We start from the raw sequence: 128941 nt of genomic DNA, 5'->3' as shown, positions 1-128941 counted from the left end.
ATTTTCCCTGATTTAAAAACCATGGCCGTTCAGTCCATGTTGGGACTAAAGCAATCCCCAGTATGGCTGTAACGGGGTGAGGCCGCTGCCCCGTCACACACACAATGTGCTGCGTTCTTTGTCTTGGGTACCCATCCGGTGCCCTGGTACATCCCAATCTCTACCCCCCCCCCCCCATCCTCACAACCCCACCGCAAGCTAGAGCAGGGCTGCTAGTCCTGTTTTCTCTCCAAGCGATGTCTCCGACACGCACGTTATTGAGCCGTCTCCTTTGGCCACTGGCCTGGCCGACGCTATTTCCGATGTAACCGGCTTCCCTGCCCGCCCCCTGGTTTGGCCGGAATCCTGGCCAAGAGCACAAGCGTTAAAATCGAGTTGCTCTGCCATCAACCAGCAATGTGGCCACAGAAAGGTAAGACCTGCCATGCTGGGTCAGACCAGTTTTGCCCAATATCCTGTCTCTGCCAGGGGTTCAGGGGGAGTGTACAGAACAAGGCAATTATGGTATGACCCACCCCTGTCTTCCGCTCCTGGTGGTGGGAGGTTATGGGTCACCCTGAGGAGGGGATTGTGTCCCTGACCATCTTGGCTAATAGCTATTGATGGACCTATCCTCCAGGAACTTCTCCAGTGTTTCTGTGGGGGGTCGGGGTTGTTTTTTAACCCAATCCTACTTTTGGCCATCACAACATCCTATGGCAATGAGTTCCACAGGTTAGTTGTGCAGTGGGTGGGGAAATTACTTCCCCTTGTTTGTATTAAAACTGTCGCCTATTAGGTGAACCCTGGTTTTTGTACTGTGACAGAGTAGCACTCTTCACACACACACACACACACACACACACACACACACACACATATTTTATAGACCTCTATCATCTTCCCTCCTTAGTCATCTCGTTTCCCAGCTGAATAGCCTTGATCTCTGTAGCCTCTCCTCGTCGGGCAGCTGTTCCAGACCCTTAATCCTCTTTGTTGCCCTTCTCTGAACCTTTTTCCAGTCCCACTATATCATTTTTTTTTTGATGGACTCAGCGGAACTGGACACAGTCTTCAAGGTGTGGGTGCACTAGGAATTTCTACAGTGGCATTATTATATATTCTGTCCCTTTCCTATGAGTTCCTGGTAGCCTTTTTGACCACAGCGAGCACAAGTTTTCCGAGAACTAGCCACACTGACGCCAAGGTCTTTCTTGAGGGGTAAGAGCTAATGTAGACACCGGCGTATGTACAGCTGGGATTGTTTTCCAAGGTGCGTTACTTTGCACTTACCAACGGTGAATTTCATCTGCCGTTTTGGCACCCACTTGCGTGAGATCCCTTTGTCACTCGTCTCAGGCACCTTTGGTCTTTGCTATCTTGAATAATTTTTATTTGAGCTGCAAACGTTGCCACCTCACCTCCTTTTCCAGATCACTTATGAATGGTGACCAGCACAGGTCCTAGGACAGATCAGTGGGGGGATCCCACTATTTACCTCTCTGCACTGTGCAAATGGACCACTTATTCCTACCCTTTTCCTAGCTTTTAGCCAGTTACTGATCCATAAGAAGACCTTCCCTCTTATCCCATGACTTCTTAGTTTCCATTAGGGGCAGGACCTTGTCCAAGCCTTTCTGAAAAGCAACCCATACGGGGTAGCTAAAATCCCCTTCTCTTACCTAAGGTCTCAAGAAATTGTGCTCATTCCCATTTTACAAATGGGGAAACTGAGGCACAGGGAGAACTAGCGGCTTGCCCCACACCTAGACTTGTTTTCCCAACACTCTCCTTCCCCTGTCCATTCAGGTCAACTGGCCCCCAAGGCCTGCGTTCAGTCCCTGCTCGGCCTGGTTCCGGCTCCATCCTACAGCTGTGGGATATGGCGAGCTTGCAGCAGCGGGGTGGTTTCCAGTCACATGTAGCGGCCCATGGGCCCCAGCCACCTGCGCACCATGTGATCATATCGAAATGTCACTCCTTGCCCCGGGAAGCTCACATGCTGCGATGGTTCTGAGCGGCTCTTGCGAACGGCCGCGGAGCCGTTCCCGTGACTAGGAGCACCCTCCCGTGGGCCTGGGGCCAGGAACAGCGTCTTCAAAAGGATCGCCAAGCTCCTCCTCCCTTGGGGTGGGAGTTACGGCCATGCAAAGTGAACTAAAGCGTGAATGCTCTTGTTTGTATTCGCCAGGAGCCCCAGCGGCACACCGTGTCCCAGCGCGCCAGGTGCTGCACGGCCTCACCGGGAGACGGGGGCAGATGGGGAGTCACAAGTGGAGCGATTATTCTGTGGATTCAGGTAGCTCCTACAGGCCACACCAAAGGGGGCCTGACGAGGCGCTGCCCTCAAGAGCGTACCGTCAAAAGAGACAATGAGAGGGGAAACTGAGGCACAGAGTGGGACTGTGAGTGGCCCATGGTCCCCAAGGAGAGCGAGGGCCACCTTCACTACACATCAAAGGGGTGTTATTAGCGGACACAAAACAAGTCCTGGCAAAGCTGCAACTGGGTAACAGCACCCCTTTATATCCTAGCGAGGGTCATGGGTCCTGCCTTCCCCCGCTGCTCTAGCGGTCTGCCCTCATGACAGACGTGAGCGCAGGCTGAAGGGGGAACAGGGCCCTTCCCTTTCTTGTTTGAAAACCACGCCGCTGTAGGGCACTGAAATTCCCTCCCTCCCTCCATTTATGCATTTTAAAGAGGTGGGGTTTTTTTGTTTTGTTTTTTAAACCCAGCAGCCTTCAAAAGTTTCACATGACATTTCAAAGGCCTCTGAACCACTCAGCCTCACCAGATCATCCGAGCCAGGCCAGCTGATCGAATGCACACCAGCTGGACCCTGGCTGCTGGAAAAGGGCGGGGGAAGTCTGCACCAGCCTGCAGTGACCCCATCTCCCCAGCAGAGATTAGGGGCCAGCAAGCTGGTACTGGGGGCAGGGGGATGAGTTTGGGCCCCATATGTCCCTGGGATCTGCCAAACAAAACCGCCAGCTCCCAGGGCCTGCCCATCAGTGTGTCCCCCCCTCCCCCTGACAACGGCTCAGTTTTAAAGGGCTTATGTAGCGGCTTCTCTGGAGGGTGAGCTGGGGGGTGGGGAGCAACTGTCCTGTTTATCCAGGGGGGTAGGGGCCCTCTTCACTGTTTGCACCCTTGGCAGGTGGAGCCGCCCTGCTGGAGATGGGGTGGGATCTGGGGTTTGCACCCTCAGCGGGGGTGGGTTTTTAGCAGGGGTGGGGTGGAGTTCTGCCGCACGGAGCGAGCCAAAGTCGGGCGTCAGTCTGGAGCCGTTCACACGGTTGATCCCGATTTCTGCTCCCCCAGTCCCCTTCACCCACCTGCTCACAGGCCCCCGGGGAAGTGCTAGCGCAGGGTGCCCCCTGCAGGTTGCAGCGGGGAGTGCAGTGGGAGACATTTCCAGCCCACGCCTAACCCTCACCCAGCTGCCTTGAGTTTTCAGGGCTTGACTCGCCAGGCTGGTGCACCCGGTCCCAGAGGATGGTACTTCCATTGGAAGCTGTCTGGGGCAGAGGCCATCTTTGTGTTCTGGGTTTGACCCAATGGGGGCCGGGCCTATAAGTGGGGTGTCTAGGTGCTACCATAATGCACCTAATAGCCATGAAAATGTACAGCGCCTGGCACAACGGGGGCCTGGCTCATGCGTGGGTCTCTTAGGTGCTACTGTAATTCACCTAATAGCAATAAAACTATACTGCACCTGGCACAATGGGGTCTAGCCCATGATGGGGCACCTAGGTGCTACTGTAATACACCTAATAGCAATAAAAATGTACAGCACCTGGCGCGAGAGGGTCCTGGGCCACACCTGGGGCTCCTGTTGTAAAACTGGAGAGGGGCTCTGGAACGAGCCCTGGGAGTGGGACTGATTCAAGGGCTGGGAAACCTGCCTTCCCGCAAGAGGCTACCTCTGTGCGGCCTAACGGATCGCGCACGGCGTGGGGACTCGGCAGAGCGGGGTTCTGTGCCTGGGTGACCTTGCTCTGGGCTTCAGTTTCCCCATCTTTAAAATGAGGATCCTTACCCCGACCTCCTTGGCAAAGCGCTTTGTTTGGGCTCTGCAGATGAACAGTGCCAGGGGAGATGCCAATGGGCGTTAGGCCGCTGAATAATTTGAGGAGCTGTGCTTAGGCTAAGCGGCCTAGAGAAGGTGGTTTCTGCTAGCTGGGAGCTCTTTACTCACCCATGCAGCGGCAATACGAGATCCGGGGGCTGGGAGCCGAAGCGGGATACGTTCAGATTGGAAACGGGGGCAGGTCCACATTTTTAACAGGAAAGGGGCTTGACCACTGGAGCAGCTCTCCAAGGGTTGGGGCAGCTTCTCCACCTCTCAGTCTTTAGCTCAAGACAGGGAGCCTCTCGCTCACACCCGCGCTGCCTCGGCCACACGATACGGGCTGGGCTGGCCTGGGTTCTGCAGGCCCTGGCCCCGTCCCCATGCAGCAAGGAACTGCCTTCTCCGCTATGGGGGAAATCTGGTGCTCCTTCTGCTGGGGGGGTTGGTAGGGGGGAAAAATACGTTCCCCAGGCAACTCCTGCAGCTAGTCCCAGCAATGCCGGACCTGATCCGTGTCCAAGCCAGGTCCCCAAATGACCTTCTGCTGGGTGAAGAGACAGCAGGGACCAACTGGGGTGCTCTGCCGTCTGACTGCTGTTACACTAGCATCAAGGGGCCCCGTTGTGCCAGGTGCTGCACAGCCACAGAGTGAGAGGCACCCCCCCTCCACAAGAGCTCCCAGAAAGGCTGGGAGGGGAAACTGAGGCACAAAGCGGCAGCAGTGACTTGCCCAAGGTCGCTCAGTAGAACCAAGGTGAGAACCTAGAAGTCTTGACTCCCAGTCCTGTTCTCCCCCCGCCCCTTGTTCCAACCACTAGGCCCTGCTCCTCTCCAGCAGATCAGCCGTGTGTGTGTGTGTGTTTGTGTGTGTGTAGGTAGGTAGGTTCTAGCAGGAGATCAGGTGCGTGTGTGTGTGTGTATGTGTGAAGGATGTGTGTGTGTGTAGGTGCCAGCAGCAGACCAGCCGTGTGTGTGGAGCGTGCGTGTGCACACGGGGGACAGGTCCCAGTGTGCATGTACGTGTGTGTGTGTGTGTGTGTGTGTGTGAAGGGGGTGTGTGCATAGGGGCCAGCAGCAGACCAGCCTCATATGTGAGGCATGAGTGTGCACACAAGGGCAGGCCCCAGTGTGCATGTACATGTGTGTGTGTGTGTATGTGCGTGTACGTGTGTGTGTGTGAAGGGGTGTGTGCATTGGGGCCAGCAGCAGACCAGCCGCGTGTGTGGAGCGTGCGTGTGCACATGGGGGCAGGTCCCTCTGTGTGTGTATGTGTGTGTGTGTGTGTGAAGGGGTGTGTGTGCACAGGTGCCAGCGGCAGACCAGCTGTGTGTGTGCGCACACGGGGGCAGGTCCCTGTGTGTATGTTTGTGTGTGTGTGAAGGGGTGTGTGCGCACAGGTGCCAGCGGCAGACCAGCTGTGTGTGTGTGCACACAGGGGCAGGTCCGTGTGTGTGTGTGTGTGTGGGGGGGTGCATAGGGACCAGCAGCAGATCAGCTGCGTGTGTGTGCACACGGGGGCAGGTCCCTGTGTGTGTGTGGGGGGGGGTGCATAGGGGCCAGCAGCAGACCAGCCGCGTGTGTGGAGCATGCGGTGCACACGGGGGCAGGTCCCTCTGTGTGTGTATGTGTGTGTGTGAAGGGGTGTGTGTGCACAAGTGCCAGCCGTGTGTGTGTGCACACGGGGGCAGGTCCCTGTGTGTGTGTGTGTGGGGGGGTGCATAGGGGCCAGCAGCAGACCAGCCGCATGTGTGCAGCGTGCGTGTGCACACGGGGGTGTGGGTAGGTCCCGGCAGCAGATCAGCTCTGCGCTCTAGGCTTGGCCTCCCCTTCTCCCTGCCCCAGCGCAGGCGGGAGTTTCTCAGCTGGGGGGGCGGGGGGAGGAGGTCCACCGGGGGTGACCCGGCTGACGCTGGTCTGCAGCCAGAGCTCTGATTCTCAGGGTGCTCAGTCCGGCTCCCTCCCTCCTTCCCCAGCCCCACATAACCAAATCACTCCTTGCACTGCCCCGCTGTACGTCAGGAGGAACTCCACGAGAATCAGCGGGGCCCATTTCCCTCGCCCTGGGGTAAACCAGGAGGGAGATGCGTGTGAGGAGAAAATCAGGCCCTTGCCACGCATTCCCCAGACACCCCAAACAAGGGTCAATGAACCCCTCCCAGGCACCACCCCTGACAGAGCAGCGTGCTGCCCCCTTTCCTCCAGCAGGGGGCACCCTTGGCCCACTTTGCTTCCGCGCGCAAAGGCCTCCATCTCTGCTTGAGGGTGTCCATGGCACGAGGCCAGGAGCGAGTTCACACCAGTCTCAGCCCTTGCTCGGGGCACGTTTCATCGCTCCGGGCTGCCTGCCCCACCCCGCCCGCCCGCTGCGCTCGTCTCGCTGGCACGGAGCCCGTGACGGTGATTCACGCCCGCGCTCCCCCCTCCCCGCCCCTGAAAGATGCCTATCGCGTCTTTCTTGGAAATGAGAAACACGGGTCCCTGGGTTCAGCCTGCAGCGGCCCAGCCCCACCCCTTGGGAACACAAACAGCCTGGGGCGAAGGGGAGCCATGGGTGGAGGCGGCTTCCAGCTCCCCTCCAGCAGAGGGAACCCCCCAGCCAGACTCAGCAGGGCGTTAGCATGGCTATTTACGGGTGTCCGACGAAATGCAGTGCATAGAGACCCCAGCTGAAATCACATTGGGCTGGGTGATAGACAGATGTCGACCGAGGTCAGGGCCCCGTCGTGCCAGGCGCTGCACAGACCCCAACCGAGATCAGGCCCCTGTCGTGCCAGGCGCTGCACAGACCCTGACCGAGATCAGGGCTCCAATTGTGCCAGGCGCTGCACAGACCCCGACCGAGATCCTGGGTTCTGGATCTAGCCAGTTTTAAAGACGAGAGCCGGCCACAAAGTTTGGATCTGAATTTGTGTTTCCGCCAGCCCAAAGCTCAAGGCGGTGCAGAGCTGGGCCCACGCACGCTGACGGGAAAAAAACCAGGCTGCAAACCAGGCCGGGTTTTAGATGGGGAACGGTGCAGGTCTGCCAGCTATTTGTAGGGGAAAACATGCAGGCAGGACCCAGGAAACAGCGAAACTTAAGCTAAGATGCAGTCTGGCCTTGTGGTCACAGCATGGGCGTATTGCTCAGGCGGGCTGGTTTCTAGTTCCGCCACTGCCTCCCTGTGCGACCTTGGCCAAGTCACTTTCCCTCTCTGCCACTCAGTCCCCCCCACCCAATCCTTGCTCGGTCAATATCGTTGGTAAACTATCTGGGGCAGGGTTGTTGTGGCTTTGTCTGGCTCAACCCTGGGGTTTTCCCCTTAACACCCTCTGCATCCCCCTGCCTGTCAGCCCTATGTAGGGGAACACTCCCTAAGCTACAGAGGTCACCGCAAGGCAGCTGGTCATGAGAATTGGACGGTTCTCTAACCCCCCTGGACTAGCGCTGTCTCCGCTCAGCCCCCTTCATCTCTCGTGTGTGACGGCCCCTAAAAAGTCCTGGGAGCCCGTGAAAGTCTTACATCAGTGCAGTTTTAGCGGCATCAGGCGTCCTCCATCCGCCTCGGCGCACCCTTGGCCAACACAGCCACGCCGGCAGAAATCTGCAGTGTAGCCCCAGCCCTAGGTTTCAACCCCTCTCCACGCCCCCCACCCCCACCCCTCCTTGGCAGCTCACTCGGCACTTGGCACAGATCTGCAGTTGAGTTTTTAGTGACAGCTGGTAACCTCGTTCTTTGCCTTTCTTGAGGCTGACTCATTCGAGCAGTGCAGGCTAGTGCGAGATTCCTGTCTTGTTTTCATTTGACTCATTCGCTGCCGCGTGCCGCACGCTGACTTGAATCGAATCTCACGCTTCGGGGTTTCACCCAAATCCCCCTCTGTTGGGCCCAGGGACTTCAGGTCCACCAAAGAATATCAGGCCCCCCAGAGATCAAATTATTCTGTGCCACGGGCAGAGAGCAGGAGAGACCGACACCCAGAGTCCCTGCAAGCAAGGAATTGCTCAAGCAAGATATCCCAGCCGGCGACCTGTGCCCCTGCAGAGGAAAGCACAACCGCACCCCCAAGGCCTCTGCTAATCTGAGCCCTCCTGACTCCAAAGCTGGGATCAGTTGGATGCAGAGTGCATGAGCTAGGCCCACCAGCCAGGCATCTAGGAAAAATAATTCTCTATACTGCCCCCAGCCCGCCTTGCCCTGTGTCCTGTCTCCAACTGTGGCCGATCTCTGATGCTTTAGAGGAAGGGGAGAAAGCCCCCAGGTTCCAATTGTGCAACATGGGGGTGGGGAGAGAATTCTTCCTGACCCACATGGGTGACTGGATGAAGCCCTGAAGCATGAGATTGGAGTCTAGTCATTAGCATACAGGTAGACCCAAACGAATCAGAAGAAAGCAATGAATTATAAACGCCTCGTGCTTATTCGCTCAGTGATCAGGGCAGCAAGAAGAGTGGGGACAGAGGGAAGGGTTTTTAAAACCTGGCCCTTTTCCACCTGCCCCTTGTTTGAAGGAGTCAAACCTTGGTGGGTCGGTCTACAAAGCGTGTGATTGCAGCCCAGAGGTAGACATATTTGAACTAGCTTCGATCTAACTAGACTACTTGACTGGCAGGCAGGTCTCCTGGGTTATATCCCCGGTTCTGAGAGGAGAGTGGGGTTTAGTGGTTTGAGGAGGGGGGGCTTGGAGCCAGGACTCCTGGGTTCTATCCCTAGCTCTGGGAGGGGAGGGGGGTCTAGAGATTTAGCGCAGGGCTGGGGGGAGGTGCTGGGAGCCAGGTCTCCTAGGTTCTATCCCCGGTTCTGGGAGGGGAGTGGAGTCTAGTGATTTGAGGAGGGGGGCTGGGAGCCAGGACTCCTGGGTTCTATCCCCAGCTCTGGGAGGGGAGGGGGTCTAGAGATTTAGCGCAGGGCTCGGGGGAGGTGCTGGGAGCCAGGTCTCCTGGGTTCTATCCCCGGTTCTGGGAGGGGAGTGGGGTCTAGTGGTTAGAGCAGGGGGGCTGGGAGCCAGGACTCCTGGGTTCTCTCCCCAGCTCTGGGAGGGGAGTGGGGTCTAGTGGTTAGAGCAGGGGGGCTGGGAGCCAGGACTCCTGGGTTCTCTCCCCAGCTCTGGGAGGGGAGTGGGGTCTAGTGGTTAGAGCAGGGGGGCTGGGAGCCAGAACTCCTGGGTTCTATCCCCAGCTCTGGGAGGGCGGTGACGTGTGCCGGGAATCAGGACTCCTGGTGTCTCACTAGATCAAAGCTAGGTGGAGTAACAGTAGCAGTGGATCCACGGGGCGGGCAGGGCTAGGCCGTGTCCCTGCCCCCCACGCCGCCCTGCCGTCGCTGCTGTTGTTACTTGTGCCAGCTTTGCCCCATCCTCCTGAGTGCAGGTAGTCCCACCGCAGCCAAGCACCCAGCAGGGCCTCTCGGGGCAGAGGGGAGGGAGTGGAGCAGAGGCTGCTGGAGGTGTGAGCTTGGAGCACGTTATGAGGTTAGCCTGCGGTTGAGCCATGCAGGGATGACTAACTCGGCACTGTGGGGCCTTTGGGTGCCCATGCTTGCCCTTTACCGGGGCGGGGGGGCTTTCTGCCCCCCTCCAGGCAAACAGCTCTCCCGTGGGGCCAGCCCTGGAGCACGTCTGCCTGCAAGGAGCCAGGACCCAGAGGATTAAAGCTGCTGCCTGCTGCCCTACTGCCCCAAGCCAGCCGCCCCCCACCCCCCTCCCTGGGGCTGGATGGGGGACAACGATCCCTAGACGGGAAAGGCACCATGTCCCGTTCCTCGCCCGCCCTGAGCCAGCCAGTCCCCTGCCCTGGGGCCAGATGAGAGCTGGCGCCCCGTAGAGGAGAAAGGCCCCGTCCCCTTTTCCTGCCCCCGGAGCTACTGCCCCGATCCTGGTTGCTGGGGTTCTGCTGACGCCCACTGACTTTCTGTCTGTCTCTGGGGCGCGCTGATGTCTCCCCCTGGAATGTCCCCAGCACCCTACTAAGAGGTGACCCCCCCCCAGGTCCTGGACTCTGTCCTGACCCCTTCCCTGCCTGCCCTAGGCTACAGGTGGGCACGAGCCCCCATCCCTGCCTGGCCCAGCCATCGGGCTGCCGGACAGAGAGGTCAACGCACAGCTGGGGAGAGGGCGAGATCTTCCCAGCCCCCAGAAGTCGGGGCACACTCTGGGGAAGGAGGGGGGCATGTCTAGCCCCTGCCTGGTTCTTCCTTAGGTCTGAGCCCCCCAGCAGATGCCTCCACCACGCCCAGGGCTGGGGCAGCGGAGCAAGGGAGGGTGGCCGAGGACACATGCTGTTTGCCAGGAACCCGGTTATTTGACGCGAGGGTTTACGATGGACGGTTGAGATGGAGATCGGGTGTCACTGGGCAACGGACTCCAGTAACCAGGCAACGGGAGCCCGTAGCCCCGGAGACCAGCCGGGCGTGCTTAGCTCCTTCCCCGCTTTAGCTTCCGGGCCCTACAGTATCCTGCTGGGCTGGGCCCTCGCTCCCTGTGCAGTGCACGAGACCGCCAGGAAAGGGTTAACGCCAGGGCGTGGGGACTAGTGGTGAGAACAGGGGAGCTGGGAGCCAGGACTCCTGGGTTCTCGTCCTGGGAGGGGAGCCGGACCTAATGGTTAGAGCAGGAGGGCTGGGAGCCAGGACGTCCCCTCTCTGTGCCTCAGTTTCCACCTCCTGTGAATCGGTCCCTTCCCAAGCTCCAGCCAGCGTCTCTCTCCTGTTCAGCTGAGGGCCCGGTCTCCATGCCAACACAGGCATGTGTGGGGAGAGAGAGGGCCCCTGGGGCCGGCAGTTTGCCTGCCCGAGGAGCTCTGCGCAGCACCACTCCAGCTGCCCTTGACTCCCGGCCCGCATTCCACCGGCGCCTGGGAGCCCGTGGCAGTGACGCAGGGGGCACAAGGCCGCGTCCCTGCCAGGGGCTCGGAGCCAGCCACGGGCATGGGCAGCCAGTCGCTTGCAGCCACTTCTGGGCACCCGCCGGCCTCTCCCTCGTCTACTTCCTTTCTTTCCCATTCCCCTCCTCGCCTGTCTTCCTTTCCCCACAGCCTGCTCCTCTCAGCCCTGCCCGGGGGGGACACAACATTAAGTAACGCTCAGAAAGCCCCACGTGATGCTTCTGTTAGAATTCAGGGTTAGGCCCCATCTGGGCTTGGACAGAGGGGCTCTCCCCGCAAAGTCAGCGCAGCGCCCAGCCCAGCCCCTGGGGGACACCGCCCTGCAGGAAGCAGGGTGGGTGGCTCCCATCGGGGGTGGGGGGCCCTCTGCCTTCAGAATCACTCCTGACCCAGTTCCCCGGTGGGGCGAGCGAGGAGCATGCTTGGCTTCTGGCTACATGCTGTCTCGTGTTGGGCCCAACGTCCTCTTTAAGTGGAATATAGGGTTCTCCTTCACTTCCTGTCCTAAACTTGTCTGCGTTCCACACCAGAGGTGATTGCATCTCAGCTCTGAACAGTCACTCCCTGGACTGCGCAGGCCGCACGGCTTTTGAATCAGCTGTTGGGCCCCAGCCCAGAGGGAGCCGCAATCCCTGGGCAGCTACACCTGGGCTTTTTAACCCACTCTAGGGGATTTAGACACAGTGTCTTTCATGATTTACCCACCTGCTGTAACACAAGAACACAGGGTGATCGTGAGAAATACAGGGCCCCTGCTGGTGGAAATGGGAGTCAGAGGCGCTGTGTCGATTTGAACGAGCACAGACTTTGACCCGCTTCTTTTTTAATTAAACACCGTGCAAATGAGCTGGTGGAACTCACTGCCACATGACGCTGAGTGAGGCTCAGACTTCAGCAGGGTGCAGCATATATGCGGCTAATAAGAATAGCCTCCAGATCTTGACACTGTTCTGAACGTTGAACCTCAGAACCTTAAATCCACGCAGCCAGTTGGACTTTGACTCCGTGGTAATGTTCCCTTTGTTGCCGCAGCCTTTATCGAGATCAGAACCCCCGTCGTGCCCGGACACAGCTCCCGCCCCAGCGAGCAAACAGTCTAGCGAGACAAAGGGTGGGGAAACTGAGGCAGAGAAGAAGTGAATTGCCTGGGGGGTCAGCCAGTACAGCCAGGAATGGAACCCAGGTGTCCTGACATGCCTGTGTGGGCGAGGCCATGCTGTCTCTGCAGCGGGGGCGGGGAGGGCACCCCGCTTGCTGTGAACTGCGTAGGTCCTCCTCCCTCCTCCCCCCACCCAGTGACTCTGCTGGTGTCAGTTCCTCGAATTGCCTTTTATGGCTGGCCGGCTGGAGTTGCGTGGGAGGGAGGGCAGGAGAGCGGGAATGGGAAATGCGGCAGCGGGGGGGGGGGGGTTCCTACTCAGCAGTCCCAGTGGGCCAGGAGTGGGGAAGCCCAGGGCTGCATGCGTCACATCGCTGGGGTGGGTTTGTGGGGGGAAGGGGGTCCTCCTGCAGGTTCGGGGCGGAAGGCCCCAGTGTGTTCTCACACCCCCACCGAGGCTGACCAGACAGCAAGTGTGACAAAGCGGGACGGGGGGGGGGGGGTAATAAGAAAAAGCCCCAAATAGTGGGACTGTCCCTAATAAATCGGAACATCTGGTCACCCTACCCCCACCCCCATCCTCAGCCTCCACCCCTCCCCTCCCCACGGGGGAGAACAGCGTTGAGCTCCCACCAGGGTGTGCCAGAGGGTGAGGCAGCCCTGCGGGTGGGGCACCCCCCCACACAATGGCCCCCCCAACTGCCCCCTATTGGCTCCACAGCCACCCCAGTGCCCCCAACCTCCCCGCACGTGGCGGCTGCGCAGTAACACCCCGCCACCCCCACAGTCACGTGAGTTTCCTACCTGGAACGTCACTCTATGATCTGCAATAGAAAAATAAAAAAACCACCAGTCAGAGCCAAATATAGACACCACAAAGTGCTGGGCCGGGGAGGGCGGACGCTGGGCCCTGCGAGGAGGGGATTTCTCTTGGGGTTTTGACACCCCACAGCCTGTCCTCGGCGTGGGTACGGCCCCAGGGTGAAAGGGGCGGGGAGGCAGCGTTTCGGGTGGTAGCCAAGACCCGGCTTTTTATAGATTACAAGGCCAGAGGGGCCCACACGCACACACACCTCCGGAGAACACAGACCAGAATAACGCCTAGGAAAAAACAACCCGTCTTGATTTAATAATTGCCGGTGATGGAAAAATCCACCACAACCCCCTGGTCAGTGGTTCATTACCCTCCCCGTTAAAAACAGACACCTTATTTCCGGGCTGAATTTGTCCAGCGTCAACTCCCAGTCGTTGGCTTGTGTTACACTCAGCCTACTCTGGGCGGGGAGGGCTCCCGGGTGCTTAGGCCAGGGGGCCTGCAAGTAACAAGTCCTGAGTTCTCGCCCCAGTTCTGGGAAGCAAGTGGGGACTGGGGAAGGGGAGATGGGGGTCCCGTCATCTGGCTCCGGTTCAGCGCTCTGTTCAGCCACAGAGACCTTTCGCCGCTTGGTGCCTCAGTTTCCCCACCTAGCCAATGGGGTTAGTGGCCCTGCCCTGCCCCACAAGGTGGTGGGAGGATAAACCGCTTCCAGATTGCGAGGCACCCAGACACCACCGTCCGTGGAAGTAGCTAGGAGAGGGGAGGTCAGTGACCATGGCCCATTTGCGCCTCCGCTTGGGGATCCCTAATTGAGTTTTTTTCCCCTGTGCGTGGTTCCGAGGATGCTCGGAGCCAAGCTGAGCCCAGCTAGACTCGTCTCACCCAATGGGGTTCGAACCGGCGACCTAGAGGCGCCCCATGGAGGTGGGAAGTGGCGCTGGGCAGCGTCCAGGGTGAGAGAGGGAGGCAATACAGGCACAGAAGCAGGGTGAGGGGCTAAAGGCACCCCCAGAAGGCTCAACCTTCTTCTATGCTGCAAAGGAGAGCCCTACAGCCAGGCTGGCGTGGGACAAGTGCCCTGAACCAGAGAGGGTCCAGGGGATGGCTGGGAGCGCCCCACCCCCACCCCTGGCTAGCTAGACTCTATGTTGTCCCCCTGAGGCCCAGACGGTCTTTGTGTGTCCCCCAGGCCCAGCCGGTCTCTGCGTGTCCCCCTGGCCCAGCCGGTCCCTGTGTCCCGTCTCCCTGGGCAGGCCAGGCCAGGAGCTGCAGTTTCCCACCACACATTGTCCTCTAGCAAGGAGCGCCTCCACCCGCCCCACTCCCCAGCTGTGCCGTGGGGCTGGCATGAAACAGGCCGGCAGCTCAGCCAGTCTCCTTCCCTTGCCAAGGCAGCTCTCACCCCTCCAACCCCCCACCCCTACCGTCCGCTGGCAAGCCCAGTTCCCCTCCCTAGAGGAGGAAAGCAGAAGCCGCCCCCCCGCGGCCCTGGCCCTGGCCCTGGCCCGGCCCCTACAGTTGCGCCACCACAGGAACTGAATGTGACAAGCTGCTGCAGAGAGAGCTGGGGGCCACTTCCCCTTTCCATTGCACAGGGGAAGCTGGGGAGGCCGCTCGCGGGGGGGTGTGCAGCAGACGTTTCTGCACAGGGGACTTACACAGGGTCACGTCACTTTCTCCGGCCTGGAAAGTGTCAGCAGGTGGTAAACACGAGCCCCACAGGCAGTCAGGGCGCCTGGGTTCCATTGCTGACGCTGGGAAGGGAGTGGGGGCTAGTGGTTAGAGCAGGGGGCCTAGGAGCCAGGGTGCCTGGGTTCTGTTCCCAGCTCTGGGAGGTGTCTAGTGGTTAGAGGGTGAGGGAGCTGGGAGCCAGGACTCCTGGGTTCTATCCCTGCTCTGGGAGGGGAGTGGGGGCTAGTGGTTAGAGCAGGGTGGTGGAGGGGGGAGAGGTGCTGGGAGCCAGAACGCCTGGGTTCTGTTACCTCCAAAGCTCCCGCACAGTTCGGGCACCGTCTTCCAAACAATATTCCCACAGGGACCCTGCCAGCTGGTCTGGGAAGCATCCCAGCCGACAGCCCCATATCTCACGTCCTTCAGCACTCACACCATGGCCACTTCATGACAGGCCCTCTGCCATTGACACGGCCCGTCTGGCCATTCCTGCGGGGCTGGAGACATCTGCCGCAGGCTGGGCCTCAGCGTGACCAGACGGCAGGTGAGTTTAACGCCTAAGGAAACCCCCCCAGTCAGAGTTAAACTCACCAGCCAGGTAAGAGAGTGGCCCAGAACCGCTGGATCTGCGGGCATGTTAGCTTTGTCACTCGGGAGGTGAAATGTGCCACTCGAACACGTCGCTAGCAAAGAGCCCCATGAAACTCCAGGGCCTCCTCTGTGCAGCTCGCTCCTCCATCCCAAAGGGCTGGACTTTGGGGGCGCCGCTTGGGCCCAAATCCCCAGAATTTCTGAGCCTCACCCAGTGCTGGGGGGCTGAGGTACCCCTGAGTAATGTCACTTTGGCACCATGGAAGGAGAGAGAGAGAGAGATGTGGGGCAAGAGGGAACATAAGAACATAAGAACGGCCCTACTGGGTCAGACCAAAGGTCCATCTAGCCAGGATCCTGTCTCCCGACAGTGGCCAATGCCAGGGGCCCCAGACGGAATGAAAGAACAGGGAATCATCAAATGATCCATCCCCTGTCGCCCATTCCCAGCTTCTGGCAAACAGAGGCTAGGGACACCATCCCAGCCCATCCTGGCTAATAGCCATTGATGGACCTATCCTCCATGAATTTAGTTCTTTTTTGAGCCCTGTTATGGTCTTGGCCTTCACAACATCCTCTGGCAAGGAGTTCCACAGGTTGACTGTGTGTTGTGTGAAGAAATACTTCCTTTTATTTGTTTTAAACCTGCTGTCTGGGAGTGAGAAAGAAAGAAAGAAAGAAAGAAAGAAAGAAAGAAAGAAAGAAAGAAAGAAAGAAAGAAAGAAAGAAAGAAAGAAAGAAAAGTGAGTGTGTTTAGAGAATAGATAGATAGATAGATAGATAGATAGATAGATGGGGTATATGGGGATAGATAGATAGATAGATAGATAGATAGATAGATAGATAGATAGATAGATAGATAGATAGATAGAGGGGGTGTATGGAGATAGATAGATAGATAGATAGATAGATAGATAGATAGATAGAGGGGGTGTATGGAGATAGATAGATAGATAGATAGATAGATAGATAGATAGATAGATGTGGTGTATGTAGATAGATAGATAGATAGATAGATAGATAGATAGATAGATAGATAGATGTGGTGTATGTAGATAGATAGATAGATAGATAGATAGATAGATAGATAGATAGATAGATAGATAGATAGATAGAGGGGGTGTATGGAGATAGATAGATAGATAGATAGATAGATAGATAGATAGATAGATAGATAGATAGATAGATAGAGGGGGTGTATGGAGATAGATAGATAGATAGATAGATAGATAGATAGAGGGTGTGTGTGGGGATAGATAGATAGATAGAGGGGGTATGTGGGGATAGATAGATAGATAGATAGATAGATAGATAGATAGATAGATAGATAGATAGATAGAGGGGGTGTATGGAGATAGATAGATAGATAGATAGATAGATAGATAGATAGATAGATAGATAGATAGATAGATAGAGGTGCTGGGATGGTGGATGGCTGCCAGGCAAACAGTGCCACCCGGTATTAATGTGATGGGAGCGTGTGCAATGCCTGCGAGTGAGGCAGGAGCAGAGGGCGTCCCTGTACTTTGATTTCCTTCCCCAAACTTGACCCTCTGACCGAGCGGCTCACATTGCTCTGAGCCAAATTGCCTCGCTGGGCAGATGCCAGGCTCTGCCCCTACCCCGTGCTTGGGAACAGCCGAGAGGACGGGGCTGTGATAGTGGATCAGCCGTTCCCAGTTTGCCAGAGAGGCCGGGACGAGAGAGAGCGAGAGATGACATGAAAAACACCTTTATTCCCATAAAAATCGCATTCCAAACGATTAAAAATGCTCTAAACTTACACTCTGTACCCCAAAGAGAGAGGAGTGAACTAAAGCACAACATGGCTTCAGCGAACATGAAACGCGGATCACTAAGGCAGCAACATCAGAGTTCACCCGAACCATTGTTAACGGACCAAAAAGGGTCCAGGTTACACGTCAATTTCTAAAAGGGGTAATGGACCCACACCCGGGCCTGGCCCGTCCCATCCCTATACCCCGAGGCCGGGCTGTTCTGGGGAGATTTCAAAATGGCTAGTTTTGCCTGACCCAGCAAAAAGGGAACCAGGCAGGCAAAGGCCAGATGCGAGCGCTGTATCTCCGTCTGCGAAGGGCTGAAAAGCGGCTGCGATAAACAAAAAGAGGAATCAGGCCTGAGCAACGTAGGTGTCGAAAGCCGGCTAGAAAGGGAACGTGGCGCAGACCCCTCCGGGGTGAGAGAGGGGGCATGCAGCCATAAGTTGCTGCCATGTTGTGCAGGACAGAGCAGCCGTAGGAGGAGGTTTGTACATCGCCCGAGCTGGGGACAGAGAGTCACCCAAGGGCACCCTCCAGGCTGTATCGGGGCGATCAGAGAGGGTGGCAAACTGCCCCACACGCTGTAGACCTGTGTCTTGATTTCCTTCCAGGAAAGCAGTTTGCCTGGTTGCACAAGGATCTCGTCCACAGACGGGGAGAAGCTAGCTAGTGAGGGGGACAAAGGGATGCCCCCGAGAAGAACAACTCCGGCAAAAACTGCCTGCAAATACTCAGCAGCCCACTGAACGGGAATGGTTTAAAAAAACAGTTAATATCCCTCTGAATCCGGTGCAAAAGGCCCAGGAGAGGGTCCAGCCATGCTAGCCGGTGCCCCGACTCTGAGGTCACAAGATGGTTGGCAATCCAAACCTGTCCCTGAAAGAAAGAAAGAAAGAAAGAAAGAAAGAAAGAAAGAAAGAAAGAAAGAAAGAAAGAAAGAAGAGTGTGTTTGGAGATTAGATAGATAGATAGAGGGGGTGTATGGGGATAGATAGATAGATAGATAGATAGATAGAGGGGGTGTATGGAGATAGATAGATAGATAGATAGATAGATAGATAGATAGATAGATAGATAGATAGAGGGGATGTATGGGGATAGATAGATAGAGGGGATGTATGGGGATAGATAGATAGATAGATAGATAGATAGATAGATGGGGTGTATGGGGATAGATAGATAGATAGATAGATAGATAGATAGATAGATAGATGGGGTGTATGGGGATAGATAGATAGATAGATAGATAGATAGATAGATAGATAGATAGATAGATAGATAGATAGATAGAGGGGGTGTATGGGGATAGATAGATAGATAGATAGAGGGGGTATTTCTGCAGGCCGCCTTGCATAGGGTGGCCAACCCTCCAGGATTGTCCTGGCGTCTCCAGGAATTCACAATTAATCTTCAATTGCAGATTATGTCCTGTGCTGAAACCTCCAGGAATACGTGCAACCAAAACTGGCGACCCCATCCGGCATGGAAAAGCCGGACAGACGGCTTCCGAAAGGTGCAGGAATGGCTCCAAATGAAGACCACGCAGCATCCCAGACAGAGGACCCCTCTGACCAATGCCTCTGCGTAGCTGGGAAGCAGCGGCTAAGACCCCCGTTAATCTTTAAACCACTCAAACCGTTATGGTCCAATAAAGAAATCTAGGACGAGAACGCTGGCCCGATCCCAACAGCTTCTAACGTCTGCAAAAGACAATGATGGATCAGTGTATCACAAGTCTTCTGCTGGCCCCACCTCCAGAGGACAGCCTTTGCTAAGGGTTAAGACATCACCAATTAAAAATAAATGATCAGACAGGCAGCGGTTAGCAATGCAATGTGTTGGGTCGGGGTGCATCACAGAGTTCAGCCAGCCCTGGATAAAACCTTATCATCAGAACAGAGAGAGAGAGAGAGAGAGAGAGGGTGGGAGGGGGTCTTCCATCTTGTGAGTCACAGAGATTCCCCCTTTTTGTCCGGCAGGGTGGTCGCTGCCTTGAGGAAACGGAGCGCAGCTCTTTCTCCTGAAGACAGTACCGCTAGAAAAAAATCAGGACCGATAAGATGCCAGAGGCTTGTAGAATTCATTCAGTACCTGGGGCCTGGCCTATAGAAAGCTTCTGGGCTGCGTCAGAGAGCTCCTGCCACGCCAGCAGGGCATCTCGGCACCGCTGTTCCTCACCGGTCAGACAGGTGCAGCTCCCCCGCCCCCCGTGCCAGCGCAACCCGGGCTGCAGGGACAGAGCGCTGTACAAGGGAACAGCTGCTGTCTGGATCTCAGCCGGGGCAGCCGCCAGCCAGAGGCAAAAAAGAAAATCTGCCAACAGGCCATAGGCTTTGTCTCCCACCCGAAAAAGAACCTCGTGGGAGCGTCGGTTTCACGCAGTGGAGAAAACCGGGCCAGGGCTCCTGGCACCATCGCTTCCAACAAGCACTTCCGGAGCTGGGACTTCTCCGGGAAGGTCTGGTGAATCTGCGCTGCACCACGAAGGCCTAAGAGCTCTCGTTCTAGGGCCTGATGCCAGCCTGGGTATGTGGATTTGCACCTCACCGACCTCCCACCACTGTCTGGGTGAAATTCACATCCTGGAACGGTTTGGTAGGAAAGCACCAGTGGGATGCACCGGCAGGGAGAGGGACAGACACCGGCAGAGCCCTGTGATGCTCAGACAAACGAGTGGGACACAGAAGAGCGAACAAACACATTCACATTGGCCTTCGTGGTCTCTCCCCAGAGGAGCCGGCCCCGTGCCATCTCCTGCACAGAGAGGAGCCGGGCCCCTGCAGGCCGGGGTAAGAGAACGGCTTCCCCAGCGGACATCGGAGCCATGACCCAAGTCAGCGTCCCCTTCCCATGCCTTCAGCCCGCCCCCCGGCTTAGTGGGGTGTGAGCGCCTCTCTTGCAGAAGGACGAAATCGGAGAACTTCCGAGAGTTGTGCCCTTTTGTGACCATCACGGCCTCTGTTAATATTTCGAGAGGCCTTCGAGGTTAGACGGAGAGGGCCAAGGAGCAGGGATAGAATGGCGAGCGGCCGTATTTCGAACAAAACGGGCCCCAGGGAGGTCTATATATCTTGGCCACGCCCAGGGCCGCTGCAAGGAAGTTCCCTGGACGAGGCGAGGTGGTGCATTGGCAAAGGGGGCTGTTTGAGCGGGGCTCTGTGTGTGTGTGCGTGCAGGGCTGGTGCAAGGAAGTTTTGCGCCCTAGGCGAAACTTCCACCTTGCGCCCCCCCCCCCCCCCCAGCCCTGCAGCAGCTCCCTGGCTCCCCGCCCTGAGGCGCCCCCCCCACGGCAACTGCCCCCCCCCGGGGAGCCGTGCAGCAGCTCCCCACCCCAGCTCACCTCTGCTCCGCCTCCTCCCCGAGCACCCACCCAGGAACAAGGGCGGGGCGTTGGGGGAAAGGGGCGGAGCACCCACCCAGGAAAATGAAAGTGGGCACCTGGGTGATCAGCCGAGGTCTCTCTCAGGACAAGGGCAGGGGGGTGAACAGAGCGCTGGAAGTCAGGGGATTAGGCCTCAGCCTCGACGCCCCGTGTCCCATTAGCGCGACCCGCCAAGTCGCACGTGTCCCGCACGCCAGCTGCACCCCTCCTAGCCAGCTGACGGGCTGGGACATCAGGAAGGAGCAAGGGGTCGGAGACACCAGCATCGTCCGCGTCACCTCCCTGGGACTCCACCAGCTCAGAGGACCCACCGAGCCCGCGCTGGAGTCTGTTTAGAAACAGCGCTGGCTCGATCCGGCTCCTTTGGGTGATCACCCCCATCTCTAGGGCCTGTCTCTGCTCCTAAGCCTCCAGGACATGCCCAGGAGATAGAAGGTCATTGTGAAGGAAGTTGCCAAGGCAGGGCAGGGGGGGCACTGGAAAAAACAACTTCAACCGCAGGAGTAGACAAGGGAAAAAACAGGGCAGCAGCCGGCCCGCGCGCTCCAAGCCCCTGGCTTGCGGGTCAAAGGAACCCAGCTGCAGTGAACCCCCCCTTGGCCCCCCCCACCAGGGGAAAGTGACGGGGACCAACACTGCAAAGAACAAACCAAAACCAACGTCAGCGGAACGGCCGCCCAGCCAGCACTGAACGCAGCCACGCTTCGGCAGGCCCTACCAAGAGTGAGGTCCCTAGAATCATAGAAGATCAGGGTTGGAAGGGACCTCAGGAGGTCATCTAGTCCAACCCCCTGCTCAAAGCAGGACCAATCCCCAGCCAGATTTATGCCCCAGTTCCCTAAATGCCCCCCCTTAAGGATTGAACTCACAACCCTGGGTTTAGCAGGCCAATGCTCAAACCACTGAGCAATCCCTCCCTTGCGGGCGGCCAACCCCATTGAGCAGAAGCAATGTAACCGCCATGAGAACCCAGCCCCCCATCTAGGGAGAAACCCTCCAGCCAGGCTGCGGAGGGGGATTCCAACACGAAGTCACCCCCTACTCTAGCCAATCGTGATCAGAGTCTGTGCAGCGCCTGGCACGCTGGGCCCGGCCCCTGATCTCGGTCCGGGTCTGTGCAGCGCCCAGCAAAATGGGGCCTGGATTTCTGCTAGGGCCTCTCGGTGCTTCCTGAACACCCGTTTCCCATTGATTCCGGGGGGCGGGCAGCGCTCTCTGCCTTGTGGGGAGGTCAAAACAGATGATCTGGGTGTTCCCTTCTGGCCTTAACATGTACAGGTCTCCCCGCGCTGCCTCTGCCCGGATGTCAAGCACCCGCTAGGGCAGGCGAAGCTTGGCACGGGGGGCCCATGGGATGAAACCGATCATGAGGGAATCAGCCTCCTGGTGCCACAGTGTTTGGGGCCCCACCTTGGGCGGCTTCTCACACAGGCCCAACCACCCAGCGCTCCCCATCGGCTGAGCCTGGGCGGGCACGGTTGGGTTTCCCAAGCTGGCTTGTTTACCGAAAGCATTGGGCGGGGGCCACTCACCAGGCCGGTTCCTCCAGTCTGGGAGGAGACGGGCCCTTACGCAAAGAGCTTTGTGGATGTGTCCTTGGCAGGGACCAGCCGCGCCCTGCTAACGTCAGCCGTGACGAGAGCAGCCCGTGAAGAGGGGGGGAAGGAAACACGCATCTGGGCTGCGCTCAGCACCTGGGGATGTGCCACCACTCACGGCAGGCCCGAGACAAATCTAAACTGATCAAGCTTCTCACGGGGAAGATGGCAGCGGACAGACCTGCGCTAGCTTTAACCTAGCTCACCTGGAGCAGCGAGCCACACACTGGGCAAGCTCGCCCAGACCCCAAGGTAATTACTGGTGGTCATGCTGCTCCCGGCCCTCGGCTAGCTCGATTAAAGCTCATTGGGGCAGGTCAGCCCATGACTGCACTCCAGGCGAAGGGATGACGGGAACGGAGAGAGATGTCCCACGCCAAGCCCGAGAGTCTTGTGATTAAAAAGCAAATCCCACTACTGCCACCTGTAAAATGGAGGAAGTGCTTTCTGGATCCCCAGGGCAGCTGGGAAGAGAACTCCCTTACTAGAACAATGGGGCTATACGGGGGATTGGTCTTCTAAAGCTTATTTATGGAGGCTAGAACTCTCCCTTCAGCCTAAGGGCATTAGGTCCTGACACCCAGCTCCTCAAAGGGATCTAGACCCCTAACTCCCCATGGATGCCCCCTAAGCACAGGGCCATCCTTCCTCTTTATTAAGCCGTGCCTCAGTTTCCCCTATCTTGTATGGGTTTAGTTTGGAAGCTGTTTGGGGCAGAGACCAGCTCCTTTGAAGATTCCCTCCCCGCCCCCCTTATTAAAAAAAGGAGATGCTCAGATAGCAAGTGGAGGGGAGATATGGGACATTATGTGTTATGCACAATGGGGCTGAAATTCCATTAAGATGCCTGTTGTGTTTTATACTCTTCAGACAAAATGAGGAGGGACTTGCAGTGGGGGTACACCGAGCCATCACACAGCGCCCAGGCTGTAGGCCCATCCCAAAAAACACACGCAAAAAAAAAAATTATATACATATACAAATATACACACACACACACACACACAAAACAAACTGTCCAATCTCATGGCTTTCTTTGTTTTATTTCCACCATTTTTTTTTTTTAAATCCTCAAGATTCAGCAATAACACCACAATGATGATTAAAAAAGCATTTGTCACTTATAAACATATCACTTCCCGGTTACATCTGGCTGGGTTGTTTCTCTTTAATTAAACTTTTTAATAACACGGAAAAATATATATATATTATTTCAGAATATTACAAAAAGATAAATATAATATAAAATTCTGTCTTGAATAAATAAGATTCTATAAATAATTTTGGTTTCTGGTCTATCATTAAAGGTAAACATGAGCTTTGTTTTTTTGTTTCCAAGAGCAACAGTTAAAAAGCAGGGGAATTGTTCACACAGAAAACGGAACATGAAAGATCTCACTAGGCCTCGGAGCTGCAAAGAGGGCATCACAAGCTACCACAGCGGGATTTGGAGCTAGATACCAGTGTTGCCAAAGCTGTGTGAGGTTTAGTGCGGTTCTGAAAGCCCAAGCTTCGGGAGTCATGTGATCAGAGCAGACCCTTAGCTTGTCTTTAAAAGAAAAAGCAAGTTTTTATCCTGTGGGCTGGACTGGGGAGCACTTCACAACCTCGGCTTTGTGCAAGGAGGCGAGCAATGCACACTTAGTGTCTCCCCCTCCCACCCCTTCACAGAGTTCTTGCTACATGGCAAGGGCTGACCGGTTTAACACTATGGCTTTGGAGACCAACTCCCCAGAAATCAAAGGTCAACCTTGCTGTCATGTTGACCGAGCTTTGAATGGGGTGGCTAACCGGGGAGGCGGGGGTGGAACAAAGACCCCTCCCTCCCCATGACCTTTGGATTCTGGGAGGGGACACACCACATCTTCATTGCAAACTGCCCAATCATGTCAGTGCTGCCTTCCTGCTCCACCCAGCGACATTGCCAGCTCAGATTGTCTCATCTTCCCCTTTAAGACATTAGCGCTTTCTTACTCTCCTTCCCCCCCCCAGTCCGTTTCACCCTTCCTTTTGCAGCTGGGCCAATGCAATTGACAAATACTGCAGTAACACTACTGTCTTTGGAGAGAAATACATCCCCCGCCAACTTAAAGCAAGAGCTGTTTCATACCAATTAAGTCCAGTCGTTTTCACTGTGGTCCACCGACCGCTGCGGGGGGGCGGGGCGGGGGGGTCTGCAGACGGTGTCAAAGAATTCCAAAGGGATCTACACCTCCATTCACAATTTAGGGGAACCCTTCCCGAAATATTCACAGCATGAAATAAGGGTAAAGGCAGAGGAGAAAAGCAGCACCATTCAAGCTGAATTTATCCCACCCCAGACACCCCTAATATGCTGATGTGGTCCACCCCAAACAATCTGCTACATATGGGGCATAAAACTGCACCGTCCCCACCCCACAGCTCCAAGTTAGTCCGTTTTCAGGGATGCACGCCGGCCCCACGGGGCTTTTCCCCTCACCCGCGGTAATGCAGACGAGTCCGGTGGAAAGCCGGACACGGGGGAGGCGCGGAGACCGGCAGTCCTTGACTTGAAGCAAGTAAGCACTTCCGGACGGCGGGGGTTGGGCAAGGCACTTCGGCGGTGTCATCTGGCACTTTAGGACGAGCGGGCGGAGGAAGGCAGGAGGACGAGCCCTATACCGAGGGGGCAGCGGCCCCTGCTAGCCACGCCCCGCACACAGGTAGCAGGAGCAAGTCACTTAAAAGGCATGGCTACATCTGGCCAGGCAGGGAGCTTGCCTTGCCAAGCTGGCATCTGCATTGTGCACATCTGGATGCATGTCCCCCCCTTCCCTCCCCCACTGTGGGGAGCTCATGTCCCACACCAGGGGAGGTCACCCCACCCCCCAGACAGGAGCAGCCCCTGCCAACATCTGGCTGGGGAGCTGCTGTCCCCTCCCCAAACATCTGGACCAGCAGCTGGAGGGGCCAGGGGGCAGTGTCTGGAGGGATCTTGGAAGCAGGATCAGGGGGTCACCCTTTGCTCCAAGGAATTGATTGCAACCCCTCCCCGTTTCTCCACCCCATTAGATCCCCTCCCTTGGCCTGGAGGCTATTCCAAGCCCTCCCCGGCCTCCGACACAGAGATGCGGTTGAAGATGGGCAGGCGACGGGTCCCGCTCCAGGTGCCGCTGCTGGGCAGGATCTCGAAGACGGGCGATTCGGAGCCGCTGAGACTGCCCGAGCTGCTGTAGCAATCCTGGTCGGAGAGCGAGTTGGAGGAAGGGGTCCTAGGGAGGCCGGAGGCGACGGGCGCGCCCGGGGCGGCGGCGTAGTAGTCTCGGTGGCTCTCAAAGGCGCCCAGCCTGGCGGTGCCACCGCAACGGCAGGTGCAGCGCCCTCCAGGGGCGGAGGCGGCCAGGGCTTCTCCGAGGGTGGCCATGCGAGGGATGGGCTCCGAGTTGAGGCGGGCGAAGGGCGGCGAGAGGAGGTCGCTGGCGGGAGGTGGGGAGATAGAGGGCGCCCGGGCGAAAGAGGCCGGGTCGGAGATGCCGGGCGGCGGGGAGCCCTGGCGGGCAGCAGGCACCCCGGTGTAGCTGAGGCTCTGGCGCAGAAGCTGTGGGGAGGCGGCCAGCCCCCGCTCTTCCGGGTAGTGGACGAAGTGGCAGCGGGAGCCGTAGGGGCATTCGCCGTGGAGGTAGAATTTGTGGCACAGCTCCGTCTTGTATTTGGGGTGGCGGCTCAGGCTCCGAAGCTCCCCGGCCCCGTGGGCGAACTGGCACTTGGCCCCGTACCGGCAGCGGCCCGTCTCGCTGTAGGTCCGGCACAGCTCCGTCTTGTAGCGGGCCGAGAGGGCGGGGGCCGGCGGGGGCTGCAGCGGGGGGAAGCCGGGCGGGGGGGGCGGCAGGGCTCGGCCCTCGATCAGGCTGAGGGAGCGGTCGGTGCGGAACGAGGGGCGCGGGGCCGCCGGCTCGGGCAGGGAGCACGCCTGCTCCGTGCTGGGGCTCCAGACGGTGCGCAGGGGCCAGATGTGGGCGTCGCCGCTGCCCCCGGCGTCCTGCCCCTCGCTTAGATTCAGGTTCCGGAGGTTCTGTGGGGCGGGGAGAGAGGAAAAAGGGGGGGTTAATGCCTGGCTCTGACATCCCCTCCCCCCAGACAAGATGGGGGCACCTAACAGATACCCCTGGAGCTGGGCATTGCCCCAACTACGGAGACACACACACACACACCCCGGCCGCTTTGCCTACAGCAAACTGCACCTGGGAGAGCCAGGCTCTCCGGGGAGGGGGGGGGATGGGGCTGCGCTCTGGTGACTCACAGGCCCGGCCATGGCACAGGGCCCAGGGTTATTTATAAAGTCCTGGGACCGGGCCCAAGGGGAGGGTTTTATACTGGCACGGACCCCCCCCCCCCCCTTCCAAAGAAAGGGGCCTTCCGCCAGCCTGCTGCATGGGGGCCGGCGGGAAAATCCATGGTGGGGGGGGGGCGGAGGGGGGCACGAGAAGAGAAGTGACAGAACTGAAGAGGGGCAGATTCCCCTGGTGTGTACCCCACCCTGGTGTAAACCTAAACGGGGAACTTCCCTTTCTCCTCCACTCTTTCCATTCCCCTCCCCCCCGCACCAAGGGGGTCCTCCACCCTCCACTGATCCAGAAAGGAGCCCTACTCAAAACCACCCCCCCACACACACACACAGTCGCCTAAGCTGCACCCCCCCCCAAGTTCCCACTGCACCCGAAGTTGCTGCATTCCCCCCCCCCCCCCCGCAGCAGCCCGCTATGGCGGCGGGGAGGGATGCCATTCTAGGTCACTTTAACCCTTTCCTGATCGCTGGGAATTTCTCCCCCCCCCCCCCCCACCAGCCGGGGCGGGGGACACCTCTAGGGACCGGGCCGTGTCTCGAAAGACTTTTGGAAATTAACCCGACCGGCCAGACACTCAATCAACACCAAAAACCAATCAATCGCCGGGCAGAGGGGAGACGGGTCGCTCCCCCGGCTGCTGGTTGGGGTTTTTTGGGGGGTGGGGGGTTAGGGGGGTCCTGCCTTTAGCAGCAGCTCCTGAGTGCAGCCCCCCTCCCTCCCCAACTACGCTTCATTTACCGAATGGGGAAGTGCGCGGCCCCCCGGTTGGCGCGCTCCGTTCTGAACAGAGCCGAGCAAAGCGAATTCACTCCGGCGAGGATTTCGCACTAAACAACCCCCCCCGCCCCCCAACCCAGCCGGCGGGTAGCCCTCGAGAACTGGGGGCGGGGGGGGGGGGGGCTGGAGAGTCACCCCCACAAGTCCGCCCAGCTCCACAGCCTCAAAAACTTTCCTTTCTGGGGCCCGAGAGGACCCCCCCCCCTCAAAAATCAAAAAGAAGCGACGCCAAGTTACCACTCCCGGCAATGGAGCCGAGCTCCCAACTCCGGATCAGACTCGCTTTAGCAACTTTCTGTCCCTTTTTCCAAAAAAAAGGGGGGGGGGGGAAGAGATTTGGCAGGAGAACCCCCCCCCCCCATAAATCAGTCATAGCCCGGTTTAGGGGAGCCGGGCCAGGAAATCCAGCCCACACCCCAGGAGACGAGCTCGCCTCTTACCTCATACAAGGTTTTTACATCCACCATAGAGCTCATGGCGAAGCAGGAGATGAGTGAGGAACAGCTGGAGAGAGTCTGTGGGTCTGTCTGTCTTCCCCTGGGTGGGAGCCGCTTTAACCCACCAGGGCCTGAGCTAAGAAGCAGGGGATTAATCAGCCCCCTTATATAGGCGAGCTGGGCGGAGCTACAAGAAGCCCCGCCTCCCATGAGCTCATCTCAAAAACGCCACTCCTGAGAGTTGGGCTGGATGGATGGGCGTGGGAAAAGACCAAACCGAAGGTGGATTGGGGAGGGGGAAAGCCAGGGAGGAAAGAGAGAGAGAGGGACTGAATGAACAGATGGTGGGAGGAGGAGAAAAGAAGGGGGGTGAGAAACAGGCCCCAGAAGGGGTCAATGTAGGGTGACCAGACATCCCGCCATTAGGGGCTTTGTTTTATATACGCCACTATTACCGCCCCCCCACCCAAAAAAACTTGCTACCTGGCCACCTCAGGTAAATTTGGTCACCCTAGGTAAACATCAGCTGTCAGGGGGGCTGTTTGGCGCCGCTGGGTGATTGGATTTGGTCCTGTCATCCTGGGGGGGTCCCTGGCAAGCTTAGAGGCCTGGTTGAGCTGAAGAACAAATTCAGGAGGGTTTCCGGGCCAGGGGAATAAAATCTCCTGTTTTCCCATCAGCACCGGCAGTTTTCATTTCTTCCAACAGAGGTCGCATCAGTCGTCCTTTCAAGCTGCCTCTCGGTCGCCAGCCACAGGCCGCAACCCGCGCCGGGTGGCTCTGAGGCTGGCAGGCCCTAGGGTGGCTGGCATGGAGAGCTGGCACGCTCGGTGCTGCAGCACGGCCCTGCAGGGCGCTCCCGTACGAGCCGGGCCCCTGGCCGCTCACACGCACACCAGGGTGGCCTTTGGGCTGGTCTAACTCGTGCCCTGCGCCCTGCGGGTCCAAACTCTGTGTAACTTGCAATGTCACGATTTCTGGGCAATCAGGGACAGTAGGCCAATGCTGTGATTTTCCTAACAGCGGGAAGGGCATCCCCTCCTTCCACCTCGCCGATAGGGGAAAAGTCACAGCCTCGGGCTAATGGGACCCCTCACACACACACACACACACAAACACACCTGCTGGGGAGCGGGGCCAGGCCGGGGCGCCTAATCGCCCAGTTGTCAGTACCCCTCAAGAAGCAACATTAGTAGCCCAGGCAGGACCCGAGATGCCCGGGCCAGACTCCCCATCCTGGCCCATCACTTCTCTACTAATGGACCCCAGGGGGCAGAGAATAGCCACAGTACAGTGTGCCCCGGACACACCCCCAACCTACCCCCTACCCTGGTGGCTAGGAGCGCTGGCCCGAGTTGCGTCAGGCTTTCAGTTCTCAGTTTGCTCGCCAGGGACTGTTCAGGTGCCCCTCGCCCTGTAATTCGGGGCTGCGTCAGCGCCCGGGAAATGGCCAGTTTCCGGAAGCAGCCAGGGCACGCTCAGCGCAGCGGCGGCTCCGTGTTCCCCTTTCTTGCAGCGAGGCGCATCGTCACCGTAACGCTTTTGGGAAACAAACAAACGAGCAAGCGGGAAGTTTCCCACGCGGGCGCTCGCGTGCCGGCGCACCCCTCTGCAGAGAGACAGCAAAACTGACTCGGCCCCCGAGGCTCAGGAAATGACAAACCTCAGGGCAAACCTAGACCGGCCTGTGCAGTCACTGCAGCGTTACGTCTCTCTCCAGGGCTTTCGCCCACCTGCTTTCAAACAGCGGCCGAAGCCAAGAGCAGCAGGGGCCAGTTCCTGCTGTAGGTGGGGGAGTGGGGTCTAGTGGTTAGAGCACAGGCTTGGGAGGCAGGACTCCTGGGTTCTATTCTTGACTCTTAAAGGGGAGCGTATGGCCGCAATCATCCCAGGACTCCTGGGTTCTATCCCCAGCTCTGGGAGAGGAATGGGGTCTGGTGGTTTGAACTAGGATGACCAGGTAGCAAGTGTGAAAAATCGGGACGGGAGTGTGTGTGGCGGGGGTAATATCTAAGACAAAACCCCAACTATTGGGACTGTCCCTATAAAATTGGGACATCTGGTCACCCTAGTGAGAACACAGGGACTCCTGGCACTGGGAGAGGAGTGGAGCCTAGTGGTTAGAGTGGGAGGTGGGCAGGTAGACAGGACGCCTGGGTTATTTGGCTTCCTCATTTGTGGCCTAAACAAGGCAGAATCTAGCCTCCTGTATCTACAAGAAGCCATCCTGGCAGTGTTACAATGCAGCTGCCTCTGGAGAGGAATGTAGCAGAGCTGAATAACGGAAAGGGGTGAGGACAGGTCATGGCCAGGAAAGCTGGTTTCCCTGGCTACCCGGGAATCCCCAATGGCACGTTCCACAGCCTCTGTTTATGCTGGCTGCACACCAGCTATTCCTTGATTCTGGGAAAGCCCCTTGGGGCCGTGGGCAACTGGGCGTATCTCAGAGCAGCCACTGGGCTGCTCTATGTTAGGTAGCGGATGTGGGGGAGATCCCCATAGATGAGCCATTCTTCTCAGATGACACAGAATGAAGTGTCGATAGAGGCGGGTTTGGAACAAATAGATAAATGAAACAGTAATAAATCACCAGGATCAGATGGCATTCACCCAAGCGTTCTAAAGGAATTCAGATTTGAAATTGCATAACTACCAACTGTGGTATGTAACCTGTTGCTGAAATCAGCCTTTGTATCGGATGACCGGACGCTAGCTAACATGACGCTGATTTTTCAAAAAAACTCCAGAGTTGTTCCTGGCAATTACAGGCCCATAAGCCTAACTTCAGTACCGGTCAAATTGGTTGAAACTATAGTAAAGAGCAGAATTATCAGACACAGAGATGAACACGATTGTTGGGGAAGAGTCAACACGGCTTTTGTAAAGGGAAATCACGCCTCACCAATCTACTAGAATTCTTTGAGGGGGTCAACAAACATGTGGACAAGGGGGATCCAGTGGACATAGTGTACTTAGATTTTCAGAAAGCCGTTGACAAGGTCCCTCACCAAAGGCCCTTGAGCAAAGTAAGCTGAGATGGGAGACGCGGGAAGGTCCTCTCCTGGATCGGTAACTGGTTAAAAGACAGGAAACAAAGGGTAGGAATAAACAGTCAGTTTTCAGAGTGGAAAGAGGTAAAGAGAGGGATCCCCCAGGGATCTGCACTGGGACCTAGTGCTTTGCACGGGCGTAGATGACACTAGGGGTGATCTTGCAGGGGGACCAGTGAGGAGGGAACATGTCAAAGTAGGCCGGGAGGGAAGCCCGCACGCCCTCTCGCACCCCTGGAAGGACGGCGAGCCCTGACGGGGCTAGGGCTTCCGGTTTGGCTCTGCATCAGGACCCCAGGTTTCCGGGGCGTGAATCACTGGCAACGTGCCCCGATGCACCGGGAAATCCCTGCTGAATCAACCACGAAAGTCCAAGGATCAATAACAACAACAAGGCGCTGTAATCAGACAGCCCCGGGGAGGGGATACCCCGGCTCTGCAGGGGAGGGCGGGACGGGGATCGCTCAGACGGGGTAGGGAGATTGGGATATCCTGGGTCGGAGGGGGAGGCGGAGAATGGGGTTATGCTGTCTCTGAAGAGAGATGGGGATTTCCTGGCTCTGAGAGGCTGGGGATGGGATGGGGGGGAGGGATTGTCCCCGGTCTAAGAGGTCCGGGATGGGATGGAGGGGGAGATAGGGATTGTCCCGGCTCTGCGAGGTCCGGGATGGGACGGGATGGGAATGGGGGAAGGGGATTTCCCAGCTCTGAAATGCCCAGGATGGGATGGGGGGATGGGAGTTTCCCTGGCTCTGAGAGGCCAGGGATGGGATGGGGGAGATGGGGATGGGGATTGTCCTGGCTCTGAGAGGCCGGGGATGGGATGGGGGGAGAGGGGGATGGGGATTGTCCTGGCTCTGAGAGGCCCGGGATGGGATGGGAATGGGGGAAGGGGATTTCCCAGCTCTGAAAAGCCCAGGATAGAGCAGGGATGGGGGTTTCCCTGGCTCCAAGAGGCCTGGGTTGGGATGGTGTGTGTGTGTGGGGGGAATGGGGATTGTCCCGGCTCTGAGAGGCCCGAGATGGGATGGGGGGTGGGGGTGGGCATTGTCCTGGCTCTGAGAGGCCCGGGATGGGATGGGAATGGGGGAAGGGGATTTCCCAGCTCTGAAAAGCCCAGGATAGAGCAGGGATGGGGGTTTCCCTGGCTCCAAGAGGCCTGGGTTGGGATGGTGTGTGTGTGGGGGGGGAATGGGGATTGTCCCGGCTCTGAGAGGCCCGAGATGGGATGGGGGGTGGGGGTGGGCATTGTCCTGGCTCTGGGAGGCCCGGGCTGGGGTGGAGTATCAGGGCTTCACAGCTGCTGCCTTCTCACAGTCTCGGGAATGTCCCAAGACCTGGAGCCAGCAGGCACCTCGCCCCCAGCTTGGATCCAGCCCACCCGGGAGTCTGATCCCACTCAGGCAATTTCCCCAGCGCTAGAAAGGTAGCAGGGCCCAGAGCCTCAGGCCCCCACTGCAGCGCTAGGACGCCTGGGTTCTATTCACAGCCGTTCTGTTGATGCCTTTCCACAAGGCTGGTCCCCTGCCTCAGTTTCCCCTCCCACCCAGCTGTAACTTCCCTGGGGCGGGCGCGCTCCGTGCCGTGTATTTGAATGTTCTATTTTAAACCACCATGTTCAGAAATCATTTGAAATCTCATGTTTAACTTCCCCTGACTCCTGGGAGCTCCGAGCCACAGTTCGGATCCGTTTTTCTGGGGGTCCAGATCCTCTGCTCTGAACCGTCATTCGGGAGAATCGGCTCCCTTGGGCTCAACTCAGCAGCCAGCCCCAGCATGACGGCATTCAATCGGGAATGGTTTCTAGCGGCCGGGGAAGCGTGGGGGGAAGCCAGCGGCCCTCGCACGCTTCCTCTGCTGCACCTTCTGCAGCCAGGCTGTTGCACAATCCACCCGCATTCCCAGGAATCTCCCAGTGCCAGGAGGCGTTGGCGGTGGGCCCCCGCTCAGCCAGGCCCCAAGCTGGGGATGAGCCGTCTCAACAGGCTAGGGGAGCCGGGGGCGGGGGAGGAGGACCGGGGTGAATGGGGCTGCACACGGCTTCGCTAGCCTGAAGTGGGTCTCCGGGGCCAGAGAGAGAACTCAGGAATCCTGACTCCCGGACTGCTCCCTCCTCCCCCCACCACCTCAATCTAACCACTAGACTCCACTCCCCTCCCTGAGCTGGAGAGAGAACCCAGGAGACCTGGCTCCCATCCCCCCTGCTCTAACCACTAGACACCACTCCCTTCCCAGAGCTGGGGATAGAACCCAGGAGTCCTGACTCCCAGGCTCCCCCCTCCCCCCCCCCGCGCTCTAACCACTAGACTCTGCTCCCTCCCAGAGCTGGGAACAGCTCCCAGGAGTCCTGGCACCCAGCCGCCATGCTCTAACCACCAGACTCCCCTTCCCTCTAAAGCTAGGAACTAAACCCAGGAGTCCTGACTCCCGATCACACCCCACCCACCCCAAGCCCCAACCTCTAGATCCGACTCCCCTCCCAGAGCTCGGAATAGATACCCCGAGTTCTGATCCCCAGCCCTGGCCTTGCTCTAACTAGGAGATCGTGCTGGTTCCCGGAACTGGGAACAGAACCCAGGAGTCCTGACGCCCGGTGTCATCTGCTAACTGGTAATCCCGACTCCAGCTTGCCAGTCAATGTTCCACCAAGTCCATGCCAGGGCACGGCCGATTCCTGGTGCTTTGGAGAAAAGCCACCCCCCGCACACACACCCCGCACACAAGGCACCGGGCCACTTAGCCAGTGCCGGCTGGCGTCTGTCCTGCTGGACACGCTTGGTCGCCTGAAGATATGACCTAGAGATGGTGGGGCTGATGGGGGCATCCAAGCCGCGACATTTGCCAAAGGGCAAAACCACGCAGGGAGGGGACTTCCCAGCTAGCGGGGGTGGGGGGGGAGAGTGCTATCACACTCAGGATGGGGTGCGGCTCTGGGCTGATGCTAGAGGCAGATTTGTTCCTGATTCTCAGCTGCTCAAACTCAGCCCTTCGCCTGGGAGCTCTCCTGGATTTCTGGCCGGCGCTGGGCTCCCACATCGCTTGCGGGATGCTTGCTGCCCTCTCCGTCCCGTGCTGGCCAACAACAACCTGGCCTTGTCTCTTCAGGGCTTCCGAGCTGGGCTACAGCAAAGCCACCCACCTAGGCACGGCAACACCCCGCTCACCCGTCCTCCGCATCGGCTTCCCGGCCCGCGTCAAATCAAGTCTGTTCTTCTTTGTTTGACCCTTCTCTAATATGCACACACGGCAACGGGTCTAGTGGGCGGCAAACCAAAGCAACAACCCTACCAAAACAAGGCCCTCCAGCACGCCACGCGCGCCCCCCTCTGGGGAGCGGACGAGAGAACAAACTGCACAGCCCGGGTCAGCCGACTCAGGCCTGTGATGCAGGGGCTAAAAATTGCCACGTAGACGCTTGGGCACGGGCTCCGGGATCCTCCCCGCCCGCGAGCCCTTCAATTTAACAGCCCCAAATCCTGAGAGCTCCAACCTCCCGTAGAACCCAGGCCATGAAATACCCCGGCTGGATCCCAATAACTTGTGTCTACACACAAATCGTGCAAACCCAGGGTCCCGGAATCTCAAGAGTGTGAAGCCAGGACCCAAGGTTCAAGCCCTATTGCTTGGCAGGGTAGATACAGCCCCACGGGGACTCATGCTCTGGGAGCTCCCCAGAAGTGTCCCACGGGCCGAATCTCTTTGTCCTCCGGACAGTCAAATTTGGTGGACGGTCAAGTTTCCCCAGGCTGCACCACGAGCCAAGGGCTAGAGTGGCCACATTTGGAGAGGGCACTAGGAAGCCCGGGGATATGGCCGGTTGGACCCGGGTCCCCATGACGCAGAGGCTCAGGGATGTAGGCTCCGGGCAGCGCTTACCTCAAGCAGCTCCCGGAAGCAGTGGCATGTCCCTTCTCCGGCTCCTACGCGGAGGAGCGGCCAGGCGGCTCTGCACACTGCCCCGTCCGCAGGCACCGCCTCTGTAGCTCCCATTGGAGCACTGGAGGGGGGGCCATGCTGCGGCTTCCGGGAGCCGCGTGGAGCGGCCCCTGACCCTGCACCCCGGCTGGAGCACCGGCCCATGGGCCGTACTTTGCCCGCTCCTGATCTACACCATCGCTGACTGGGATGCTCTTAAAACCTCCAGTGATGGAGATCCCACCACCTCCCTAGGTAATTTGGTTCCAGTGTTTAACTAGCCTGACCGTTAGGAAGTTTTTCCCAATGTCCAACTTAAACCTCCCTTGCAGCAATTTGAGTCCCTCATTTTATGTCCTGTCCTGGGTGGTTAAGGAGAACAATTTATCGACGCCCTGTCTTTATAATACTCGTTTATGTACTTGGTGACTTATCTCACCCCCCCACACCTACACGTGTCTTCTCTTCTAGACTAAACAAACCCACTTTTTTCAATCTTTCTTCCTGGGTCACGTCTTCCAGACGTTTCATCATGTTGCTCTCCTCCAGACATTCTCCAATTTGTCCACATCCTTCCCGAAGCCTGGTGCCCCGAGTCGGGCCCAGAACTCCGGCTGCAGCCTGATCAACGCTGAGCAGAGTGGAAAAATCACTTCTCAGAATCACGGCTTGCTTACTACACGCTTGCTAATGCAGGCGGGAATCATGCTTGCTTTTTTGTGTGTGTGTTTTGCAACGGCTGTTGACTCACACTTAGTTTGCAACCTCGTCATGAGTTTCAATGGGTCTGTTTATCGCATAGGTACGCATAGGGTGACCAGATGTCCCGATTTTATAGGGACAGTCCCGATTTTTGGGTCTTTTTCTTATATAGTCTCCTATTACCCCCCACTCCCCGTCCCGATTTTTCACATGTGCAGTCTCATTCTCACTGGCCACCCTGCTGGGTTTGGGTTTAAGGCCGGGGCAGCCCCCGTCCCTACAGGGCTCAAATGCAGCCTTTAAAACAGACAATTGGAGGACAAGCCAGCCCCTCGCCTGCCGCGTTTTTCCATTATATCTCACCGCGAGACGGCTTACCTGTGCGGCGATCGTTTGCAAATGCTCCCTCACGAGGCCTGGTTGGGACAAAGAGTCGAGCAGCCGGGCGTGAATACAGACGTGTCTAGGGGCACGCTGAATCTTGTCCCTTTGCCGGCTTTCCCCTCTGCTTGTCCTAGAGGTGACCAAAGGCAGAGGAGAGATCAGCACTTTGAGCAGTGGGGTCAGCATTGGCTGCGAGGGCAGAGCACCCCCCAAACCCCCCACACCCTGCTCCCCACAGCCCAGCGCCCCCTGCCGAGCACCCGCCCCGCTCCGCACAGCCCAGCGCCCCCTGCCCCGCTCCCCGCAGCCCAGCGACCCCCGTCCCGCTCCCCGCAGCCCAGCGCCCCCCACCGAGCCACCCGCCCCGCTCCCAACAGCCCAGCGCCCCCCGCTGAGCTCCCCCGCCCCGCTCCCCGCAGCCCAGCACCCCCTGCCGAGCACCCGCCCCGCTCCGCACAGCCCAGTGCCCCCTGCCCCGCTCCCCGCAGCCCAGCGACCCCCGTCCCGCTCCCCGCAGCCCAGCAACCCCCGTCCCGCTCCCTGCAGCCCAGCGCCCCCCGCCAAGCCCCCCACCCCGCTCCCTGGGCCAGCGCTGACTGGGGAGAGCGCCCTACTGAGCCCCCCAATGGCTGGCCAGGTACAGGCTATACCCGAGTGAGAACTGGACATCACGGCACATGTCTGTTCTTGGCTCGAGGCGGATGGAAGCGGTGGGGGTGGGGGGGGCAGCGGGTGAGAAGCAGGGTGAGAGGGCAGGTAGCTGCAGCCCGGGGCGATCCGTGGGGCGGGCGAGGGTGCTCGGGAGGGGAGGGGGGCAGCCCCATGGGTGAGGTTACGTAAACAGGGCAGCCAGAAAAGCAAGCGTCAGCCCCTTGGCTACCAACTGCGGCTGAAACAGAGCCAGGAGAGCGCGGGGCTGCAGGGCACTGATCGGCCACATGCGGGCTAGGGGTGAACAGGCCTGAGTGCGGGGGAATGGGGTGCACAAGGGTATGGGTTTGGGGACAGGCCCCGATCTCACACAGACACAGTCCATAGTCCCTGGCCAGTCTATATGCCCTGATCCCCACCCTACCCTGCAGGGGCCCGGCTCCAGACCCTGATCCCCACCTCATCCCCAAGAGGCCAGACTCCAGGCCTCCATTTCCCCCCCAGGCCGGGCTCTGGGCCACCCCCGCCCCCATGGAAGGCTAATTTTAGCCGGGAATGGCAGGAATGTGCAGATAACGAGAGGCAGCTGTGGGGAGGGTGCGTTGGTGGGTGTGTGTCTGTGACAGGGTGGCTGGATTCCCACCCCTCCCCAAGCCCCCGGCTGGCTTCTAGGAGCTTCCAATCGCCTCGGGCTGAGTCAGCATCCGGCTGATTGCACAGCTGGCCTCCAGATGTGCATCCCTCCCAGGAGGAGAGCTGGGGAAATGGCCCGCCCCTGGCCAAGCCCCGGGGGTCTCGCATTGCAACGTGGACACCACTCTCGGTTTGGCCCGGCTGGTGCCAGTGCGCCTCTCTCTCAGGCAGGGAAACTGAGGCACAGAGCAAGCTGGGGACTCACCCCCCCCACGTTACATTAGATCCCACTAGACTAACTCACTAACCATTAGAACTCCCCCCACTAATCATTAGACTCCGCTGCCCTCCCCGAGCTGGGGATAAAACCCAAAAGTCCCGACTCCCAGACCCCTCTGCTCTAACCACTAGGCCCTGCTCGTCTCTGAGCCAGGAACAGAATTGAGCAAGCAGGACTGTCGATCAGGACTCCTGGGTTCTATTCCCCAGCTCTGGGAAGGGAGTGGGGTCTAGTGGCTAGAGTGAGGGTGTGGGCTGGGAGCCCAGGACTCCTGGGTTCCATTCCTGGCTCACGGGGTGACCATGGTGGAGTCCCCCCTCCCCCCATGCCTCATTTCCCCCCTCCATCCAGTTAGGGATGATTGTAACGAGGGTTTCCATCTGTGATAGGTATGGGGGGCGGGGGCAGGGGGCACTCACCTGCCAGGACAGAGAATGCATCCAGGTGACCCAGTTCTCAACCCCCTCTTCATCCACACACAGCCCCGCCCCACACACACACGGCCTGCCCCGTGGCAGGGACCCTGGCCTCCGCCCCAGCAGCCCCCCACCTCCAGCAAGAGATGGAGAAAAAGCGACCGAGCCGGTCTGTTTCCTTGTCAATTTCAGGTCGCTCAATGACATTACTAGCCTATGTGTGTGTGACATTAATAGTGGGGTGTGTCTGTGTGTGAGAGACATTGATAGCATGGTGATGTGTACGTGTGTGACATTAATAGTGGGGTGTTGTGTGGGTGTGACTTTAACAGTGGTGTGTGTGTGACATTAATGGTGGGGTGTGTTAATAGCGGGGTTTGTGTGTCTTACATTAATAGTGGGGTGGGTGTATGTTGGGGTGACATTACTTGTGGTGTATGTGTGTTACATTAATAGTGAGGTGGGGTGTGTGTCTGTGTGTGAGAAACATTGACAGCGTGATGTGTGTTACATTAATAGTGGGGTGTTGTGTGTGTGTGTGTGCATGTGTGCCATTGACAGCATGATGTGTATGTGTTTTACATTAATAGTGGGGTGTTGTGCATGTGTGTGTGTGTGACATTGACAGCGTGATGTTGTGTATGTGTGTGACATTAATAGTGGGGTATTGTGCATGTGTGTGTGTGACACTGACAGCGTGATGTTGTGTACATGTGTGACATTAATAGTGGGGTGTTGTGCATGTGTGTGTGTGTGACATTGACGGCATGACGTTGTGTATGTGTGTGACATTAATAGTGGGGTGTCGTGCGTGTGTGACATTGACAGCGTGATGTTGTGTATGTGTGTGACATTAATAGTGGGGTGTTGTGCATGTGTGTGTGACATTGACAGCGTGATGTTGTGTATATGTGTGACATTAATAGTGGGGTGTTGTGCGTGTGTGTGTGTGACATTGACGGCATGATGTTGTGTATGTGTGTGACATTAATAGTGGGGTGTTGTGTGTGTTCCATTAAGTGGGTGGGTGGGTGTATGTGGGTGTGAGAGTAACCATGGGGTGTTGTGTGGGTTTGACATTAGCAGTGTGTATGTGTGTGACATTAATAGTGGGGTGTTGTGCATGTGTGTGTGTGTGACATTGACGGCATGATGTTGTGTATGTGTGTGACATTAATAGTGGGGTGTTGTGTGTGTTCCATTAAGTGGGTGGGTGGGTGTATGTGGGTGTGAGAGTAACCATGGGGTGTTGTGTGGGTTTGACATTAGCGGTGTGTATGTGTGTGACATTAATAGTGGGGTGTGGGGGTGACATTTACAGCGGGGGAGGTGTGGACACATCCATCTCTGGGTCTGCCTGTGTCTAGATGTGTGTCTTTGCACGTGCGTGCATGTGTCTCCGCACGCGGGTATTTGTGCGACTGTCTGATTGTGTCTCTACTTAGGCGCTTGTCTGCCCACACGCCCGGCCGCCATCTCCTAGATGGACTCAGAGGCTCAGCTGTGTTTCCTAGCCCCCTCTCCTGCTGGCCCCGAGGGAGATTCCTGGAAGGAGCTCTGTGGTCTAGCCATGGTGGGGGCGGGTGGGCTCTGGGTTGCGGGAAGGTCTCTTTGAGTCACTCTGAGCAGAGGGTGATGCCAACTGGGTTCCCTGGGCCAGGAACCAGAGACGCTCACCACTACGAACGCTCTGGGCCTCCCGTCCGCCCCGCTGGCCCTGCCTGGCCCCCGCTGCCTGCAGGCACGTCCCCCACGTCTGGAGAAGGAGGCACAAGGGATGAGCTCAGGCCTCCGGGCTGTCAGACAGCACAGTCAGTAACCTCGGTCCCGACCCGCATCGCCAGTGCCCCTCACTCCCAACCTGCAGCCCCCTGCCAGCCCAGCCCTGGGCTGGGCTCCCCCCAATCTCAGCCCTGCCGGTGCCCCTCACTCCCAACCTGCAGCCCCTCTGCTATTCCAGCTCTGGGCACCCCAGAAATGCACTCTCTCTCATTAGTGGCACATACATACCAGGGGAGGACCCTTCCCTCACCTCCAGGGATGGCTGGGTGGGACTCGGGGCAGGTCCGACTGCCGGATCAGACACTAGAACCTATGGGTCCGACCCACAGCTGGTGCAAATCAGCGCCACTCAGCTCAATGGAGCCATGCCAATTTCCCCCAGCTGGGGATCTGGCCCCAAAGACTCCACTGGAGCCAAGCTGATTTACCCCAAGTGGGGATTTGTCCCCATGGTTATTTCATGCCCTCCACGGTGCCCAGTTTCTCAGTCCAGCTGTTGGGAGCAGCTCCGGGGCTGGCGGGGTGGGGTAGAGTAGGGGAAATGCAGGTTCTGTAACGTCCATTCCCTGGGTAGTTATTTAGCGGTCGCGGTGACGCTGCAGCACTCAGCCCCGTGTGGGTATCAGACTCTGGTGCAGGGAGAGTCACATCGTGGAGAATCCAAGAGCCTCTCGCCCGTTCGTCGCCTGTCCCCACGGCGCGTCCGCCTGGGCCGGTCCCTCCTCCCAGGCAGGACAAAGTTGGAATGTCCAGTAATATTTTGAGGATGCCCCTGCGTGCCTCAGTTTCCCTCTGCCCTTTGCATTGCTCCCCCGTGGTTGCAACGAAGGGTTAAAAAGCCCCTCCTGGCCCACGGCGGGAGACATGAGCCCTGTGGGTCCCACTGATTGTCTGGGGGTGGGGGTGAAAGGGGCCTTAAAGGACTGGCTGAAACTGACCCGTACCAGCAGAGTCCGAAAAGACGAGGATGGAACAACTGACACCCAGCGCAGGAGGGACGTGTGAGCTCAGTGTGGGTCGGCAGCTCTCCCGTGGGACTAAGCCACGGATGGACCCTACGGCGGCTCGGCTGGTGGGGAAGACCGCCACGGCCTGCCCCCTGCTGTATCCCACTGGCTGACAGACCCTGCTTGGTTTGGAAAAGGCGGCCTGGGGTCACTGCAAAGCCTCACGGAGGTGCCGGGGTCCGGGAAGAGCAGAAACATGGCAGAGCTGGGGGCATCTCAGCTGGACTCCCCTGGCAGAGCTCACAGACCAATAATTGACACTATAAAAAATTCATTAACTAAGCTTCAGAGAGCCCAGGAGTCCTGGCACCACTCCCCTGCTCTACCCCACTCCCCTCCCAGGGCCGGGATAGAACCCAGGAGTCCTGACCACCAGTCCCCACTCCCCTCCCAGGGCCGGGATAGAACCCAGGAGTCCTGACCACCAGTCCCCACTCCCCTCCCAGGGCCGGGATAGAACCCAGGAGTCCTGACCACCAGTCCCCACTCCCCTCCCAGGGCCGGGATAGAACCCAGGAGTCCTGACCACCAGTCCCACTCCCCTCCCAGGGCTAGGATAGAACCCAGGAGTCCTGACCACCAGTCCCCACTCCCCTCCCAGGGCTAGGATAGAACCCAGGAGTCCTGACCACCAGCCCCCACTCCCCTCCCAGAACTAGGATAGAACCCAGCCCCCTGCTCTAACCCACTAGACCTTACTCTCCTCCCAGAGCAGGGAAGGGACCCAGGAGTCCTAGCTCCCAGCTCCAGTCACTAGGAGAGCCCACTGGCTCCTTTTGGCCTTAAAAACCTTTTGGCAAATCCCCAGCTGAGGCCAATCCACATTGGAGTGATCCTGATTCACACCAGCTGCGGACTCCGGCCCTCCCAGCCTGAGCCATAGAACCCAGGAGTCCTGCCTGCCCCCTGCACCCACTAGACCCCAGTCTCCTAGCCCATGTGGATAAGTGCGGGCAGCGCCCCTCCCCAGCTCCCCCCGCGCATTGTGGGCCTGGCTGGTACGGCCCTGCGTTAGGCCTTTGCCGGGAAGACGCTGACGCGGGCAGATGTGTTGCTGATGACCCGACAGGCCGTCAGAAAAGCAGAAGCTGATGAATTGCACAACTCGAAGGAACGTAAACCCGGCGCTGAGCTCCGAGCTGCAGCCCCGCCAGGCCAGGCACGACATCCCCAACCCCGCGGACGGCGGCTGGAAACGCATCGCCGGGACTAGCGGCCTCTGGCTCAGCCCCCCGAACCCCGCAGCAGTGCCCGAGAGACCCCCAGGCAATTACAATGGCCTTTGGCTTCAGGCCGGTCCGCTGATTGTCTGTATTGTTGCTTGTGTAAAGGCAGAGGCTAGAGACCCCAGCAGAGAGAGATCAGGGCCCCGTTGTGCCAGACGCTGCCCAAACCCTGAGATCAGGGCCCCATTGTACCAGGCCCTGCTCAGACCCCGGCCGAGATCAGGGCCCCATCGTGTCTGGTGCTGTGCAGAGACAGTGATAGACAGAGGCACCAGCATTAAAAATCACACCCCGGGTTCTTTAAAAAGTCAGTAACACTTACCCCACCCTGAATTCCTACCTATCAAATATGCTGATAGTCAGATGGGGTGGGGGGCGTGGATACATAGGGATGTGGGGAGGGACAGACGGGTGGACAGAGGAGTGTGTATGGAGATCGAAGGCTAGATGGGGGTGTGTTTGGGGTCAGAGGGGTGTGTAGGGGGATGGATGACGGGGGAGGGACAGACAGGTGGACAGAGAGGTGTGTATGGAGATTGAAGGCTAGATGGGGGTGTGTTTGGGGTCAGAGGGGTGTGTAGGGGGATAGATAACGGGGGAGGGACAGACGGGTGGACAGAGGGGTGTGTATGGAGATTGAAGGCTAGATGGGAGTGTGTTTGGGGTCAGAGGGGTGTGTAGGGGGATAGATGACAGGGGAGGGACAGACGGGTGGACAGAGGGGTGTGTATGGAGGTTGAAGGATAGATGGGGGTGTGTTTGGGGTCAGAGGGGTCTGTAGGGGGATAGATAACGGGGGAGGGACAGACGGGTGGACAGAGAGGTGTGTATGGAGTTTGAAGGCTAGATGGGGGTGTGTTTGGGGTCAGAGGGGTGTGTAGGGGGATAGATGACGGGGGAGGGACAGACGGGTGGACAGAGGGGTGTGTATGGAGTTTGAAGGCTAGATGGGGGTGTGTTTGGGGTCAGAGGGCTGTGTAGGGGGATAGATGATGGGCATGTGTGGGGACAGATAGGTGGATAGAGGGGTGTGTATGGGGCCGGAGAGATCACCCAGCACTAAGATGCAGCCACTTCTGGGGCAGCAGCTGTTTATACATGGATCCCGACCCACGTCCAAGGGGCACACTGAGCCAGCAGCAAGCAGAGCCCAGCCTGGAACGGGCGCCCGCCCATCTCCCATCCCTGAGCCGTTTGCTCTCCCTCGCCCTGTGCTGGCTGGTGGTAGCCACACCCTCTTCCTGATGCCACAGCTCGCCCCAACCTGGCCTTCCTCCGGCCAATGCCCCCTGCCAACTGAGACCGGGCCAGACCGGTTTCGCCATCTCGTCCGAGAAGCACCACCCGCTTTCCCGGATGGCATTGCTGCCGGAGCCCGGCAAGTCAATCAGGAAGTGTCGAAAGCCGCTGGCAAGATCCACCCACACATGGGTGATTCCGCAGGACTTCCTGGTTCATGCCAGGCCTCGGTTCTCCCCCCCAGACCCTCCTCTCCCCGGACGTGACTGAAGGTGGTTGTGGGAACAAGGATGTTGGTCACTGAGCCTGCCTGGGAGCTCCCCCCACACTCCCCCAGCCTTATTGCTTCATGAGCCGTGGCCCCTGTGACCTGGGCATCGCGGTGACTATTATAAACACCGAGGCAACTTTGCAGCCCACTGGCATCACCTCCCCCTTTTACAGACGGGGAGAAACTAAGGCATGGAGCGGGGGAAGGGCCTGCCTGAGGTCACAGAGCCGATCGGTGGCAGAGATAGGAACACCCCTGGTCCCCAATCCTACGTTCCCACCACTAGACCCCACTCCCCTCCCACAGCTGGGGATAGAACCCAGGAGTCCTGGCTGCCAGACCTCCCTGCTCTAACCTCAACAGCCCACTCCCCTCCTGAAGCTGGAGATAGAACCCAGGAGTCCTGGCTCCCAGCCCCTCTGCTCTAACCACTAGACCCCACTCCCCTCCCACAGCTGGGGATAGAACCCAGGAGTCCTGGCTGCCAGACCCCCCTGCTTTAACCTCAACAGCCCACTCCCCTCCTGAAGCTGGAGATAGAACCCAGGAGTCCTGGCTCCCAGCCCCTCTGCTCTAACCACTAGACCCCACTCCCCTCCCAAAACTGGGAACAGAACCCAGGAGTCCAGCCACCCAGTCTCCTGCCCTAAACACTCCCTCCCAGTGAGAACCCAGGAGTCCTGCCAGGTGTACAGAAACCGCCTGGGGGAGGGGAGAACCGGCGCAGACAGGGGCGTGCAGCAGGCTCAGACACCCAAGCGCCCAGGGGTTGGTGGGGGCAGTTCCAGGAAGGGATGACAGGGTTTCCCTCTGGTTACATAAGCGCTCACACGGGTGACCTCAGCGTCACGCGCTTCCCCCATGTCCCCCGCCCGGCCTGCTGAGTCACCTCCCAGCAGGGCATGGGGCCGAGGCAGGCCAGGTGATCATAGCCGGGCGCCACCTCAGCTCGTTCTTTTCCCCTGGCACCCGGAGCCGGGCGCGTAACCGTTTCTCAGCCAGGCCGCACAGACTGGCACCCGTTCCTCCTCGGAGACGCCCCCGGACAGGAGCGAGTTACCATCCCCCCCTCGTGCAGATGGGGAAACTGAGGTACAGAGCCGCTAAGTGACTTGCCCACGGTCAGACAGGAAGCCGGTAGCAGAGCTGGGAGCTGAACGCCAGTCTCCCAGGAGAGCCACCTAACCACGGAGCCAGCCTTCCTCTCCGGTGAGGGGACGGATCGACACCTCGTCCCACCCCTGCCCTACAATCTCTTATTAGTTATAATACGCTAGCACCCTGTGGCCTCAAAATAAGATCAGGCCCCGATTGTGCCAGGCGCTGCACAGACCCTGACCGAGATCAGGGCCCCCATTGTGCCAGGCTCTGCACAGACCCCGACTGAGATGAGAGGCCCTAGCAAGGTGGGCACTGCAGGCGCTGAGCGAGAGACAGTCCCTGCCCCAAAGAACGTCCAGGGTAAACACACAATGGCAGGGCTATGCTCCCATTGTACAGATAGGAACACTGAGTCCCTCAAGGGCTGTTCTAACTCTTGCTTTGCTCCCTATGGGGGGCAGAGAATAACCACAGTTTGGTGCGCCCCGGCCATGGCCCCGATCCACCCCCTATGGGCCGGGGGGGAGGGGGGCAGAGACTAGCCACACTGCAGGGACAGCCCCTTGCAGGTGGCGGGGTGGGGAATGAGTCTCAGGGGGTTGTTTGCAGCCCAGAGGGGCCCGAGAACCAGTGCGCCCTCCGGCCGCCCGCCCCAGGGTCCCCTGGCCTGGCTCAGGGTCGCGGGTGGGCAATGCACAGCCTCTGGGGCAGGAGAGGGTTAAGGAATCAGTGGTTGCAGGTGAGCTCAGGAGGGGGGGGGAACAATGAGCTCATTGTGTGCTGAGGTTCAGGTGAGCTGTTTACCTGCCTGCTCCAGGCAGCCTCTTGGGGGAAGGGAAATGGTAGCGCGTTAAATCCCACAGGGAGGGAGGGAGTTATAGATGGAGCAATTATTATGGTAATTACGGTATCGCCTAGAGACCCCAGCTGAGATCAGGCCCACGGCCCCCAACTGCCAGGCCCTGCAGACACCAAGCACAAATCAGCCCCTGCCCCAAAGAGCTTCCGGTCCTCTAGAGCAAGGCAGGCGTATCCGCCCCATTTTACAGGTGGGGAAACTGAGGCACGGAGCGCTGAACTGACTCGCCCACGGTCCCACATGGAGTCACGGGCCGAGCCAGAGTAGAACCCAGCTCACCCGAGACCCAGCCCAGCGCCTTGGCCCATCCTGGGGTTGGCTTCCAGACGGATCCCTTGGCCCGGTCCTGCACCCTGGTCACAGAGGAACCCAGCCACCCTGGCTCATCTGCGTAACTCAGTGACTCAGGAGATGTGTCAGCGGAGGGGCGGGGTTAATCAGATCGACTGACTGATACCAGAGCCGGCCTGCCATGGGCTAAACCCACCACAGCAGATGGAGGTCACCCCAGCGGTAGCTCCGCCCCCAGTGCCTGCACTGAGGGTATTTCCCGCTGAGCTAATCCTTCTTAGGGACTGTTGGGGTGTGAGGGGATGGGGCAGATTTAGGAAGGGAATGTGTAGCATATGACTCCTGAATGTGTCTATTACTCTGTTACCCTCCATGCCAAAGTCCTTGTAGACTATGCATGGAGGTCACTTTGCTACTGCTAAAATGCAGCCACAGCTGTTTGTACAGCTAAATCAGCGGTGAAATGCAGCCACCTCTGGGGTGGGGCACGGCAGCTGTTTGTACAGAGATCTCCCACTCGGCACTGAAACGCAGCCACCTCTGGGGTGGGGCACGGCAGCTGGTTGTACAGAGATCTCCCACTCGGCACTGAAACGCAGCCACCTCTGGGGTGGGGCACGGCAGCTGGTTGTACAGAGATCTCCCACTCGGCACTGAAACGCAGCCACCTCTGGGGTGGGGCACGGCAGCTCTTTGTACAGGGATCTCCCACTCGGCACTGAAACGCAGCCACCTCTGGGGTGGGGCACTACAGCTCTTTGTACAGGGATCTCCCACTCGGCACTGAAACGCAGCCACCTCTGGGGTGGGGCACGGCAGCTGTTTGTACAGAGATCTCCCACTCGGCACTGAAACGCAGCCACCTCTGGGGTGGGGCACTACAGCTCTTTGTACAGGGATCTCTCACTCAGCAATGAAATGCAGCCACCTCTGGGGTGGGGCACGGCAGCTGTTTGTACAGGGATCTCCCACTCGGCACTGAAACGCAGCCACCTCTGGGGTGGGGCACTACAGCTCTTTGTACAGGGATCTCTCACTCGGCACTGAAACGCAGCCACCTCTGGGGTGGGGCACGGCAGCTGGTTGTACAGAGATCTCCCACTCGGCACTGAAACGCAGCCACCTCTGGGGTGGGGCACTACAGCTCTTTGTACAGGGATCTCTCACTCAGCAATGAAATGCAGCCACCTCTGGGGTGGGGCACGGCAGCTGTTTGTACAGAGATCTCCCACTCGGCACTGAAACGCAGCCACCTCTGGGGTGGGGCACTACAGCTCTTTGTACAGGGATCTCCCACTCAGCAATGAAATGCAGCCACCTCTGGGGTGGGGCACGGCAGCTGTTTGTACAGGGATCTCCCACTCGGCACTGAAACGCAGCCACCTCTGGGGTGGGGCACTACAGCTCTTTGTACAGGGATCTCCCACTCAGCAATGAAATGCAGCCACCTCTGGGGTGTTAGCGCGGCAGCTGTTTGTACAGGGATCGCTCAGCTGGTTCTGAGACGCGACCCCCGTCTTCAGAAAGGCCTGGCCGCCGTATAGCACAAGGAGTGAGGGTGACCCCTGTATCCGACTGAAAGCGTGGAAGGATCTGAGACAGTTTTATCCTCATTTGAGCGCTGGCAGGGGACGGATCACCCCAGCTCTGGTGGAAAGCGTCCTGGGCTCTTTAACGGCCATAAGGGGTTTTCTATTGCATGGGAGAGAGCGCACCAACAGCACAGCGCCCCCTAGGGCGTTGGGTTCAGCACTGACTCTGCGGGGAGAGCGCCCCCTACTGGGCCCCACAGCTCGCCCACCCCAGTACCCAGCCACGCCCATGCCAGCTGCTACCCTAATGGTTTCTAGCCCTTCCGGAGCCAACTCCGGGGGGATTTTTCCGAGGCCCTGGTCGCCCGGCTAACCCGGTGGAGCCGCCACCCCGGCTGCCTCTTGCATCAGCCTCACCCAGTGCTGCTGGTTTCCCAGCCGATAAGGGTGCCTGGAGGGAAGGACCGGGCTGGAGACCTGTCAGCTGAGGATTGCTCATGCCCTAAGGCAAACATGGGACGTGAGCCTCTGTGCGGAGACATGGGGGATGGGGGTGGACAGTTCCAGATGGATCCACCCCTTCCACCTCCTCTCCCCCCGGATCGGAGCCGAGCTAGAACCGGCCTCGGAAAAATGGCTGCTGCCGAAAACCTGAATCTGGGGAGTTGGGACTTTGGATCCAGGGTGGCGCCGGGGTTTGGAATCGTCCCCTCAAGGGGAAGGCTGGCCTGGCGGGACTCCGGACTCCTGGGTTCCCTCTTCAGCTCCGCCTGAGCAGCCCTGGGGAAGTCACTAATCTCCCTGGGCCTCTGAAGTGAGGTAGTCACCCTGCCTTCCCCTGACTGGACTCGGAGACAGGGTCTCTCTTGCACGGTGGCCGTGGTGCGACGGAGCCCCAGTTGTGGCTGGGGGCTCCAAAGTACCCCCCCAATAACAACAATGGGGTTTGCTGAGCCCCAGGCAGAGTCAATGGCTTTTGGTCAGAAGCAAATCTCCCAGGCATACGGAGAGAGATTTCCTTCCTGACCTCTATGGAGGACAAATGGGGGCCTTGGAGCATGACCTTGATCCCTCCCATGTTGGCACCTCAGTTCAGAGCTGCAGGGTTAGCCAGGCCTCTCTTGAACCCTGTTTTAGCCCTGGTGCCCCCCAGCTGACGCCGGAGAGGATTGGGGTGCCCCACGGGCAAGGATTTGCAAAGCAGTCACCAGCCACTGGCATGAACGGATTGGCTGCCCGCTGTCCATTGCCCCAGTGACTGTAGATCACCGACTGTGTCACATGCTCCCGGGCGCTCATGCTAGGTTACAGGAGCTGAGCGCCTGTACACAGCCAACAAGGACTGTCAGGATGGACGTGGAAGCCAGGCCCGGCTGGTTTCTCCAGCACTGGCGGGCACAGAGGCTGAGAAAAAGCTGCAGGCCGGGCTGACCTGCGTCGGGCTGGCCTGTGGGACGTGGGTTTTGAGGGGAATCCCAAAACACGGAGGAAACCACGCAAGTGAAAATGGATTTGTCACGCACCGACTCACCACTGCACACACAGAGAGCCACAATTAGGCGCACCAACACAGAGAGCCACAGTTACACGCAGACAGATGCACAATTGCATGCACACAATTACACACTTGTACGGGTCGACACCCCCCCCCAGAGACACCATTACGCACACCCAAAAAACAGAGATGCGCCCTCACAGATGCGCCATTACGGACGCACAATCGCACACCGAAATGATGCTCACGCCCACACAATGGGTCACACGCCCGGGAACACAATTCTGCACACAGGAACCTACACACTTCGGTGCACAAACACAACTGGACACGCACATCATTGCATGTCCATACGTGAACCCCCCCTCAGTTCTGCACACAGACACGATTGCACACACATGGACATGAACAAACCCCGCTTTGCACACACACACCCCGTTTCACACGCCCACGAATGGACACCCATGCACGCAGGAGTGCAGCTGTACCCTGGTGCCATTCACTGGGGCTGCGTTTACACCCTCACATCCAGCTCATGCCATTCTCTTTTCACTATTGTGCACGACGACTCTTGCCCACTAGCACGCCCCCTCACTAGTGCACACCCCCGCGCACCGTGCCGACTGGAACATGCACAAGGCCACATGTCTTTCTGCGCCCTCCCTCCCCGTCTCGCACACACGCTCTCTCCGCTCCCTGTTTTGCACCATCGCTGCTAGCACCGTCCCAACACCCCCGCACGCCATTGTCTGTAGCCCTGACCCAGGCCGCTGTATCCTTTGGCAGCTACTGATTCTAAGAAACGAGTCCTCCCCCCGTCCCCCCCCCCCCCGCCCATTACGCAATCCAACAAACAGCCCTTTGACAGAGAGCAAAGGGCACACGCCTCCACTCCAGCCGCCTCTCTCTAGACAAGTCAGCCCCGGTCAGCCCTGTGTGTAGCTGGGGCACTAGTGGGCCCTCCGGTGCACCCGTGCAAGCGAGACCTTCCTTTTCGGGGGCCTGGTGCTTTGTCTTCCGGCCTCGGAATCTATGAATGGTGTTACACGACCGTGAGAGAGTTCGTGCCTTGCACGACAGTGCCCCCAGAGAGGGGTCCCCGGCCTCGAACGCGCTCACGAGTGGAGGAGCCCGTCTTGACAGCGGGGCCCCTGGGGCTGGCGCGGGGGATGAACGAAGGAGATTATGGACCCCAAGACTCCACACTAGGCGGCTGGAAACTCCCAGTGGTAGGGAAGGTGGCAGATCTCGGCTCCCAGCAGTCCCACTGGGGCCTCCCACCATGCTGGGAGGGCCAACTTCCCCTCTGAAACAGCCCCCCCGCCTCCCCCCGGCTGCACAAATGAGGCAGAAGTGGGTGAGTCATGCGAGCCGAGGGACTGATCCAACTTCTGGCACTTCCGGCTGGTGCCAGGGCCGCCCTGCCGTGTGCAGGGGGGGCACTGTGGGGAGACATCCGGCCAGAGCACAAAAGATCCTGCAGAAAACCCCCCCCCCCCAAACTGCCCCCCCCCCCATGGGAAGCCTTCATCCCAGCGAGCTGTCACAGCGGCCCGGAGGCCCTCAGCCCCAGCCTGCAAGCCAGGAACGCTGGGCACTGGTGTGGGCACCTGTGTGGCTGGGGAGCAGCTATCCCAAAACACTCCCTGCTCTGTTTCTCTCAAGGCTCTGGGATGGAGATCGGGGGGCTCTGGCGATGGGGGAGGGGGCGCATAGGAAGGGGTGTTAAGGGGGTGTTTTGAAAATGGCCTGGGGGGCTGGGACCTGCAAGGGGGGCTAGGGGGTTAAACCACATGATGCTTTTGTGCAGTGAGGCAGGTGGGCCTTGTGGGATGGGATTCGGGGGATCTGGGCTCTACCGTTTCCTGCGGGACGGCGGGCAAGTCCCCATCATCGCTCTGTGCCTCCGTTTCCCCATCTCACTCAGTCTGTGCAGCGCCCGGCACAATGGGGTCCTGATCTCAGACAGGGTCTGGGCAGCGCCTGGCACAACAGGGCCCTGATCTCGGTCAGGGTCTGTGCAGCGCCCGGCACAACAGGGCCCTGATCTCGGTCAGGGTCTGTGCAGCGCCTGGCACGACGGGGCCCTGATCTCGGTCAGGGTCTGTGCAGCGCCTGGCACAACAGGGCCCTGATCTCGGTCAGGGTCTGTGCAGCGCCTGGCACGACGGGGCCCTGATCTCGGTCAGGGTCTGTGCAGTGCCCGGCACGACGGGGCCCTGATCTTTGTTGGGGTCTGGGCACCACCCGGCATGACGGGGCCCTGATCTCGGTCAGGGTCTGTGCAGCGCCTGGCACAAGGGTCCTGGTGGGAGGGGGGGTGTGGGGATAGAGGGGGGAAGGTCCCCTGGTTCTGGCGACAGGGGGAGGGTTGGGGATGGGGAGGAGGGTGTCCTGGTCCTGGCAGCGCAAGGAGGGTTGGGGATTCCCCTGGTCTCTTGAACCTTTTCCCTGGATCCATCCGTTTCCAGGAAGGAAGGGGCGGGCAGTGGGGCGGGTGAGACTGTCCCCTGCCAGGGCTGAGGCATCCCAGTGCCCGGGGGCCCTGCTGAGAAGCCAGGTGGGGGTGGAGGTGGCAGCGTGGGGGCGTTTCCCCTCCACCCCTGGCCCTTCCAGGAATCCAGCGAGGAGCCCGGCTTTCCTTCCCCTTCCTCGCAGGAGGAGGGACTTGGCCTGGCCTCCTCCTCCAGTAACCACATGAATGTGCGCTCCTCTGTAGGGAAATTCCTCACGATGCAGCCCAGCTGGGCAGGGAGCCACACGCTCCAGGCTGGGCTGGAAATACCCCTCCGAAGACAGCCCGGCTTCTGGGAGGGGGCCGGGGGGGCTCACGTCCATTCCGCTGCTGATGCCACTGGAAGCAACACAGGGTGGGTTTCCCCTGGGGCTCCCCCACCCTCCAAGTGTCCTAGGGGAGACCACATGCCCACAGCCCGGCCCCTAACCCCCCAGAATCGCTTGCTCCCGGTGAATTTCAAAGCACACAAATTAAGACACAGTCACGGAGATCAGGGCCCTGTTGTGCCTGGCGCTGCACAGACACACAGTGACCGAGATCAGGGCCCCGTCGCGCCAGGCCATGTAAACAAATGGTAGAGAAGTGCAAATTCTGTGTGTGTTTGTGCCTGTGTGTGTAGTGAGTTCTGTGTCTTGTGGGTGTCTGTGTGTTCGTGTGTCTGTAGTGTGTGTGAGTTGTGAGTACTATCTTGTGGGTGCAGTGTGTCTGTAATGGGGAGATGTAGTGGGTGTCTGCAGCGGGTGTGTCTGTCGAGCGTCTGTGTTTGTGTATGTGTCTGTGTGCGTTTGTGTGTGTGCACGCAGTGGGTGTCTGTAGTGTGGGTGTGTCTGTAGTGAGAGTTCAGTGTGTGTGTGTGTGCGTGTGCACAGTGGGTGTCTGTAGTGTGTGCAGTGTGTGTGTCTGGATGTGTGTGCATGCACAGTGGGTGTCTGTAGTGTGGGTATGTCCATAGTGTGTGTGCAGTGTGTGTGTGTGTGTGTGTGCGTGTGCATAGTGGGTGTCTGTAGTGTGTGCACAGTTTGTATGTGTGTGTGCACGTGCACAGTGGGTGTCTGTAGTGTGTGCACAGTGTGTGTGTGGTGCACAGTGGATGTCTGTAGTGTGGGTGTGTCCACAGTGTGTGTGCAGTGTGTATGCGCGTGCACAGTGGGTGTCTGTAGTGTGCGCACAGTGTGTGTGTGCGCGCGTGCACAGTTGGGTGTCTGTAGTGTGTGCGCAGTGTGTGTGCGTGTGCACAGTGGGTGTCTGTAGTGAGTGTGCAGTGTGTGTGTGCTCAGTGGGTGTCCGTAGTGAGTGTGCAGTGTGTGTGTGCAGAGTGGGGGGGTCTGTAGTGAGTGTGCAGCGTGTGTGTCTGGGTGTGTGTGCGTGCACAGTGTGTGTATGTAGTGTGTGCGCAGTGTGTGTGCGCGTGCACAGTGGGTGTCTGTAGTGAGTGTGCAGTGTGTATGTGCACAGTGGGTGTCTGTAGTGAGCGTGCAGTGTGTGTGTCTGGGTGTGTGTGCATGCACAGTGGGTGTCTGTAGTGAGTGTGCAGTAGGTGTGCACAGTGGGTGTCTGTAGTGAGTGTGCAGCGTGTGTGTCTGGGTGTGTGTGCGTGCACAGTGTGTGTATGTAGTGTGTGCGCAGTGTGTGTGCGCGTGCACAGTGGGTGTCTGTAGTGAGTGTGCAGTGTGTATGTGCACAGTGGGTGTCTGTAGTGAGCGTGCAGCGTGTGTGTCTGGGTGTGTGTGCATGCACAGTGGGTGTCTGTAGTGAGTGTGCAGTAGGTGTGCACAGTGGGTGTCTGTAGTGAGTGTGCAGCGTGTGTGTCTGGGTGTGTGCGCGTGCACAGTGGGTGTCTGTAGTGAGTGCACAGTGTGTGTGCACAGTGGGTGTCTGTAGTGAGTGTGCAGTGTGTGTGTGCACAGTGGGTGTCTGTAGTGAGTGTGCAGCGTGTGTGTCTGGGTGTGTGCGCGTGCACAGTGGGTGTCTGTAGTGAGTGCACAGTGTGTGTGCACAGTGGGTGTCTGTAGTGAGTGTGCAGTGTGTGTGTGCAGAGTGGGGGTCTGTAGTGAGTGTGCAGCGTGTGTGTCTGGGTGTGTGTGCGTGCACAGTGGGTGTCTGTAGTGTGTGCGCAGTGTGTGTGCGCGTGCACAGTGGGTGTCTGTAGTGAGTGCGCAGTGTGTGTGTGCAGAGTGGGTGTCTGTAGTGAGTGTGCAGCGTGTGTGTCTGGGTGTGTGTGCGTGCACAGTGGGTGTCTGTAGTGAGTGTGCAGTGTGTGTGTGCAGAGTGGGTGTCTGTAGTGAGTGTGCAGTGTGTGTGTGCAGAGTGGGGGTCTGTAGTGAGTGTGCAGCATGTGTGTCTGGGTGTGTGTGCGTGCACAGTGGGTGTCTGTAGTGTGTGCGCCGTGTGTGTGCGTGCACAGTGGGTGTCTGTAGTGAGTGCGCAGTGTGTGTGTGCAGAGTGGGTGTCTGTAGTGAGTGTGCAGTGTGGGTGTCTGTAGTGAGTGTGCAGTGTGTGTGTGCACAGTGGGTGTCTGCAGTGAGTGTGCAGAGTGGGGGTCTGTAGTGAGTGTGCAGTGTGTGTGTGTGTGTGTGTGTGTGTGTGCAGAGTGGGTGTCTGTAGTGAGTGTGCAGTGTGGGTGTCTGTAGTGAGTGTGCAGTGTGTGTGTGCAGAGTGGGGGTCTGTAGTGAGTGTGCAGCGTGTGTGGCTGGGTGTGTGTGCGTGCACAGTGGGTGTCTGCAGTGAGTGTGCAGAGTGGGGGTCTGTAGTGAGTGTGCAGTGTGTGTGTGTGTGTGTGTGCAGAGTGGGTGTCTGTAGTGTGTGCACAGTCTGTATGTGTGTGTGTGTGTGTGTGCAGAGTGGGTGTCTGTAGTGAGTGGGTGCCCCACAGCCCTGGGCAGTTCAAGCCGGGGGAGGGTCGTGTCCTGTTGCCCGGCGCCCAGCCCCTGCTCACTCCCCGCAGCTCCGGCCTCCCTCCTGCTTGACCCTCCCCTCCCTGGCGCTGCCCCGCGCCCCGCTAGCCACACTGAGGGCAGGGGGCTGGGTTGCTGTGGGGTGCCCCTGCCTTCCCCCCCACCCCCGACAGGGCCTGCTCCCTCATTCCATCCGCACAGGGACTTCGGCCTGCTCTGGGGTGGGGCGTACATAGTCCCCCGTCCCCCCCCCCGCCCATGGTTATACCGACCTAATTCCCAGGCCTAGACCAGGCCTCAGTCAGCCTCCGAGTTCAGGGCCCCCGGAGGCGGGGTGGCTGGCAAGGCTGGGGGGCATCAAAGCCCCCCGCCCCGGGGGGCCGATTACAACCCTCCACCCACCTGGAACCCAGGCCCCGCGGACACGGGACCCAGCCCCCGCCGGACCCCTCGATCCTCAGCAGGGCTCCACATCTGCGGGCCTGGCTGCCCCCCAGGAAGCCTGCACCCCAATCCCCAAGACACCCCAGTACATGAAGCCCCCCCGTAGAGCAGTGACCAGGCTAAAGGCAGAGGGGACTGAGTGGCTCCAGGGGTTTCTAATCTAGTCTGCAGAGGGTCTTACGCCGTGCCCATCACCGGAGCATCTGGTCGGGGATGCTAACCACAGCCGACTGCCGGCAAGGGGAGGGGGGCAAAGTTGTGCCATGAGCCAGGGGAAGGGCTTAGCGGTAACAGCCCCCCCGCACCCCCCGGCAGAAGCAGGAGGATAAGGTCCCATCCCTTTCGCTTTCCTCCCCCACTTCATGTTTTGCAGGTTTATTAGCGTTGAAACCGACACGGGCGCCCCATGGAGCACAGGAAACTGCGTCGTTCCTGCCCGCCGGCTGCATCTGTCGGGCCTGGCCGGCCCCACTGGCTGAAAAGTCCCCCCTGAATCCACCATAACCCGCCCCCAACAGGGACAGCCATGAAATCACAGCAAGGTGCAATGTTGTCTGGACACAGGGGTTGGCCAGGGGCCGCCCGGGATTCCCCGAGCTCCACCCCCACCGCTGCCCGCCAGTCTCTCGGAAATAGTGAGGCGTGTGCTCCACCGTGGGACCGGTGTCTGTTTGTAAACAGGCGGCGCGTGTGCGCACGACAGGGCTTGGGTGCCGCGGTGTGTGTCTAGAAACCCCTTGCCTCAAGCTGCCGTGATGCGCATCCCCTCACGCGGGTCCTTACACAAGCATGTGCAAACACACACGTATACAAACACACACTAACATGCATGTACGCATGTGTATACACACACGCACATGCATACAAACACACTGCAGTTAGCCATTTACCCCCTTCCCCCCATCAGTCTCTCTCAAACCGGGACATCCCCTGTGAGCCCCATTGCACCTACGGGTTGAACAGCGGGGGTCCCAGTCTGTACCCCAGTCCTCAGCCCCAGCGCAGCAGCAGGGCCTGCTCCCTTGGCTGATCCCGCCACGTGCAGCCAGCCCCCATGCTTCAGGGCCCCTGGTGATTTCACTGCCGTGGTCAGGAAGGAACGCCTCCCTGCTGACGCAGAACAGCTGGTGCCATTGAGCTGGGGATTAGGGACGGTGTCCCGCCTTTATGGTGCCCAGCACCAGTCGCTGCTGGGGACGGGATGCCAGGGGAGCAGCGGTGATGCCCCTCCATCTTGTTATCCGGCGGGGTGGCGGGGTGTGTTTCCCTTCGGGGTGACGAATGAAAACTTGGTGCATAGCTTGTGCTTAAGATGCAGGAGATTCCTGCCTAACCCATCAGCCAGTCTGGACCCCCCCCCACCCCATCTCTGCATCAGTCCCCCACCCCATGTGCCAGCCAAGCGGCCTGCAAAAATACCTCCTATCCCAGCGGCCCTCAGCGCTGAGGTGTAACGAATCCCCCACCCCATGCGGTCAGCAGAGCGCGGAAGGACGCTGGGAAGAAGGGGAAGCCGTCCAGAAATTCTGGGGTGCCATCCAGAGCAGTGAGGGGCAGTGTCACCCCCTGCCTTGCAACCTTAGGGGTCTCCCCACGCTTTGCTGGTGTGGCTTCCCCCCCTGAGCATCTGGGTATAGCCAGCCCTGCTCCAGCGCCTCTGATCCCAGCAGCCGGCCAGCAACACACCCCCTGCCTCCTCTTGGCAGCGTGACCCCAACACCCTCCCAGTCCCGTGATCTACTGCATCCAGCTCTCTCCCGGACAGCCCAGATACACTAGCTCCGCTGACCCTCTAGGGCGATCAATGTACCATCTCTTGCTGCCCTACATGGAGTGACCCAGCCTATTCCCAGCCCCGGATCCATTCTGATGAAACACCAAACCAGGTTGATTTCAGGCCAAAGAGGGAGGTTTGACGTGAGGCCCGGCCACGAGGCGCTCAGGTCAGAAAGGGTGAGAAGAAAACAAACAGAAAAGTTTCTCCACTCGGTTCCGGGTGACGGCCCTTACCACCTGCTCGCCAAACACTCAGGCCAGAATCTGCTCCCCAGTCCGGTGGCTGGTTTCTCCTGTCTCCCTAGCTGAAAGAGAGCTGGGTGGGGAGTGATCATGGGGCAGGGGTGGCTCTTCCCCTCGCTTTTACAGTCACCCATTGAAAAGCATCTTCCTGTGTGTATCCCCTAGAGAAAGTTCTTCCCAGCCGAGCGCAGGGAGGCCTGGAGTCCGGCGGGAAAGCAGGGTCCCGCTCCGTCTTTTCACCCGCCTGCGCTGAAATGCAGGTTTTCTTGTGTCGTCGTTCTTCCCCCTCTGGCAGGCCGAGGAGGCCGGTTACAGCTTCCGTGCAAACTGCACCCACGTCCCTTTGGGTAAGCCAGGCCGGCTGGACCAGTTCCACCGAATGGGGCTACGGGGGTTTGTACATGTGCCTTTAACACCAGCGGCCGGCGGGGGCGCGGGGGATTTCATAGCTTTAGGCATAAGGTTGCTAGGCACATTTCGCTGTGATCGGTTTCCAAACGATCCCTCACAAGGCCTGTTTTGTACAATGGGGTGCAGGGTGTGAATGCAGGGGGGTGTGAATACAGGAGTGGGAATGCAGGGGTGTATTCTGTCCCAGCTCCCGACTGGCACATGGCGCCCTTTGAATCCTTAGACCTCCAGGCAGCTGGGCAGCGACACCCCCACCCCGTACACACACCCGGGCATGGTCGCTGACCAGTGGAACGAAACAAGACTCTTCTGTCCGAGCCAAGCGGATCTGCCCGTTCCGGATTCGCTCCCTAGTGCCCCCAAGTGTGAACTGCACCCGCTCGCTCCAGATCTACCCTCTAGGGAAAGAACAGACCGAGGGGTGGGGTCCATCGAACCTGTCTCCAATGGTGACGGCACCAGCTGCTGTAGAGGAAGGGACATGATGGCCCCCAATAGACACACAGAGGGATAGCTAGCTAGCTAGATAGATGGGGTGGGGCGCAGGTGGGGTGCAGGTGGAGGAGCTGGCGCTGGGCGTGAAGGGGGGATACCCTATGCAGCCTGCTGGAAACAGCCTGGAGATGCCGCTCTCATGGGCTCTGCAGTTCCCAGCTCAGGGATTTCCCAGGCTGGAGCCAGGTTCAGGCATGGAAAACAGGAGAAGCAAAGGGCTCCCCTCCCAAGGGGCTGGCTGGCCGAGCCCTGCCTGCCTCGGGCTTCCCCGGGCCGCAGAACGGAGTCTGTAATAGCCAGCCGAACTCAGCTCTGAGCTCACATGGGCCAGGGCTCCTGACATCAGCCGCTCCCTGGCCCTGGCTGGGGATCGGAGCTCGCCAGGGTCATGGAGGTGAACTGGGAAAACCATGGGGGGACCCCGGGCTGGGCTAGCAGGGGTTACAGCTTCCGTGCAAACTGCACCCACGTCCCTTTGGGTAAGCCAGGCCGGCTGGACCAGTTCCACCGAATGGGACTACGGGGGTTTGTACATGTGCCTTTAACACCAGCGGCCGGCGGGGGCGCGGGTTGGGGTTGAAGGGCACCGGCAGAGCTGGTGGCGGGGAGCCCGGGGCTGGGCTAGCAGGGGGCTGCGGGTCGGACTCAGTTCGAGGCGCGCTAGGTGTGTTTGAATGTGTCTGTGCACACGTCCCTGAGTCCCTGCATGCAGGCATATGTGTTGACATGTGCATGCAACATGCATGTGTTTGCGGGCCTGCGCCCATATTTGCACGCACGTGCGCTCAGGTATATTTGCACCGGCGTGCATTCGAGGATGTTTGAAAGTGTGTGCGCACAGGTGTTTGTGTGTGCATATGTCTGTATGTGCCTGCATGCATATGCATGTTTGCATGTGCACGCGTGTTACGTGCATGTGTTTGCACATGGGGGCGTGCAGGTGTGTTGACATGTATGCACGTGTGGGTACATTAGTGTGCACGGAACCACAGCACTGCTAACCCCGACCTGTCTGTGAGCAGGGAGGGAGAACCCCAATAGGACAGAGGGGCTGAGCGCTCCTTGGCCCCCCCTTCCATCCCAGAAGGGGCCGGGGGGGCTCCGGCTCCCTCCGTAGTTTGACACTCCATTTGGGGGCGGGGCCCTTCCAGGAAACGCAGGGGAGGGGAAATGGGGAGGTGTGGGGGAGGGGAAATGGGGAGGTGTGGGGGGAGGGGTCAGGAAATCACTTTCTTCCTACTGACTCATTCCCCACAAGGCAAAGCAAAACAAACCTGGCCCAGCTGGGGCGGGGGGCTCGGGGCACCCGCTCTGGGGATTACGGTAAATAGCTGCACCTACACCAACCAGCAGACCCCTGCGGAGCTGGGAAGAGAACCCAGGAGTCCGAGCCCAGCCCGCCACTCCCCCAATTTCTGGATCAGCAGAAGGGGTTGTGGGGGAGGAGGCCCTCGCACCGGCGTGAGATAAACAGGGGTCTATGCCTGAAAATGCATGGCCGGTCCCCACTGCACACCCCAGCCTGCCCCCTACCACGCACCCAGCCTCCCCCATCTACCCCCTATCTCCCCCATGCACCCACCTATCCCCTCAGGAATCCAGCCTCCCCACCCCACCCCACCCCCACCCTATCCCCAGTCTGCCCCCCAGCCGCCGGGGTTCAAATATCACTGCTTCATAATTAGCTGATAATTGTTCATTATTCCCATGCACCCCAGTTCCTCTCTCGCATCTCTCTCTCTCTCTCTCACACACACACACACACCCCGTTCCCCACTCTTTCACATGCACACCACACATTGGCCCCTTCACTCACACACACACACACACCGTTCCCCCCTCTTTCACATGCACACCACACATTGGCCCCTTCACACACACACACACACACACACACACACACACACACACACACACACACACCGTTCCCCCCTCTTTCACATGCACACCACACATTGGCCCCTTCACTCACACACACACACACACACACACCGTTCCCCCCTCTTTCACATGCACACCACACATTGGCCCCTTCACTCACACACACACACACACACACACACACACACACACACACACACACACACACCGTTCCCCCCTCTTTCACATGCACACCACACATTGGCCCCTTCACTCACACACACACACACACACACACCGTTCCCCCCTCTTTCACATGCACACCACACATTGGCCCCTTCACTCACACACACACACACACACACACACACACACACACACCGTTCCCCCCTCTTTCACATGCACACCACACATTGGCCCCTTCACTCACACACACACACACACGTTCCCCCCTCTTTCACATGCACACCACACATTGGCCCCTTCACTCACACACACACACACACACACACACAGTATTTGGGAAGACCCTCCCCCACAGGCAAGTCACCGCATCACTGCCCACCAGGGGTGTCCTTGCAGCTCCCTTTGAAACAAGGTGCCCTGGCCCTTGGAGGAGACGGGAGGCCGGGGCAGACGGGCCCCAGTCTCACCCGTCCCTATGGCCCTGCTCAGGTGGCTAGACAAGCCCCAGGTCAGCGGGCAGTTTGCACTGAGTGAGCTGGCCTGGCCTTAACCTTGTCTGAATTTAAGGATCAGAACTGAAGGCTGAATGGCGCTTAATAGCAATGCAAACGTACAGCGCCTGACACGATGGGGGCCTGCTCCATGACTAGGGTGCCTAGATTCTACCGTAATACACGTAATAGCAATACACACGCACAGTGCCTGGCACAATGGGGGCCGGGTCCATTACCAGGGTGTCTAGATTTTACTGTAATACACCTAATAGCAATGCAAACGTACAGCGCCTGGCACAGTGGGGTGGTGGCCTGTGCCTTTGAGACACCACAACACCCAGAACAGTAAATGATCATGAATAACAACCACAGTCGTCACCGTTGAACGAGAACACCAGCGAGAAACCATCACGGAAGGGAGTGGAACAAAACGTGCCTCCCATCAACTGCTGAACCAAGGTCACCGGGTTTGCAGCCGCCGCCGCACCCCAGCCTGTGACAACACCACCACTTCGGAAACAGAAAGAGAAAGAAGAGCCTGCTCTCAGATCCCGCCTGCTGCCCTGCCCGAGCCCAGGCCATCGTGTGCCCACCCTCCCCTCCCTGCTCCCACCTTTGACTCATCTCCAGGGCAAACTCAGAATTTCCCCACTTGGCTGCTCCCAGGGAGAAGATGCTGCAGCCAGGGGCTTTAGGGAGGAGGAGGCATGTGACCTGAAGGAGGATGAGCTGTTTGGGAGTTAAAAGCTGACTCCTGGATCAGGGAAGGGAGTGAGGCCTATTGGTTAGAGCAGGGGGCTGGGAGCCAGCACTCCTGGGTTCTATCCCCAGCTCTGGTAGAGAAGTGGGGCCTATTGGTTAGAGCAGGGGGCTGGGAGCCAGCACTCCTGGGTTCTATCCCCAGCTCTGGTAGGGAAGTGGGGCCTATTGGTTAGAGCAGGGGGCTGGGAGCCAGCACTCCTGGGTTCTATCCCCAGCTCTGGTAGAGAAGTGGGGCCTATTGGTTAGAGCAGGGGGCTCGAAGCCAGGACTCCTGGGTTCTATCCGCAGCTCTGGGATGGAGTGTGGCATGTGGTGGGTTATAGAGAGCACTTATTGGTCAGGACTCTGGGGCTGCGTTCCTGGCTCTGGGTGGAAGGCCAGGACTCCTGGGTTCTACCGTTGTCTTTGCCCGCAGTGACCTTGGGCAAATCCCCCCCGCTCGTGCCTCTGTTTCTCCCGCTGTGAAATGAGGGAGTGAGCCAGCGACTGGAGAATCTGCCACGACACCGGCCTCACTCGTGCTGCTAGGGGACTTTGGAATCCTCACACGGAAGGTGCCAAGGACACACAGCGCGTCACCGTCACTATAGTAATAACCATGTGTTTTGCAAACACTAATTAAGCATGTGCGCTGGAGTAACTATCCCAACTTGGCAGATGGGGAAACCGAGGCATAGGGAAGGAACAGCACGGTGAGACAGTGGCAGAGCTGGGATTTCCGGTTCCGTGTGCTCTTTGAGGTCACTAGAGTACGCTGCCTCCCTGAGCTGGAGAGAGAACCCAGGCGTCCTGGCTCCCAGCCCCCTGCTCTAATCACTAGGCCCCATTCCCCTCCCACAGCTGGGAATAGAACCCAGGAGTCCTGGCTCGCAGCCCCCCTGCTCTAACCATTAGACCCCACTGCCCTCTCAGAGCTGGGGATAGAACCCAGGTGTCCTGGCTTGCAGCCTCCGCCCTCTAACCAACGGCCCCCATTCCCCTCCCCGAGCTGGGAACCCAGGAGCCCTGTGCTTTCAGCCCCGGGCTCCACTCTCTAATTCTCCTGCCTCCGTCCTTCCACATCCCCCAGCTTGGGAGACCCTCTGTCAGGTGCCTCAGTGCCCCCTTAAAGCCAAGGACCCTTCGGGTGCGTCTCTGGCCATGGGCCTGCTGGGAGCTCCCATCCCGCTGGAAGGGGGCTGGGGTTTGGGGTGTTGCAGGGCGATGGGGCTGAGCCACGCGCACGCACACGCACACACACACACACACTCTCTCTCTCTCTCTCTGTGTCTCTCCAAACTGCAGATCAGATCAGCCTGGGCTGTGACTGGAGCACCTGGGGGCTACCGTAATCGCGCTAAAATAATAGCAATAAAAATGTACACCCCGCCCCAGCCCAATGGACTCCTGGTCTATGACTGGGGCTCTTCCACGCTACCGCAATACATGTAATAGCCCCAGCCTCCCAATGCTAGCGTCAATGTCAGTTTCCAAGCATACACGGCCGCTTGGCTCCTGTCAGCCACCGAGTCCCGGGACGCCTCGGCCCAGCCCTCACGCTGCACCCTGCGGTCACCCACGTGCACATCCCACGAGCCGGCGCTCAGCTCTGGGTCGATACGAGTCTCCAGGACTGCGGGGTCTCAGCTTGGCCTAATCCCACCCTGATCCCAATCACAAAAACACATGGGGAGTTGAGATGTGAATGGGGTCTAGTGGTTAGAGCAGGGGGGGCTGGGAGCCAGGACTCCTGGGTTCGATCCCCAGCTCTGGGAGGGGAGTGGGGTCTAGTGGCTAGAGCAGGGGGGGCTGGGAGACAGGACTCCTGGGTTCTATCCCCAGCTCGGGGAGGGGAGTGGGGTCTAGTGGCTAGAGCAGGGGGGGCTGGGAGCCAGGACTCCTGGGTTCTCTCCCCAGTTCTGGGAGGGGAGTGGGGTCCAGTGGTTAGAGCAGGGGGGGCTGGGAGCCAGGACTCCTGGGTTCTCTCCCCAGCTCTGGGAGGGGAGCGGGGTCTAGTGGTTAGAGCAGGGGGGGCTGGGAGCCAGGACTCCTGGGTTCTCTCCCCAGCTCTGGGAGGGGAGCGGGGTCTAGTGGTTAGAGCAGGGGGGGCTGGGAGCCAGGACTCCTGGGTTCTCTCCCCAGCTCTGGGAGGGGAGCGGGGTCTAGTGGTTAGAGCAGGGGGGGCTGGGAGCCAGGACTCCTGGGTTCTCTCCCCAGCTCTGGGAGGGGAGTGGGGTCTAGTGGTTAGAGAAGGGGACTAGGCCTCACACTCACAATTGCTTGGTGTGCTGTTTACACGGTTCCTGGCGTGCCCTGGGCACATTCCCAGTTCTCGTGCTGCCCCCTGCAGGCTGTCAGAGGCCCTGGCCTTTGTCATACAGAGGCCCTGGAAGCCTGGGCAGGGGGGTCAGGGCTGGTTTCTGGGCCTGCCTGAGCGGCACATGGTGAGCCGGAAGGAGGCTGAGCCTGGCACAACCAGGGCCCGGGTCAGCGAGGGGTGTGACGTGCTGCGCCCGAGCTGCAAAGGAAGAGATCACGCTGACCCAGACACTGCCACAAGCACACACAGACACTGCCACAGCTCCCCAGAGCTCACAAATACACTGACACACACGCACACTGCCATCACGACATACAGCTGAGACACACACAAAGCTCACAAACACACACAGACACTGCCACAGCTCCCCAGAGCTCACAAACACACTGACACACACGCACACTGCCATCACGACATACAGCTGAGACACACACAGAGCTCACAAACACACACAGACACAGCTCCCCAGAGCTCACAAATACACTGACACACACGCACACTGCCATCACGACATACAGCTGAGACACACACAGAGCTCACAAACACACACGGACACTGACACAGCTCCCCAGAGCTCACAAATACACTGACACACACGCACACTGCCGTCACGACGTACAGCTGAGACACACACAGAGCTCACAAACACACGGGGACACTGACACAGCTCCCCAGAGCTCACAAATCCACTGACACACACGCACACTGCCATCACGACGTACAGCTGAGACACACACAGAGCTCACAAACACACACGGACACTGACACAGCTCCCCAGAGCTCACAAATACACTGACACACACGCACACTGCCATCACGACGTACAGCTGAGACACACACAGAGCTCACAAACACACACAGACACTGACACAGCTCCCCAGAGCTCACAAATACACTGACACACATGCACACTGCCATCACGACATACAGCTGAGACACACACAGAGCTCACAAACACACGGGGACACTGCCACAGCTCCCCAGAGCTCACAAATCCACTGACACACACGCACACTGCCGTCACGACGTACAGCTGAGACACACACAGAGCTCACAAACACACGGACACTGACACAGCTCCCCAGAGCTCACAAATACACTGACACACACGCACACTGCCATCACAACGTACAGCTGAGACACACACAGAGCTCACAAACACACACAGACACAGCTCCCCAGAGCTCACAAATACACTGACACACACGCACACTGCCATCACGACGTACAGCTGAGACACACACAGAGCTCACAAACACACACGGACACTGACACAGCTCCCCAGAGCTCACAAATACACTGACACACACGCACACTGCCATCACGATGTACAGCTGAGACACACACAGAGCTCACACACGGACACTGACACAGCTCCCCAGAGCTCACAAATACACTGACACACACGCACACTGCCATCACGACGTACAGCTGAGACACACACAGAGCTCACAAACACACGGGGACACTGACACAGCTCCCCAGAGCTCACAAATACACTGACACACACGCACACTGCCATCACGACATACAGCTGAGACACACACAGAGCTCACAAACACACAGGGACACTGACACAGCTCCCCAGAGCTCACAAATCCACTGACACACACGCACACTGCCATCACGACATACAGCTGAGACACACACAGAGCTCACAAACACACGGGGACACTGCCACAGCTCCCCAGAGCTCACAAATCCACTGACACACACGCACACTGCCGTCACGACGTACAGCTGAGACACACACAGAGCTCACAAACACACACGGACACTGACACAGCTCCCCAGAGCTCACAAATACACTGACACACACGCACACTGCCATCACGACGTACAGCTGAGACACACACAGAGCTCACAAACACACGGGGACACTGACACAGCTCCCCAGAGCTCACAAATACACTGACACACACGCACACTGCCATCACGACATACAGCTGAGACACACACAGAGCTCACAAACACACGGACACTGACACAGCTCCCCAGAGCTCACAAATCCACTGACACACACGCACACTGCCGTCACGACGTACAGCTGAGACACACACAGAGCTCACAAACACACACGGACACTGACACAGCTCCCCAGAGCTCACAAATCCACTGACACACACGCACACTGCCATCACGACGTACAGCTGAGACACACACAGAGCTCACAAACACACACGGACACTGACACAGCTCCCCAGAGCTCACAAATCCACTGACACACACGCACACTGCCATCACGACGTACAGCTGAGACACACACACAGCTCACAAACACACGGGGACACTGACACAGCTCCCCAGAGCTCACAAATACACTGACACACACGCACACTGCCATCACGACATACAGCTGAGACACACACAGAGCTCACAAACACACGGACACTGACACAGCTCCCCAGAGCTCACAAATACACTGACACACACGCACACTGCCATCACAACGTACAGCTGAGACACACACAGAGCTCACAAACACACACAGACACAGCTCCCCAGAGCTCACAAATACACTGACACACACGCACACTGCCATCACAACGTACAGCTGAGACACACACAGAGCTCACAAACACACACAGACACAGCTCCCCAGAGCTCACAAATACACTGACACACACGCACACTGCCATCACGACGTACAGCTGAGACACACACAGAGCTCACAAACACACGGACACTGACACAGCTCCCCAGAGCTCACAAATCCACTGACACACACGCACACTGCCATCACAACGTACAGCTGAGACACACACAGAGCTCACACACGGACACTGACACAGCTCCCCAGAGCTCACAAATACACTGACACACACGCACACTGCCATCACGACGTACAGCTGAGACACACACACAGCTCACAAACACACGGGGACACTGACACAGCTCCCCAGAGCTCACAAATACACTGACACACACGCACACTGCCATCACGACGTACAGCTGAGACACACACAGAGCTCACAAACACACACAGACACTGACACAGCTCCCCAGAGCTCACAAATACACTGACACACATGCACACTGCCATCACGACATACAGCTGAGACACACACAGAGCTCACAAACACACGGGGACACTGACACAGCTCCCCAGAGCTCACAAATACACAGACACACACGCACACTGCCATCACAACGTACAGCTGAGACACACACAGAGCTCACAAACACACACGGACACTGCCACAGCTCCCCAGAGCTCACAAATACACTGACACACACGCACACTGCCATCACGACATACAGCTGAGACACACACAGAGCTCACAAACACACACAGACACAGCTCCCCAGAGCTCACAAATACACTGACACACACGCACACTGCCATCACGACGTACAGCTGAGACACACACAGAGCTCACAAACACACGGGGACACTGACACAGCTCCCCAGAGCTCACAAATCCACTGACACACACGCACACTGCCATCACAACGTACAGCTGAGACACACACAGAGCTCACAAACACACACGGACACTGACACAGCTCCCCAGAGCTCACAAATCCACTGACACACACGCACACTGCCATCACGACATACAGCTGAGACACACACAGAGCTCACAAACACACACGGACACTGACACAGCTCCCCAGAGCTCACAAATACACTGACACACACGCACACTGCCATCACGACGTACAGCTGAGACACACACAGAGCTCACAAACACACACGGACACTGACACAGCTCCCCAGAGCTCACAAATCCACTGACACACACGCACACTGCCATCACGACGTACAGCTGAGACACACACACAGCTCACAAACACACGGGGACACTGACACAGCTCCCCAGAGCTCACAAATACACTGACACACACGCACACTGCCATCACGACATACAGCTGAGACACACACAGAGCTCACACACGGACACTGACACAGCTCCCCAGAGCTCACAAATACACTGACACACACGCACACTGCCATCACGACGTACAGCTGAGACACACACAGAGCTCACAAACACACACAGACACAGCTCCCCAGAGCTCACAAATACACTGACACACACGCACACTGCCATCACGACGTACAGCTGAGACACACACAGAGCTCACAAACACACACGGACACTGACACAGCTCCCCAGAGCTCACAAATACACTGACACACACGCACACTGCCATCACAACGTACAGCTGAGACACACACAGAGCTCACAAACACACACAGACACAGCTCCCCAGAGCTCACAAATACACTGACACACACGCACACTGCCATCACGACGTACAGCTGAGACACACACAGAGCTCACAAACACACACAGACACTGACACAGCTCCCCAGAGCTCACAAATACACTGACACACACGCACACTGCCATCACGACGTACAGCTGAGACACACACAGAGCTCACAAACACAAACACACACAGACACAGCTCCCCAGAGCTCACAAATACACTGACACACACGCACACTGCCATCACGACATACAGCTGAGACACACACAGAGCTCACAAACACACACGGACACTGCCACAGCTCCCCAGAGCTCACAAATCCACTGACACACGCACACTGCCGTCACGACGTACAGCTGAGACACACACAGAGCTCACAAACACACGGACACTGACACAGCTCCCCAGAGCTCACAAATACACTGACACACACGCACACTGCCATCACAACGTACAGCTGAGACACACACAGAGCTCACAAACACACACAGACACAGCTCCCCAGAGCTCACAAATACACTGACACACACGCACACTGCCATCACGACGTACAGCTGAGACACACACAGAGCTCACAAACACACACGGACACTGACACAGCTCCCCAGAGCTCACAAATACACTGACACACACGCACACTGCCATCACGATGTACAGCTGAGACACACACAGAGCTCACACACGGACACTGACACAGCTCCCCAGAGCTCACAAATACACTGACACACACGCACACTGCCATCACGACGTACAGCTGAGACACACACAGAGCTCACAAACACACGGGGACACTGACACAGCTCCCCAGAGCTCACAAATACACTGACACACACGCACACTGCCATCACGACATACAGCTGAGACACACACAGAGCTCACAAACACACAGGGACACTGACACAGCTCCCCAGAGCTCACAAATCCACTGACACACACGCACACTGCCATCACGACATACAACTGAGACACACACAGAGCTCACAAACACACGGGGACACTGACACAGCTCCCCAGAGCTCACAAATACACTGACACACACGCACACTGCCGTCACGACGTACAGCTGAGACACACACAGAGCTCACAAACACACACAGACACTGACACAGCTCCCCAGAGCTCACAAATCCACTGACACACACGCACACTGCCGTCACGACGTACAGCTGAGACACACACAGAGCTCACAAACACACAGGGACACTGACACAGCTCCCCAGAGCTCACAAATACACTGACACACACGCACACTGCCATCACGACATACAGCTGAGACACACACAGAGCTCACAAACACACGGACACTGACACAGCTCCCCAGAGCTCACAAATCCACTGACACACACGCACACTGCCGTCACGACGTACAGCTGAGACACACACAGAGCTCACAAACACACACGGGGACACTGACACAGCTCCCCAGAGCTCACAAATACACTGACACACACGCACACTGCCATCACGACGTACAGCTGAGACACACACAGAGCTCACAAACACACACAGACACTGACACAGCTCCCCAGAGCTCACAAATCCACTGACACACACGCACACTGCCATCACGACATACAGCTGAGACACACACAGAGCTCACAAACACACACAGACACTGACACAGCTCCCCAGAGCTCACAAATCCACTGACACACACGCACACTGCCATCACGACATACAGCTGAGACACACACAGAGCTCACAAACACACACGGACACTGACACAGCTCCCCAGAGCTCACAAATACACTGACACACACGCACACTGCCATCACAACGTACAGCTGAGACACACACAGAGCTCACAAACACACACGGACACTGACACAGCTCCCCAGAGCTCACAAATCCACTGACACACACGCACACTGCCATCACGACGTACAGCTGAGACACCCACAGAGCTCACAAACACACAGGGTCACTGACACAGCTGCCCAGAGGTCTCAAACACACTGACACACACACAGAGACAACCTCACCAAGCTCACTGATACACACACCGAGCTCACAAAATCTCACTAACACAACCGCACCGCACTAACACACAGACACAACTACACCGCGCTAACGCACACGCAGAGCTAAAAAACCCAGACACACGCAAAGATTACAAGCTCACACAGCTAACCAAGACACAATAACACAAACACTGAGCTAACACACACACACAGCTAACAACCCTGCCCAACTCTCAGCTCTCCAGACACAGATTTCTCTCTCTCCCCTCCCCACCCCCCCAAACAAACACAACACAACACAACACATCCCTCCCCCCTCTTCCAAGGAAGGCAGGGTTCACACCTCACCCACAGCAAACACACAGCCACTGCCGCAGCACCCTGCCACGCTCATGCTATAACCCACAAACTCTCTCAGTGACGCACTGGCTGGCGCGTCCGGAAACCCACCCAACGGCACACCTGTTCTCGCACGCACACCCGGTGTGTCGCTCACACACCTGCTGTACTGTGCACACCCGCTCACACACACACCTTGACAGTGCACACCCCTGTCACACTCACATGCTCCAGTGGGCACAGCCGGAGAACAACCCCAGGGGCCTTTACCAGGGCCCCGTATGGTGCCCCCCCAAGGAGGTGCCCCGGCCCAGTCCCCGCTTCCCTGGAGCTCAGAGGGGGCCTGGCCCATGCCCTGATGCTCCCCAGGAGGGGGGCAAGGCACAGGGGCGTGCCAGGGTTGCAGCATAGGATGCGCACGCTAAGAGGGGTCCCCCTTTCCCCGCCCCCTGCTCCCCAGCTGTATCACTCTCTGCCCTCCCTCCCCCAGGGGGTCGCCTGCCACTAGGGGCAGCCCTGGGGCTTGGCCTGCCAACTCACTGAGCCACAAAAGGGCCATTCTGCAAAGCGGGGAGAGAGGGCTGTGTTGCAGGGGATAGAGTAGGGGGCTGGGGAGGCAGGACTTTCAGGGGGAATCAAGGGGCTTCTGCCCCGCACACACTTCGAGCCCCCCCGGCCCCGCCGGCCAGCCCGTCCCCGCAGCAGGGGTGGGAAGAGGTTGCGTAAATCAGAAACAATGCAGAGAATTCCCCTCCTGCCGCGCAAAGAACAGGCTGTTCTCTGTGAGTTCATCCCTCAGCCTAGATCAGCCACTCCCCGCCCCCCCGGCCACAAGCACAGCCCCCCCTTCCTTTCCACCCCCCCCCCCCGTTTCCCCCCTCCCACACCCCCGCTCTCAGCTGGAGGGCTGAAAATCTGAACCAGGAAATGAGCTCAGAGGCCCACGCAGGAACTTCGGGGTGGGGGGGGGGTTGATTTTGGGTTTGTAAACAGCCCCTCCACCACCACCACCCGTCACTGCCAGGCAATGCAGGCCGCGCAGCACAGGGCCAGCTACACCCAATGGAGTGGTTAGAGCAGGGGGCTGGGTGTCAGGACTCCTGGGGTCTAGTCCCAGCTCTGGGAGGGGAGTGGGGTCCAATGGTTAGAGCAAAGAGGGGGGACTGGCAGTCAGGAAACCTGGGTTCCATTCCCAGTTCTGGGCGGTGAAGTGTGGTCTAGTGGTTTAGAGCAGAGAGGTAACAGTCAGGACTCCTGGGTTCTTCTTCTGGCTGTGTGACCTTTCCTCTCTCTGTGCCTCAGTTTCCCCACCTATAAAATGAGGAAAATGCTACTGGCCCACATGCCAGGAGGCCGGAACAGGTCTCGTTAGTTATTAACACACAGCACAGGGAGGGAGCGACCCAGGGGGAAGGTATGGGAATGAGATCAGCACCTGGCCTTTGCTCCAGTGGACTCTCTCTAGGTTTACACATGGGGATACCTCGGAGCAGGATCTGTCCTGGTGGAGTTACTCCAGCTTTCACGCTGACGGAAACAGGATCGGAAGCTATAGTCACTCCACTGACATCTGTGTGGCAACTCCTGTTCACACAAAGGTACAACTGAGATCAGAATCTGGCCCGGGTTGCACTGAAGCCAGTTAGGGAGTGACTCCGGATTTACATCACTGTGATCAGAATCTGGCCTGGGCTGCACTGAAGCTAGTTGGGGGGTGACTCCGGATTTACCCCACTGACTGTGATCAGAATCTGGCCCAGGCGGCACTGAAGCCAGTCAGGGAGTGACTCCGGATTTACTCCACTGACTGTGCAATCTGGTCTGGCCTGTCTCCAAAGTGGCTTGGCTCCTTGTTCCCGCCCTGCTGCTGGGTTGGAGTTTGGCAGCTGGTTCCTGTTTCCAAGAGCTCACTGCTGTTCCCGGGTTTGGCAGGGAGGGGAGGCCACGCTGGCCTAGGACAGAGCGTTCCCTCCCTGCGAGGGGCTCATCCCTCCTTCCCCCCGCCCAGCCACCGGATGCAGCTTCCCCCTCCCTGACCGCGACCAGCGGGAGCGGGGGGCCCCCGGTTCCGGGGCTTCGGCCCTGAAAATTCTGCTGTGATGCAACCTGCCTTTTCCAACCGCAGGAACCTGCCAAGAACTGGACGTCCTCTTCCCGGCCCTGCCGCTGCCGCCTCATTGCAGGAGGGGTTATGGGCACAGACCCCCACCACCGCCCGGGGGAAAACGCCCCGGGAGAGGCGGCCTTGATGCCGGAGGGATTTGAACTCCCCTCCTAGCTGCTCTCCGAGGATATTCATCGGCTGTTAGCAGCAGAGGGAGCTAGGAAACACAGCTGAGCGATCCCGATCCCAGCCAGAAGGGGGCAGCAGTGCACACACCCCTGGTGCCAGGCGCTGTACACTTTTATGGCCATTAGTTGTATTACGGTAGCACGTAGGGGCCCATCATGGCACTAGTACCTTCTAGCGCGATTAGGTGTATTACGGTAGCACCTAGGAGCTCGCGTCATGGACTAGGCCCCCATTGTGCCAGGCGCTGTACACACATGGAGCAAAACCCAGATGGGCGGGGCCCAGCTCACACTAGAGGTAGGGGTGGGAGGGGCGGATGGAGGGGAGGGGGGGGCAGAGGACCCCAGAACCCGCCCCCCCTCCCCATCCCCAGGACCGACCGCAGGCCACTTTCGAAACATGGCGTCCAGGTGAACCAGGCAGCTGATGAAGTTGTCGAAGTCCATGTGGCCGTTCTCGTCTGAGTACCTGCGCACGATCATCTGATACAGCTGCTCGTTCAGCCGGAAGCCTGGGGGGAGTGGGGGGAGAGACAGTCACTCCCCATCCACCTGAGACAGCCCTTGTGGGTCCCCGTCCCCCCACCCCGCCGCCAATCCCACCCCTCAGCGGCTCCTTACCCGCCGCCTCGAAGGCGCCTGGCAGCTCGCTGCTCCCGATGGTGCCGGATCGGTCCGTGTCGTACTGTTTGTAGACACACTGCGGGGGGGAGGGGGGGACAAGTTGGTTATGGGATAAGAAAGTACCCCCCCAGCACAAACACACAGCCGCAGATTGGGACTGGGCAGGGAGGGGGGCCATAGGCAGAGAGATGGCAGATATGAGCGAGGGGGGAAGGGAACAGAAGCCGAGATCACCCCCGAGAACGGCAGAGCGGGGAAGGGAAATAAGAAACCACCACCCCACCGCTCAAGTGGCACATGGGGGGCAGGAGAGACACGAGAGAGACACCCCCCCACACACTAAAATGGCAGCCCCTCCCCAGAACGCTGGGTGATGGAGGGAGCGGGGGCGGCGGGAACATCACAGGCAACGCAGCCCCTTAACTCTGCCCCAAGGAGGGGACTGTTTGGATGCCAGCTACCCCCCTGCTGGACACCCCCGGTACCTCTGGCAGGTAGGCAGGGGAGTGGCGCTGGGAATTCTGGGTACCCAGAAGGCAATGCAGCAGCAAAGCCCCCCCACACGCAGGGCTGAACGTGACGCACGTCAATTCCAGCCGGGAAGGCTCCTTAGAGTCCAGCGCTCTTAAAAAGATCCCCGACTGGGATCCCCAAGGTCTCTCGTTCCCCCTCCTGTCCCTACGCCCGGGGGGGGGGGGTACTGTCGGGTCTAAGCCATGCGTGATAGCCGCCCCCCTCCCCCCACCTCTCTACCTGCCACTTCTTGACGTTCCCCCACAAATACTTGAACTCCTCAAAGCCCAGCTTCCCGGTCGTGTCGCTCTGAAACGCTCGAGGTCAAGGAACAAAGACGTCGGCCAAAGCCACCCGGGGCCCCGCCAAGCCGCAGGGAGGGGATCCGGCAGCACGGGGGCCTTCAACATGGGTGGAAACGGCCCCCCGAGACTCTCACCTGTGCAGGGGATCTCCCCAGCCAGCGTGGAGCTGGGCATACGGGGCCCAGCACAGGGGGTGGATCGGGAGTGTGGCCAGAGCGCACTGCCCCGTGGCTATTCTCTGCCCCCTAGGGGGTGGATCAACCAGCCACCCTACCTCACATGAGCATAGAATCATAGAATATCAGGGTTGGAAGGGACCTCAGGAGGTATCTAGTCCAACCCCCTGCTCAAAGCAGGACCAACCCCAACTAAATCATCCCAGCCAGGGCTTTGTCAAGCCGGACCTTAAAAACCTCTAAGGATGGAGATTCCACCACCTCCCTAGGGAACCCATTCCAGTGCTTCACCACCCTCCTAGTGAAATAGTGTTTCCTAATAGCCAACCTAAACCTCCCCCACTGCAACTTGAGACCATTGCTCCTTGTTCTGTCATCTACCATCACTGAGAACAGCCGAGCTCCAGCCTCTTTGGAGCCCCCCTTCAGGTAGTTGAAGGCTGCTATCAAATCCCCCCTCACTCTTCTCTTCTGGAGACTAAATAATCCCAGTGGGCCCCACAACCTTCTCTTGCATCTTGGGCTATGCCCTTTGCCCCAGGAAGCCCAGACCCAGTTGATCCTGCCTAGTTCTGGCAGATCAGCTGCTGTGAATGGACCTTTGCATCAGTGGACAGCAAGAGCATAGAAGACCCTGTCCCGAGCACAGCCGGCTGGGGACTGGGTGACCGCTGGCCAAAAGCCAGGGGCAATCGCCCCCAGGAGACTCATCTCCTTCCAGGGTTGCAGGGAGGAGGACTGAAACGCACCCTTGTTACAGCAGATCCACAAAGGGATCCGGGTTCTAGGCTTGTTAAGAGTCTGGCTTAGCGAAGTCAACTCTGGGCCCAATCCCCGCTCGTCCCTAGCCGCAGGGCCCGCTCGGGCTAGCCCACGCCCACTTCCTGGAGCGGGCTGAGGGCAGCGTTTTCTAAAGCGGCTGCTGAAGGCGAGCGGCTCTGGGCCAGATTCCCAGAAAGCACCAGCTGCAGCCGAAGACGAGGGGAGCTGGGGTTGGCAGGTGGATTTTTCCCCGAGCCCTTATCAGGGGAGACGCCTTCCTCCCTCCATCCCTCATTAAGAGCCCCGGAGCTGCATCCTTTTGAAGAACGCAGGATTGGCTGGCTGCCCAAATGGCCTGCCAAGCAAGGAACACGGGCTGAGATCCTCCAAAGACATTTCAGCACTCGACCTGTGGGAGTTGATCCTCAGAGTTAGCTAGGTGCTTAACTCCTACCGATGACAGGGGCAGTTAAGGTCCTAAATACCTTTGAAGATCTCGATCTTGTTTGCAGGATATGACTACTGCGGGATAGATCAGTCACTTTCTCGGGCAGACAGGCCCCTCCTGCCCTCTCCAGGCTGTCGTCGGGTGCAGAGTCCCTTGCTTTATGGGCCACATGCTCCCCAGTGGGTCAAACTGTGAACCAAAGCACGCCTGGGTAGGTGGAACTCCGGGGGAGTGGGCATAGGACAGTTCACCCCTGGTTTTTCAGGGCCTAGGGCAGTTGGACTACAATCTCACATTTCAAGGAAGGGTACTAGGCCGGGGCTCTGCCCCCAGCAGTGACAGAGCATGAGAGAAGCAACATCACGCATCAGCTTTTTGAAACCAACCCTCACACCCACTGCAAAGAGACAGGTCAGAACTTTTATTAGAACAACGATGACAAGAAACCTGCGGGCGAGGTTCCGATCTGTTAAATCGCCAGAGGAAATCCACCACGTGCTTGTTGATTTCAATGGGAGACAGTGGATTTACTCCTTGGGGCTTAGAACGCGGCCCCGCTGCTAAATCCATGTCATGGTTTAATTTAAAAAAGGTTTTAGAAAAACCCGAATAGGAAATGTTTGATTTCTTTAAAAAAAAAAAAAAAGCCCCAAAGTGTGTGTGAAACTCATTGTCCTTCTTGATTTAGATTTAAAACCACACCTTGTAATTTGAAGAGCCCAAATTCTGCTCCGGGGGGAATTCTGCACCAAAAAATGAAAAATGCTGCGCACAGTCTTTTAAAATTCTGCATATTTTATTTGTCAAAATAACACAATATGATCCTGCCAGTTTCAATGATTTGGGGGAATTTATTTCAAAATCCCTGTCAGCAAGTATGTCTGGAACAATACAGAGCGCAAAAAAGACTCCCCCCGGAGTAAAGTTAAAGAAACCCCTGCGCCTGCATGGATCTTCACTGCAGGACCAAGGTCTAAGTCACCCTGGAGTAGGAGAGATGGGGAGGAAGGTAGAGAGCAGATTGGTCAGCTGAGCGAAGGCATCAGCTTAGGGGGGGTCTGTCCCAAGTCTCTTCCCAGGAAGAGGGGAACGTGCTCCCAAAACCCACTTAGCTGCTCCTAGTCCCCCACTCTTCTTCAGCTCCCTCCCCCTCGGGCTCCTTGCCACAGGGACTGTGCCACCTCAACTGCTCCTCCTATGCTCACTGCCCCCCTCCCTCAGGGCCCAGCCCTATGCCCTCACCTCTCTCTTCCCCTGAGATTGACTCTCCCCCCCCCCCCCGCCCAGCTCCAACACCCTCCCGGTCACTGGGAGCCCTGTGCACCCTCTGCTTCTTCCCCCCTCCCACCACCACCTCTAGGGACTTGTGCTCCCCCATCCCATCTTCTTGCTTGCTTGCCCCACCCCCAGAGGCCCTAGGGCAGGGGTGGAAACTGACCGCGGGAGTTGCAGCCAGAGAATTCCGGCTCCTGGAGGAGGGGACCTGCCTGTGTGGTGCTGCAGGTAAGAGCGCCGCCTGGGGCTGGGGTGTGCGCCGCGAGCTGACCTCCAGTGTGAAACCCGGGGCTCCTCGCAGCTTCCCACAGCTGCTTGCATCAGCCCCACGCCTCTGCAGGGCATGTGCGGCAAGGGGCGCGCACTGGGGCTGCACGGAGGTGGGGCATCACCCTGCAGCAGTGATTTACATTTCTCCCAGCTGCTCCCATGTGGCCGCTTGGGACTGCTGCCAGGGAGGGACATGTGACCCCTCTTGTGGCTTCCTTTTCAGAATCTATCGCTCTGCGGGGAAACAAAACAAAAAAACAATCTGCGGGGAACAGGAATTCTGCACATGCTCAGTGGTGCAGAATTCCCCCCAGGAGTAAAATTCAGCTCCCTGGAGCAAATTGGGAAGGGAGAGAGAAAGTGAAACTGACTAGAAATGGAAAGTGAAACTGACCAAGCTAGAATCAGTCTGACGAATATAGGGAAACAAACGGAATCAAAGTTGTTTTAATTCACTCTTTGGATCTGATTCTCCTTTAGGTTTTATGCCAGTCTGACGCAGAGATAATTCTGTTCGTTACTTCTGCTTTACGCTGGTGTGAACGGAATCACAGTCCAGCCCTCTGTTTTAAAGGATCAAAGGCGTTATCATTAACAAGCTTGAAATGAGCTGGAGTCCGATTCCCCTCTTGCTCCACGCAGGTCAGGAGAGAAATGTCTCAAAGGACAGAAGGGTTACAGTGAGGTAAAGTCACTGTGATGGCAGGAGGAAATTAACACCGGGGCTTGTTTTAACTCAATGGCATTTCTTTGAAAGGGTTACTGTTTAAGAAAAATAAATAATACACCCATCAACCTGGAAAGCTACAATCCAGCCCATTCACCTGGGGTGGGGGGGAAGTTTTAATTTGATGGCAGAGAAAGATTCTGTCTGATCCTCCTCACTTCATTAGCAGCACAATCTCAGGTCTCCTCGACCCCTCCTGAAGTCAAAGGGGAGTGGAGGGGGCTTAGGCCCTGGCAAGGGAGACTTCAGCAAGTAGATCCTGTGCTAGGTGAGTCAGTTTTAGCAGGGCTAATGCATTCTGAATGTACGTGGGCCAAGCCACCGGGTGGCATAGGCTAGCGTCGCAACAGTGAGCTCGGCGAAGGTCTGACGACTGATGGCAGCTGAGGATCAGGCCTAGGAGATGTGAGAAAGGTGAGGGGGAAAGGAGGGAACATGAGAACTGGTAGGGCGGGGAGGGAAGGAGTAAGACCAGAGGGAGTTAGAGGAGAAAGCGGACCAGGGACGTTCGTTTCACTCTCGATACAAACGAGACCATCTACCCAGGCAGGGAATTCAGAGGACATGAAACAGGCCATGGGTCAGATGCAAGTTTGTAAAGTTTCACCGGCTGACACGGTGCCGGCCTGGAAACGATCCAAGTCTCCTTCAAACCACGCCGGCTGCCGAGCAGGAGCAACAACTGTGCCGGCGCCGTGGGCTATGGCCCCCCTTGGGCGGGGATCTTGCCGGTGATCTTGTTGGAGCACTCCAGCAGGGCGTTGTGGATGTCCTTGGCGCAGGAGATCTGGGATTTGATCATGCTTAGGTACTGGGTGTAGGGCAGGCTCTCGGTCTGCACCGCATCGGGTTTGGTGGCCGTCGGCACCAGGTTGGGGGAATGCTTGGTGCTGTCGAAGCTCTGGGACAGGCATTCGTAGGCCAGCCGCTGGAAGGGGAGGGAAACAATGAGCACATGGGTACGGCCACGCGCCCTCCGGCCTTGGTCAGAGCAATCGTCCCTCTAGCCTCTAACCTGCCCCTGGACAGATCAACATCAATGACCCCTCCCACATCACATTTAGCCTCTTTGCATTCACACTCTTGCCTGTACCCACAGTGCATCTGTGCTCATTTCTCCAAGCCCCACAGCTCCCACCCCCTCCCTTCCCCTTGCTCTGAGCCCTCCCATCACCCTACTCCCTATGCCTGGGACGTCCTACCACATCATCTTCTGACAGACGCTCCTCTTCCTTCAAAGCCACCTCTCCCAGCCGTCCCCACAACGCCCCCCGCCCCTGGAGGCCGCTGCCCCAGAAAAGGCCCCCTTCAGTAGAGGCCAGAGCGAGTGCTTAGTCTCCATGGCTGTTCAGGCCTCAGCCTTCCCGCTGAACTCGCCGGGGCAGGGCCCACGTCTTTGTTTACGGCTGCAGAGCCCCGTGTCAATGGCTAAGATCGATACTCCCTAAAGAGATGTGTAGTGACGCCCACGGCAGGGTCCCCTGTAGGGACCAAGCCCACAGTGCCTAGAACGAACAGTGGAAGACTCCACTGTCTGAACTAAAAGGACCATTAACCATCAAGCCCGTAGCTTGAACTGCTCTGCCTGACCCAGCCACGGGAGGGAGACAGAGCCACATAGTCAGAGCAGGGCAAATGACGGATTTTTTGGCTCTCTGGCAATGCTGAAGTAAAATAAAATAAATAAATAAAATGTAGGTTGTTTTTTTTTAAACTTCGGCAAATCAAGAACTAAAAAAGGTTAGTTGGGGTCGATCAACGCAGTTTTAAGTAAAATTAAAGGAAATTTTCAGACAGCCACTTGGAATAAAAAACATTTGAAACATTTCAGACGGGGTAGGACTACATCTCCCATGAGGCACCATGTCTCATGGCGCGAGGTGATTGCATCACTGCAGAAGCGGGCAACATGGGAGACGCAGTTTGGTTGCTTCATAGCCTCCTTCTCTATGGGCCGGGCTTTCCGGACAGCCTCCATCTCCCATGATGCACCACAGCCAGCAACTGCAGTGAGGCAATTGCCTCGTGGGTGCATCATGGGACACTGAGTCCAGCTGGGGACCCCCGGCCTATGGAGGAGAATGGGGACATGACGCCATCAAAACTACAACTCCCATGAAGCACTGTAACTCACCAGGCACAGCTCCAGCTGGTCGCACAGGGCGTAGAACTCCTCCAGGCTCTTGTCGAAGCGCTGCACCAACCCGTCGTTGCTTTTCCTGAAATGACAGGACCCGTGACGAGGCAGCCGTGGTACTCAACTCCGAGGAAGGCAGGCAGACCCAAACCCCAGCACCTCCTGGGTCAGGGATGAGGCCCCACAAGAGAGGGCAGGCAGAATGGGACCGATCCTCTGCTGGGACTGCTGGTCCACAGGCTGGGAGTCCCCCCTGTGACCCATGAACCTCAACTGGCAACGGAGACACAAGAATTTCTTGAGTCTGCTATGTACATTCTGGTTCACCAAAGAGCGTCACGTGAGCTCCCACATGAAAGCTGGTGTCCCAGTGTTCATCAATATCATTGGGGAAATGTAGGTGCAGAATCTATGCATCTATATGTACTCCAAATACATTCTTCAAGTCTGGATCAAGGTACTGGTCACCAGCAACGGTGAAAAACAGGTTTCCTCTCAGACAGGCCCTCTCGATCCATCTACCTGTTAACAAGTACATTGTGCAGGATCCCATCACTGGCTTGCGGGGATTTAACAGGAAGAGAAAGACAGCACGGGGAGGGACCTTATCAGCTGGATGCACATCAAGGGCTGTTTGACAATCTTTGGGGGCACAGAGAAGACAAGCCGGCACCCTTCACCGAGGAAGAAAAAGGACGGCAGTTTTGTTCTATGAAAAGGGGCCTTTTCTGGCAGCTTGGTTGAAAACGCTGCAGAGAACTTCAGGGGAGATCAAACTTCCGCAGACAGAAGGTTTAACCTGTTGAGTTTAGACTCTCCGAGGCGCGTTAAGGGTTTATTTGATATGTAACCGTGTTTCCAACATCCTCTGAGCTTTGATGATAAACAACTTCTCGCTGTCCCTACCAAGATAGCGGAGTGAGGGGGTGTTGAGCAACGTGCTGGGCCTGAGTGGCATCTTACGAGCGGCTGTGCACGGTTCCTGTGGGAACAGCGGGCCTGGGAGTCTGGGAACGTCCTGGGCCCTCGCCGAGGACTTGGGGGTTGGCGTGTGTCTGCTGCTCCAGAGAGCGCGAGGAGGGCAGGGATTGTGCTGCCAGAGGCTGGTGGATTCAGGGAGCTGAACCATAGCCGGGCCAGACAAGCTGCTTCACACTAAGGGCAGGTGGTGCTGAGGTGCCTCCCAACCCTGGGTACCCCTGGGGAACATTGCCCCGCCCCAATGCACAGCAAGATGGGGCAATGCCGCCGGATTCCAGAGTATTTACAGTGAAGGGGGTGGGGCAAGCGGACGCGGAAGGGGCGGAGTCTCCAGCAGAGAAACAGAGAGGATGGTAAAGCGGGCTGGAAAGCGTGTATAGCCCACCTCATCTTTAAAGGGGACACGCTAATGAGTCTTGGGGTGACCCCTACAAAGGGCAAACCCTCCCCTCTTCCACACTCCCATCAATATGCCTCCCCCACCGCAGACGGTCACCTCTTTAGCATGGGGGGGGGGGGGGGGGGCTCAGTCGCTGTCCCCCATTCAGTCCTTGGCCTCTCTGTAACACCTGCCCACGATGGGGCTCGAGTGCCAGCAGAGAGAGTGGGTTTTGTCCATGCGGGTGCCCCTTCCAATTAGACCCAGCTAACTCCTGTCACGTGCCCCCCCGTCCTCCAGCAGCTGTCAGGCGGGGGGGGGCGTTGGGCCGTTACTCAGCTACGCTGGGATCGAATCAGCACTGATTTGGGGTGACCCATTCAAGTCACCCAGGGCTTCATTCTCCCAGACGGTACCGATAGGAGCCATCAGGTGCCCAGAACAAGGTGCGCCTGCCATCCACAGCCACTTCGGGAAGTTTGGGTGCTAGATACCAGAACAACGTTTGACGTTGGGAAGTTTAAAGACCCGGGTGAAAGCCTTCTGGCTCCTGGGTTAGACGCTAGCCCTGCCCGGGGAGGAGGAGAGAGAATACTCACTGCCCGTTATCGATGTTCGTGTTCTGGATGAGATTCTGAGCCGCGATTTTCATCAGGTTCTGGAGGGCGAGAGAAAGCAAGAGTCAGAGGGTGCAAGGTAAGCGACAGGAGCTGCCGCTCCCGCCTTTGCTTGGCTAGCTTTGGGAACGGAGTTGGGACTCGATGCCGTGTTTGGGACCCTCGCAGCCGTCACAAGAATCCTGGCTTTGGCAGGAAACAGCCATTAAATATGGAACACCACACTGCAGTGCAGTCCTCTAGGATCTCAAAGCAAATCACTGGCGTTAAACCGAGGCAGGGAGCCATGAAGCCATTCACACAAGGTCACCCATTCCAGAGCTGTGAAAAGGACTCTGCTTTAACCACTAGCCACCACTCCCCTCCCAAAGCCAGAAACAAAGGCGTGCTGACCCCCAGTTGCCTGCTCCAGTCACTAGACCCCCAATCAAAGCATTTGACGAACAATAATTAAACCTCACTCCCCCATCCAGGTGGTCAATATCAGTCTCCTTGTTTGAAAAAGCAAGAAATATATGAACCAGGGGTAGGCAATCTATGGCACACGTGCCAAAGGCGGCACACAAGCTGATTTTCGGTGGCACTCACACTGCCCGGGTCCTGGCCACCGGTCCGGGGGGCTCTGCATTTTAATTTAATTTTAAATGAAGCTTCTTAAACATTTTAAAAACCTTATTGACTTTACATACAACAATAGTTTAGTTCTATAGTATAGACGTATAGAAAGAGACCTTCTAAAAACGTTAACATGTATGACTGGCACGCAAAACCTTAAATTAGAGTGAATAAATGAAGTCTCGGCACACCACTCCTGAAAGGTTGCCGACCCCTGATACGAACAATACTGCTTTTGTGGATTTGTTAATGCGATTTACATCTAGGGGCTCTAAGTCGGGAAAGACTAATAGGAACTGGAACCAAACTTAACCAAACTTAGTCCAGGAATTTGCTGAGTCAAATCAGGCCAGATGGCATATTGACAAGAGGAATTTGGGCTAAAGTTCTGTTCCATTTTATCTGAACGTTGCAGTTTCTGAGATGTTGACATTATTATCTAACCCAGTGCTGAGTCATTTACCAGAATCTCAGTCACAAGTGCTTTCTGACATGACACACAGATTCTGCCCTGGTTTCATTCTCCCAGGGTTTCTATTTTGGGAGAAGGATGACTCACTTTGCTTTAAAAGTAAATATTTTGTTTTTAAAAAAATGCTTTTTTTAAGATGAACCTTTTTAAAAAAGCCCCATGATGCCGGGCAACAAATTCCCTGACTCAGACGGGGGCTGAGAAACGGATGTGAAATCTCGAGGTAGGTTTTAGTTTTTAAAAAAAGGCATTCTCTTAATGTTGATTAAGCCTGGAAACTGAAACGTGACATGTAGCGTTTTCCCATGCAGAGGCTCTGGTCAGGCAAGCAAAAGCTACCTCAACCTTCCCCTTTCAATCTCGTTGTTCAATGCCAACACGTAGGTTAGAGCGTCGTAAGGTGAGCCTCCATTTCCGCGCTCAAAGCACGAGAAGTTGCCGATGGGCAGTTTTAAAGGACATCCATTAGCACCAGACACCGTAGCCACTGATATTAACAGGGCAAGTCACCGACGTAAGAACAGCCAGACGAATGGTCAAGCTAGTCCAGTATCCTGTCTACTAACAGTGGCCAATGCCAGATGCTTCAGGGGGAATGACTAGAACAGGGCAATCATTGAGTGATCCATCCCGTCGTCCAATACAAGCTCCTGGCAGTTTAGGGACACCCGGAGCATGAGGTTGTGTCTCTCACCGTCTTAGCTAATAACCATTGATGGATCTATTCTCCATGAACTTGTCTAATTCTTTTTTGAACCCAGTTCTACTTTTGGCGTTCATAGGATCCCATGGCAATGAGTTCCACAGGTTGACTCTGCGTTGGGTGAAGAAATACTTCCTTTGGTTGGTTTTGCTGCCTATTAATTTCATCGGGTGACCCCTGGTTCTTGTGTTATGAGATGGACTAAACCACACTGCCCTCCCTAGTCACTTTCTCTACACCAGTCATTCGCTCAACCCACCACCACACAGCAATTGGCTCAGGCTTTCTGCAGACTCAGTTGGACTTCACTAAATTGGTTGCACTTGCTTCCTGTTCGGAAGGTTTTCTCAGCAACTGTAGCAGCTAGAGACTTACTTTGGTCAATTAAACGTAAGAACGGCCATACTGGGTCAGACCAAAGGTCCATCTAGCCCAGCGTCCTGTCTTCCGACAGTGGCCAATGCCAGGTGCCCCAGAGGGAATGAACAGAACAGGTGATCATCAAGTGATCCATCCCCTGTCGCTCATTCCCAGCTTCTGGCAAACAGAGGCTAGGGACATCATCCCTGACCATTCTGGCTAATAGCCATTGATGGACCTACCCTCTATGAACTTATCTCAGTAGTTCTAAAACTTTTGTACTGGTGACCCCTTTCACGTAGCAAGCCTCTGAGTGTGAGCCCTCCCTTATCAATTAAAACACTTTTTTATATATTTATCATCATTATAAATGCTGGAGGCAAAGCGGTGTTTGGGGTGGAGGCGGACAACTCAGGACCCCCCCACGTAATAACCTCGTGACCCCCTGAGGGGTCCCGACCCCCAGTTTGAGAACCCCTGACTTATCTAGTTCTTTTTGAACCTGTTATAGTCTTGGCCTTCACAATATCCTCTGGCAAAGAGTTTCACAGGTTGACTGCGTGAAGACATAAGTTCTTTTGTTTGGCCTGGTCCCCACTAACCCCCCACTTTGGACTAAGGTACGCAAATTCAGCTACGTTAATAACGTAGCTGAATTCGAAGTACCTTAGTCCGAATTTACCGCGGGTCCAGACGCGGCAGGGAGGCTCCCCCGTCGATGCCACGTACTCCTCTCGCCGAGCTGCGGCGAGCACTTCCGGGATTGATCCGGGATCGATTTATCGCGTCTAAACCAGACGCGATAAATCGATCCCAGAACATCGATTGCCTGCCGCCGGACCCTCCGGTAAGCGTAGACGTACCCTTAGTTTTAAACCCACTGCTTATTAATTTCATTTGGTGACCCCTAGTTCTTGTGTTATGAGAAGCAGTAAATAACACTTCCTTATTTACTTTCTCTGCACCAGTCATGATTTTATAGACCTCTATCATATCCCCCCTTAGTAGTCTCTTTTCCAAGCTGAAAAGTCCCAATCTTATTAATCTCTCCTCACACGGAAGCTGCTCCGTACCCCTAGTCATTTTTGTTGTCCTTTTCTGAACCTTTTCCCACTCCAATATAGCTTTTTTGAGATGGGGCGACCACATCTGCACACAGTATTCAAGATGTGGGCGTACCATGGATTTATATAGAGGCAACAGGATATTTTCTGTCTTCTTATCGATCCCTTTCTTACTGATTCCCAACACTCTGTTCGCTTTTTTGACTGCCGCTGAACATTGAGGAACTGGAGAAAAACTGGGAGGGATCCCATTCCTAGCTAGTCCTTCGTACCCCTCCAGGGGGCACACCCAACTCCTTGGGAAACAATGCAATAAGGAACAGACTGTTCCGACTCTCAGTCCACTTTATTATTACAACACAGAACACTCCACTGTGTAACCAGTTCTGGCACAACTGCCTCCAACGTCAATACTGACGAGAGGCAGGCTGGCTTCTGGCTGTCTTTTGCCTGGATCCTTGCCAACCGCCTGCAACCATGGTATTGTGATCTCGCTTTATAAGGGCAAGGGTCTGACGGGCGAATGCAAGAGGTACAGGCCGATCACCTTGCTGTCCGTGCCAGGGAATGGGCGTGTGCACATTCTGCTGGCGTGTTTGGAGCCCCGGCTACATCAGAAGCGTCGGCCCAAACAGTCAGGCTTTACGGGGAACAGGTCCACATCAGACACTATTTTCACCCTCCACTTGTTGTCGGAGGTACAATGCGAGTTCAAGAAGCCCCTGCACGTGGTGTACGTCAATCTTAAGCCTGCGTTTGATTCAGTTGACCAAGTCAGGCTATGGAAGGCCTTACAGGGCATAGGTGTCCCAGCCACTCTACGGGACTTGATTAGCAAGCTGCATAACGGAACCACTGCCCGTGTACGTCTGGGAGAATCGGATGTTGGCACCTTTTAAATCGGTATCTGGTATCAGGACGGGCTGAGTCTCGGCCCCTGTGCTCTTTTGCCGGGCAATGGGTCTCATAAAGCAGCTTTCCGTCTGGTCCCGGGGCATTCAGATCAGTGATCTCTCGCTCTCAGACCTTGCCTCTGCTGATGACGTGGTTCTCCTAGTACAGAGTGAGGCACTCCAGCAAACGGAGGAGTTGGCGGCCAAGGTCAGCCTCCGTGTTCCGTGGTCAAAGATGAAGATGCAAAACTTAGGATCAGGTCCACCCACGACTCCAATCGTTTTGAATAATGAAACTGCCGAAGCATCACAGCGTCTGCCATGGGTCATTTACAACGAATAGGGAATCAACATCACCTTGGCACGACAACCAAGTTCAGATCTATTCGAACGGTATCCTCTCCGTACAGTTGTGAAACATGGACGCTATATCGCTCAGACTGGGCAAAGCTGGAGTCTCTCCGCACAAAATGCCAACATCGTATATTGTGTATAAAGTGGAATGATTTTTACGTTTACAGTCGCTCTGGTTTACAGACTTCTGGGGCCATACGTCTTACGCTTTTCTGACATGTTGCCAGAATGCCGCGAGACATTCCGGTGAACGCCATTCTCCGGGTGGCTTATAACATCTGGGACAAAATCCCACCAACCGAGGGGTGGAGGCAGCTCACAGGCAGACCCCCTATTCAATGGGAGCATTAAGTCTGTTCCGACATTGGACTTTCAGCCTGTGAAGCCCTTGCGACCACACAGGAACAAACCAAATGGCAAACCATCACGACGACCAACTGTTTATCTAAGCGTTGTAAGCAGCTGGCTTTCTGGTTAAGGCACTGGAATGAATCTGGATTCTCTTCCTGCCTCTGCTACAGATGCCCTGTGTGCCTGTGGACAAGTCACTTACCCTCTAACCGGGCAAACACCCCACCACGTATTTTGGGCACCTAGGAAATGCCTTGCTACTGGAATCAAGGGGGTTATTCCCAGGCTTATGGTGAAGCACATGCCTGCAGCATCAGGGCATTCACCTCGCTGGGCCTCACTCCACCATCTGCTGGAATAATGAGCTGATGATGCTTCTCTCCTCCTACCAGTTGTCTCTGTAGTCGGACTGGGAGCCCTTGGGGGGCAGAGCCTGCCTCTCACTAGGTCTGCCTGGCACAATGGGGGCCTGGATACGAGTGAGGGCGGCTCTAGGCGCGACTGTAATACACCTAGTAAATAGCGAGTTACCGTTTCATCCAACACACGGTGCGGATGGTTAAAGGGCACCGCAGCCATGCTCCCACCCTGTGCAACGCAGAAATGGCCCCCGCCGTGCTCATCAGCCCATAGCCCCACTGAACAGCCTTAACTCTGCCCACCCCAGCAGCAGCTGCTGCCCCCACCTCCTCCCATCCACAGTAACCCCGCCCCTCTCAGGCATGCCCAACCCCATGGGCCCCACCCCTGCCCCTTATACCTCCACCACCGCCCCCGTAAGCTCCACCTCCACCCCGTCAGGCCACACCCCCTCCTGTTTAGACCTTCCCCCTCAACTCCAGCGGTAGGCCCCGCCCCCTCGACTCCACCTGTAGGCCCCGCCCCTTCAGGCCCCGCCCCTTCCCCTGGCCCCGCCCCCACCTGCAGACTCTCCTTCAGCTGCGGGATCAGCATCTTGTAGCGCTGCACGGGGTCGAAGTCCTGCGCCTGCGCGGCGGCCTGGGCTTGGGCCTGGGCCTGCGCGGCCGCCTGAGTCTGCAGCTGGGGCTGCTGCCCCGGGCCCGCCTGGAGCGTGAGCTGCGGCCCGGGCGCCGGGGCCTGCGACGGGGCCTGCTGCGGCTGCTGGGGGGCCGCCATCTTCCCTAGCAACTACGGCTTCCTCCCGACATGCACCGCGGCCCCCGCACCAGGGACAGCGGCTCCCGGCATGCACCGCGCCTACCACGTCCCCCCCCTCCCCGAACTACGATTCCCAGGGTGCACCACGCGCGCCCGACCCATACAGTGACTATAGTTCCCAGCATGCATTGCGCGCTCCCCGCCTCGTCCAGCTGGCCCCGCCTCACACGGCTAGAACTACGGCTCCCGGCATGCGTCGCTCCCCAGTGACGTTTCCCGTCGGGCCCCGCTTCTGCAATTCCCGTCAGACACCGCGCCGCTAGCGTGCATGCGCAATACGTTCCGGGAGCGCCGTTCCCGGCACTACAACTCCCAGCATGCCCTGCTCTCTCCCCGGAAGTGCGCCTTTCCGAGCCGCGCTTCCCGTGAGACTGCCCGGCAGCAGGGCCCCGTGAGTCCGTCCGTAGGTGTTTACCCCGGTGCCTGTCTCCGGAGCGAAGTCTCTGCCCGCCCGGGGTCCCGCCGCCTCGCCTGCCCGCATCATCGAGCTCCTCCTCCCGGAGCCGCTCCGCGGGGCCCGGCCGCGTTTCCCGTCAGGCGGGCCTCGGCCACCCTCGCCGCCCGCAGGCCCCGCGGCGGGGCAGCAGCGATCGCAGCAGCGGCCCCGCCATGGCCCCGACCATCCAGACCCAGGCGCAGCGGGAGGAGCCGGGGCACAGGTAGGGCGGGGCCTCATACCCCGTGACGTCATGGGGGCCCGGACTCCTGGGTCCCCCCCCCCCGCCCCGCCAGGGGTGATGGGGAGAGTTGGGGAGGGGCTGAGAGCCCGGACTCCTGGGTTCTCCCCCCGCCAGGGGTGATGGGGAGAGTTGGGGGGAGCCCGGACTCCTGGGTCCTCCCCACGCCAGGGGTGATGGGGAGAGTTGGGGAGGGGCTGAGAGCCCGGACTCCTGGGTTCTCCCCCCGCCAGGGGTGATGGGGAGAGTTGGGGAGGGGCTGAGAGCCCGGACTCCTGGGTTCTCCCCCCGCCAGGGGTGATGGGGAAAGTTGGGGAGGGGCTGAGAGCCCGGACTCCTGGGTTCTCCCCCCGCCAGGGGTGATGGGGAAAGTTGGGGTGGGGGGGAGCTGGGAGCCCGGACTCCTGGGTCCTCCCCCCGCCAGGGGTGATGGGGAGAGTTGGGGGGAGCCCGGACTCCTGGGTCCTCCCCCCGCCAGGGGTGATGGGGAGAGTTGGGGGGAGCCCGGACTCCTGGGTCCTCCCCCCGCCAGGGGTGATGGGGAGAGTTGGGGAGGGGCTGAGAGCCCGGACTCCTGGGTTCTCCCCCCACCAGGGGTGATGTGGAGAGTTGGGGGGGGCGGAGCTGGGAGCCTGGACTTCCACCCCCCACACACACTAGAGGTGGTAGGACGAGTCAGGGTCCTGGACTCCTGGGTCCCTTCTCCACCCCACCCGTCTGTCCCCCTCTCCTCACCAGTCAGGGATGATGGGGAGAGTCGGGGTGGGGGGCTGGGAGCCCAAACTCCTGGGTTCCATCTCCCGGTGTGTGGGCAGCCAGAGCCCTGTGGGGAGGCCCGTTCACAGTCACCTGAGAGGCCTGACCTAACCCCCACTAAACTCCAGCATAGCGTCATCGTGTGGCCACCGTGTCCCACCCCAGAAGTGGCCGCACAGAGTCCGCAGCAGTTTCGCTTGCTTGATCTTGGCCCTGCTGCTGGTCTTGCCTCAGTTTCCCCATCCGGCCAGTAGAGCTGATGCTGCTGATTTGCCTCTTGCTGGGGAGGGGCAGTGCATCAATATTGATAAAGTGCTTTAAATCGGTTTCACTCTACGTGGAGAATCTGGGCAGGGTTCTCACTTTGGGGCAGCCTCCAGGGGCCAGGTCCATAGGCAGCTTCTCCCCCCGCCCCCAACGCTGACCCTCATTCTGCTGCTCTGTGCCTCAGTTTTCCCCTCTGCAGAATGGGGATAATGCTACCAACACTCCCTGGTAAAGGGCATTGGACGAAAAGAGCTCACGGTGTTGTGATTATTTACTGTTGTTATTTATTTCCGTATCTTTGCAGGCCCAACGCTCACCGGACCCTGCCTGAGAGGTATGACCCCTCCTTGTCCCACGTTCACAATTCCCCCACCGCCGTACCCAGTCCTCTTTTTACAGCTCCCCTGCCCAGCCCTTGAACTTGCTGGCAAAGGCCGGGGGGGGGGGGTGAGGGGGAAGAGTAATTACTGGGGCTGTTTGTCACTCGCGCCAAACTCATTTCACGGCGGCTGGGCACGATCGTAGGTCGCCGCTGACATGGGACATTGGAGATTCCAGCGCAGTCCCGCCGGGGGTGGGGGAGTTGGCACATGACCCCTTCCACCATCCCCCACCCATAGCTCCCTCCGCATGCACTCTTTCCATCCCCCCTGGCTGGCAGGGGATAAAGAACCCAGGAGTCCGGGATCCCAGTCCTCCATGGTGCCTGGCTCTAGATCAGGGGTGGGCAACTTTTTGGCCCGAGGACCACATCTAGGTATGGAAATTGTATGGCGGGCCATGAATGCTCATGAAATTGGGGGTTGGGGTGTGGGAGGGGGTGAGGGCTCCGGCTGGGGGTGCAGGCTCTGGGGTGGGGTTGGGGTTCAGGAGGGCGGGAGGGGGATCAGGGCTGGGGCAGGGGTTGGGGCGCGGGAGGGGATCAGGGGTGTAGGCTCCAGATGGCGCTTACCTCAAGCAGCTCCTGGAAGCAGCGGCATGGCCCCCCTCCAGCTCCTACGCGAAGGCACAGCCAGGTGGCTCTGTGCACTGCCTTGTCTGTAGGCACCGCCCCTGTAGCTCCCATTGGCTGCGGTTCCCGGGCAATGGGAGCTGCGGGGGTGGCACTTGGGATGGGGGCGCCAGAGCAGGACAAGCCCCGGATCCCACTCCCTGGCAGGAGCGCGAGATCCGGATTAAAACATCTGGAGGGCTGGATGTTTGCCCACCCCTGCTCTAGACTCACCCTGTCACCCCAGGCTGGGTGGGTGGGATGGGGGATAAGGAACCCAGGAATCCGGGGGGTGCTGATGTCTCTCCCTGTGCTTCCAGATCGGGCGTGGTGTGTCGGGTGAAATACTGTAACAGTCTCCCGGATATTCCCTTCGACCCCAAATTCATTACATACCCCTTCGACCAGAACAGGTGAGAGAGCAGCCGCTGAGCGGGGCTGGGATCGGGGCCCGCCCGGCTCACCCGCACCACTGCCGCCCTGGGGGAGGGGAGAGGGCTCTGCCCGGGGGCTCTCCCGGGCCGGCGTCTCACCTGTCCCTCTCCCAGGTTTGTGCAGTACAAAGCCACTTCTCTGGAGAAGCAGCACAAACACGACCTCCTCACCGAGCCGGACCTGGGCGTGACCATCGACCTCATCAACCCCGATACGTACCGCATCGACCCCAATGGTGAGAGCCGGGCTGGGGGGGGGCGCCCACGTGTGCATCGCCGACGGATCATGGGGCACCGTTTGTGTCTTGTGCTCACTGGGGGGGGTGTCGTGCATACCCACGGCGAGGGGGGGCCTCCTTGAACCCTGAATCCCAGGATCTAGTTTCAAAGTGCCCCCCCACAAAGCATCTTGCTCACTGAAGAGTCTCCTTTGCGCCCGTCCCCAATCAATCCTGCCCCACTGAGAGCCAAGGCCAGGAGCTTTTTTTTTTGGGGGGGGGGGGGGCATGATGGGAGGTGGGGCTGGCGTGGGTCCTGTCCCATCCTGCTCTGTCTCTTTCAGTTCTCCTGGATCCGGCCGACGAGAAGCTGCTGGAGGAGGAAATCCAGGCTCCCACCAGCTCGAAGAGGTAACCCGGCCCCCAAAACACACGGCGCCCCTGGCTGCAGAGAGCAGCCCATCCCTGAACCCCTGGCTAGCCAGCTCTCCCAGCCCTCCTCTGCGGCCTTGGGGTCCCCTTTGCTCAGTCCCACCCGACTGAGCCCTGCCCCCAGTGGGAGGTTCTTCCCCCCCCCACATCGGGGGGGGCAGTCGGCAGTTCCCTCCGCCCCACGGCCTATAAGCCCCCCGCCCTCCTCTGCCCTAGATCCCAGCAGCATGCCAAAGTGGTACCGTGGATGAGGAAGACGGAATACATCTCCACCGAATTCAACCGCTACGGCGTGTCCAACGAGAAGCCGGAGGTCAAGTGAGTCTGAGGGGGGCCGGCCGGGGTGACTCTCCTGGGCAGGAACAGCATCCTGGAGTCGGGAGGGGGGGCAGGGAGGGACCATCTCCTATCTGGGAGGGAGGTTACCCTCCCTCTGGGATCTCCGCTTCCTCTTGTAATGCTGCGTGGCCCCTTGCCGCAAGGAGCGGCTGTCCCCTCGCTGCATTGGGCGGGGGGCGTCGCACAGTCTGTCTGCTGCCCATGTTGGGGGCGCAGGATCTTCAGCCGCTGGGGGAGACGCAGCCTGGCGCAGGACTGGTTGCGTCCAGCAGGGGGCAGCATAGGCCTGGCGCTCGTGGACTTAGCTGCGGGTGGTGTTGGATCCGGTTCGATCCAGCGGGCGAGGGTCAGGGGGAGCATCGCATCCAGCGATGCCGGTTGCATCCGGCGGGGGGCAGCGTTTTCCCAGCAGGCCTCACTCTGCGCACTCCTCCCTGCAATCAGGATCGGCGTGTCCGTCAAGCAGCAGTTCACGGAGGAGGAGATCTACAAGGACCGGGACAGCCAGATCGCTGCCATCGAGAAGACTTTCGAGGACGCCCAGAAATCGGTGAGTCGCCCCTTTAAATATCCCCCACCTCTCTCTCACAACGTGCTGTGCCTTTAAGCCTTAAAGGGCCCGTGTTGAAAGCACCCCATCAGAGGGGCTGGAGGGGAAGGGGCTGGAGGGGAAGAGGAGGTTTAGGGTTACCCCTCCCCTGCCAGCCTCTCACGGTCTCTGTGCTTCCTCCGTCCCCAGATCTCCCAGCATTACAGCAAACCTCGCGTCACCCCCATGGAAGTGATGCCCGTGTTCCCGGACTTCAAGGTAAGGCTGGGGGAGGGGAGCTGGGCACCGGCATTGGCTTCCCTAGGCCCACGGGCACCAGCCTGTGGCACGCAAGGACCTTCAAGGCTCCTTTGCAGCCGTTAGCGGCTGGGCCGGTCCTAAGCACTTCCCAGTCTGGGGCTAAGCGAGCCTCGGGGAGGCAGCATCGGGGTGGGAGGCAGGAGACCTGTCCCGTGACTGCTCCGTGCCTCGGTTTCCCCATCGGCCCTGACTCCCTTCCCGCAGACGGAAGTGCAGCCTGGAGGGGGTTCCCCCCGTCCTTGATGCTGAGGGAGATCAAAGGTCTAGTGGGGGCGCTGGTGCCCAGGGGAGGGTCTGCCTGATGGAGGGGCCATCCATGGGGAGTACGTTGCATTGGGGGCAGGGATCACCCCGCTAACTGACTTCTTCCCCCACTAGATGTGGATCAACCCTTGCGCCCAGGTCATCTTCGACTCGGACCCAGCCCCCAAGGACACCAGCGGGGCTGCAGCCCTCGAGATGATGTCTCAGGCGATGATCAGGTAATGCCGCACCCCTCAGCCTTGGGTGGGGGTTCACCCTCCGCTAGGCAGAGCCCTTCCCGGGGCCCCGAGAGCCGGGCGTCCCCCGGCCCCGCTCGGCGCTGGGTACCGGCGCTCACCCCCTCCCAGCACGGAGAGCCGCACGGCCAAGCGCTCGAGCAAGGCAGGGGGTGTCCTGCCCTCGAAGGAGGCTCCCCTCCCCCCCCCCCCCCGGCTCAGCCCTCGTGGCCTGCTGCTGTAGGACCCGGGGAGGGGATTCCAAGCTAAAGGGGGGGAGGTTGCTGTTTGGATGGGAGGCCCCCATGAGCTCGCTCTCATATTCAGTGGTGGCCCCAGGGTGGCGTTAGGGGGCACTGGGCTGCAGGGAACGGGGTGGGAGCTCAGTTGGGGGCGCTCTCCCCTCGATACCAGGGTCTGACCTCAGTAGGGGGCGCTGTGCTGTGGGGAGTGGGGTAGGGGGTGCTGGCCCTGGGTGGCGCTAGGGGGCGCTGTGCTGCAGGGACTCGGGGGGGGGGGGGCAGTAGGGGGCGCTCTCCCCGGCAGTCAGTGCTGGCCCCAGGGCGGTGCTCCACGGAGGGGAGGGGAGTGCCGTGTGGAGGGGGAGTGGGGAGCGTTCCTCATTAACCCTTTCCCGGCCATCTCAGGGGGATGATGGACGAAGAGGGGAACCAGTTTGTGGCCTATTTCCTGCCCGTGGAGGACACGCTGCGGAAACGCAAGCGGGACCAGGAGGAGGAGATGGACTATGCGCCCGAAGACATGTACGTGGCCGGGGAGGTGGGGGGCTAGGAGAGGGGGCTGGGGCGGGGGGGCAGTGCAGGGCCGAGGGGGGGACAGGGGCTGTACTTGGGTATGGGAGAGTGGAGGGGAGGGAAGGGGGTGGGGGATGCGGTGCTGGGGAATGGGGGAGGTGGGGTGCGCCTGGGGAACGGGGGGGACTGTGCTGGGGAATGGGGGAGGTGAGGTGGGGGGGCTGGGGAACTGGGAGGGGGCTGTGCTGGGGAATGGGGGGAGGCGGGGGGATCAGCTCTCTGCTCAGGAGGGGGCGGCAGAGCTGTGGGGTGCTGACCCCCACCCCCACCCCCCAGCTACGACTACAAGATCGCCCGGGAGTACAACTGGAACGTGAAGAACAAAGCAGCAAGGGCTACGAGGAGAATTATTTCTTCATCTTCCGCGAGGGTGACGGGGTCTACTACAACGAGCTGGAGACCCGGTGAGGCGGGGGGCGGGGCCTGCCCCAGGGGCTGGGGGGCAGATCGGGGCCGGTGCCCACGGCCCGGCTCAGATCTCGGCTCCGAGAGGGCGGAGTTAGTGGCCGTTGCCCATCGGCACCTGAACCAATGGGAATTGACGGGCCGAGGGTAAACCGAGGCTTGAGCTACCTGGGAGCGGGGCGGGGAGAACCGAACGGAGCTCGGTTGGTTTCTGAGTGGCGCTGGGGCCGTCCCAGGGAGCCCTGACCTCCAGCCGGGCCGGTGGGATCCCCAGCTCCGGGATGTGCCTTTAGGGGGCACATGGAGCGGATGGGGCTGTGTCCTGGGAAGAGGGTGCGGGGGCCGTTCTCCCCGGCCTGACGTTGCCCCTCTCCCAGGGTGCGGCTGAGCAAACGCAGGGCCAAGGCGGGCGTGCAGTCGGGCACCAACGCCGTGCTGGTGGTGAAGCACCGGGACATGAACGAGAAGGAACTGGAGGCTCAGGTAGGGCGAGGGCTGGACTCTGTGCTGGGGGCGGAGGGGCAGCCCTTTGGGGACAGTGAGTGCATCCGTGCCCCCCACGTAGCTTCTGTTTCACCCCCTACGCTGGGATCTGGGAGTAGAACCCACTAGATCCCACTTCTCTCCCAGTGCTGGGGATAGAACCCAGGAGTCCTGGCTCCCAGCCCCTCCCCCCCCCCCCCCCCCCCGCGCTCTAACCACTAGACCCCCACTCCCCTCCCAGAGCTGGGGAGAGAACCCAGGAGTCCTGTTCCCTGCCCTGAAGGCCCCATGCCACCCACTCTCACTGACTGAGGAGGGGTGCTGGACGGGGTGGGTGGGGTGTGCCCCCCCACCCCATGGCTAACCTGGCTCCCCCGCCCCGGCAGGAGGCTCGCAAGGCGCAGCTGGAGAATCACGAGCCGGAGGAGGAAGAGGAGGAGGAGATGGACAAGGAGGCCCAGGGCTCAGGTAGCGGCCGGGGAAGGGGGGGGTTGCGGCTCTGGGGGGGTGGCGTGGGAAAAGGGGCCCCTCTGCCTGTCCCCTCCCCCATCAGCTCCCTCCCACCCACTGCTGGCCGCACAAGGGCTCGCGGCTCCCTCTGCTGGCCTGCCCTTGGAACTGCGCGGCACTCCATCCTCGGTCCCTCTGACTCCCCCCAACACAATCATCGGACATCCCCCCCCTCCCCCCAGACACCCCCGGAGATGGTGCTGCCGCTCCCTCTACAGGGGGCAGCCTGAGTCCTGCCTACCCCACGGGCTGGTCCTGTGTGTCCCCCCCCCCCTTCTCCCTTCCCCCCCGAGTCCCCTGTACATCCCACCCCCGAGGATGGCTCCTGTCGCCCCCACCCCAAAAGAATAGGAGGGGAGGAGCCATCGCTTCTCTTTCCCTTTCCCCTCCCATGGGGGGGATGGTCCCCTCTATTCCATCAGCCCCCCCATCTCCCTGGGAGGGACAGTTCCTCTCTTCCATCACCCCTCCCCCTCTCCCGGGGGTGGTACCCCGTCTCTATGAACTCTCAGCCTCCCTTCCATCACCCTCAGCTCCCCCTGGGGGGAGTGATCCCCTCCCTTCCTTGCCCCCTCCCCGCTGGGGGGGCGGGTTCTGACCCCGCGGCTCTCCCCGCAGACGAGGAGCCGGAGAAGGGCAGCGAGAGCGAGCCGGAGGCCAGCGAGGAGGAGGAGGAGGAGGAGGAAGGCGCTCGGGCAGCGAGAGCGAGCCGGAGGCCAGCGGGCGCAGCGCCAGCGAGGGCTCGCCGGAGGCCAGCGAGGAGGACGAGCGGGCGGCCCGCGACAAGGAGGAGATCTTCGGCAGCGACGACGAGGACTCGGATGGGCGAGGGGGGCGGGGGGCGGCGCAGCCCCGGGGAGGAGGAGAGCGGCAGCGAGGGGGGGGCCGGCGGCGCCGGGCCAGCCGCAGCCGCAGCCCCTTCCTCAGCGGCAGCGAGGGCTCCAACGCCGAGGAGGACGACGAGGACGAGCGCAGCGGGAGCGGCAGCGAGGCCGCCTCGGACTCCAGCGAGGAGGGGAGCGAAAGCGACTGAGTGGGCTCTGCTGGGGGGGATCCAGCCGCCTGGGCCGGATCCACCCCACCCCCTTGGGGGACCCTCCCTCCACCTTGCTGCCACCAGGAGGATGTGGGCCTGATGTGGGGGGGCTCACTTGTGCCGGGAGTTGCTGGAATCCCCCCCCCCAACTTGGGAGGAAGTGGCTCTGCCTGGCACCCCTATACCTGGTCAAGGACCCGCTGGGCGTGCCCCTCCCGACCCAGGGACTCCCCTCTGGCGTCCCCCTCAGACACTGGGGTGTTTTTATTCTTACTGCTGTTTGTTTTGCCCCTTGTACATACCAGCCTGTACCACAACCCCCTCTCCGGCCTCAATAAAAGGGTCTCTTCCTAAAACCGGGCGTCTCTCCCCACCCCCTGTGCTCGGCGCCGGCCCTCCCAGGGAACTTTACCCCCTTGGTGCCAGGGGCGGCCTGGCTGGCATCACCGCCTCCCTCTGGCTGCGAGCAGAGGGTCCAGCAGCCGCCGTCCAGCCCCCTCCTAGCCATCAGGGCCTGTTCTCCCTAGAGCGGGCGGCGGGTGCAGAGCCCCCCTCAGAGGGCTGGGATCTGGGCCAGGAAGGCACCCTGGGGGGACAGGTATTCTGGGGGAGAAAGGGCTTGTTTATCCCTAGATGCCCCATTCCCTGTGCACCAAACTCTGCCCTTTCCCTGCCAGGGGCTGGGCTCAAAGCTGCCATTGACATGTGGGGGAGGCAGGCTGGGTTCCCCACTCTCTATGTTACCGGGATTCACCAGCCCTTGACGGTTGGCAGTGTGATGGGAGATCAGATCCCTGCGTGGGGAGGGGGTCGGGCAGAGCCCTTCTTGGGGAGGGTTAGGGGGCATTTGGGGACAGACAGGCTTTAGGGGTGGGGGCAGGACCTGTGTAGCGATGCTGGCATCTGGGGCAATGAAACTGACCAGTGCTGCCCCCTGAAAATGACCCTTTCCCTCGGCTGGGGAAACTGCCCCCTTGTTCCCCTGAGGCCCTGGCCAAAGGAGAGCACACTGCTGTATCTCGGCACTGGGGGGTGAGGCGAAGGTTGGGGGTGCACCTGCTGCCCTGATACTGTACCTCAAAATGACCCCCTGTAGCCCCCCACTTTTCTAGGGGTACGATCCCTCCCAAGGCGTGCTTTGTAACTCATCAGCGGCTGAGCGTCCCTCTCCCGCTCGCAGGCGAGGACCCGCGGTGGCTAAGGAGGGCGGAGATGTTGCTGTAGGTTTGTTACTCAGACACGGTGTGAGTCTGGGAAATAACAGGCCTGGAGTGTCACGAATGTACAATTCACCGGAGAGATGCTTTGAATCTCACCTACGCGGGCGACTGCTTTGTCTGTCCCCGGCGGGGGAGTCATCGAGAAGGTTATAAAGTAAGAGGCAATGAATTTTTGTCTTCATCCCCTCTCTCTGCCCTGTCTCTACTGAAAACAAGCCGGCTGGAAGGACTCCGGGCTGGGGTACCAAGAACTGCGACGGCCAGAGGGATGAGAAAAGCCCCTGGCTTTGAATCTTACAGGTCGTGGCGAGGTTCAGGCTGATTGGGCCGAGTGCAATTTGATCACTTTCTTTTTGTAACCAGTTCTGACCTTTGGAGGCCTCGATCACCTAGAATCTCTCTCTCTTCTTTCGTTAATAAATGAGTTTTATTCTTTTATCTAAATGGGAGTGTTTTGATGGCAGGGCTTGGGGGAATCTCGCGCTCCGGACTAACGACGGCTGGTTGCAGTTTTCATTTTCTTGTATTCAATGACGGCTTGAGGCGCTTGCGCTGGCCAAGGGGGGCTTGAGCACGTTTCTGGGGGGCAAGGCTTGGGGCGACTTGGCGGGGGCCTCCCTGGGTACGGCCCACGAGTGGCTGGGAGATCATTCACGTCATGTAACCGGGCGCGCCGTCCTGGGCTGGTTTCTGTGCGGGGCAGGGCCGCGTGAGTGGTAGCCGGAGCCAGAGAGTTAAGGCGGCCCAACGTTTCCACAGGCCGGGTGGTACCTGGGGGACGTCAGACCCACACCTCACGTTTGCTGGAAGGGCTGGGGTTCAGGGGGGGCAGTAGGGTCTGCTAGCTTGGCCCTGCGCCCTCCAAAGAGAGCTGGTTTTGCGGGGGTGAGAATCAACTGGGTGGGGGGACGACTGTGCTTATCTCCCCCTGATCCTCCTGGGATTGTGTAGGGGGAGGGGTGCGTTGATCAAGTCCCGGGCACGGCCCTGTGGCTTTACCCCAAGAGGGATTTGAGGGAGGTGCATTTTTGGGGTGATTGCGCAGAGGCACCCCCGATCCGGGTCAAACCCTGGGCTTTGCAGGGAGGGGCCCAACCAGGCCCGGGCTGAGTGTGTGGCACGCGCAGATGTGAGAGACTCACGTGAGTGGGGGGAGAGGGCTGTGAGTGTGAGATGTGGCAGGGGGGAGAGAGAGACACACTCCAGCGTGCAAAGGACACGTGCAAAGGTCCACGTGTGCGAAGGAGATGGACGTGGGTGTTTGTGGGCCTGGCACGCGCAGCTGGTGAGCGGAGTGTCAGGTCCCTGGGGTGGGTGCGGGAGGACGTCACAGAGCGAGGCACGAGCAGGGTGTGTGCAAGCGACATGAACTCGTGTGCAACATGCCCACAAATGTGCAACGCGCCTGGGGCCAGGTGGGGGAGGTTCTCTCCCCAGCTCTGGGATGGGAGGGGGCAGTGGTCAGAGCAGGGGGAGTGGGGGCTAGATGCCTGGGTTCTCTCCCTGTGGCGGGTGGTGCTTGGTGGTCAGAACTGGGGGGAGTGGCTGGAGGCCAGGATGCCTGGGTTCTTTCCCGGGGTTGTGGGAGAGATGGGGAACTGGGGGCCCTGGGGAGAGGGCCCAGGACGCCTGGGTTCTCTCCTTAGGTCTGGAGGGAGTGGAATCTGCTGGTGCAGGAGAGGTTGGGGGCCTGGTGTCTGGGCTCTCTCCAGGCTCGGGGAGGGGAGTGGGGTTCAGTGGTTAGGGCAGGGTGGGGGAGGTTCTGGGGAGCAGGACGCCTGGGTTCTTTTCTTTCCCAGGTTGGAGGGAAGAGTGGGGTCTAGTGGGTGAGGGTCGGGGGCCAAGATGCCTGGGTTCTCTGGTGTGGGGGGGTGGGTAGGACGCCTGGGTTCTCTCCAGGCTCTGGTGTGGGGGGTGGGTGGGTAGGATGCCTGGGTTCTCTCCCGGCTCTTGGGGGGGGGGGAGCAGGACGCCTGGGTTCTCTCCAGGCTCTGGTGTGGGGGGGGGGGGTGGAAGGACGCCTGGGTTCTCTCCAGGCTCTTGGAGTGGGGGGGAAGCAGGACGCCTGGGTTCTCTCCCGGCTCTTGGAGTGGGGGTGGGAAGCAGGACGCCTGGGTTCTCTCCCGGCCTGGCCTTCCCTTCCCCCGGCGGCGGCTGGGCGGCGCTGCGGGGGGAGCTGGGCGCTGGGCCCGGCCTCGCCTCCCCGGCTGGCTCCGTCTTCGGTCGCCGCTTCCCAGCCCCGGCCTGGCCGCGTGGGGCCCTCCGCGGTGAGTCCGGCCCCGGGCCGGGGGTGTGAATGAGTAGGGCTGGGATGTGGGGGGAGTGGGGTAGATCTGTGGGGCTGGGATATGGGGTGGGAGGTGCTGGGACAGGATGGGGTGGGGGGGAGATCTGTGGGGCTGTAAGATGGGGTGGGGGTAGATCTGTAGGGCAGGGCTGGGATATGGGGTGGGAGGGTGCTGGGGATAGGATGGCGTGGGGTAGATCTGTGGGGCAGGGCTGGGATATGGGGTGGGGGTAGATCTGTGGGGCAGGGCTCGGAAGGGATATGGGGTGGGAGAGCTGGGGACAGGATGGGGTGGGGGTAGATCTATGGGGTGGGATGGGATATAGGGTGGGAGAGCTGGGGACAGATGGGGTGGGGGTAGATCTATGGGGTGGGGATGGGATATAGGGTGGGAGAGCTGGGGACAGGATGGGGTGGGGGTAGATCTATGGGGCGGGATGGGATATGGGGTGGGGGGTAGATCTGTGGTACAGGGCTGGGATATGGGGTGCGAGAGCTGGTGACAGAATGGGGTGGGAGTAGATCTGGGGGACAGGGGTCTGAAATGGAGCAACCCAGGCCCAGACCCTCACAGCTGCTGCCAGATGGTTGGGCCGTTGTCTGGCTTCATTCCTGGGCTGAAGGGACCGTGTCTCCCTCCCTCTCCCCCACGCTCTGAGCAAGCCCCTGCCCTGAGTGCTGAGGGACAGGGGCAGGTGGAGGGGGTGGGGGGCTTATGAGTGGAGACTGTCACTTCCCCGTTAGCGCCGAACGAAATACCTGCGGCAGGATGGGACAGAACCCCGGATGTGCCAGCCCACTGCCCCCTCAGCTGGGGGATCCCTCACCCGGTGCTGAGATGCAGCCACCTCTGGGATGACGCATGACAGGGGGGGGCTGTGTATACACGGATTCCTCGCCCGGCGCTGAGATGCAGCCACTTCTGGGGTGGGGCGCAGGGGTGGAGTGGAACACAGCTGGGTCTGGGTTCTAATGAACTCTCTCCCTTCAGTGCAGGCCGGATGCTCCCTGTCCCCACCATGAGCGAGTTGGGGTCACCCCACCCCAGCAGAGACCGGGCCCCCTGACACCTTCCCGAGTCCCCCGAGCGCTCGGCCCCGTCATGTCCCAGGCCGGAGAGGGGCCGGACCGAGGCGCCCGGCCCAAGGAGAGCTCGGGCGAGGCCGGGGGCCGGCGCGGCGGACGCAGGAGAGCAAAGCTCCCGGAGACCCCAGCAGGGCAGGACTCCGAGGGGGCCGAGCCGGGCCGGCGGGCGGGGCGCTCGCTGCGGCAAAGGATACAGGATGCGGTGGGTCAGTGTTTCCCCATCAAGGGGCACGGCGGGGCCCGCTCCCCCGAATTCTCCCCTTCCCAGCGCAAGATCCACCTGCGGGAACTGATGCTGGAGACCTGCCCCTTCCCGGCCGGCTCGGAGCTGGCCCGCAAGTGGAACCTCATCAAGCAGCACACGGCGCCCGTGTCGGCCCAGGAGGGGCTGGCCTGCGGCGGGGCGGGGCCGGCGGAGGACGAGGACGACCGGCTGCGGGAGCGACGGCGCATCAGCATCGAGCAGGGGGTGGAGCCGCCCCCGGACGCCATGATCCACACCTTCGAGGCCACGGCGCAGATCAACCCGCTCTACAAACTGGGGCCCAAGCTGGCCCCTGGCATGAACGAACTGGCCGGGGACAACTGGGCCACACTGGCCCCCCAGGAGGAAGAAGAGGAGGAGCTGGTGGCGGCGGTCCCGGAGCCGGAGCTTCGCGTCCACACCCAGATCGACTACATCCACTGCCTGGTGCCGGATCTGCTGCAGCTGACGCGGCTGCCCTGCTACTGGGGGGTGATGGATCGCTACCAGGCCGAGGCCCTGCTGGAGGGGAAGCCGGAAGGGACCTTCCTGCTGCGGGATTCGGCCCAGGAGGATTATCTCTTCTCGGTCAGTTTCCGGCGCTACGGCCGCTCGCTCCACGCCCGGGTCGAGCAGTGGAACCACAACTTCAGCTTCGACGTGCACGACCCCGGCGTCTTCCACGCCCCCACCGTCTCGGGCCTGCTGGAGCGGTACAAGGACCCCAGCGCCTGCATGTTCTTCGAGCCCCTGCTCTCCCGCCCCGTGCGCCGGCCTTTCCCCTTCGCCCTGCAGCACCTGTGCCGGGCCGTGGTGGCCGGCTGCACCTCCTACGATGGGATCGGCCGCCTGCCCATCCCCGGCGCGCTCCAGGAGTACCTCAAGGAATACCACTACAAGCAGAAGGTGCGGGTGCGGCGGCTGGACACCCGCTGGAACTGAGCCCAGCGCCCTGCCCGTGGCTTTGGTCCTCTGGGCCACGGCCCAAAGACGAGGGGCGTGGGGTTGGCTCCAGGATCAGGGCCGATACGGGGAGATATTGCCCGTGAACTTTCTGCCTTTTACAGCAGGTTCTGGCCCCCCCCCCGTGCTCTGGACAGTCGGCCTCAGCAGGGGGCGGAACCGCCCCCCTGCCCCCGGGCCTAGGAGGGCGAAGCTTCGTTAAAGGAGCCCCTGCCCCAAAGACGCAGCCGAGCCTCTATCAGCTGTTTTATTTAAAGGGGCCGGGCTGCTGGAATAAAGTCTTGTTGCTGTGACTGTAAGAGATCCCTGGGGTTGTGTCTCTGGGCTGCAGCAGGGATGGGGGCACCCAGCTCCGGCCCTCAGCCCCCGCCGCTAGCTAGGAAAGGGGGCAGGCTGCTGCCAGATGATTTGGGGGCTCTCGGCGCTGTCTCTGCTCCGGCTAGCGGGCAGGGAGAGGCTGCCTTTGGCGGCCCGGGCTCCAGCTGGGATGAAACTCCTGAACTGAGGAAAATAGGGGCAATGCTCAACCGTGACCCACTCCCCTTCACCCCCTATTCCAGCCCTGGGCTCCACGCGCCTGGTTTTTCACTGGAGCTGGGCCCCTCGTAACAGGGAGCAACCCTCCCGGCTCGGTTCCTTTGGAGGCCACGTGCTGGGAGCCCAGCTCTCCAAGAGGATGGGGTGACAGACCCATTCCTTGGTCTGCTCCCCATGTGTCCCCTGCCACCGATCCCCCTACCCTGGCCGCACAATACAAGAGCAGCCTATGTATCATTCCCTGGCACAGGGCTCTGCCCCAGCTGCATGAACGGGCATCTCGCATAGGAGTAGAGGGGTTCTTTCCCCTCCACGTTTGGCCCTGGTGCGGCCGCTGCTGGGATCCTGGCTCCAGTTCTGGTGCCCACCATTCCAGGAGGATGTTGATAAATCGGAGATGGGTCATGAGAATGATCAGAGGGTTAGAAAACCTCCCTGGTAGTGAGAGACTCAAGGAGCTCGATTGCTCAGGGGTTTGAGCATTGGCCTGCTAAACCCAGGGTTGGGAGTTCAATTCTTGAGGGGGCAATTTGGGGGTTGGTCCTGCTTTGAGCAGGGGGTTGGACTAGATGACCTCCTGAGGTCCCTTCCAACCCTGATGATGTAGGAATACCATGACAGCTTAGCAAAGAGAAGGTGAAGGGGGGAACCTGCCCAGGGAATGAATATTTAATCAAGGGCTCTTCAGTCTAGCAGAGGAAGGTCAAACACGACCCGCTGGCTGGAAGTTGAAGCTGGACAAATTCAGACTGGAAAGGAGGGGTCAGGTTTGAATGGTGAGAGGCATTAACCTCTGGGACCATAGAGCGAGGGCTGAGGTGGATTCTCCACCACGGCCTGTTTTTAAATGAAGCCGGGGCATTTTTCTAACAACTCTGCGCTGGGAATTATCTTGGGCCTGCTACACAGGATGTCACGCACTAGCTGATCGCACTGGCCCCTGCCGGCCTTGGGACCTCGATGTTCTCTGCATGCAGGAACCAGATCCTTCCTCCGAAGGGTTGTAGAAAACAGGCCAACTGCCCCCTTTGTGGATTCTGAGGGATGGCCGGGAGCAGCGGGCCTGGCCTTGTGCTGCAGCCGCGCCAGCTGGGGGGCTAATTCACCAGCAGCCCCCAACCTCCAGGCATCTTTCACTCAACCACCTCCTCCCCGGAGCGGGGAACCAGGCCCCTTGGCAAGGGGATGACCCCAGGACTGAGCTCCAGGGCAGTGAACGGCCTGGGACTCACCGGACCAGCAGCTGGTCCATAGGCCACTCTGCCCTTGCAGCTGTTGGAGTCTGGGGGATTTTGACCGTAGGATGCCCAGCCTGCTGTAGGGGTGGGGAGCAGGGGCATCTCCCCATTCCAGAGACACCCCTTGTTTATAAATCTCCATTTTCCCGTAACCAGCCAAGCACCATCTCAGCTCTCCAGCCGCGTGGCCTAGAGCCACCCAGCCCTGGGGGGCAGCCCCACAATCCCCCACCTGCCCACCTTAGGGACACTTCAAGCAGCAAACTGGGCCCCGCTTCCAGGTATGGGGGGACGTTACAGACCCAGGATAGGTTTGTTCTGCCTCCTGGGGCCAGGCCGGGGGGGGTGGGTGGGGGGTGTGTGTGTGTGTGTGTGCGCGTGCGAGAGCAATCCAGGAAAGTGTCTCACCCCCAGCTTCCAAAGACAGGAGCAAGGCCAAGGCAGAGCTGTGGAGAGAAGGGGGAGGCGCCGGGGGCTGCAGGACACTGAGGCCTGGGCCAAGACCAGCGAGTGAATGGTCAAGGGCCGAACTGCAGCCCTGATTTTCAGAAGCGCCGAGCTCTCTGCCAGCGCAATCAGTCCCGTCCAGTGCTCCCACCAGCCGCTACAAGAGTGTCTGCTCCAACCGGGGGAGCGGGGCCGGTTACAGCCCTGCAGGGCCAGGGGAGGGGCAGTATGGGCTCACATGACAGGCTGGTTGGCGCTATCCCAGAGTCCTACACTTAGGACGGAAGAATCCCATGAACCGCTACAGGCTGGGAACCGAGTGGCTAGGCGGCAGTTCTGCAGAAAAGGACCTGGGGATTACAGTGGACGAGAGGCTGGATATCAGTCAGCAGTGTGCCCTTGTTGCCAAGAAGGCCAACGGCATATTGGGCTGCATTAGTAGGAGCATTGCCAGCAGATCGAGGGAAGTGATTATTCCCCTCTATTGGGCACTGGTGAGGCCACACCTGGAGTATTGGTCCAGTTTTGGGCCCCCCACTACAGAAGGGATGTGGACAAATTGGAGAGTTTAGTGGAGGGCAACAAAAATGACCAGGGGGCTGGAGCACATGACTTACGAGGAGAGGCTGAGGGAACTGGGGTTATTTAGTCTGCAGAAGAGAAGAATGAGGGGGGGATTTGATAACAGCCTTCAACTACCTGAAGGGGGTTCCAAAGAGGATGGAGCTCGGCTGTTCTCAGTGGTGGCAGATGACAGAACAAGGAGTAATGGTCTCAAGTTGCAGTGAGGGAGGTCCAGGTTGGATATTAGGAAACACTATTTCCCTAGGAGGGTGGTGAAGCACTGGAATGGGTTCCCTAGGGAGGTGGTGGAATCTCCATCCTTAGAGGTTTTTAAGGTCAGGCATGACAAAGCCCTGGCTGGGATGATTTAGTTGGGATTGGTCCTGCTTTGAGCAGGGGGTTGGACTAGATACCTCCTGAGGTTCCTTCCAACCCGGATATTCTATGACCCCCAGCAGGGGTTAGTGGCTGAAAGGCCCAGGGAGCTGGGGTCAGGTACAGCAGGGGGAAGACGGGTGGGGTGGGCCCTGTGACATTACAAGCCGGCACAAGTCCTGCCCTGTGGGCACGGGGGGGCCCTAACGCGGAGAACCCAGAGCCGGTGCCCGTGGTTGTACACGATGCCAGCCAGGCGCTGATCAGCGAGCGTGCCGAAGGGGGATGGACCACCCCAGCAAGCAGGCGTGACGCAGCAGAAAGGTGCCCTGTTGAAGGCAGAGCCGGGGGCGGGCGGGGGGCTAAGGCTCAGCCTAGGGGGGTTGACAGCATGGCAGGGGGGAAGAGCCGAGGGGTTCTGCCCAAGGACCCCTCCTTACAGCCCAGTTCCCTCAATCCCTGCTCACACACCCGGCCTGTTTGGAAAAAAAACAGCTGAAAGCCCCAAGAGTTTGGTGTCGACAGGCTGCAGACTACATCTCCCACAATGCACCACGGAGTCCCTGCCAGCAGTGCACAGTGGGAGATGTAGTTCAGTCAGCAGAGCCCAGCCCCAGAGGGAAAGGGGGACCCACAGCAGCGGGAGGATGACACCCAGGGCTGATGGCAGGCAAGCCCCTCCAAAACACAGACCTTTCTGATTCCACGAAGCTGAATTTTGCCTGCAAACTTTTAGAAGGGGGGTGGGGAGGAAATCACTGTTGAAAACCCCATTTTCTGCCCCAAGACGGTTTGGATGAAGCAGCCGAGAGCTGGGGGTGACTGCGGAGAAGCCTGGCACTGGTTATTGCAGAGAGAAAAACCGCTCGGGATCACGGAGAGGAGAAAAAAAACCAGTTACGCCTCCCACGCGAGCAGAAATGATGCTGTCGCCTCGAGCAACCAGCCCTGGCTCTCCATTTGGGAAGCCAAGCTGGCCCCCAGCGGTGCCCACGGGTCCCAGAGCTGCACAGCCTCTGGCATGAAGGGGCAGGCCCCGTGGGGGAAGGGGGAGAGACATTGAAAGCCGGGCACACCAGACAGGATTCACCTAAACAGCTGTGCCACATCTGGGTCCCTCCTACCGCTCCCCCGGCACTTGCCCTGCATAGGGAAGAAACAAAACACAATCAATCAGTGCCCCGCCCTCCCCGCTAGCGAAGGCCTCAAAACCTTGGTTTTAAAAACACCTGATGGGGCCCAGATCTCCGCCTGGCCAAGCAGCAAACCACCGCTCATCAGCGCTCTAACCCCTGGGCCAGCTGTCCCATCCTGGCTCTTACCTTTGTAAAGAAATACACCCCCCTCCTCACCCCCCGAACAAATCAAGAATAAAAAGCAGGGTTACAAAATAAGTACAACTTTATCAGAGAGGGTTTTGGGGGGGTTTCCACGGGGAGGTCTCGTATTTGGTTTGGGGGCAGGTTCTTTCACACGGTCAGACAGCGAGAGGCGGGGCGCAGCGAGACAAAGAGCCAGCGAACACGGGCTGCCGGGTTTGGTTTTTGGTTTTTTTTTTTGTAAAATTTTTTTTTCCGTTTTGTTTTTTAATAACGTATTCATGGTTACCAGCCATAGTCATAACAAAAGTTATTCATAATAAAATGTATCTAAAATAACATTTCTATCTGAAACAGGAACCTTGTCGCTCTACTGTAGAAATAGGTCAGGGGGGTTGTTTTTTGTACACACTACTATGCGGTATATACTTTGGAAAGGCCTTTAACATTTAAACAGGTCTGAGGGGTGGGGTGGGAATTTCTTTTGTACCAATGGGAGGGGCTCAGCCTGTGGGGGTCATCTACTTTGGGGGCATGCGTCTCCCCCCACGCAGCAGAGAGATCTGGGGAGACAAGGGACTTTTGTCCCAGGGCGTCTTTCTGGGAAAAGACAAAATTGTACCTAGGTCTGGGCAGGACCCTGTTCCCCTCTCCCCCCCAAAAATAAATCCATGGGGCTCTTGCAAAGTCCAGTCCTCCCCTGCCCCCCTCAAATCCCTAGTGTGACCCTCACCCCAGATTCCCCCTCCGCTGCCCCTGAACGCCTGAAGATACAAGTCTCGGGGCGACCCTGGTTCTCCGCCTGGCGCAGTCCTTTGCGCCAGTGCCACTCCCCCATTGAAACGGCGTCATTTGCACCTCCCGTTGCCCAGTTATCAGTGACGGCGCAAGGTGGTGGAGAGATGGGGGCCCCTTTCCCGCAGCTGGGCCCGCACCCTTCGGAGCCTCGTGGGAACGGAGCTCGGGGGAGGGAAAATTTGGAAGCTTTTAAATCTATTTGCTTTTTTTAAAAAAATGAGTCACAAATCAGAAGGAAAAAAAATAGGTTAATCCAATCAAAATGGGGGTTGGGCTGGGTAAAAGCCACACCCCTTGCCTGCAGGCTCCTCCCACCCCCCAGCCCATGTAGTGTTTTCTGTTTTACAAACATGCACACGCACACACAAAGCTTGGGGCTTAGGGGAGGGCTCGCTCCTGCCTGAGCCCCCCCCCCCCCCCCCACCAGATCACAGGACTCAATCCTCATCTCCCCTCACACCCCCATCAAGGCATGTAAGGAACAGCTCTGTCCCCGCCACCCCCAAACCTGGGGGGGGGTGTCTTCCAGACCATCCCAAAGGGGCTTGGAAACAACCCCCCGCGTCACAGCCCTTTCTCAGTTCATTAGCAGCGTGAGAGCCCTGCACTGCGGCCCCCGGCCAGGAAGGGGCGCTCTAACCCGGCGGTCTGAGCGTGGCCTGACGGCGCTGCCAACGCAGACGAGCTCCGGGCAGGGAGAGGCGACCCACAGGCAGAGCCGCCAATTCATCCGGGCGGGTCTGCCCTGTGTGGGCGGAGCCTTCCCAGTCTCTGCCGGGGGCACACACGGGGGGGGGAAGGGGGCGGGACAAACCCGTCAACCGAGCTGACTCTCGAGGGCCCCAGATGCAGCCAAACCAACACCCACCAACCTTCTAATGCTCCAATCACGTATGCTTTATAATCCCCTCCGGGGGGGATGCACCCCAGGAGAAGACGCCCAAAGGGTTAAATACCCTCCAATGCGCCAACCCCTCCCCCCCCCGGGTATCCCCATCACCCCCCACCCCCACTCTTCAGCCCGGCCCAACACCCCTTCTCTGAGGCGTGGCTTCTTTCCCTGAATCCACCACTTGCCCTAGGGGGGAGGGCACGGACCCCCTCAAAGGCCACGCCCCCAGCCACCCTCTTGTGGGGGAGGGCGTGGCCCTCCTTCAAAGGCCACGCCCCCAAGTAGTCACGGGGGTGGGGTGGGGAGTTACAGGCACTTAACAGTTCCAGAAGAGTTCTCGGCCCCCATCTGTGGAGGTGTTTCCCCCCATCGCAGGGATCAGGTGCGAAAAGCAGGTGGGGGGGCTAACCCAGAAGAAACCAGCTCGCCAGGTTAGCCCCCCGGTGCCTTTCGTGGCAACCGGCATCGGCCAAGAGCGGCCGTACTGCCCCGGGGAGGGGTGGGGTGGGGAGGAAAGTGAATCAGAGATGCGCTTTATCTCCCCTTCTCCACTCCTCCCTCTCAGGAGCTCTCTTTTTCCCCATGCTGAGAAAGGATGGGCCAGGGGGAGAGGGGAAAGAGGGGGGCGGGAGGAGACACACACACACATGCGTGACCCAAGATCCTGCTGCTTCTGGCTTCGTTACCCTGGGAGTTACAGGATGCAACTCAGTATTAAACCATAGTTAAAGTAATAATAAAGTAGAAAAATATTAGAACGTATAAGATGGTAAGATTGTAGTGAGAGCTTCTTCCAACCCCCCCACCGTGGCGGAGTTGATGGTAAACGCTGGGGGAGGGTGGGAGGAGGGGTGTGGGGTGGAAGATTCAACCACCCCTTTAAGCACCCCCCAAAAAAATAAAGAGAACCCCCTAAAGCGTCTCAGGAACCACGGATCCCCGAGGCTGGTCAGATGGTGGAGGTCTTGTCGGTGCCATCTGTTAGGAGAGAAAACAGGACCAGAGAGCGTTCAGTGTTGAGGCAGAAGGGGACGAGTCGTCATCCCGTGGCCAGGTTCGGGCCAAGGGCATTCATAAGGGGCCAGAGATTCTGCGTGCCTGGCGGCGGCTCCAGTCACAAGAAAGAAGCCAGGAATTCACCGGGCCCCCCCAAATCCCAAGAGTAGCGGGAGGTCTCGGCCCAGGGTTTTGCTGCCGACTACGCCCAGCTGCGTGCTGGGTTCCGCCACAGGCGCCCCACTGCAGACAAGGTCACCGATAGATACGTGCGCCCCATGCGTCTGGTTGCGATCTAGGGCTGTGAGAGAGTCGCCCACCCTGGGGTGGGGTGAAGGGGAGGGTTTGGGCCCCATCTTGGTCTCCCAGGGACCTGCTGGCTTGTATCGCCCTTTAACACCCTCCCCTCCCGGGGCTGACCCCACATCTCACCGCCCAGCGCGTGCTCCGTCATGCTCAGGCACAGCGACTCCAGCGTGGGGTTGATCTCCAGGTCTGTTCCGGGGATCTGGCAATCTACAGGGGGGGGGCGGAGGAAGGAAATTAGCCAGGTGCCCCCACACTCCCTGGTGGGCAATGGAAACTGGATTCACACAGCATTCATGTGACTGCCCCGGCCCACCCGGCAAGGTGGCAGCTTCGAGCCTCATCCCCTTATTAACCCTGGTGCTGCCAACTTCTCCACTGAAAAACGGTCAGTGATGGAGAATCCAATGACTGGGCCGGGAATAGAACCCAGAAGTCCCGGCTCCCAGCCCCCACTGCACTAACCCACTAGACCCCACTCCCCTCCCAGAACCAGGGATAGAACCCAGGAGTACTGGCTCCCAGCCCCCACTGCACTAACCCACTAGACCCCACTCCCCTCCCAGAACCAGGGATAGAACCCAGGAGTCCTGGCTCCCAGCCCCCACTGCACTAACCCACTAGACCCCACTCCCCTCCCAGAACCAGGGATAGAACCCAGGAGTCCTGACTTGCAGCAGATGGACACTGCTTGTCAACACGTGCAGCCTGCTCTGGGGAGGAGCACGACAGGCTCCCCCCCCACAGCCCAAACAGCCGGAGAGGAGGAGGAGGAGAGCGAGTTGGCAGCAGACGGCCTCCCACCGGCCTCAGCTGGGCAGAACAGTCTCTCCAAGAACAACTCCTGTCCTGAGTCTGCCAAGGGCCGGTACCGGGAGAGCCCCCCGGCTACTCACCCTGGGGGAACATGATGATGGCCTGCGGGGACGTGTGGACGGGTAGCGAATGGGTGCGCTGGACCGAGCTGCGGCTCTGGCCGGGCATGCTGTTGCTGCCCCCGGGATTGGCGAACCACAGATTCTGCGGAGAGAGGGGAAAGACCGGGATAGAGGATGCAGGAGCCTGGCCCAGAGCAGCTGGATCCCCCAGGCTCACCAGCGCCAGCCTGGCACACGGGGGATCCAGAGACAACGTTCAATAGCAGCAACGGGTCGGCGTGGCTCCGAGTCACGCTCCACGGGGGAGGGATAGCTCAGTGGTTTGAGCATTGGCCTGCTAAACCCAGGGTTGTGAGTTCAATCCTTGAGGGGGCCACTTAGGGATCTGGGGCAAAATCAGTACTTGGTCCTGCTGGTGAAGGCAGGGGGCTGGACTTGATGACCTTTCAAGGTCCCTTCCAGTTCTAGGAGATAGGATATCTCCCCTGGAAGGAACAGCTAACGCTGCGCTGGGAGAGGGGGCCAGGCTCCCGTGCCCGAGCAAGTCACAAGGCCCTGGTGCCCCCCCAGGGCCGGGGAGATAACACTGCAAGGGGAGAGCCCAGCTCGATTCTGCAATCCCAGCTTTCCGACCTCACAGAGCCGCTCTCAACCCTCCCTCTCCCAAACAGAGAACCCCACCAGGCCATTTGGAGAGCAGAAATTCATTTAAAAAAAGAAGGGGTGCCATCAATTTATCCTGCTCTAGCCACTAGATCCCACTCCTTTCCTACAGCCAGGAATGGGGCTCAGAAGTCCTCCCTCCCCCAGGCCCGCCCTACTCTAACCACTAGCACTGGGGATAGAACCCAGGAGTCCTAGCTCCCAGTTCCATTTAAGATACCTATCTGGTCACCGTAACACACAAGCGCCTCACAATCTTTAATGTATTTGTCCTCACATGCCCCCTGGCAGGCAGGGCAGATCTATTAACCCCATAGTAACATGGAGAAACTGAGGCACGGAGAGACTATGATGGAGAATCTAATGGCTGGTCTGGGACTAGAACCCAGAAGTCCTGACTCCCAGCCCCGCCTGCTCTAACCACTAGAGCTAACTCCCCTCCCAGAGCTGGGGATTGAACCTAGGAGTCCTGGCTCCCAGCCCACCCCAGTGGACCCCTCTCCCCTCCCAGCCCTGTGCTCATGGCCCTAGACATTTCTCTCTACAACCTGCTGACCTAGACAAACGAGCCCTTCTAGACTGGCACCCGCTGCTCCCGTTCATTGTAAAATCCCCTTCGGCTCAGCTGGGGCTTCAGCCAGAGCCACGAGGGAGAAACCGGCCCACACCCGCAGCTCGAGCGACCTCTCCCGCCCCGCCGGACTCACCTGTCGTCCCTGGCTCCCGATGGGGCTGGTAAGTGCATGCCGGGGCAAGACCCCTCCAATCCCCGCCGGACTCAGCAGCCCCAAGCGGCTCGGGGGCATGGCTCGAGGGGGCATCTGGAACGGCCGCTGCCCTCTGCGCGCGACGCCCACCCCCACAGATCCAGCTATGGGGAGAGAGTTGGAACCAAAAGCCCACCTGGGGGAGGGGAGAAGGTGGGAAAAAAATAAAGGACTGTTCTGAAGTCACCAGAGAATCTAGCTACTTGCTGCATCCCTTGGGATCGACTCCCCCCCCCCCCTCAATTTCACGGGGGACAGGTCTTTGGAGCGCCCCCTCCCACAGCAGCTCACACATCTGAGCATCTCAGGGCGTCAGACACACCTGGGCCAAGTGATCTGTGATGTGTTGCTGGGTGGGGGCCCCCACTAGGGAAGCCTCGAGGGTGCAGCTGGTTTTCCGGCGGTGCTTAGCACCCTCCCGCCCTTGTGAAAACAGGGATCCTTTAAATGCAGCTCACGTGGCCTCCCCCACCCGCCACTTGAAAATCTGGCCTCCGCAGAGACAGACTGCCCCTTGGAACCGGCCTTAACCCCCCCCCCCCCGAGTAGGAGAGGCACAAACTAAACGGGCTTCCCACAGGCCTGGGTCGCAGCTGACATGTGGATGGATCCCAGCTGGCTACTAGTGGTCAAGGGCGTCCCCGCTCCCAGACACGGGGACAGGAAGAGACAGCCGGGGACGCCTGACAGGTTACCCGAGCCGCTCAGCCTGGACTGGGGGGGCAGCGCACAGAGCAGGGCTTCGAAACTCGCATGAGCCAGGATTTTGGAGACACCCCCAGCCAGCCCTGTCGGCCGGGATCCCAGCGCCTGCTCCTCCCTGGGCTTGTCAGGGGGAAGGCCGCAGAGCTGGAGCATGTGGGAGGATGGGGGATTTCGTAACGCGAGGCGTGTTGCTTCTGTGCCCCTGGGAGCGACCGATCAGCTCCCCAGCCCCCTCGGCGGCGAGGAAGGGCTGGAATCAAGACAGGCAGCAACCTGCCCACTGCGCTGACCCCAGAGAGCTGGGGCTAGAACCCGGGAGTCCCAACTCCTAGTCCCCGTCCATGCTCTAACTGCTAGGTCCTGCTGCCTCCCTTCCACAGCCATTAGATCCTAGCGATCTAGGAGCCATGTGGCTCCGGGCACCGCTGGGGACCCCCCCCCACCTACAATTTATTTATTGGTTGCACCTAGCAACTGCGATTGGGGAAACTGAGGCAACCTAAGTCACACATCAAGGCAGAGCTGGGACCAGAATCCAGGTCCCGGAGAGCCCGATCCACTGGGCCATACTGTCTAGCCAGATCACCCAGGGGGGGTTATTCAGCACTGTCCCCCCCTGTACTCCCAGCCTTCATGCCATTCTACAGCTGCAAACTGGCCACACCTACCCTTTCTGCTGGCGGTACCCTTGCATGTCGAGCACGGCCTTCCGGGGGAACGCTCGCAACAGCTTCAGCACCTGCTGCTTCCAGGACAACAGCCTCTTCTTCTGCGTCTCCGTGAATGCCTGCGGCGCACAGGGACAGCGCCGTCAGGACGCTGGGCTGGCGCTGGGGCATAGGGAGGGGGCGGGAGCAGCCGCAGGGAGGAGGGGCACAGAACGGGGCACTTTGCTACAGAGAGCGGAGGGATTCGAGCACACATCCAGCCCAAAGCAGGTGTGTGTGTGTGTGTGTGTGTGTAGGCGGGGGAAGTCCTTAAATGACCCGCTTGGATCAGTTCAACAGCTCTGGGGCCTGGCCTGCTGGGCACGGCGGAGAAGAACCCAGGAGTCCCGAGGGGAGCCAGCAACCCCCGCCCCCGAGATCAGAGGGAGGTTTCCATGCAGACGATACCTCGTGAGTCAGGCACTTCTCGATGAGCTGGAGGTAACTGGTGATGTTCTCCTCGTCGGGCCGGGAGACGAGCAGCTGCGTGCACACTGCGAGGGGAGCAGAGGGGTTACTCCCCAGGCCCTTCCAGAGCCTCCCTCTCCACCCCCCGCCCGATGCTCAACCTGGGGGGAGGGATAGCTCAGTGGTTTGAGCATTGGCCTGCTAAACGCAGGGTTGTGAGTTCAATCCTTGAGGGGGCCACTTAGGGATCAGGGGCAAAATCAGTACTTGGTCCTGCTAGTGAAGGCAGGGGGCTGGACTCGAGGACCTTTCAAGGTCCCTTCCAGTTCTAGGATATAGGATATCTCCATTCATTAAATTTTAAAAAATTAAATAATTAGATTAAATTATAAAAATCATGCCCCCCGGAGGTGGGTCAGCAGAAAGGGGATGCTGCAGCTCACAGGAAAAGGGACTCACCCAAGGACAAGCGGTGAGCAAGCAGCAGGGCTGGAAAGAACCCAGGAATCCTGCCGAGTCCCACCACTGCTCTAACCACTCAATCCCCACTCCCCCCCCCCAGCCAGGAAGAGAACCCAGGTGTCCTATGCCTAACACACACGGCCAACCTTCCTCCCGCGCTTCGTTTTGTTTACCTGCTAGAGAACCCAGGTGTCCTGAGCCCAGCTCCCGCCCCCTCCCCCGACAGAGGGGATAAGCCATCCAGCTTCCCTGCCCCGCCAAGGGGGAGTCAGTAGGACCCATCCGCCTGAAACAGGGCTGGAGACGTCAGTCAGCCCCAGCCACACATGCTAACACGAGGGCATGCCCCCGAATCTGTACCACCCCCATCCGGGAGAGAAGCAGTAACGCTCCCTCTAACGCCCCGGGACCCCCACCCCGGGCTCCCTGAATGCCCCTGGGTGAAAGGCAGTGCCCTCTGGACCGGACGCCGGGCACGGGGACGCCCTTACCTTTCCCCATCACCCGGGTGAACTGCCCCGGGATGTCCCCTTCCGCGATGGGTGCCGTGGCCGACTCCCCGTCGCAGGGGGAGGCCGTCTGGGACGAGAAGCCGTCCACTGCAGGCTCCTTGTCCTCTGCCCCGTTGGTGGCTTTGTCCAGGCCCGGCCTGGGGGCTCCGTGGCGCTCGGGCACCGCCTGCTGCCCCTCCTTGGGCGCGGCCATGGCCTGGAGGGAGCTGTATGCTTTGATGGGCGTGATGATTATCTGCTGGAGCTCCTGGAGCGCGTTCCACAGGTTCCCTCCTTCTAGGATGTCCTGCGGAGGGGCCAGGGAAAGGGGGTGGGAGAAAGGGCAAAGGGGGTGGAGAAGATGCCATGAAAGATTAAGGGCAGCCCCACGTCTCAGAAAGGACCAAGGGGTGCAGTGGTCCAAGCATCAGGCTCAGAGCACCGGGGATCACAGGTTCGAGTCCCAGCATCCCTGTGTGGCAGATAATTTAAGACTTGCAGCCACACGATCCTGTTTGCCCTGCACGGCGCCTGCCCCGAGATCTTGGGTTTTAACGCCAGCAGCCTCGAAGCCAACTGCCCCGGCTGCGGTTCAGAGGTGCGATCTGCCACTACGTGAATTCCAGTAGCACCTAGGGGCCATGACCGAGATCAGGGCTGCGCCGCCCCCTTGGCACCAGGTGCAATGCAGGCCCTGAGCGAGAGGCACAGATCCCAAGGCGCTCACAGCCTAAGCAAGGACTGCGAGCCCCGTTTTACAGGGGGGAGATTCGAGGGGCCTAAGGAAGAGTCAGGAATCAACCCTGGGGCTGGGTGCCTTGACCCCGAGGCCTTCGGCTCAGACCTCGCAGGGGAACCCGGTGGGTCTTTTACCTTCTCCAGAGACTTGAGAACACTTTGCCTCTCCCGTAGCTTCTGGATGCTCAAGGCAATTTTGTGTCTGGCTCCTTTGGTCACGTTCTGTGCAGGAAGGAAGAGACGTGGGCGCTAAGGCGACAGCCACGGACGCAGCCCCTGACAGACTCAGAGACACGCCCCGGGAACAGGTCGCAGCCGCAGGTGCTCCCTGGCGGCCACGCAGCCCGACAGGAACTCAGGGCTCTTCCGTGGCATTCGCCCCGCGGGTAGGTGAGAATTTGGGCTCTGGGCTGGAGGTATCCAGAGAAGCCCCTGGAATTTAGCCATTGGATCAAATCAGGAGCTGTGGGGACGGTGATGGGCGTCCATGCGTTTATGCAGTCCCAAGAGCCCCTTCCCAGCTGGCGGGGGCCGGAGTGGCCCACTAAGTCTGTGAAAGACGCCTGTCCTACGACACCACAGTCCCCCCGCCCGGGACCCTGCTGTCCCCTCCTCACCTGGGACTCCAGATGCTGCTCCGTGAGGGTCATCATCTCTTCATACGTCATCTGGGAGAAGAGGGCTGCGTACTTGTGCAGACGAAGGCTCTTCAGCCACGAGGGGACGTCTGCAGAGGCGGGAGAGACCGGCCCTTTAGCGTGACCTCAGCCAGGCTTGGGGAAGCGTCCGCGGCTCCCGGGACCGCCGGCGTTACGCACCGGCCACTCTAGGGCTCCCCAGAGCCAGAGGAACATTCCCCTTTCAAGGCAGGGCCTTCTCAGGTGACAAGGGGCATGAGTAAGGGAGGGTATTGGAAGGACATTCGACCAAGGCTGGCTGATACCCACAGCAGGATTCCCATCATTAGAGCCCTGAAAATCCATGGACCATTTTTGCAGACAGTGGATTGGATGCAGATACAACCGTGCAGGGCTCTACTCACTGGCGGCACCTGGCCTGCGGCGTCCGGCTCGGGCAGCCCGGGGGGGGTGCAGTGTACTTGGGGCCAGCGGCAGGTCGGCGTCGGGGCTGTCCAGCACCCACGCGCCATGCCGCTTCCTGTCCAGCAGCTAAGAGCCCTCGGGCAGCACCAGCGTCCCCCACCACGGCCTGGCCTGGCCGCACTGGCCACGCTCCCAGTCCTGGCCCGCCGGCTCCTGGGATTGGACCTGGTGCCCAACCCCTCCCCCTCACTGCTGCTGCCGTGTGCCGTCGCTTCTGAACCTCCGGGAGCAGCACCCGATGGGCCCCCCCCCCGACTTCCCCTCTGTGCTGCCCCTTCTTGAGACCCCACCCCGCCTCTTCCCTGAAAGACACCTCCCCCTCTCTCACTAGCCCTTGTGAGACGGCTTGCCGCTGCAGGGCTGGATACGGGTAAAAGACGGCTAGCGGATCGCGGGTTGATCCTGGCCGCTGCCGATCGGACGCGGATCCACATGTTTGTATCCGCGCAGGGCTCTACCCGTCACAGACATAGGAAAGGCTCATCCCCCTCGCTCACCACTGCCCATGTTCCCTCCAGCCCCCGGCCTAGCAGCCCTGGTCAAATCGCTGGGAGCCCCCCGGTTAGGGCTGACCAGGCAAGGGTCTGATCCAGCATTCCCGGGGTTGGCCGGCAGAGCGAGGCAGTTGGGGTTCCCTCCCTGGCACGGGCCAACGGCGCCTCCCCCCAGCCGTACCTTTCATGCCACTGCCATCCTCCTGGAAGGTGTTACGGCTGCCCATCTGCTCCTCCGTCTGTTCGCTGCCCGAGGAGGCCACGCTGCTCTGGGGGGACAGGGGCGCGTGGTCCCCCGGGATGAACGCCTGCCGGGCGCAAAGCTCGTCGGGGCTCATCCACTCGCCAGGGGCCTGCGGGCTGGTGGGGATGAGGGACATGGAGCGCTTGAGCGGGCTGGGGTGGATTTGGCAGGGCAGAGCTGGAAGGGAAGGGCAGAGAATTAGCATGACGACATCGGGGCTGGATCTCCCATCTTACAGAGCAACCAGGGAGGATGAGCCTCGCGCCTCTGAGACGGGGGGAGGACGGAGAGAGGAGAGATCAGTCACCTACAACTCAAGGCAGCTGAGCCTCAGGGCCTGGCGCTTGGAAAGTGGTTTTTAGCTGGGCTCCTCCTCTCCCCATTCAGGATACGGCCCCAGAATGGGCCCTGCCCCCCCAGCGAGGCTCCCCCAGACCCACATGGGCAGAATTCTCTGCACGGCTATGGTGCATTTCATCCAAGGGCCTTGATGCAACTGACCAGCAGGAGTCGGGACCCCTCTCCGGGAAGCCCCCTGCTCCAGGGCATGCAGAGGATTGACAGCACAAGTGAGAGATCGGGGGAACTAGCCACGTGACCACGCTCCTTTTGCCAGTCACCCGTGCAGAGGGACGAACAGCAGCAAAGGGCGTAGGAGGGTCAGTCTGCGCAGGGGGGGGTTCTGTCTGCACTGCTCCGTCTGCTTCCCCAGCACCGTGAAGCAGCCGGGGAGCAATTCAACCCCCGTCTTGTCTCCCTGCTCTGTTTGGCAGCAGTGAAAAGAGGCAGGTACCCTCCACCCCCTGCCACCGCTCTCTCCCCCTCCCTCGCCACGGATCTCCCACTATCCTGAGTGCCCCTGTGGGGACAGCCAAGGAGCTAGCCAACGCCAAGCAGGGGGATGGCACACGAGCAAGGCAGAGCCCGGTTCGGCCAAGGGACCCAGGCTGTACGTTACAGCTGCGGCCAGGTCTAAGCGCCGCTCTGGGATACAGCTGGTTTTTCCCCTGAACTGGACAAACCCTGGGCACACCCTCAGAGGCGGCTTTCCGTTTTGATTCATGTTATTCCTGTTTTGGTGCGAAGAGAACGCACGTTTTCTCCCCTCCCACTCCCCCGACAGCCACCGGAGCGCTGGGGGCTGCAGGGAGGGAAATCCACCCGGAACCACCCCAATGGGAGAGGAGGAGATGGAAGGGAAGGAAAGTGTCTAGAAGGGACGACTACATTTGATTAGCTTTAATAATAACTCCTGTTTTTTTAATAGAAGTAGAGGCAGTTATTGGGAGGTGGTGGGGTCAGTATCGTAGCTGGGGGGGAGCGGCTGCTTGAGCGGCCACTGAGCACAAGTGGCACCTTGTCAATTTCTTGGCACCTTTTTAATTTTTACTCACCCGGAGGGAACAGGGGGAGCGATCAAAAAACAAGAGACAGACGCTGCGGCACTTTTACTCACCTGGCAGCGCCGGGTCTTCGGCGGCACAACCTCCTCTTGCTCTGCGGGTCTTCGTGGCATTTCGGCGGCGGGTCCTTCAGTGCCACCGAAGACACCCGGAGCGAGTGAAGGGCCCGCCGCCGAAGACCCGGAGCGCTGCCAGGTGAGTAAAAGCGCCACAGCGGGTGCCACTTTTTTTTTTTTTTTTTGATCGCGCCCCCTGTTCCCTCCACCTGGCTACGCCACTGGGTGGGGTTCAGTAGGTCACCTCCAAAATTGACACCCCCAGCCGCCCATCCTGACACTCCTCTGACCATCTTCAAGCTTCATTTACCTCACCAGTCACTGGCATCTGTACGTACGCGTAAGCACACCCCCGGCCGCCATGGCACGTTGGACTCCAAGCACTTCGCAGGCCCAAAGCACCGTGCAAACTAATGCCCCTTGGGATGGAGGGGCAACCAATATTATCAGCCCCATTTTATAGATGGGGAAACTGAGGCACTGAGACACGGGGCACTGACCTGTCCCCCAATGTCAGAGCTTAGGTTTGATCTGTCATCGTCCCCACCTCCTTTTGCCCTCAAACACCACAGACCACCGACCTGGACACACTGCCACCCCTCCAACCCTCCCCGCTGCTTGGGCCTCAAAATATTTTCTTCTGGGGCCCATCAAGAAGCAGGTGCGGAGTCCGAGAGGAAGCACGGCTCAGCTGATAGGGCCTCCGAACTCCTGGGTTCTGTTCCCCTCTCTCCTGCTGACTAGCCACAGGCAAGTGGCTTCACCTGCTCTGTGCCTCAGTTTCCCCAATGGGTAAAACAAGGTTGGGACACCGCACCTCTGTCAAGTATTTTGAGCTCTACAGAAGGCAGCCATGAGAATAAGGCATGTTTTCTAATCAGAGTGAGACTCAAGGTACTCAATCTACCCAGCTTAAGGAAAAGGTTAAGAGATGACTTGATCCCAGACGGCGTACCTACGCGGGGAACAAACATTCGATCATGGGCTCTTCCAGCTCGCAGAGGAAGGTCGAACACGATCCAATGGCTGGATGCTGAAGCTAGACCAACTCGGACTGGCAATAAGATTATATTGGCCTCTAAGCGCCTACCTACTGCCCACGCCCCATCCTGGCCCCGCCCCGTACCTGCATTTGCATTGCTTCCGATGCTGTTGATGGCCGAGGGCACCGAGCTAGAGGAGTGGAAAGGCAAGTGTCCGTTTTCGCGGGGCAGCTTCTCCTGCCAGCCGTGTCCCAGCTCCCCCATGCCCGAGTCCCCTGGGCCCTGCCACTCGTCCGAGCCCTGGCGCGAGTGGTAGGCAGTGTCGGGCCGGCCCCTGCCCTGGCCGGAGTAGCCGCTAGACAGGCGTTCCTCGAGGTGGTTGAGCCACAGGGCCAGGGAGTTGCGATCGTCCAGCGTGGTGGCCGGGTGGATGAGGGCGTAGGACAGCAGCTGCCGGCTTTCCTCGATGAACAGATTGCTCTCGATGGAGTAGGCCAGGACCTTCTGCAATAGCTTCATGTATTCGGACTTGGCTTCTGTGTTGCCAGGCTGCAGCAGGGGCAGGTGAGACAGGAGCAGGGAGACCACCTTGTCCTTCGATTCCTGGTGCCATTGGCTGATGACAGCTGTTTGGGGGAGAGAGGGCAGAGAGGGGTGAAGAACCGGAACAAACAGGAGCCAGCCTGCTCCTTCCTCCAGTCGCTTTCGCCACAGAGAAATCAATGCAGCTACTTCTGGGGAGGAACAAGACAGCTAGTGAAGAGGTGTGTAGGAACACTAGCAACAGCTTCAGGCAGGGAGACTTGTATCCTACCGAAAGCCACAGCGTGGGGTGACCAAGGGGGCTTACCAGAACCAGACACCTGGAATGGACACCCCAACCCTAGACACGGTGATCTCAAGCAATCCAGGCAATCAGTCTGTGTGTCCCCCAAAATGTCACCACTTCCAGCAACAAAGAGAGCTCCAAGCACTTGGCAAATGTGGTCTCATTTCTCCCATTTTACAGCTGGGGAAACCGAGGCACGGGGAAGGCAGCGACTTAACCAAGGTCAGCGGCAGAACTGGGCTCATCAGACCTGCGATTAAACTCCAGTGCTCTATCCACTAGGCCACGCCACCTCTCCCCGCTGAATTCTCCAGCTCACTCTGCCCAAAACTAACGGGACGGCTCTGATTTGAACTCCCTTCCCCCGGACAGCGCGCGAAACTTAAAGAACAGGAATCGATCTGGGCGGGGAGGGTAAGAGAGGCCTTTGAAGGGAGAGGGTGCTCCACGCTGAAGCGGACGTATTTGTTATGGGCGTATGGGGGGGAAGTTGAGGGACAGGGAGCCTGGCAGAGAGCTTTCTCAACCGTTTAGGGATTAGGTAAATAACCGTACAGTTATTGGGAAATCACCACGTGCACAGCCAGCAGACAGAGCATAAGGGCTTGTGAACCGGAGCGAGTCCTAAGTCCTTATCTGGCCTCTTGTATCCAAGCGCCTCAAAATCTTTAGTGGGGCAGAGAAGGGCTACTGTCAACATTGCACAGATGGGGAAACTGAGGCAGCCAGCGGCAAAGTGACTTGCCCGGGGAGTTTGTGGCAGAGCTGGGAATTGAACCTAGGTCTCCAAGTCTTAGGTTAGTGCCTAACCATTGGATTTATCCTTCCTCTCCTTTGCCAGCTATCCCAACCTCAGTGTGCAGTGGAATAAAATCCTAAACAGATGATATCAGTTCAGGGAGGATCAGCGCCATAGTTTGACCCATAGGCACCGACTCCATGGGTGCTCCGGGGCTGAAAAAGAATTGTGGGTGCTAAGCACCCACTGGCAGCCCCACTAATCAGCTCCTCCCCCCCAAGGTCTCCCACCAGCTGTGATCAGCTGTTCAGTGGCATGCAGGATGCAGTGGGGGGGAGGGGGCAGGAGTGGGGGCTTGGGGGAAGGGGTGGAGTAGGGGCAGGGCCTGGGGTGGAGCAGGGGTCAAGCACCCCCCCAGGAACTTGGCGCCTCTGGTTTGAACCACAGGCCTGAGCAAACAAAGTCCCAAGAACCGTTATTAATTTCACCAGATGAAGTTAACAGGCAGCAGGTTTAAAAACAAACAAAAGGAAGCCGGTCTTCACCGAGCGCACAGTCAACCTGTGGAACTCCTTGCCAGGGGATGTTGTGAAGGCCAAAAGAATAACCGGGTTCAAAAAAGAACTAGATAAGTTCCTGGAGGATCAGTCCATCAATGGCTATTAGACAAGATGCTCAGGGACACAACCCCATGCTCCGGGTGTCCCTAAACTGCCAGAAACAGGGTGGACGACAGGGGATGAATCACTCGAAACTGCCCTGTTCTGTTCATTCCCTCTGAAGTACCTGGTGTTGGCCACTGTCGGAAGACAGGATACTAGGCCGTTCTTATGTCAAATGTTGATCTCATGCAAGAAAAATTGTAAGGTAGGGGGCTGTATCTCAGGCACCCCACACTCAAACCACCTCAGGTTTGACTCGGTCACGCTATGCCGGACCCCCATGAGGCACAGAAAGTTTCAAGACCATCCGAGTCAGCCTGCGGATTTTGGAGCTCTGAAAGTCAGCTGGTCAACGGTCAGCGAGACCCAAGCTTAACTCAAGCAGGTGCTACCGGCTCTTTGGAACAGCCATGGGTTCAAACTCTCAACAGAGATGACCAAGCCCCCCCCCAGCCTTCAGAGATAGTGCCCTAGCGTTCCAGGAAGATGGTTGTGAGGGTCTCGGGTCAGAGGAGATCCAAGGTCCTATCCACTCTGCCTGGACATGAATATCTCCTTGGGAACTTTCTGAGGGAGCAGGGGGTTTGCCCTGGTCTCCTGAGGCAAAATTTCCTCTCCCACCTCCACTGTTGGTCCGCGTTGCTCTCCACCCCAGAAGCAGCTGCATTGGTGGTGCTGTCAGCGCAGTCTGTGCAGCTCAAACAGAGGGGCACATGCAGCTCCCTCAACACTACCTCTGGACTAATCCCAGCTCTGCTACTAACCGACCGCGTATGGACTGAGGGGTGGCGGGGTCACTTTACTGCCCTGCCTCGATTTCCCCAACGCCATGGGGAATGCATTTGGATGCTTGAGGTTCTGGCCAACTCTTCCCTGGCAGCGCAAGCTGCAGAACTGGTATCTCTTGTTCTTTAATAGCGACTTCAACGCCCCCCCTTGCGCTGAAGAACATTCACCGCCGGAGAGAGGGGATGGGAGGCTTCGGGAGAAACTTTCCCTACAAAGTCAGAGCAGACAGATTCCAGCACACGCTGCCACCATCACGGGCAGACACCCAAATGTTACAGTTACAGGCCTGGAGCTACCCACCAACTGCGCAGGGGGGCCCACAGCCCCGGAAGGGCAGGGTCTGCTCACCGCGTGCCTGTCGGATGGAAGATACCCTCTGCCAAGGGAAGCTGCATTGAGCGGCACATGCAGGCCCGGCAATCTTAATTCTTTAAATCTTAGCTTCTACCCGCTGTTTCCTCTTGGCCTCCTAGGGAAAGATCCTTCCCACACCTGTGGAAGGACAGGCCTGCTACACAGAAGGGTGCCCCCGCACCTGCACAGGGACCCCTTCCACATCTTGTGCTGCTACTCTGCTCTCGAGAGTCCCCTGCAAGGGAGACAGTGTGCATGACACACGCCTGGAGGGGCAGGACTCCTGGGTTCTATTCCTAGCTCTTCCACTGACTTGCTGAGAGCGCTAGGGTAAGTCATTGCCTCGCCCCGCGCCTCAGTTTCCCCATCTGTAAAACAGGGATAGCCATACGTTTGCAGGGTGCTTAAAGATCTCGGGATGAAAAGCACTGGCTCGGCCTAAGTCCCGAGTCCCCGGAGGGTGGGTGGTCCAATTAATGGAACTGGAATCTATCGCCTTCGTGGTTTATTTAGGGGGATCCACACATCGCCAGAGCGACTGTAGAAACAAGCACGCATCTGCCACTCCAATCTGAGCTATGACCCATCCCTGCCTGCCCCTAGCAGAGCAACCAATCTCAGCCAGGGAGCAGGAGACACACTTGGAAAGGACAGAGCGGTTACCTCTGGGGCATCTCCCATCACACACACACACACACAGAGCTATTTTTAACCTGGAAATTAAGGTTTAGGGAAAGGCCAGGCCACAGAGGCTGAGGCCAACGATTCAGCGAGTGTCTCCTGCAAGCTGCCGGCAGGCCCTGCGCAAACTTGACAAGATTTGCTTTGCTACTTCATCGAGGGACCAAGGACCATCCTCACCAACAGAGGACAGCTGGGGGCTAAAAGGGTGCCATGCGGCACAGGGTTTGCCACGTTTCCAATCTCAAATCGCCTCATGGGGGAATTCTGGAACAAGGCTGTTAAAATTCACATGCGAGCTGAAGCGTGGCACAAGCGAGAGGGGGAATTTTAGCTGAATCAAGAGCCCTTGCTTTAAAAATGCCGAATAGGAGGAATTTTTTTTTTAAATCTAGTCTGTTCTGAGGCCTGACCCATTCCGAATTGGACACTTCTTCCCAGCTTAAAAAGCGTGTTGCTTTTGCAGTTCACTCATTACTTGTTTTTAAGTCAAACGGTCCTTTCACTTCAGATCATTCCCTTTCAGGAACAAAACAAGAGGCCCCTTAGACGGTCAAGTTTTACTTTGCTTTGAAAACTGGCTACCAAAGAGGGGAAATGGCTAATTACTTTTGGCTGAGAAGTTTTCCCATGATGCATCCATGGCCGGCATTACGGATTTTGCTTCAGCTAGACAGAAACAATGTTGAACTGTCTAAAGAGTTTTGCTAGTGCTGATGTCGGGGGCGGAATTGAGTTAAAGAACAGCTTAACGACGTAGAGAGAAATGATAGGAAGTCAAAGAAATTTGATGTGCCTAGCCTCTGTTTGCCAGCAGCTGGGAATGGGCGACAGGGGATCGATCACTTGATTCCCTGTTCTGTTTGTTCCCTCTGAAGCACCTGCCATTGGCCACTGTCGGAAGACAAGATACTGGGCTAGATGGACCTTTGGTCTGACCCAGTCTGGTCGTTCTTATGACCCTGTTTCTTGATTCGTTTGGATCAAGAATGTGGAGATAGCTCAAATAATACCAGACGGCCATTCATCTGACCTCTCTGCTTTTTCCGCCTCCCTCTTCAACACCCTCCCCCCACACACTTCCCTTTGTTGCCTATTTGTGTGTCTTTTTATTGTCACTCTCACCCTAGCATGTTATGTCTGCGTAATATTGTCTGGTTTTGCATTGTCTGGTCTTGCAGCTCTGACAAGTTGTAAAGTCACCTATTGGCATCATCGTATTGGCTAGCCTGTGACAGGGGCAGGATCTGGTAACACATACAAGCCGCAAGTCCTTTACCTTTTTGTAGTTGTTTGATTGTTTCTTTAGGAAAATTCATACAAAATAAATCACACACACAGAAAAGCCTTTAACCAAGTTAGCCACAAAATTAAGACTGAAAAAACGTTGGGTCTTGCTGATACTTTATATTAGGCATGGCCAAACCGAGGCCTACAACTCATGGAGCCCCCCATTCTCCATCTACTAGACTAGGGAGGGAGCTTGGGCTTCTGCCCTGCAGGGAAAGGGAGCTCAGGGCTTTAGCCCCAGCAGGTGCCACCCGGCGGGACAGGCTGTGCCCGTCTTCTGCCTCTCAACCTTCTGAAGATTACGGCATGTGGCTCACAGGGTCAGAAGGTTGGCCACCCCTGCTTCATATCTATACCCCAGGATATTTAAAGGGCAGATTCCACCCCATTGCTACCAGTCTGGGTGGCAAAAACACAAGACCCCACCCTAGGAGGAGTTATCCGGGTATAGCGTACCTTGCTTTGGCAAAGCAGAAGAAGTTGTACTGGAAGAAAAGCCCCTTACGCTGGTGTAACCGCACCTGCACTATGACTGTCACCACCCTCACCCACAGATCTGAAGTGCAGACAAGCCCTTAGGGCACTTAGTTGCAATACTAAGTCGCTTTGCTAGGACCAGCTACACAAGCTTGGGCTCATTCAGGTGTCTTGGAGCTTGTCTGCACACACTTTAAATATACCAGTATAATGACAGTGGTACACACACAGAGACACCCCTCCCTCCCCACAGATGGATGCAGTTATCCGTGTTTTTCTACCACTGTGGCCAGAGGTGTGTTAGGGGTGCTTTGCCGGCGTAGCTAAAGCAGTAAAGCGGTCCTAGCGTAAGTGCATCTTACACTGGTACAAAACCGCAGTTTTACTGGTCTAGCTGCAGCTACTTTGGGGCTTACTAACGTAGCTAGGCTGGCAGATGTCTGTCGAGCAGACCTGGCCTATAGCTAGGACCCTACCAAATTCACGGCCGTGAAAAACGTGTCACGGACCATGAAATCTGGTCTCCCCCGTGAAAGCTGGTCTTTTGTGTGCTTTTACCCTACATTATACAGATTTTATGGGGGAGACCAACGTTTCTCAAACTGGGGGTCCCGAGCCGGAAGAGGGTCGTATGGGGGGGATGATGCAAGGTTATTGTAGAGGGGTCGTGGTATTGCCACCCTTACTTCTGCACAGCCTTCAGAGCTGGGTGGCCAGAGAGCGGCAGCTGCTGGCCAAGTGCCCACCTCTGACGGCGGCGCCCGGCCAGCAGCAGCACAGAAGAGGGTGGTCATACCATACCATCCCATGCTACCCTTACTTCTGCGCTGCTGCGTTCCCAGTTAGGTCAGGACCCCTGCAGTTACAACACCATAACATTTCAGATTTAAATATCTGAAATCATGAAATTTACAATTTTTAAAATCCTACGACTGGGAAACTGACCACAATGGACTCGGAATTTAATAGGATTCTCCCTATAGCTAATTCTGCTTTCCATATGGGAATATGCTATACCAGTTAGAGACCAGTATAACAGCATCCATTCTAGGGACTGCCTCCACGGAACTACATTGGTGTAAAAAGGCGACCTACAACAAGACAATCACACCCCTAAATGACAGTGACACAAACAAAAATCTGTGTGAGCGGAGCTTAAAATGAAATAAGAGCTTGTCTACAAGGGGACACTCGGAAAAATTAATCCAAGTTAGCTAGACATGTAAATTCAAAGTGGATTAGTTAAACTACACTAAACCCTGTGTGGATGCACTCATTAAGAATGAAAGTGGCCTTAATTCAGATTAGTTTAATTCAATTCCAAAACCTCACTCTCATAATTCACTTCCATAGTGAATTAAACTGAATCAAATTAAGGCCACTTTAATTTACAATGGGAGTGTCCACCCAGTGGTCTAAAGTGATGGCACTAAGTTTACACCTTTTGGTTAATTCAGATTAATTTTCCTGAGGGTCCCCATGTAGACACGCCTGAAGTGTCCACGATGAGATTTGCCCCAGTTTGATTAAGACAGCTTGATTTCCTCACGTTTATTCCCCACCCCCTAACATAGTTGCCGGGGGGGGGGGGGGGGGGGAGGAGGAGGAAGGGAGAACATGGATGCCTACAAGACTTTAGACCAGGCATCTCTCAACCAGGAAGGCCACAACTTTCAAGGGGTTACGAGATGCTGAAAAGTTTTATTACCATCTAAAGCAAGGAAAATCTCACTCCCCCATTTCTGGCACATCCTGACCTTTTCATGATCAAGCATTCTTCGACCAACCTCTCGAAACACACAAAGAAGTTATACAGGCTTAGCAGTATCACGGATTGTTACATATATTTTATTCTTTTATAGTAAGCATCAGAGGCTCAGGAAAATGTTTGCCTTCGAATAAGGGGTCGCCAGCCTGAAGGCTGAGTAACGCTGCATCACCCTACAAGTAAATCTGCATTAAGGCCAGATCTACCCTGAAAGAGCTTTAAACGTCTGTGCTTCCAAGATGCTTAAGTGATCAAGTGCAAAGAGACACATGCTGCTACCAGCGAGGAGAGTTAAGTAGTTCCAATACACTGCAATTGCTCTCCAAGAATCCGAAGAATGTGAATAGCAAAGGCAGGAGAGTGGCTGGGGGTGGGACAAGGAAGAAAGGGGATGAAATGGAGTAGAGGGAACAGAGGCTGAGTTGAAGCTGGGGAACATTCTCCGCCCATGGAAAAAGAAGCCCCGGCTCCTGGAATGTTTAGAACTAGGTCAGAGAGAGGATTGTACTTAGGAAGCACGCTGCCCTGATTCCTGGTGGGCTGGATTATATAAACCAATTGTCTATTTCAATCTTTGGTGGAGGATGATTAACAGAGTCTAAATTACCATAATTTGTATGACAGTTGTGCCCAGCCATCAACCGGGAGCCCATTACGCCAGGGGCTGTACAGGTGTATTACGGTAGCACCTAGGAGCCCCAATTACAGACACCATGGTGCTAGATGCTACACAAAAAAGACGGTCCCCTGACCCAAGAGGTTTACAATCCTAATGGATATAGCATGCCTCCTTTTCCACCCTAAACCTCTGTATAGCATTGTTGCAAGGCTGTTGTCAGCTGCCCTGTCTCGCCCCAGACATGGCTGCATTTCAGAGATGGTTAGTCTCGCATACCACAACAATGGACTCATTTTAGAGTTCAGAGAGGGGAGAGTCAGATTAAACTACGCTGATCTAAACCCACCCCGTTCCTGATGCTAATCTCAGCCTGCTCCACCGGACCGACAGCAGCCGCGTCCCGAAGCTGCGCCGAACTTACCTGCGCTGTTGGCCTCCGACTCCACGATGTGGATCTCGGTGCAGTCGGCCAGCGAGTGCTCCAGGCACAGCTGCAGGAAGCGGGCTTGGGTGCGAGTGACGCGCTTGAGGAGGGAGAGCAGAGCCACCGTCTGCTCGCATTCATTCCAGCCTTTGAACCAGCCGGCCAGGATTCCCACCTGATCCCGGAACATCATGGTGGCAGGCGCGTCAACGCGGCTCGGCAGCGACACGCCCAAGGCTGGGGGAGGGGAGGGAAAGGGGTCAGGGGAGAGGGGGGAGCAAGGGAAACCCCCTCACATGGTTTCAGCTTTAAGTCCTACGGTTTGGCCCGGGGGTGGAGGAGGGCACGACCTGGAATGCAAATCCTGCTGCCAGTGAAGCTGGGATCACATGGGGGGGACTGTCCCAAAAGATCTTTCTCCGTCTAGATCCTTTTGCAGGGCTCTCCTCTAAGCAGACTGCCTTGGAGATCCCTGCAAGGAAAAAGAAATACAAGATCGATTAAGAAAGATTGGCCACCCCGGAGCACAGCCTGCGTTGTTCTATAACCAGGTCTAAGGCCTCTCTTGCTTTACAGCAGCAGACAGCTGGGACGATTACACATCCAAACACGCAACAGGCTGTATCTTGAGCCCAATGGAAAGCCCACCTGCGGAACTCATCACCACTGGAGATCAGAGAGAGTCAACTATTGCATCTGGACAGCTTTATGACCAGTTATGTTGGTGAAAATCAGACCTCAGGTGGGAGAGATGAATTCACTTTTCTTCCCTGTTTCCCCCACGTACGGTATTGTGCAATTCAGATTCCAAAGCTAAAAGGGACCATTGTGATCACCTAATTTGACCTCTGGATAACACCGGCCAGAGACCTGTCCCAAAATAATTCCTAGAGCAGAGCTTTCAGAAAAACATCTAGTCTTGATATAAACATGGTCAGTGATGGAGAATCCACGACCACCATTGGAACAATATCCCAAGGGTCAACTACTCTTGCTGTTAAAAATTTATGCCTGATTTCCAATCTCAAGTTGTCTAGCTTCAACTTCCAGCCACTGGATTGCGTTAGACCTTTGTCTGCTAGACCAAAGAGCCCACTGTTAAATATTTGTTCCCTGCATAGGTATTTATAGACTGTTAAGCTAAAGGGGTGACTTGATCCCAAAGAGAAAGTTACTAGATTGAGTTGGCTGGATGAGAAGGGGATTCACCTTAAACATCAGGCACTGAATGTTGGTAGAGCCCGGACAGCGGACAAGGTAGACCAATTGTAAAGCCTCAAAAGGGAGCATTTTCAGGGCATGCGTTAGGACTGATATTCTATAAGGACCTACAGCTACTTTTAACTTTTGCTTTTAAACCAACAAGATTTTGCGTCACCGGCGTCCCTGGAGATTCACCTGCTCCCGGCACGCAAGCACAATACCAGGATCAGGACTGCACAAGAGAGGCAGAGATAAGAGAGGAGAGGGACAGCAGTAAGGGGGCTGAAAAGGAAACTGGCTTTCACCGCCTATTCAGCAAACAATTAAAGACCCATTTTCTCCTACCACGACACTCCCCCATTAACTCTCTGGTTTAGCAGACGGGGATCCGGGGCACAAATCAGCGTCACAAGGGGAACTTAACAAGCCTTTTGTTG

General features: G+C 58.4%; 6 protein-coding genes and 1 long non-coding RNA gene across 10 annotated transcripts; 3 read left to right on the top strand and 4 right to left on the bottom strand.

Annotated features, from left to right (window-relative positions):
• Positions 1-22863: 22863 nt before the first annotated feature.
• ZFP36 (ZFP36 ring finger protein) lies at positions 22864-27532 on the bottom strand. Its single transcript, XM_005293150.4, has 2 exons — positions 27376-27532; positions 22864-25884 (listed from the first exon to the last, which is right to left on the bottom strand). The coding sequence occupies exons 1-2, from the start codon at positions 27409-27411 to the stop codon at positions 24907-24909; spliced, it is 1014 nt and encodes a 337-aa protein (XP_005293207.2). The 5' UTR covers positions 27412-27532; the 3' UTR covers positions 22864-24906.
• A 16306-nt stretch (positions 27533-43838) lies between these two features.
• On the top strand, positions 43839-54767 carry LOC135976187 (uncharacterized). Its single transcript, XR_010593391.1, has 2 exons — positions 43839-49563; positions 54436-54767. It is a non-coding gene; the product is annotated as an uncharacterized LOC135976187 (long non-coding RNA).
• A 15894-nt stretch (positions 54768-70661) lies between these two features.
• Positions 70662-73014, bottom strand: LOC135976401 (calpain small subunit 1-like). The gene is made up of 5 exons (XM_065571816.1): positions 72975-73014; positions 72776-72852; positions 72020-72098; positions 71776-71910; positions 70662-70690 (listed from the first exon to the last, which is right to left on the bottom strand). The coding sequence occupies exons 1-5, from the start codon at positions 73012-73014 to the stop codon at positions 70662-70664; spliced, it is 360 nt and encodes a 119-aa protein (XP_065427888.1).
• Positions 73015-75000: 1986 nt separating this feature from the next.
• Positions 75001-87150, bottom strand: MED29 (mediator complex subunit 29). 3 transcript variants are annotated; one of them, XM_024109814.3, is made up of 4 exons: positions 87019-87150; positions 80595-80653; positions 78633-78717; positions 75001-77426 (listed from the first exon to the last, which is right to left on the bottom strand). In XM_024109814.3, the coding sequence occupies exons 1-4, from the start codon at positions 87085-87087 to the stop codon at positions 77199-77201; spliced, it is 441 nt and encodes a 146-aa protein (XP_023965582.1). In that variant the 5' UTR covers positions 87088-87150; the 3' UTR covers positions 75001-77198. The 3 variants fall into 3 exon arrangements, with proteins under 3 accessions (XP_023965582.1, XP_005293235.1, XP_065427502.1); XM_005293178.5 differs by lacking the exon at positions 87019-87150 and adding an exon at positions 86346-86635; XM_065571430.1 differs by lacking the exon at positions 87019-87150 and adding an exon at positions 85956-86099.
• Positions 87151-87155: 5 nt separating this feature from the next.
• PAF1 (PAF1 homolog, Paf1/RNA polymerase II complex component) lies at positions 87156-96959 on the top strand. The gene is given in 16 exon segments (XM_065571428.1): positions 87156-87262; positions 88608-88637; positions 89615-89707; positions 89843-89964; positions 90291-90357; positions 90595-90696; positions 91162-91267; positions 91457-91525; positions 91946-92049; positions 92694-92810; positions 93138-93184; positions 93187-93265; positions 93644-93749; positions 94136-94217; positions 94878-94945; positions 94948-96959. Coding segments are annotated over 16 exon segments (1587 nt in total). The 5' UTR covers positions 87156-87212; the 3' UTR covers positions 95293-96959.
• Positions 96960-98625: 1666 nt separating this feature from the next.
• LOC135976363 (suppressor of cytokine signaling 5-like) lies at positions 98626-101221 on the top strand. 2 transcript variants are annotated; one of them, XM_065571586.1, is made up of 2 exons: positions 98626-98782; positions 99799-101221. In XM_065571586.1, the coding sequence occupies exon 2, from the start codon at positions 99905-99907 to the stop codon at positions 101072-101074; it is 1170 nt and encodes a 389-aa protein (XP_065427658.1). In that variant the 5' UTR covers positions 98626-98782; positions 99799-99904; the 3' UTR covers positions 101075-101221. The 2 variants fall into 2 exon arrangements, with proteins under 2 accessions (XP_065427658.1, XP_065427657.1); XM_065571585.1 differs by having other exon boundaries at positions 98651-98782; positions 99794-101221.
• Positions 101222-105792: 4571 nt separating this feature from the next.
• Positions 105793-127774, bottom strand: SAMD4B (sterile alpha motif domain containing 4B). Its single transcript, XM_065571584.1, has 12 exons — positions 127299-127774; positions 118813-119295; positions 116165-116404; positions 115004-115113; positions 114522-114608; positions 113649-113955; positions 112696-112781; positions 112249-112367; positions 110816-111011; positions 109464-109587; positions 108694-108777; positions 105793-108243 (listed from the first exon to the last, which is right to left on the bottom strand). The coding sequence occupies exons 1-12, from the start codon at positions 127492-127494 to the stop codon at positions 108215-108217; spliced, it is 2061 nt and encodes a 686-aa protein (XP_065427656.1). The 5' UTR covers positions 127495-127774; the 3' UTR covers positions 105793-108214.
• Between the last annotated feature and the right edge of the window lie 1167 nt (positions 127775-128941).

Source organism: Chrysemys picta, chromosome 17, assembly GCF_011386835.1.
Source record: "Chrysemys picta bellii isolate R12L10 chromosome 17, ASM1138683v2, whole genome shotgun sequence".
Lineage (NCBI taxonomy): Eukaryota > Metazoa > Chordata > Testudines > Emydidae > Chrysemys > Chrysemys picta.
The sequence above is the reverse complement of the archived record's forward strand: the minus strand, read 5'-3'. Positions and strand labels throughout refer to the sequence as shown.

Bases quoted from the DNA above. Each gene is read 5' to 3' on its own strand.
- ZFP36 (XM_005293150.4), bottom strand. From the start codon at position 27,411: ATGAGCTCTATGGTGGATGTAAAAACCTTGTATGAG. The intron at 25,885-27,375 runs GTAAGAGGCGAG...CCCGCCCCACAG, and splicing joins ATGTAAAAACCTTGTATGAG to AACCTCCGGAACCTGAATCT.
- LOC135976401 (XM_065571816.1), bottom strand. From the start codon at position 73,014: ATGCCCAGCTCCACGCTGGCTGGGGAGATCCCCTGCACAG. The intron at 72,853-72,974 runs GTGAGAGTCTCG...CTTGACCTCGAG, and splicing joins TGGGGAGATCCCCTGCACAG to CGTTTCAGAGCGACACGACC. The intron at 72,099-72,775 runs GTAGAGAGGTGG...TCCCCCCCGCAG, and splicing joins GGAACGTCAAGAAGTGGCAG to TGTGTCTACAAACAGTACGA.
- MED29 (XM_005293178.5), bottom strand. From the start codon at position 86,561: ATGGCGGCCCCCCAGCAGCCGCAGCAGGCCCCGTCGCAGGCCCCGGCG. The intron at 78,718-80,594 runs GTGAGTATTCTC...CTGTCATTTCAG, and splicing joins ACGAACATCGATAACGGGCA to GAAAAGCAACGACGGGTTGG. The intron at 77,427-78,632 runs GTGAGTTACAGT...CTCCCCTTCCAG, and splicing joins ACCAGCTGGAGCTGTGCCTG to CGGCTGGCCTACGAATGCCT.
- LOC135976363 (XM_065571586.1), top strand. From the start codon at position 99,905: ATGTCCCAGGCCGGAGAGGGGCCGGACCGAGGCGCCCGGCCCAAGGAG.
- SAMD4B (XM_065571584.1), bottom strand. From the start codon at position 127,494: ATGATGTTCCGGGATCAGGTGGGAATCCTGGCCGGCTGGTTCAAAGGC. The intron at 115,114-116,164 runs GTACGGCTGGGG...CCGCCTCTGCAG, and splicing joins GGATGGCAGTGGCATGAAAG to ACGTCCCCTCGTGGCTGAAG. The intron at 109,588-110,815 runs GTGAGTCCGGCG...CTCTCTCCGCAG, and splicing joins TCGGGAGCCAGGGACGACAG to AATCTGTGGTTCGCCAATCC.